The sequence below is a fragment of the Dromiciops gliroides genome, chromosome 5 (genome assembly GCF_019393635.1).
Source record: "Dromiciops gliroides isolate mDroGli1 chromosome 5, mDroGli1.pri, whole genome shotgun sequence".
NCBI classification, from domain to species: Eukaryota; Metazoa; Chordata; class Mammalia; order Microbiotheria; family Microbiotheriidae; genus Dromiciops; species Dromiciops gliroides.
Window position 1 is genome coordinate 225,627,510 of NC_057865.1, and position 144,179 is coordinate 225,771,688.

Genomic DNA, 144,179 nt, shown 5'->3' on the forward strand with positions numbered 1-144,179 from the left:
ATACTAATTATGACAAAGAAGCCCATTAAGTCAGCCACTTCACAAACAAGACCATTACAAACACATTATGTCCCCAATCGCGTTATACCTCTTCTTCTTCACTTTCTTCTTGTACAGTTGGAGTTTGTGTGTTTTCCTGTATGTTTGAAACAGCTTCACCCTGAACTTTGAATTTTTCAGCAGCAGCTAGCTGTGCCTGCTGAGAGAGATCCTCAATCTGCAAAATGAGAAAACATGGGCAGAGATACTCATTAGTTTAGGCCTTCAGTCTAGATCAGCAAGAGGATCCTAGACGAGCCCAAGTGCCAACTCTAAACTGCTTGCCCAACCCCACAGTTCTGTGCCACAGGACAGAACAATTGCAAAACCTCCAGCTCAGTAATGGAGCCTGGCTTACCTTGGCTTCCCCAAAGACTATGTAGGTATCTGAAGCTGGGCTCTTGTAGACATCTGGCTTTGTGATGACAAAGAGGATATTCTTAGATTTCCGGATAGTGACTCTAGTAACCCCTGTTACTTGTCGAAGTCCCAGTTTGGACATAGCCTACAAAAAGATAGGAAATAAATGGAAACCGAAAGTCCCAGCTTAAGAAGGGAGCTTTGGGTGTGATACATTTAGGAACATAATATCCAAGATAAAACCACTTTCTTGGCTCAAAAGACCTTGCCAATTGCTGAGAATGGAAAAGTTTGCCAGGCTTTCTGGGTTCTTTGGTTACCTTTACTATACACAAGGTTAATTTTCTCTCACTTTAGAATGTTAGAGAAGGAAGTTAATTGAAGAGAAATATCCTACACGACATCAGATACGCTAATACCATTCTCCAAAATCATTTCAAGAAAGCCCCATTCCTTTCCTTCTTTGCTCCCTCATACCTTTCGTGCTTTCTTCTCACTTCGACTCTGTTTTGCTTTACTGACTGGTTCTTCATCAATTTCAGCGGCTGCTGCCAGCTGGTGAGAGAAAAGATTTGAGTCAACTCCACAAGAGTCCTGGCAGTCACATTCTCCTAGAGGATGGATGGTCCATTCTCTCACTTGAGGGTCAATGTCTTCTCAAAGTCCCCCTTCCCAACTGAGCTCTCTGAAGTTAATTCTACAATAATGCCACCATAGTTATCCTATGTATCTCTCTTTCCCCTCTTCCCAGAGAGCTACCACCCCATAGAAAAAGCACTATTACACACTCAATTGGGTAGAGTAATCTCTCTAACCCTGCAGGAAAATAGGAGGGGAAGAGAGAGGGGCAAAAGAAGGAAGGGCGGAGTGGGGGAGGGGACAAACAGAAGCAAATCCCTTTTGAAGAGTGATAGGATGAAAAAAGATGGATAATAGAAAAAGCTGTGTTATATGAAAGTAGTGGAATGGACTTGTGCTACAGGAAATGACAAACAGGATGATCCCCGAAAAACCTTGAAAGACTAATGAACACTGATGTATAGTGAAGTGAGCAGAGCTGAGAGGACATTGTGCATAGTGACAGCAGTATTGTTCAATGAGAAATTGTGAATAACTTAACTACTCTCAAGGGTGCAATGATCCAAGACAATCCCAAGGAACTAATGAGGAAGCTTACTATGCACCCCTATAGAAAGAACTGATAAAAAGAACACTTGTGGATTGTACATATATAACCTGATTGTGATCTTGTGGAGGGGGGAGGAAAGGAGAAAAATTTAGAACTCTAAATCTTATGAAAATGAATGTTAAAAACTACCCTTACGTGTAAATGGAAAATAAAATAAATGTTGAAAAAAAAAAAAAAAAGAAAAAGCACTATTTTGGGGGGAGAGAAAAAAGAAAAAAAGTCAGCACAACTGATCGATACATTGGAAAGTCTGAAAAGATATTGTGTAACACAAATAGACCTCCCACATCTCCATGAAAGGGTGGGTTGGGGTGTTCTCTCAAATCTTCATTTTATTACATTTACTTTTGATTTTTTTGGTGTGTAGTTCTGTTTATTTTGTTTGTGGTTATTGTATATATCAGTTTCTTGGCTCTGTTTATTTCACCCTACTTAAGTTCATATAGATCTTTCCATGCTTTTCTGCATTCATCACACACCATTTCTTATACCGCAGTAGTAATTCCATTACATTCATGTACGATTTATTTAGCCATTCCCCAGTCAACGGCATCTACTAGGTTTCCAATTCTTAGCTATCATAAAAAAAAGATGTTATAAATATTTTGGAGTTTATGGGGACTTTCTCCTTACATTGTGTATAAGCCCAGTACTAGAGTTTCATGTTCAAAGGCACGGACATTTTAGTCAGTTTATTTCTGTCATTCCAAACTGCTTTCCAAAATGGCAGTACAATTTCACAGCTTCACCAACAATGTCTTGTGTTGCCTATCTCTCCACAACCCCTCCACCATCCTTTGAGACCAAGAGGGAACTTTTAAGGGAAATGTGTCTACCTGGGCCTGTTGCGTGGTTGCCTGTGTAGAATCCTGTTCCTCAAGCTCTGGTACTGATTCATCACTGTCAGATTCTGTTCCAGACCCTATGAAGACAAACAAAACAAAAAAACACAACAAAAAATGTTGTTTTTTAATAGTTCCTAAAACAAGTGTGTTTTCTAATAATTACTTTGAAAATGATGCCTGAAGAGGTGGGGGTAGCAGAAGCCACTTAGCATACCCCATAGATTAGCACACCACGCTGTTTCTTTTGCTAGAAGCAGATTCCCAAAGAGCAGGTTTCTGGGAAGCCAGCTAGGCAGGCCCCAATTTAAGGGTTACTATGGGTGTGCACACACAACTTTATACATAAAGGACTCGACCCCAAAGATGAAGGCAATCTGATAGATGCAAGTGATGACTGCTTTTCACCCTTTTAGTTTTCTCACTTCTTGGCAAAGCCCACTTTATGTTGATCTATTCAACTCCAATCTCACCACACCCCTCCAACCATCCTGGGATAGGTTTTGCAAGCAAGGTATAACCAGTGACCAAGTGACACATGTGAAGCAAATTTAGTCTAGCTACATAGTTTAAAAAAATAAAAGGGGGGTGGGGGTGTCCAAGACAGGCAGGGCATTTCCTCCTTCTCTTCAAACAGGCAAGGAGTTGTAAATAGCTGGTACAGGAGTTTGACAACGTTAAAACAGCTTTGTACTAGTTTAAATTTCTCAGCAATGCCAAATTCCAGCCTGATTAACAAGACCTTCACTAATATTGAAGTCATCACATTTTTTCTCCTATGACTCCTCTGAAACCCCCCAATTTTTAAATATACAAATTTTCTCACCTGAAAGGCAAGCATGATTAAAAACTAGTGAAGAGCAAATCTGCTGTACCATCTCACAGAGGGAAAGATAATACAGACTAAAAGTCCTAAATCTAATACAGTTTTATGAGTCCCTGGGCCGCAGCCATCAACAAATCAATGTGATAGGAAAGAAAATCTAAGCAGCTAGAGACCCCAAATTCTATCATACAATTCTAGGCCCAGGGACATGGTTAGTGATATGGGTAGAGATTAAAAGCCAATGACAGTGTAGTGGGTCTTGGTTTTCAAAGTCAGACTAGGCAGCCAGGGATGAAAGACTTGAGTCTAGTTTAGTGGCCATACCACATGAAGTTGCATGGGGCAAGTCCGAGGTGATGAAAACCAAGAGCCCACACCATTTCCCCAAAGTCTTTGCACTTTAAAATACCATTCTATGATCTATGTTCAAACACAAGCAAGGAGAGGGGACAGTGGCGCGTCCTAAGGTTAGTATTGGTGGGTGGCCCTGAGAAGGGTGCGGGCGACACACCATGCACACGGCAAACCAAGGCGAATACCCTTGTTGTTCTTCAAAACGGGCTGCTTGGCAGTAGGGATCGGGGCAGGGACCCCAGTAGGTTTGGGGGTGGGCATATCCACCAGGACCGGCTGGAAAGGCACTCCCCCTGAGGGTGGTTCCGGGGGGATCAGTGGCGGCAGCTCGTCCTCATCAGCTGGGGCTTGGGATTTACAGGGTGCTTCGGGCACCAGCCCAGGTGAGGACGGCAGAAGAGGCTGCTGTTTAGGGAGCAAAGGAGGAGGGACTGGGGAGGGAACAAGAAGCAAAGAAACTGGTGGGATGGGAGCTGGAGAGAGAGAAGCTGACTCAGCCTTAGTAAGGCTGGATTCAGAGGCAGCAGCTACTAAGGGAGAGGATGGGGCAGGATTAGGTACTGTAAGACCCTTTGAAGAGGAAGTGGGACCATCCCCCTTTTCAGTAATAGGGGGACTTTTACAAGTCTGAGGAGAAGCATCCTTTTGGCCTGGAGAGGTTCCTGCCGTACCAATCTTAGCTGAAGGAGTGGGGGAAGCTGCTGGGGAAACAGGAGTTCTAAGGGGTGAAGTTGCTTTACCCTTCTTGGCTAATGGACCTTTTGGAGCTGGGACAATAGGTGTACTCTTGGGAGCTGATGGGGCAGCAGAACCCTTCTTGGTTGGGGGACCTTTAGGAGAGACATCGGCTTCCAAAGGTGAGCCCACTTCAGAAGTGTGGTTAGTGGCCCCTTTAGGGATTACGGTCAACACTGTGGAAGGGGAGGTTGATTTGGAAGATGGAGGAACAGGGCCAGCTTTGGGAGGTGGAATCACATCTGATGAAGTGGGAACCTCTTTGTGAGCTAAGTCAGGTAGAGCAGCAGATCCCCTTTTAGACCTTTTAGGAGTCTGAGGAGAGATAGTTGCCCCATTAGGGGTTGCAGGAGAAGTAGCAGAGCCCTTCTTGGCTGGGGATCCTTTAGGAGTCTGAGAGGGGGCCGTGACCTCCAGGGGAGAAGTGGCTACAGATGAGGCATCAGAAGTGACTTTGGGGGACAGAGAAGCAGATGCTGGGGGAGCAGGGGCACCTTTAGGGGCTGCAGGGGAAGTAGCAGAGCCCTTCTTGGCCGGGGATCCTTTAGGAGTCTGAGAGGGGGCCGTGACCTTCAGGGGAGAAGTGGCTACAGATGAGGCATCAGAAGTGACTTTGGGGGACAGAGAAGCAGATGCTGGGGGAGCAGGGGCACCTTTTGGGGCTGCAGGGGAAGTAGCAGAGCCCTTCTTGGCTGGGGATCCTTTAGGAGCCTGAGGGGAGGCTGTGCCCTCCAAGGGAGAAGTGGCATCAGAAGTGACTTTGGGGGACAGAGAAGCAGATGCTGGGGGAGCAGGGGCACCTTTAGGGGCTGCAGGGGAAGTAGCAGAGCCCTTCTTGGCTGGGGATCCTTTAGGAGCCTGAGGGGAGGCTGTGCCCTCCAAGGGAGAAGTGGCATCAGAAGTGACTTTGGGGGACAGAGAAGCAGATGCTGGGGGAGCAGGGGCACCTTTAGGGGCTGCAGGGGAAGTAGCAGAGCCCTTCTTGACTAGGGATCCTTTAGGAGTCTGAGAGGGGGCTGTGGCCTCCAGGGGAGAAGTGGCATCAGAAGTGACTTTGGGGGACAGAGAAGCAGATGCTGGGGGAGCAGGGGCACCTTTAGGGGCTGCAGGAGAAGTAGCAGAGCCCTTCTTGGCTGGGGATCCCTTAGGAGTTTGAGAGGGGGCTGTGGCCTCCAAAGGAGAGATGGCTATAGACGAGGCATCAGAAATGACTTTTGGAGACAGGGAAGCAGCTTGGGGAGCAGGGGCACCTTTAGGGGCTGCAGGGGAAGTAGCAGAGTCCTTCTTGGCTGGGGATCCTTTAGGAGCCTGAGGGGAGACAGTGGCCTCCAAGGGAGAGGCAGTTACAGCTGGAGTGGGGTCCCCTTTGGGGGCTGGAGGCACAGATGGTATAATGGGGGCCCCTTTGGGGGATGGTGGAGCTGAAGCTGGTAGAGTAGTGGTGGCTTCTTTGGGAGCTGGAGGCACACCTGGTGGAACAGTGGGGGCCTTTTGGGGCGACAGTGGCTTTGTAGCTGGTGGGATAGTGGAGGCCCCTTTAGGGGTAGAAGGGGGCATATATGGCGAAGTATTGGAGGCCCCTTTGGGAGATGGAGTGGCTGAGGCCAGATCAGAGGCAAGGAGGAAAGAGTCCTTTTCAGTAGGGGATCTGTTAGGAGTGCCAGTGGCCTCTAAAGAGGAGGTAGCTACTCCTGGGGAATCAGAAGTCTCTTTGGGGGATGGAGTTATAGTAGCTGATAAAACAGATGGAACTGGGCCACTCTGGGGAATAGAGCTCTTCTTATCTGGGAGCACCTCTGGAGTCTGAGGAGTAACAGAGGCCCCCAAAGGAGAAATGGTTACAGTTGAGGGAATATGGGGACTTTCAGGAGATACAGGACCCTTTTTAGCCATATGGTCTTTTGGAGCTGCAGAAGAGAGAGTTGCAGCTGGAATACTGGTGGTTTCTTTGGGTGCTACAGGGGAAAGGGTAAGTGGAATATCCGGATTTTTCTTTGAGGAGTCCATCTGAACTGAAGAGGAAAGGAACCTCTGAGGAGAGGGGACTACAGCTGGTGTGGTGGGGGAGCCTTTGAGGGCTGGGCTAACAGAGCTGGGGAAGCTATCCGGGTCTACAAGAGGAGAGGCTAAAGGAGAGGTAGCAGAAAGATCTATTTTGGCTACGGGCACTTTTGGAGTACCAGAGACCTCTAAGGTAGAACTGTCTGCATTTGTGGTTGGAGTAGCTACGACTGTCAGAGAGGGAACTACAGCAGGAAGAGGGGATCCTACAAGATCTTTTTTTGCTGGAGTGGTCTCCTGAGATGGAGAGCCTGGTGAAGATTTCAAAGAACAAGTTAAGGGGCTTTTGGGAGCCACATGGGCCAAAGGTAACGTAATAGGTACTTTCTTGGTTGGAGATTCTGTTTGGATTGGAGTAGAGACGCCAAGAGACATGGGGACAACAGAAGGATCCTTGGGAACCACAGGAGACAGAGGTGAGGCTGTGGGGAGAACAACACGATCCCTTTTGGGCTTGGGGTCTGCTGAATCTGAAGGAATAAAAGGGTTACTCAATGGATAGTTGCTTCCCTCAAGGGAAATGGGAACAGTAGCAGTTACAGCAGGGGAAGCCAGCATGCCAACTTGTGTGGCTGTTACAACTGGAGTAGAGGTTCCTTCTAGGGATAGACTTCCAAGGGGAGGAGTTTTGGGTCCTAAAGAAAGAACAGGTGGAACTGGTAGAGAAGTGGCAACAAGCGGTAGTCCAGAAGAGGGATCTTTCTGAACAGGTGGCATCAGTAAGGAAAATGGGCTCCCTACAGGTGAACTGGACACAGCAGGAGAAACCAGAGGGTCTTTTGGAAATAGAGTGACAGAGGATTCTAGGGTTGTAGAGGTTGAAGGTCCCTGGGAAGAGATACCTTGAGGAACGGTGGCTGGGGTAGGGCTTTTAGGTTTTAAGAAACTATCAGAGCCTATCTGAACTGCAGCTTCAGAACCAAGAGAAACAATCTGTTCTGCATGTGAGACAGGAGAGCCTAGAAGAGGAGTGAAGGCAGTAGAGAGGGCTTTTGGAGCAATGGCTGTTGGAGAAGGGGTTGCTGCAGGAGCAGCCTGGACTGAAACAGGTAAGGGAGGGCCTGTCTGGAGAATGGTGTTTGACTCAGAGGCTAGAGGAGTTCCAAGATGTGGTGGGAGAGAAGTGACAACATCTGGAGAGGTGGAAAGGCCTTTTAGGTCACCAGATTCCTCAGGGGTAATTGTGGCAGAGGTGGAAGCCACTTTGGGGACTGGAATTCTAGGATTAGGAGGAGTTGGCAGAGATGTGACTGTCCCAGGTGTAGTTGGGCTCACTGGATGAGGTGAAGCATCCAGGCTCTTTTGAGCAGAGGTGGGGGCCAGGGCCACCAGAGACAAAGGAGCTGAAGAGGAGGGGGCACCTTTCAAAGCTGGGGAAATCATAGGGGAAGCCAGAGCTAGGGCAGCTGGAGAGATGGGAGGTCCTATCAGATCTGGGAGAAAGGCTGGTGTGCCCACGGGGGAAGATGGGGGAAAAGCATAAGTGGCTGGAGCTTGGGGAAGACCAGCCCCCAAAGGGAGGGTTGCCTGGGGAAAGGGTGCTACAGAAGGCCAAGAAGCCCCTGTGTTTAAGCCAGGGGTTGAAGGAAGAGAGAATGGGGAGGGTTGGTCAGGTGCAGTCAAAGGACAAAAAGGCTGGGGAACGGGAGAGAAAGGAGAGAGGGCAGGTGAGGGAAGGGGAGGAACAGGTCCAGGCTGTGCCAAAGCAGCGCTAAAAGACACAGGGGGCATAGCTGGAGGGAAGAGAGAATAAGAGAGAGAGGGGAAAGGAAAAAACACAGGTGAGTTATCCGATCCCATTCAGCAAAACATGCCTCACAGAAAATACCTTTTGTTTTACCCAAGTCACTTCAAATGAAAGCTCATTCAGATTTATGGAAGTAACACACATCACCAACTAACTTTCTCTAAACACAGAGTACCACGGGGGTTTCTCACAAGGATTTTGCCAAGTTCCTGCAACAGAAATATTAAATCTTGGGAGAGGAAGAGCACCCCAAATGTGGTTTTATAAAGAAAGTGTGGCTCTTTGCTGTCTCGGGGAGGTGGGAGAGAAGATAGGGAGAAAAATTTGGAACTCAAAATCTTACAAAAATGAATGTTGAAAACTATCTTTATGTGTAATTGGAAAAAATACTATTAAAAGCCCCCCCAAACCCAAAGTGCAGATGGTCTCAACCCTGCATTTCTAAAGGCCCCTGCACAAAAAGCCCCCTTTGCTACTAGTACATTCTTCCATATTGCCTACCCAAGGATCATAAAATAACAAGACCAGGTTCATATCCCTGCCACTTGGCGTTGATAAGCTGAATGAGCAAGAAACAGTCAGTAGAAATCCAAGGACACTACCAGATCAGGAACCATTCTCTCCCCCATGCCAGGGCACAGCAAAATAAGAAGTCTCGAATTCTTTGTACTTCCAATTCAATACAAAGCAGTGTGGCATCAGTGAAAGAACACTGGAAAGGGAGCGTTGTGTTCTACTGCCCCATATGATTTGGGGGGGGGGTGTGGCAATGAGGGTTAAGTGACTTGCCCAGGTCACACAGCAAATGTCAAGTGTCTGAAGCCATATTTGAACTCAGGTCATCCTGAATCCAGGGCTGGTGCTTTATCCACTGCTTCGCCTAGCTGCCCCTACCATATGATCTTGAAAAAAATAACTTCAGTTTTTTGGGCCAGTATCTTCATTTGCAGAACACAAAAAATTTGGCCTAGATGATGCCTAACGTCCCCTTTCCATCTCAAGGATTCTATACTTAAAGGTTTATGTGTTAGGAAGGAAATAAAAAGATATAATACCCTCGTTTGGCAACATTAGCTCTTTAGAGGTATGAAGATTAATCAGACATCCTAGGGACTAATCTTCGTCATTAAGGGTGTAGGCTGTCATAACTTTGGCTCAACTTGTCCAACCAGACAGACTTTAGTTTGGAAATAGGGTAGGATACAGAAAAGAGGCAGGGAGCACACAAGGTTGAGAGTGAAAAGGAACTCTGCCCCCCCCCCCAATAAATTACCTGATGCTCCCCAGCCTTGAAACAAAGAAATGAAGGTTAATATCAGGAACAAAATAAGGCTCAGTCAAGGGTTCTTTTGAATGTTGGACTGGCATAAGTATTGAGGGAAGTATAAAACTAGACTAACAAGTGATAGATCACTTGAAAGGAACACCTTACCAAGAAGTCACAGTATACCCCACATTGAATTCAATCCCCAAATTCCTACACTAGTTGGTGTCCCAACTAGTCCTCTGTGGAAAACCTGTAGTTCAAAGCTTATAGGTTTATAATTGGGATGTATGCATGTCCAACAGGAATGCAGGACAGAAACCCAAATAAGGTGTCAATCTTGTCTGCTTTAGCTTGAAATCTGGCCATCAATCCTGTTTCTGGATACCTGGGTTATTCACTTCAGTGATTCTGCCTGCATTCTTTAGTCTTTCAAAGTCCTATTCCAGATCACTGGCATTCCCCAACACTGAAAACCTATTATTCCAACTTAAGTCTCTTTCAAGAATAAGAACTAGGACAGAAAACCCTGTCCATGGACAAGAAAACCAGCAAGGCCAGTTTTCTCTCTCAATGAATGGGAGTCACAGGAACTCAAAATTTGAGAACAGTCTGAACTTGACAGTTTAGATTTCAGAAGTGCCCTGGACTTCATCATATGCTTTTATATTAAAAATTGTATTAGGATGATTTTTCTGAGAAATACTGAAATCTTTTTTTTTTTTTTGCAGGGCAATGGAGGTTAAGTGACTTGCCCAGGGTCACACAGCTAGTAAATGCCAAGTGTCTGAGGTCGGATTTGAACTCAGGTACTCCTGAATCCAGGGCCAGTGCTTTATCCACTGTGCCACCTAGCCGCCCCACATCTTATCTTTTCATAAGCATTCTCCGTAGCATTCCAACCAAGGACACTGCTTTTCTTCCCTAGCATGGTGGCAGCTGCATTTAATCCCTTCAGCTGTTGAAAGTCAGACTGGTGGAGGAGAATTTTACCATATCCCCAAAGAACTCACTGTGTAAGACACAACTGGCTAGTATGACCATATTTTTAACAAAACAAAAAAAAAAGGCTCATTTTAAATCAGGGAAAGTGAAGTAGGGGCAAAAAGTTGTAGGGATGAGAAGCAGGATGAACTTCACTTAGCCTATTCACAAAGCACTCACTCCAATTTCTTTAGCCTTCACCTCCTATATACAGCAACACATCTGTCTTTACAGACTAAAAAGTAAAGAAAAAACTTTATCGGCCTCATCGGATACTAGGTCCCCAAGTTTCATTAGGTAACTAACATCTGCAGAAAATGTTGCTGCAACACAATAAAAACCGACTCACAGCACTAATCCCCAGGTCACATCATCCCAGGGGAGAACTCCAGGCCCACTAGGGCTCTCTCACCATTTGTGAGCATCTAAATCCAGACATGTGACAGAAGGCACAATGCCAAATGACATCTAAAACCTTGATGAAACTTCCTGGCTGGAGCTTCACCTAAGCTCGGGTCTCTTCAGCCAGTCCGTGTGGCGGCCACTTCCAGCAGGGGGAGAATTTCTGGAACCTGCTCAATTTCCTTGTGTGTGTGGGGGGGTGTCATAACAGCTCCTTTTTCAGAAATCGATGGTACCCACAGACAGTCCCATCCGGGGAACAGAACTTTAATAGAATGATGCCTGAGAAACTACCCTAACTCCATCAGCCAGCTCTGTCAAAGTCAGGCCACATCTCGCCATTCTCTCCCCCCGCCCCCGCCCCCGGTCACTCGATCCTCTCGGGCTGCTCAGTCCATCAACCTTATCGTGAGCCGGTCGGGGGGACCTACCTGTCTCAGCCTGGGGCTGTGGCAACTCTTGCTCTGTGGCTGGGACGGTTTCTGTCGCTTCGCCGGGCATTTCTGGGGGGGGAAAGAGGAGAGACCTCGAGTTACCAGGGAACCCCTCCCTCGGCTGCCCCCGAAACCCACCGGTTCCCAATCGGGTCCAGCACCGACTGCGCGCGAGGTTCGGACCCCACAGCGGCCCCGGAGGGTCGGGGGAAAGCCGAGGACTTCCACCAATGCTTCGGGAGCCCCGGCCTGCCCCTCGACCCACAGGTCCGCGGCTGCTCCATGACCCGCCCGGCCGCGGGCCTCCTGCTCTGGCGGCATCTTAACTGCCAAGCTCCACAGCAGGCGGGGGTGGGCGGCTCTCGCTCCGAGGCCTCTTCCCCCGCCCCCGGCGCGGGCGAAGGCCTGCAGACCCCATCTTGTGTGTGTGTGGGGGGGCGGGCTCCCCCCTCCCGCAGTCCCCCCGCCTCCCGAGGGACCCCGCCGGGCTCCGGGCTCTCCTTAACTCCGTCCCCGCGGGCGGGGGGAGAGGTCCGGACCTCGGGGGAGGCGGATGGCGGCGGATAGAGAGCGGCGGCACTTACTGTGAGAGGAACGCGGGTCCAAGATGGCTGCAGAAAGAGAACTGGAGTGAGCGTGACCGGCCCCTGCTGCGGCGGAAGCTGGGCGCGAGGAGGGGCGGGGCCAGCGCGTGAGCTTCCGGTTCAGCAGCTTCTAGCTGGGGAGCCGCCTGACCCCCAGGGAGTGGCCTCTAGTTGCGGCTGTCACGCTGTTCCCTGGGCCAGACGGATTTATTGAGCGCCTACCATGTGCCAGGCGCTGAGTTAAACGCTAGGGATAGAGGAGGAGGGGTTAGAGGCGGTCCCTTCTCTCAAGGGTCTCTCAGTCTAATGGTGGCGACCAGCGTGCAGACACTACGTACAAACAAGCCGCGCCTATAATAAATTGGAGAAAAAGTACTAGAATGAAGTACTAGCGGAGGGAAAGTACTAGAATGAAGAGGGATTGGGGGAGGCTTCCGGTGGAAGCTTGGGTTTTAGCTGGGACGTGCCGGAGGCCAGGGGGTCAGGAGTCCGAGTAAGGAAGAGCGAGCACTGCAGGCATGGGGGACTGCTGAGAAAATGTCGGGGGTCTGGGGGAGATGGTGTGTGGGGGGGCGGTATAAGGCATAGTAAGACTGGAAAGGGATGAAGGGGCTAGGTTATGAAGTTGAATGCTAAACAGCATTCTGTGTTTGCTTCTGGAAGCCATCTGGAGTTTATTGATTAGGGGGTGTGAGTGTGACATGATCGCATGATCGGGTTCTCCACATTAGGAAAATCACTTTAGTGTCTGAATGGAAAAGTGCGGGTTGGAGTAGGGGGAGTCTTGAGGCCGGCAGACCACTAGCAGGCTATTTTGCTTTTGCTTTTTGTTTTGTTTTGTTTTTGCAGGGCAATGAGGGTTAAGTGACTTGCCCAGGGTCACACAGCTAGTAAGTGTCAAGTGTCTGAGGCTAGATTTGAACTCAGGTCCTCTTGAATCCAGGGCTGGTACTTTATCCACTGTGCCACCTAGCTTCCCCACTAGCAGGCTATTTTAATAGACCAGGAGTTACGTGACCCGAATCGGCTCTAGAGAGGTAGCAGTGTCAGAGGAGAGAGGGAGATGTGGCAAAGGTGAAAGGGACAGGCCTTGGTAACATTGGATATTGACAGTGAGAGAGAGTGAGGAATTGAGGGTGGTGGTCGCCCTTGATAGTAACAGGGAAGTTTGGAAGGGAGAAAAGTTTGGAAAAAGATAGTTCAGTTTTTGACATGTTGAATTTAAGATGTTTACTGGACATCCAGTTCAAGATATCTCATGGGAAATTAGAGATGTGAGACTGGAGGTCAGAAGATAGTTTAGGACTAGATAAGTAGATTTGAAAATCATCAGCATAGGGGCAGCTAGGTGGCAAAGTGGATAGAGCACTGGCCCTGGAGTCAAGAGTTCAAATGTGGCCTCAGACACTTGACACTTGCTAGCTGTGTGACCCTGGGCAAGTCACTTAACCCCAATTGCCTCACCAAAAAAAAAAGAAAAAGAAAAAAAGGAAAATCATCAGCATAGATGATAACTAAATCCTAGAGGCTGAGTTAAATAATATAGAGGGAGAAAAAACAGAGGGGCCAGAACAGAACCTTAAGAGGCACCTACACACAGAAGGTGTGAAGGGATGATGGAGAATGAGAAGGTTAGCTGTCAGGTAGGAGAAGAATTGGGAGACAGCAACACCACAAAAACCTAGAGAGAAGAACTTATCAAGTAGAAGAGGGTAGTCAACAGTATTATATTAAAGGCTGCAGAAAAGTCAAGGGTGAGAACTGAGAAAAGGCCATTCGATTTGACAATTAAGAGATTGTTGGTAACTTGGCAAAGAGCAGTTTAAGTTGAATGATAAGTCAGGAAGATTGGAAGGAGATAAGAGAATGAGAGGAAAGGAAGCAGAGGCACTGATTGTAGATAGTATCCTGTTCATCATAACCTGTATATAGTACCTTAAGCTTGACAGAGAATTTTCTTCGTAAAAGCCCAGCAAAGTAGGTACCATACGTTTTGCCATTATAATCAATCATCATAACTATTTCCCTCCATCCCACTCCCTTCCCGTGACATTTACTCTGTCTTCTTTTTACCTATTCCTCCTCAAAAGTGTTTTACTTCTGACTGTCCCCTCCCCCACTCTGCACTCCCTTTTCCTTCCTTATCCTCCTCCCCTCCTACTTTCCTGCAGGGTTAAATAGATCACTCCTCCCAACTGGGTATAAATGCTATTCCCTCCATGAGCCCACTCCAATGAGATCAAGGTCCCTGAGCTAATTCTGTGTACTAAATTTTTTTTCCTCCCTCCCTCCTCAACCCTCCCTATGAGATCAAACAATTCAGTGTCATAGATATCACAAGTATGGCACTGATTGTAGACAGCCTTCTCTCCTTATCCTCTTCCCCTCCTACTTTCCTATAGGGTTAAATAGATCACTCCTCTCAATTGGGTGTGAATGTTATTCCCTCCTTTAGCCCACTCTGATGAGATTAAGGTCTTTGAGCTAATTCTGTGTTCTAAATTTTTCTTCTTCCCTCCTTCCTCATCCCTCCCTATGAAATCAAGCAATTCAATATGTCATACTTGAACAGCTTCACCTTCCTAGAAAGTGTTTTGCTTTTTATTGCTCCCTCCCCGAATTTGCCCTTCCCTCCTTAACTTCTTCTCCCCTCCCCCCATCTCCTTTCCCTCCCTCTTTCCCTCAGGGCAAAAATATATTACTATACCCACTTGAGTATGTATGTTATTCCCTTTGAGCCAATTGTGATGATAGTAAGGTTCACTCACTGCCCCACTCCTTCCCCCTCTTCCCCTCCCCTCCATAAGCTTTTTTTCTTGTTTTCTTCATGTGAACTACCTCTCCCCAGTCCACCTCTCCCCTTCCCTTTCCCCCAGTCCACTCCTTCTACCCCTCAACTCTATTTTAAAGATGTCATCATGGGTTAGCTAGGTGGCACAGTGGACAAAGCACCAGCCCTGGACCCAGGAGGCCCCGAGCCCAAATCCGATCCCAGACATAAGACACCCCACCCTGTTTTTTGAACAAGGATAAACAAAAAATAAATGCTTTACAGATATCATCCCTTCATATTCAGTTCAGACCTGTGTCCTCTGTGTAAACAGTTCAATCTTTTAATATCTCTCATGATTTCTTTTTCCTGTTTAACTTTTTATGCTTCTCCAGGGTCTTGTATTTGAAAGTCAAACATTCTATTCAGTACAGTTCTTTTCATCACAAATGCCTAAAAGTCCTCCTTTTCATCGAAGTCCCATTTTTTCCTCTGAAAGATTATAATCAGTTTTGCTGGGTATGTGATTCTTGGCTGTAGTCCCAGTTCTTTTGCCCTCTGGAATATCATATTCTATGCCCTATGGTCCTTTAATGTGGGTGCTGCTAGATCTTGTTTTATCCTTATTGTAACTCCACAGTATTTGAATTCCTTTTTTCTAGCTGCTTGCAATATTTTCTCCTTGACCTGGGAGCTCGGGAATTTGGCTATAATATTCCTGGAGGTTTTCCTTTTGGGATCTCTTTCAGGAGGTGATTGGTAGATTCTTTCAATTTCTGTTTTACCTTCTGCTTCTAGAATATCAGGGCCATTTTCCTTGACAATCTCTTGGAAGATGCTGTTTAAACTCTTATTTTGATCATGGTTTTCAGGTAGTCCAGTGATTTTCTTTCTTTCTTTCTTTTTTTTTGGTGAGGCAGTTGGGGTTAAGTGACTTGCCCAGGGTCACATAGCTAGTAAGTGTTAAGTGTCTGAGGCTGCATTTGAACTCAGGTCCTCCTGAATTTAGGGCTGGTGCTCTATCCACTGCGCCACCTAGCTGCCCCTACACCAGTGATTTTCAAATTATCTCTCCTGGTCAAATTATCTCCAGGTCAGCTGTTTTTCCAAGGAGATATTTTATCTTGTCCTCTATTTTTTTATTCATTTGGATTTGCTTTACTGTGTCTTGGTTTTTCATAAAGTCACTATCTTCCATTTGTTCAATCCTAATTTTTAGGCAATAATTTTCTTCAGAGAGCTTTTGTATATCCTTTTCCATTTGACTTTTCAAGCTGTTGACATTTTTCTCATGACTCGCCTGCATTGCTCTCATTTCTTTCTATTCTTTCCTCCTCCTCTCTAAATCTTCCTTCTATCTCTCCTACTTTCTCTTCAGAGTCCCTTTTGAGCACTTCCGTGGCTTGAGACCGATTCATATTTTTCTTGGAAGCTTTGGATATAGGGACCCTGAGGTTGCTATCCTCTTCTGAGGGTGCACCTTGATCTTCCTTGTTGCTAAAGAAACTTTGAGTAGTTCTCAACTTTCTTTCCTTGTTTATCTTGCTGACTTTTATTTGACTTTTAACTCCCTCTTACAGTGGGACCCTACTTCCAAGCTATACTGTCCCAAGCTTCAGAGGGTCTCAGGTATTTTGATTTGAGGGAGGGCAGGTTTTTCTCTTGTCTTTCCTGTTCTCTGGTACAAAGATAACCTCAAGCCAGCTTGCTTGTTAACCAGCCAGCAGAGTGCTGTGGTGGTTCTTAGCTTTGACATGCCTGCACCCCTCCCCCACCTGGGCCTCCTGCTACTCACGATTTCTTCCTGGTTTCTTGCTGGGGTGGGATAGCCAAATTCCTCCTGCAATCACCCCTATATCCCCCCGCCCCCCAGGCCAACTGTTCAGCCCTCTCACCTGACTGTAAGCTTAGTTCCAGAAGATGCTGCTGTTGTAGTTGATTCAGAGACTCAGGGATAAATTCTTCTTGCACAGAATGTCTGGGGTCTGTGTGGGTGCAATCACGGGGTTGGACTCTTCTTGCAGCCCAGTAATGTCCCCTTTAATCTGGAAAATAATCTCAGCCTGTCTTTTTGTGGGTTTTGCAGCTCCAGGGCTTGTTTTATTGCTGGTTTTGGGGTAATTCTACATAACCTTTTTTTTTTTTTTTTAGTTAGGCAATTGGGGTTAAGTGACTTGCCCAGGGTCACACAGCTAGTAAGTGTTAAGTGTCTGAGGCCATAACCTTTTAATGTTGCCAAATTTTTCATGACCTCCACATTCAGTTACATGACCTCATATGGGGTCATGACCCGTAGTTTAAGAAGCTTTGTCCTAGAGGGGGTACCCACATCAATGAAAGTATAGACCATTGAAATAGTCTCCTAACATCAAATGGGATATTGTCCCCATTCTTCAGGTAGGGAAACAAAGACCCAGGGAAATTAAATCTGTTTAAGTTAACACAGAGTGATCTGAAATTAGAGTGAAAAGAGCCAGTTCTCCTAATAATCCACAGACCACATTCTGTAGTGTGAATTATTTTCAGTTAGAAAAAATAAAGTAAGAATAATGCTTGTTATATATTTTGTACTTATAAACAGAGGTATATGGGGTGTTCAGGGAGGACCAGCATCCAGAGGTGTGAAGGCTTGCCAAGCCCTTTACAGGGTTGCTCATCCACCTTTGGTGACCACCTGATTTACTCAACTCTCACTTGTGGCTCCAAGAAGCTGTAGTATGTGCAGTAGCCACACTTGGGTAAACCATCTCAGCAGACTAACTAAACCAGGTTGAGGGCAACTGATAGGCCTCAAACCTGTAGGTGAGTTAGGGGATATGTATCCCAAGCATGTGAAGCTGTTCCCTGGCTGAATGGGTACATGACAATAGTTTATCCCAATGGCTGTGAAAGAAGTTGAAGCAGATGCTGTGGAGTGATTAGATCTTGGTCAGACATCAAAGATGCCAAAGTTATCCATTATATCCTGGATCATTGCCAGGTGTCTTGATTTTTGTCCTGCCACTGGACTTTGATGACTCAGGAAGAGAGAGTGAGGCCAACAACTTTATGCAACTTTGCCTCACTTAAACCCAGTTCACAGGCAAGTCAAGACATCACCCCATGATGTTATTGGTCTTCTTTGAAAATGAAGGACAAACAATAACAACTTGTAAACAAAAAACAATGTTTACTTGTCACCCCCATATTTTTATTACATTAATTTCACTCTGTCTTTTTGTACATTCTGTAGCTCTAGAATCTGTTTAGAAGCTTGATTTAATGTTGTTTCTGAGGGAAATTTGGGAGAGCTCAGGCAACTTCCTGGCTTCTCTCTGCCATCTTGGCTCTGCCCCCATAATCTTTTTATTACATTAGTAGCATGTCTTTATGTTAACTAAGGCTATTTGGCATTTTATTTATTGGAAAAAATGGGAAATTTTGTCCTCAACTTAGAGGAAAAAAAGATCATCCTATGAAAAAGGGTGTCTAATCCTAGGTGAGAAATTTTCATGTAGTTTTACATTCCTCAATATTTATTTTTGTCTACAGTCTAATTTTTAAGGAATTATTTTCTTCAGTGAGATTTTGTACTTCCTTTTCTACTTGGCTAATTCTACTTTTTAAGGGGTTGTTTTCTTCAGTGAATTTTTGTACATCTTTTTCTGTTTTTTTGTGCTTCCTTTGTCAAGCTATTGACTCTTTTCATGATTCTCTTGCATTACTCTCATTTCTTTTCCCAATTTTCCCTCTACCTCTCTTATTTGATTTTTAAAATATTTTTTGAACTCTTTCAGTAAATCTTTTTTTTGGTGGGGGGGAAGGAGGGCCTAAGACCAATTTATTTTTTTGTTTGAGGCTTTGCATATAGCCATTTTGACATTGCTCTCTTTGGCGATTGTTTGGATTTTCCCTGTCACCCATAGTAATTTTTTATAGATAGGTCCTTTTTTGTTGTTGTTGCTGGCTCATTTTCCAGCTTATTTCTTGACCTCCAACTTTATTAAAGTTGGGCTCTGTTCCTGGGTTGGAGGAGGCACTGTGCCAAGCTTCAGGTTTTTTATGCTGCTGTTTTCAGAGCTAGTTCTGGGAATCTGTGCATTTTCAATTCTTTCAAGGGGGTATGATCTAAGGAGTGGTATAGTCACTGTTCTCTCCTGGCCTGTGTTGTGGTCTGTGAGCAACCTCAAACATTCTCTGCTTTGGAACTATCACCAGGGTCCCTGCTTTTCTGTGGTTTTGAGCTCTAATGTGCTAGTGCTCCTTCTTGCCCTGAGGCTGTGACCAGGGCCTGAGTCTCAGATCCCCATATGGGCAATGCAACAGAGTCCTGCACTTAGTGCCAGCAGAGGGTCCCCTCTAATTTCCTTCTCATCAGCTGTCCTATTCTCTTATTGTCTGAGGGCTGAGAGCTCAGGAAATCACTACCACCAATTTACTCACCCCCAAGGCCTGCTGCGGGCTTGCTTGAGTGCTACCTGCACTGGACTGTGCTCTACTTTCACCCCAGTGAGACAGACCTTCTCTGTCAAGCTTCTAAATTTCCTTATGCTAGAAAACGGTTTCACCCTGTCTTTTTGATGGTTCTGCCACTCCAGAATGTTTTGAGGGATTATTTTAAAGTTGTTTGGAGAGGAATTTGGGGGACCTCAGGTAAGTCTCTGCCTTTACTCTGACATTTTGGCCCCGCCCCCTCATGTGCACCATGAACCAACAAAAATTCACATTAATTTTGAAGAGACCAGTGCTTTCTAATTCTTATCTATATCACAATATAATGCACTGACCTTGATCTGCTACAGGAAAGTAGGAGGTAATCCACAGTGTCTCTGGCAAAGTGATCATTGGACCAAAAAATATATTTAAGGATATATTATGTATTGCTATTCAGTTGTATCCAGCTCTTTGTGACCCTGTGGACCACAGCAAAACCAGGCCCTTCTATACTCCACTCTCTCCCACATCTGTACAAATTCTCTTTCATTGCTTCCATGGCACTATCCATCTCATCTTCTGTTGTCCCCTTCTTTGCCTTCAATCTTTCCCAACATCAGGGTCTTTTCCATTGGGACTTATCTTCTTATTATGTTGCCAAAATATTTAAGGCTTCATTTTTGGTATTTGAGCTTCCTGTGAATAGTCTGAATTAATTTAAGTATTGACTGATTTGATCTCCTTTCTGCCAAAGGGACTCTCAAAAATATTCTCTAGCCACCATGGGATATCCTTAAGGGGCCATAGCCACACTGATCCCTACCTTGAAGCTACCAAGTAACTGTTTTCTTTGAGAACATACCTGATAGGAAATAATACAACAAATGATTTCCTAGAGCAAAGAACTCATTCATGGAAAAGAAATATCTAGGGCCCATCATTTTGTATTAAAGCTCATCTATAATGATGAATTTTTAATTCTCAGTCTGGACATGAGGATGCTAATGCTCTAACTAAATATCTAAGCTTTCAATGAAACTATGGTAGGAGTAACATAGCAGGGGCTCAAGTCTCTATTATGTAGGCTAGACTATTTTTTCCCCCTAAAAATGTAGTGAAGTTGTCCTTGAGACTTCACTGGTCCAGTGAACTCAGGCTCTGCCTATCTTGATATGACTTCTTGTCCTAAATATCAAATAGAGCCCATGAAGAATCAGGAGTTCTACTCCCTTAGGCTTAATCAGTGTGCTTACATGACCAACCCTTGCCCTAGAGGCAAGGGAATCCTTGATGCCTGAATCAGTGCTCTATCCTTGTTGAATCAATCCTTTCTATACTATGTGTAAATGAACCTCCCTTTATTAACTGTTAGATGTCAATGAATACCTCATTTTGTTCCAAGCCTGAACCTGAATCACCAGACTGGTCTGAGGCAGTCCTGGATTAAGATAGGAGCCATTTTATCTAAAAAACCTTTTTTCCCCTTTTAATCTTCAGAGAGGGAAAAGGCCATAGGTACTTTCTTTCCCCCATCCCATAAATCAAAATCCATCAAAATCATCATCTTATTCTTTCTTCTTTTGATTCAGTCTTTAATGATGAGGAGGCTTTTCTTCTCAACAAGACAAACCCTTCTGTCTGTTCCTTTTATTCTATCCCTTCCAAGAATTTGCCCCTTGGATTGTCTACTATCCCCTCAATGTTTAATCTCCATTGGTTTCTTCTTTGCTATCTACAGACACAATCAGGTTTCCCCCATACTTAAATTTTTTTTTTCTTATCATCCTCTTAAACTCCCATACCACAATTTATTCGGCTATTCCCCAATTGATGGGCACCCACTTTGTTTTCAGTTTTTTGCTAAAACAAACAAAAATGCTGCTGTAAATCTTTTTTGTACATGAGTTCTATCCCTGTCTTTGATCTCTTCAGAATATATGACCAATGAAAAGTAATTTTCTGTGTATAGTTCAAATTACTTTCCAGAATGATTGGACCAATTCACAGGTCTTTCTTTTTTTCTTTTTAGGCAGGGCAATGAGGGTTAAGTGACTTGTCCAGGGTCACACAGCTAGTGTCAAATATCTGAGGTCACATTTGAACTCAGGTCCTCCTGAGTCCAGTGCCAGTGCTTTATCTGGTGTTTCTTCTGCCACCTAGCTGCCCCCCCTCAATCACTTTTTGTTGTTGTTGTTGAGGCAATTGGGGTTAAGTGACTTGCCCAGGGTCACACAGCTAGTGTCAAGTGTCTGAGGTCAGATTTGAACTCAGGTCCTCCTCAATCCAGGGCCGGTGCTTTATCCACTGTGCCATCTAGCTGCCCCTCCCCCAATCACTTTTAAAAGGCATCCTTAGCACCTACTATTGCCACAGTTCCAAGGGCTGGGAGATACAACAACAAGCAAGAACCATTCCTTCTTTTAATAGGGAAGACAGCAAACCTGGGGAGTGGTGGCCAGAGAGGGGCACTTTGATCTAAGAGTTACAAGGATTGTAATTATGGCTAGTGTGGAATAGATTGACATACCCCATCTAGAAACAAAGGCACAGCTGATTTGATCTTGGGTGGGGGAATGAAGAGAAGAAACACCAGATATTAAAGGCTTTTCCAAAAAGATTAGGGGGTGAAGAAAGGTTATCTGTTGTCACCACCATTATTTAATATAGTTTTAGAAGTGTAATGTATAGTTCAAGCAATGCAAAATTTTCTCTCAATTCCCATCATTGGATAATACAATTTTCTCACAGGAAAAAAAAATCCTGCTCTGCCCCCCCCTCCCCCAGTGTCTATTCAATCAAAGGAACGTGTAGAATAGGGCCAGTTTTCAAATAAGACATATGATTGCTTGAGATGTAATTGTGAGAAAACTCCTTGCATCAATCTTCGGATCTGACTGAGTTTGGTCAGCAGAACCTAGTGCTTAGTTAACATTCTCTTAAGCAACAGGTAGAAGTGGTTCAGGTTCCCAGCCACCTCAGGGGCTAGGTTTCAAACAATGCAAAAGTTTTCTCACAATTCCCATCATTGGGATAAAGTTTTCTTCACAGGACAGAAACTTGACTAGACCCATGACTGGATGGAAAAAGGAACTGAACAATAGATCCAGAATGAGTCACAAGATGGAGGTCCAGTGTGGTCAAATCAATTTCCCACATTATTAGAGGCATCTGTGAGCTGCCTTCATTCATCTTATTGAGTGTTCAATCTAGTACTTCCTTTGTTTCTGTTTTATTTTTTGTAAGTGGCATTCAGATTCAAGTTATTTTACAAAACCAAATTGTACTTTATGGTTAAAATATGGGGAAAACAGGAAAATCCATAATAAAAAATTCCAAATTAAAAAAGTATAACCCTATAGCCAAAAATACCAGAAAAACGACGTTTAGGGAATATGCAGAAGGAAAGAGGGAAACAAAAATTATCACTATTTGCAGACAATATGCTAATTTTACTTAGAGAACCCTATGAGATTTGATTACATATTAATGAAAAGTCAAGCCAACAACATATTAAAAAATCCACAAAAATCAACAGCCCTTCTGTTTATTATTTACAAAAACCCACAGTAGGCAAAAATAGGAAAAAAATAACATTCAAAAATAAGTATATGATACATAAAATATTGTATTTGGTAGTCCATCATCCAAGAGTGCCCCCAAGAATTATATAGTTAGTTAATTAGCATTTATTAAGTACCTACTATGTGCCAGACCACCAGAATTAGTGCTGGTGATATATAAAAGACAAAAATCAGTCCCTACTCTCAAGGAGCTCACAGTCTAATGGGGAGACAATATGCAAACATCCATATACGATTCAATATGGATAGGGGAAATTGGGAGGAATCTCAGAGGGAAGGCATGAAGAGTAAGGACTGGGAAAGGCTTCTTTTCAGAAGGTGAGACTTTAACGAGACATCTAAGGAAGCCAGGAAAGCCAAGAGGTAAAGCCAAGGAAGGACACTGTTTTAGGCATGGGGGTCAGCCATCGAAAACACTCAAGAGTCCCAGAGGATGATGGCGTGTTATGTGTAAGGACAGTATAAAGAAGCCATTGCCACTGTATCAGAGTACATGATGGTGAATAAGGTGCAAGAAGACTGGAAAGACTGGAAGGTGCATGCGATTATGAAAGGCTTTGGCAATCAAACAGGATTTTCTATTTTATCGTGGAGGGAATAGGGAGCCACTGGAATTTACTGAATAGGGGTGATATGGCCAGATCTATTCATTTGGTAGCCTAAGTGGACAATCTGATTGGAGTGGGCAGAGACTTGAGGCAGGGAGAGTAACTAGTAGGCTCTTGTAATAGTTCAGGAGTGAGGTGATGAGGACCTGCATCTAGGTGGCTGGAGTGCCAGACCAAGGCAGGGTATTTAAAATATGAAGGTTAAAATAGAAAAAGATTTAGGGGCAGCTAGGTGGCGCAGTGGATAAAGCACTGACCCCTGGATTCAGGAGTACCTGAGTTTCAAATCCAGCTTCAGACACTTGACACTTTACTAGCTGTGTGACCCTGGGCAAGTCACTTACCCTCATTGCCCCACAAAAAAAAGAAAAAGATTATGGCAACAGATTGTAGATAGACCTTGGAGAGTTTTGCTTTTGCAAAATGAAAGACTGAAATGAGTAGGAAATATTAATTGCTTGTGGTTGGGCCGTGCCAATATAATAAAAACTGTGACTATTATAGTATCTAAATTAAGGAAAAAGTGAGACTAAAGGAAGCCCCAGATCTCATATTATAAAAATCATTAAAACTATTTGGTACTGGTTAAAAAAAATAGAAAAGTTGGTTAATGAAACAAACCTGAACAATAAGACCTGGAAACAATTAGATATAGTGGTAGTGTTCAGGAAACGTCAGGGATACTAATTGCTGGAGTAAGGACTCCCTATTTTGATAAAAATTGCTGGGAAATTGGACAGAAGTCTGACCAACAATTAGGTTTAGACCAGTGCCATATACCATATACTACAATAAAATCCAAATGATAAATTACCTAGGGGGCAGCTAGGTGGTGCAGTGGATAAAGCACTAGCCCTGGATTCAGGAGGACCTGAGTTTAAATCTGATCTCTGACACTTGACACTTACTAGCTGTGTAACCTTGGGCAAGTCACTTAACCCCCACTGCCCTGCAAAAAAAACCCCGAAACAAATAATAAATGACCTAAATATAAAAAGTCATATCATAAAAAAATTTGAGGACAAAGATATGTCAAAACTATGAAAAGGCGGGAAAATTCTTCAAAAAATAAGGGATAGTGATTATCATAAAAGACAAACAATTTGGATCATATAATATTGAAAACTGCCTGCCACATGTAAATATACGTGCAGCTATAATCAGAAGGGAAAAATTAGAAATGGAAAAAATCTTCATAGCAGATTTCTTCAATGAATGTCTAATTAGGGGCAGCTAGGTGGTACAGTGGATAAAGCACTAGTCCTGGATTTTGGAGTTCAAATCTGGCCTCTGACACTTGACACTTACTAGCTATGTGACTCTGGGCAAGTCACTTAACCCCCCTTGCCCTGGGGCGGGGGAGGGAAAGAAGTCTAATTTAATATCTAGACTATTAAAGAGCTGACACCAAATATATAAGAAATATGAATCATTCCCCAATAGACAAGTCAGTTAAATATGAACAGTCATTTCTAAAATGAAGACATAAAGCTACTAACAACAATATAAAAAAATGATCCAAAGAATAATAATGACGAGTGGGACAAGCCTGAGGATTATCTTATACTCATCAGATTGGCAAAGATGACAGTAGTAATTATTGGAGCAGTGGTATAGAAGGACAGGCATTGTGAATTGGTTCAACCCATTCGTATATAATATTTACATATATAGAATGTTTGTTATGTTTTTATATATACATATATACACACACGCCACAATATGTATATTCTTTCTCTCTAATATATGTATATAAGCACCTACTATGTGCCAGGAAGGACAGCTAGGTGGTGCAGTGGATAGAGTGCTGACCCTGGACAGGAAGACCTGAGTTCAAATGTGGCCTCAGACAGTTACTAGCTGTGTGACCCTGGGCAAGTCACTTAACCTTGTTTGCCTCAGTTTAAATGGACAGGAATGGGTGGATTTAATTCAGGTGATCATTACATATAGTACTGTGGGCCAGAATACCTTTAGAAGAAATAGAATAACCCCTCACAGGTCAATAAAGAGGTGAGAAACAGCAGTATTGGGGCATAATCTCAAAAATGACCCAGTGATATCTCTTCAAATCGAAGGCAAACCATTCAACATCACAGTAAAGTTGATCAGTTCTATGAAGATCGACAACATCTTCTAGAAATAACCCCAGAAAAAAGATGACATGTTCATCAAAGGGGACTGGAATGCTAAAGTAGGAAATCAAAAGATCATTGGAATAACAGGCAAGTTAGGCTTTGGTGTACAAAAATGAAGCAGAGCAGAGGACTAATAGAGTTTTGTTAAGATAATTCCACTGGTCATAGCAAACACTCTTTTTTCAAACAACCCAAGGGTTAAAAGAGGAGAGTGCAAAAAATTGACACTTAAAGCTTAACATTAAAAAACAAAAGAAGGGGCCAGCTAGGTGGCGCAGTGGATAAAGCACTGGCCCTGGATTCAGGAGTACCTGAGTTCAAATCTGGCCTCAGACACTTGACACTTACTAGCTGTGTGACTCTGGGCAAGTCACTTAACCCCCATTGCCCCACAAAAAACCAAAACAAAACAAAACAAAAACAAACAAAAAGAAAACCTAAGATTTTCGCAACGGGTCCCATCACTTCTTGGCACCATAGAGGGAGAAGAAATAGAACAGTGCCAGATTTTATATTTTTGGGCTCAAACATTACTGCAGATGGCAACTACAGCCATGGAAATTAAAAGATGCTTGCTCCTTGGAGTAAAGCTATGACAAATTTGGACAGCATATAAAAAAAAAGGATATCACCTTACTGACAAAGGTTTGTATAGTCAAAAGCTATGGTTTCTCCAGTAGCCATGTATGGCTGTGAGAATTGGACTATTAAGAAAAACAGCCCTACAGAATTGGTGCTTTCAAATTGTGGTTCTGGAGAGACTACTAATGAGATTTTCTTGGCCAGCCGCAGAGATCAAATCAATCAAGACCTAAAGAAAATAACTCAGACTATTCACTTGAAGTTCAAATACTAAACCTGAAATACTTTGGCTACATAATGAGAAGTCAGGACTCACTGGAGAAGACCTTGATAATTGGAAAGATTGAAGGCAAAAGGAAAAAGGAAGGGTAGAGCATGAGACGGATTAGCTAGTGCCATGGAACAATAACATGAGCTTGGAGAGACTACATGAGATAGTAGAAATAGAAGGATTGGCGTGCTACAGCCCACATGGTCACGAGAATCAGCCATGACTGAACACAACAACAAATGTACAGGCACTGTGCTAATGTGCTGGAAATGTTTTGGTGACATCTTATTTCCCACCTGGCTACATTTGTGGACGTTGGCTTCTCCACCATGCCTCCAATAAACTCAGCATTTGGAAATTTTCATTATCTTTGCCAAGAGCTAATCAGCCTTGTTTCTCATACCTGACCAATATCATCTGCTCCTATGATTGGCAAGTAGAACCATCAATTCCTCCATTTCAGGAGGGGAACAGACTGATGTTTTGTTTCTCACTCACCTGTACTCACTGGGGACTCTGACTTTTCCACCATTCTGTGTGGGGCCCTCTCACCATCCCCCCTTTCAGTCTTCTTATGTGTGGTTTCCCCCCATTAGATTGTAAGCTCCTTGAAAGTAGAGACTTTTTAATATTCGTATCCCCAGCACTTGGCACAGGACCTGGAAGCACTGAAATGTTTAATGACTACTGACTGACCAGACATGGTAGAGAAGTGAAAGAAGAAAGGTTCAGAACCAGATATTGCCATTTTTTGGATATAAACAATATCTTGATATGTTTTGCCTGAATAAATGTTATAATGGAGAAATTCCACTTGGGGGCAAGGGGGAGATGAGTTGGTAGGAAGTGCATTAATATGAAAAAAGAAAATTAATAAAGCATTTTAAAAGTTTAATTGTAAAGAAAAGAAATCTGTCACTTGGATCCTATTGACACGAAATTAAGTTATGCTTTGACAGTGAGGTTGGCCAGTATTTATTTCTAGACTGTTCCCTAATTTCAAGAATTCTAAGAACATGGGAACAAGAAGTAGCTACCAAAGAAACAGTCTTGAAAAATACTTAGTATCAAGAGTGTTAAATCAGCAAGTAAGGCTAAAATTTAAAAAACGAAATGGAATAGAGAACTTTAAAGCATTTCTGAAGAAATGACCATCACTGAGTAAAAACAATGAAGTGAAAACTCAGAAACAAGAGAAACTAGAAGGTAAACTTCATAATTCAGATCAAGGTCATGATCAACTACATATCTAGAGGCAAGGCATGCTACTTACTTCCTGCCAAGAAGTGATGTACTGAGGAGAAGAAAGAGATATACATTTCTGGATTTGGCCCACTACTATGTGGATTCATTTTGTTTGACTTAAGTGTTACAAGTTTTTTTTTTCAGTTTTTAGGGGGTGGGATGGGGTGGAGGGTAGGGGTTGGGGAAGAAGGCAGATTAGCAATAATGATGCACCCAAAAGTGGGCCATTGAAACGTTTTTTAAAAAAATGTGTAAAAGAGACTAGAAGGAAGTATAGATAAGGAGGTTAGTTTGGAAAATAACATGTAAAATTTATTATTAAAAAAAAGCAAACATGAAGCAGAGATTCAGTTTCATAGGCAATTCTCTGTGTTCTGAATGGATAGGCTTATTTTTTGGGGGGGGTATTTTAAGTTGAAAATTTTTAAAAAGAAAAAAAAAGGTTCTGTGTGCCATTTAAAAATTAATTGTGAAGGCTGGGCACTGGGGCTATGAATGGCTGACCAACAGAAAATCAGAAAATTTCTGTTGTGACTCAAAACATACACGAAAGTCAATAAACTTAACTGGCTGAGATTTAAGGACAAACACTTCCTCTACCAGGAAAAATCTCCTGACTGTAGTAGATTATTTTTTCCCCACATGTGTACAACTCAGATATTATAATGTAAAGAGAAGAGAATTCAACACAAAACCTTTGCTTCACATCCTTTGAAATAAAAAAATGTATATCTTTCTGTGAGCATCACCGTCTTAATGGATCCAATAAATCATAGGCCTGATTGCCCCCCAAATGTATTGTTATTTAGGAAACCTAATTATTGGAAGCCACAGTTTCTAAGAGGAAGAACCTTTAATAAATAGTCATTTGATTTTGCCCATTACTAGAATGATTATGAAATGACTATGAAAGCAGTCACCACATGATAGTGGGGTACATTCAAGATTAAAGTGGGGTACATTGAAATTAGGATATTGATTATATTATTGCTCAGCTGCCTTTGATATTTTTTTGTAACAAAGGTGAAAACTTTTGTTACCAAAAAATATTAATGGCATCTATTTTGTTTAAAAAAAAAAAATTATAGGGGCAGCTTGGTGGCGCAGTGGATAAAGTACTGGCCCTGGAGTCAGGAGGACCTGAGTTCAAATCTGGCCCCAGCCACTTGACACTTACTAGTTATGTGACCCTGGGCAAGTCACATAACCCTCATTGGCCCCCCTCCCCCCCAAATATTCCAGATTGTTAGCTTTCTGGTATAATTTTTTGTTTGTTTGTTTTTGGTTTTTTTTGGTGAGGCAATTAGGGTTAAGTGACTTGCCCAGGGTCACATAGCTAGTAAGTGTCAAGTGTCTGGGGCCAGATTTGAACTCAGGTACTCCTGAATCCAGGGCCAGTGCTTTATCCACTGCGCCACCAAGCTTCCCCCAATCTGGAATCTTTGAAAGCCTGATTCCTCCTCCCCGCAAAAATCTACTTTGAAAATGATATCAGTCCAACTATCACCATTTCTCCTTTCTACCAGATACCTTACTTTGCAGAGAAGTTTTTAATGGTCTTAGGACCATTCTGTGAGAGAGTAGTATAAGTATTATAATTCTCACAGGTGAAGGCTACTAATAACTCTGGTAAGACTCTACTCTTACATTTATTTAGTTAGAGCCAAAACTTCACTATGATCAAAATTGTAAACTATGGGGGGTAGCTAGCCTCAGACACTTGGACACTTACTAGCTGTGTGAACCTGGGCAAGTCACTTAACCTCATTGCCCCACAAAAAACAAAAATTGTAAACTATGACCCAATAATTATATTGTATACAGTCCAGCACATTTATTACATGGTTGGATGTAATGAGCTATTGGTTGAAGGTCAGAGAGATCCACTTTGGCATAGAGGGAAGCTGCTGTCTTCAGAAGTCTCTTTGTGCATCTAAAAGAGAAAGTTACAAATTTTTTTTTTTAAGCAAAGCAAATCAGAGGATGATAAGAAACAACCAATCATTTCCTACATTTAAATGTTATTGCTTTCACAAGACCTTCTCAGTTGTGTTAAAGACTTGCTCTTATGTTTATTGAAATCCACTTTAAGGTTGGTGCAGTACAAGAGGAATACCTTTGGTGTCATGATGGCGATTAATGTGGTTTTCTCATTTCAACTGAGAACTGTGTTCATCCTCTCAACAAATATTAATTGATTTCCTACTATGTATGAGGCACTATGTTGGCCTCTGTTCCCTAAATTTTCATCCAGATGATTCGAGAGGAAGTGAGCAATCTATATTTTCATAATACCACCATAGTCCTCCATGCTAAGCATCTCCCTTCTTCCTAACTTTACTCCTTCCCATTCCCCACACATAGTTCAGACAGATTAAAAAGGAAAGGCCATAAAAATGTTGCTAATTTCTGAATGCTTACCACTCCTCCTCAGAAGTTCTCCTTTTCTGGACTTATCCAGTTCTTCCAAAAATTGTTCAAAACACTTCACATAGGGAGCCAGACTGGTCTTCTTATAATCTAAGGATTAACTAATAAACAACAAACAAATAACAAACAACTAAATAAATAAATAAGCTCAACTCAACATTTTAGCACCAAAGGCAATGAAGACTGTTCTTTAATAATACCCCACTCCTGAGTGGTGGCTGCTTTTATAAGTCATTCTAGTAATGGGCAAAATCAAGTGACCTATTTATTTAAAGTTCTTCCCACTTAGAAATTGTGGCTTCCAATAATAGGTTTCCTAAAATAGCAACATATTTTAGGGCAATCAGGCCTATTTTGGATCCATTTAGACTGTGATGCTCACAGAAAGAATATACATTTTTCCCCAAAGTATGTGAAGCAAAGGTTTTGTGTTGAAATTCTCTTCTCTTTTACCATTATAATATCTGAGTTGTACACATGTGGGAAAAGATAATCTACTTGGAAACTTTTGGTAAGGAAGAGGTTACCATAGTGGTTAACAAAAGTGGTTAACAAACCCAAAGTGTTTTGTTGTTTCCATCATATTCAACTCTTCGTGACCTCATTGTGTTTTCTTGGCAGGGATACTGGTTTAGTTTGCCAGTTCTTTTCCAAGTTTATTTTCTAGATACAAGAAATGAGGCAAACAGGGTTAAGTGACTTGCCCAAGGTCTCACAGTTAGTGTGACGGCTGCATTTGAACTCAGGTCTTCCTAACTCTAGGCTGGCACTTATCCATTGTACCACCCTATCTGCCACCAAACATATTAGGGGACTTTTTAATTTAGTCATTGAATAGGACACAGTAACTTCTACTGTTTTATATTGGTGGCACAGGGCCCCCCAAATACCTCTTCATTGAAAAAAAAGTCAGATAATATAATAAGAAATTTGTACCTTACAAAAAAAAGAGTAAATAAAAATCACTGTGAATTTTTCATGATCTTAGTTGACATCATAGGAATAACTGTTTAACATTGACCATAATAACTAACTACACTAATATAATGTTTTAAGGTTTGCAAATCACTTTTCAGATAACAATTCTGTGAGAGAGTAGTATAAGTGTTATAATTCTCACAGGTGAAAGGCTAAATGACTTGGTAAGACTCTACTCTTACATTTATTAAGTTAGAGCCAAAACTTCACTATAATCAAGCACTGTCATAATGAAAAAGTTTTCGGACTTTTAACTATTATACCACAAACTTCTTAGTTTTGACCTCAATCTCTTGATTCAACTCAATGTTTATTGAATAGCTATGAGGTATCCAGAACTGTGCTAAGCATAAAGTATAAGATCAGCTCCTACTCTAAAGGATTTTAACTGGAGAAACAAAATAAAGAAAACATCTGGGGGCAGCGAGGTGGTGCAGTGGATAAATCACTGGCCCTGGATTCAGGAGGACCTGAGTTCAAATCCGACCTCAGACACTTGACACTTACTAGCTGTGTGACCCTGGGCAAGTCACTTAACCCCCACTGCCCTACAAAAAAAACCCAAGAAAACATCTGATTAAAGATCAAAACCAGTTGAACAGACAATAAGTACAGAAGCCCAGATACAGTACTGCTTGATAAACATATTGTAACCATGAAGAGGCAGCTAGGTGGCCCAGTGGATAGTGCTGGACCTGGGATAAGGATGACATTGGCTGTGTGACCCTGATAAATTCACAAGCTCATTCAGCCTGTTTCTTATTCATGAAATGAGGATAATATTAGCACTTATCTAATAAATCAAATGAGATAACATGTGAGGCACTTTACAAATCTCAAAGTACTATAAAAATGCTAGTTATTATTATTATTATGGACATAGGTTGTATGATCATATATAGAGTTGTAAGGTTCCTTTGAGGTCATCTAGTTCAGTCTAGTCATTTTATGTCTGAAGAAACTGAGGCCCATATAAATTAAGTGACTTATTAAAGATCATAGCTAGCAAATGATAGCACTGTGGTTTAAACTCAGGTCCAATGCCTCCAAAGCCAGTGCTCTTTTCTCTTGTATCTATTGCTTCCATAACTCAGAGTCTTGGTAGGGTCCTTTGAAATCACTTAATTTGGGGCAGCTAGGTGGCGCAGTGGATAGAGCACTGGCCCTGGAGTCAGGAGGACCTGAGTTCAAATCCAGCCTCAGACACTTGACACTTATTAGCTGTGTGACCCTGGGAAAGTCACTTAACCCCAATTGCCTCACCAAAAAAACCCAACAACAAACCTAACAACAACAAATAAAAAACCCCCAAAAGTAATACCAAGCTTAGATAGAAAAGGGGAGACTGCAAAAGTAGAGATTAGGAAGCTACTCCAACAGTGATGCTAGATGACCAGGACACTGGATATTGACAAAGATGTGATAACTGATGATTATTCAACAACACTAATGGTGAATGCATTACAGTGTAATCTCCTTGTATCCCCTAGTACCTAGCACTGGCATTTAAAGATGCTATGAGACCATTATTATTGTTATTACGACTTCTGAGTATGGTGAATCTATGCATGTAGGACTTTACTATAAGCAAGGTGTGTTATAGTGAGGCACCCATATATTACCAACCTACCTCTAGTACGACGCTTGTTTTCAGGTTCAGCTTCATTCTCCTTGTCCCCATCATCTTCATGAGTGGAGACTGTATCTAATTCATGGCAGATCTGGCTACAAAGAAGAGAACTTCAAAGTTGGGTCTCAGTTGCCATTACAACATAACCACTTAATTAATAGCTATATTACAAACTATGCTGCTCCCAAATAGCCACAGACACAATTTAGGAAGGGATCCAAGTAAGCCTACTCAGAACAAAGGTTTCTAAGAAAATGTAAATAAAGGGAAGACACTGGTATTTAACACACCTTATGGTAGGAACAGCGAATGGGTCAAATTGATCCACTTTCTGCAAATCAATGGGAACAGAAATACGACCTATAAGAGCCAAAATAAACAAATAGCTTTAATTCTTTGCTGTTGACAAAGGGCAAATCATCTTCAATTTGCTTGTTATAAGAAAATTATTCAATAATTTTCTGCTAAAAAATAGACTTGGGGAAAAAAGCTGAACTAGAAGAATTCTGATACTGAGAGTTGCTATACACAAAGTTTATTATATCACGTGTAGTCTGTACAGAGAGAACACTGTCTTGTTCACCAATTTCTGAACAATACCCCGGAGGGCACCACTTTGAAGCTTGACATAAAGTTTCAGACTACTAAAGGGGGACGTACTAATTGAATCCATTACCCAGAGATGGGATAGGCTGGAAAATCAGCTTCAAAAAGTATAGATAAATCATGAACAATGGAGCCCTAAGGGGTTACACAAGGGGAAACAAACCTTTGAGGGATGTATCTCCAACCTCTGGGGCAAACTCATATCCTACTATAACATCCAATAGCCTCTGTCAAAGGCCAAAAGTATTGTGCTGGATGGGCCATGGCTATTCCAAAAGTAGGCAATTTTAATTTTAAAATCACACTTTGGATTCATATTAAAACAACTAAAAAAAACTCTAAAGATGTCTTTTACCAACCACTGAGAAAGAGAAAATGCCAGACAGTACTGGGCTGGGAATTAAGAATCTCAAACTCTGCCCCTAATCAGAAGTATAACAGTAGACAAATACCTTAATCTCATTAGGGTTCTTTCCCACTTGTAACTTCTGATATTAATACTGTGAATAATAGATCCATTTAAAAGGACCTACTTAATAGTAATTGTTCCAGTGGATAGTGCCTGACATATTATAGGTATATGAACAAATGTTTTTTTCAAAATAAACTTTGTTATTACTTAATTGACTATATAGAAAGTAGTTTAACTCAGTTAACTTGTGGATTAATTATTAGTTACAATTCTTAACCTTTTAACTCTCAATTGATGTTACTCTACCCACAAGACTTCTTGTTAAAGAATTTTCACTTCCTATTTTGTGTTTTATTTAAACTGTACAGTTTTAGGATGAAACACTGAAAGGACTCTTCAGTAAATGGTTGATTCCTTTGCTAACATTAATATCCAGGCGAGGAAAAACAGTACTGTAGCATGATCTCCCACTCTACCCAGGGTCCACATTTCTCACTTCTGACAGGCCTTTTAAAAACAAACAGAAGTCCAATGTGATAAGCAATAGAGAGCCTTTTAAATATTCTCTTTTCTTTTTAGTCTGTTACTGTGATTTCATTGGTATAGGAACTCCTGATGAAGAAACTCTGTACCAATGCAGATGGGTACCTGTTCACAATTTCTCGTCTTAAAAAGATCTGCTTGTGGCACTCAGGTGCCCCAAGTAGACTAAGGCCAGATTAAGATCACATGTTAACATCACCAGCCACTATGGCAAAAGGAAGACTCAAAACCTCATCTTCCTTGACTTGAGACCAGCTAGGCCATGCTACATCTCTATTTCTTTTTACAAGGTAAAAATGACCAGCCATTTTCAATATACTAAGAAAAAGAGTACTCAATAAATATGTCTTTCCCTTTCCAAACCAAACATTTTAGTGGAACATACCCGATTTTTGCTTACTACTTTCTTCAAATGTTCCCAGCGGTCGACTGAATTATGAGACTTCTGGAACCCTTGCTGAAGTTCAGCATGAATAGGTGACAGGAAGTTAAGAAACTGGCACATTAGTTTAAGGAACAAATAAAGTAAAATTCCAAAGCTGATTTATGCCAATGGGTCCTATAAGAGGGCTTAAAGTTTGCAGATATTTAGGCGGTAAATACACATTTTCTAAGAGCCACCAATTTTAAAAGCATCTTTAACCATTACTTCCCCCCCCAACATAACAATGACAGCCAGAAATCCAGAAATGAAATAGCAACAACTTAATCAGTCATTATTCCTAATCAAAGTGAAATAAGAGTGAGGATAAATCCTCCTGGATCTCAATTTTATGACCTTCATTTAGTATATTTGGAAGAAGCATATTCTTAAACAGCCTTAAATTCTGGAGGAGGTTCACTTTCAATGCAATCCTATATATAATCATCCTAAATATAATCCTATTGATTTATTACACCTAACTATATTTTCTGACTGTCAATTAGGAAATGAAGGAAAGAAATCCATAGGGTAAAAAAATTACATTAATAGATGTAAAGGATAAAGAGTAAGATAGGGCAGAAACACAATCATTCCTAGTATCACAGTGAAGATACCACACCATAATAATTTTTTTTTAGAAAGGATATATTCAGGGACAAGAGTTAAAATCTTATCACAGTTTTCTTTATTTACAAGAATATCTTGACCAACAGGGCATATTCTTCAAATATTTTTCTACTATGCTTATTGATTTTCTGTATGAACAAAAACCACAATCCATTATCAGCAACATACACACATATGGATTTTGTTATTTAGTGGATAGTTATTCCAATCATCTATTATTCCATATTCACTGAATTGATGTTTAGATGTGCAAATGTTATTAAAGTCCACAATACTGTAGTGTCAGCTGAAGCCACAGACAGGATAGTAAATAATCAGCAGTCAGCAGAATGGAGAACATAATTGTCAATTTTAATTTTGAGCAACTTGCTTTAATCATATAATAGCATTCATTTATTTATTTATATATTTATTTATTTTTGTGAGGCAATTGGGGTTAAGTGACTTGCCCAGGGTCACACAGGTAGTAAGTGTTAAGTGTCTGACCCCGAATCTGAAACTCAGGTACTCCTGACTCCAGGCTGGTGCTACTATCCCCTGCGCACCTAGCTGCCCCATAATAAAGCATTTTAAAAGACAAAAGTAGCAATTGCAATAATAAATAAATAAAGAATAAGGTGTATGAAGTTACGGACTCAGCGAGCGTGAAGAACAATCTGAATAGTTGTCTATATGAACAGACTGATGAAAGGGGAATCCTTTGTATTGAGGATGGACCTTCTTTTTCATCTCTTCTCCTCCCTGAAAAAATAATTAAAAAAGAGCTGTTTGTGTATTAAATAGTAAAAGCATATTAAAAAATTATTCAAGATATTCTATTGTTATTATTTGTAATCCATAAGGTTATACAAATATACAAATGTCAATTATATTCTTTCTTTAAATGTCGAGCTAGGAAGCTATTTAATATGCTGTCCCAACACCTGCACCTTTATGTGGTAATTTCCTTGACACAAATGAATAGGAGAAACAAATTAACTTCCCTTTTTACTATAACGGTAAAACTTACATACTAGTTTGAAATATCGAAATGTCCCTTAAGAGTTTAAGTAAAATCAGCTATCATGATTAAAGTTACTCTAGAACGGGATACTCTAAAGGATGCACTTACCACAATCAGGAAAGCAATCAAGCTTTCATTTTCTGTACCTAAATATTCCAGGGTTAAAAACTACTTGGCACACGATTACATTTCAATTGTAGTTAAAGTGTACCTACCTTCACAAGACTTGATATTCTACTATCCCAGAACGCACAGCTGAGGACAGTCTTCTGACTGTTTCATCACAGACCCAGCAATGGCACCTCTCCTTCCTGAATATACCAGAGGCAATGTTTAAATCCAAAATCCTCTGTGGGGAGAAAATTGGTTGTTTTTTTCTCTCCTACTAAATACCTACATACCTTCTTAACAAAACAAGCATGGTCTGTACACTGTTTGCAAATGGCAATTCAATAACCATTCCTTTTTTCTCTCACATGGTTAAGGATAATAATACACGCGCACTTCTTGATAACTACTCCAAGTAGTACAAGGGCTCTAGGTGACCCAGTGGATAGAGCACTGAGCTTGGAGTCAAGAAAACTCAACTTCTGAGTTCAAATCTGGCCTCAGACATTACAAGCTGTGTGACCTTGGGCAAGTTATTAACCCTGTTTGCCTCAGTTTCCTCATTTGTAAAACTGAGTTGGAAATGGCAAACCACTCCAACATCTTTGCCAAAAAAACCCCAAATGGGGTCATGAAGAATTGGACCTCAACTGAAATGGACTGAACAACATAGTAGTATAAATTAATGCTCAGAAGAAAACACTGTTCATCTAAATTAAGAAGTTGTCTCTTCTATGATGAGGTGAAATATAGTTCCAGAACCTTCTACCCAATGGTTATATTTTCTGGAGCTAGGCAGAATAAATCTAATCATTCTTCACATAACAGCCATTCGCATATTTTGAAAATAGCCTTGCTAGGTTTTTCTTATTCAGGTTAAACTCCTTAGTTCTTCTAACCATTCCTCACATGACGCTTTTGAGCCCTCTCGCTATCCTGCTTGCCCTTTTCTCTACGCGTTACAACTTGCCAACATCCCTCCTAAATTGTGGTGTCTAGAATTCAGAACCATGTAAGATATTTTACCTTTTAGAGCCCTGTCTATGATGTGGATGGCCAGTGTCATGAGAGTCAGCATTTAGAACATATCTCTGCAGAACTGAAGCAGAGTGTCATCAGTGACTACCTGCAAGGGAACCCCTCCCTCTGCTTCTGAGGCGTTTCTGTCCTTACCTACAGCACCTCCTCACATCATCATAGTCTGTCATGTCAATATCACACACCAGCTTCTTTTCCTGAGCTTGAAAGTCCCTAGCTTCACTGTATTGTGTTGAATGGGCTGTGGACAAGAAAAAAAAAGCAACCATTAATTTCAAGCACACCATTTTCAATTTCTCTACTACTAGCTACCATATATAAAACCAATGACCAAGAAGAAGACGCCACTAATGTTCAGGTTAAAAGTGAAATCTCATTAATTTGGACCTTACAAATTAGGAATGTGTGATAATTAATGTGGGCTGGCCTTATTTACTTTTCTAATACCTATTAAAAATAGGGCTGCTAAATAGTTTACCACAGGTACTCAATATAGATGGCTATTAGGATGTTTAACCTTAAAGTAAATGTTTTAAAATACTTCATAAACAAATATTGTAATATAAACAATGTGCTAAATACAAATTATTGTAAGGACATCTACTTCAATTTGAAAAAACACTTATTAAGTGTCCACTCTGTTAGAGTACTCTGCTAAGTAGTGGAAGATGCAAAGTTTAGATAGACATAGTTCCTGCCCCCAAAGAACTTATATCCGAGTAGCTTATACACAATACCTATAGAACTATATGAGATAAATACTAATAACTTACATGCTTATATGACTCTTTAAGGGATGACATGTACATTCCCGACAACAATCCTGTGAAACTGCTAGTGCAAGTATCATAATTCCATTTCACTAATGAGAAAACTGAGGCTCACAGGTGTAATAAAGACAAACATGGTGTAATAAAAGGACCCTGGATTTAAAGTCAGAGAATTTGGCTTTGATTCTGATCTCTCTACTACTTGGTCATGACCTTGGACAAGTCATTTAAATCTTCTGCATAAGTTTCCCTCTTGGGTAAAATGAGGGTGCTAAATCAGATGATCTCTGAAGTCTTTTTTTAGCTCACAGGTCCTATATCTCTATGATCACAATGCTAGGAAATATAGGAGCCAGAATTTGGATACAGGTTGTCTGACATAAAATCTAATGCTCTGGGGGCAGCTCGGTGGTGCAGTGGATAGAGACCGGCCCTGGAGTCCAGGAGGACCTGAGTTCAAATCTGGCCTCAGACACTTGACACTTACTAGCCGTGTGACCCTGGGCAAGTCACTTAACCCCAATTGCCTCACTTAAAAAAAAAAAATCTAATGCTCTGTCCACTCTACCATGCTACCTTTCAATTCTCACTTATTTTTGGGGGGCAATGAGGGGTAAGTGACTTGCCCAGAGTCATACAGCTAGTAAGTGTCAAGTGTCTGAGGCCAGATTTGAACTTAGGTCCCCCTCAATCCAAGACTAGTGCTTTATCCACTATGCCACCTAGCTACCCCCCAATTCTCACTTCTTTTTTTTGGGGGGGGGACAGGGCAATGAGGGTTAAGTGACTTGCTCAGGATCATACAGCTAGTTAAGTGTCAAGTGTCTGAGGCTGGATTTGAACTCAGGTCCACCTGAATCCAAGACCAGTGCTTCATCTACTGCGCCACCTAGCTGCCCCCCCCCAATTCTCACTTCTTAATCTCTTAAAAGTGGGCTTTCAACTCCACTTGCAAATTGAATGAAACTTTCTCCAGTGTTGCCCCTTAACTGCTAAATTCAGTGGCCTTTTATATCTTCATTCTCCTTCACCTATCTGCAGATTTTGGCATCAGACTTAGGCCTGGGAACTACCTACTTGTTCTGCTGCTTCTCCCTGTTCCTTCCTCCCCCCCCCCTCCCCCTTACGTTCTTCTATTTTTTTTATCTCTCTTGGTAATCTCATCAGTTGCCTTAGATTTAATTATAACCTCTATGCTTGATTCTCCAATCTACCTTTGGTTTCCATGACCTATACAAGTAGCTCCCAGTGTCTGGAATCTCCCTGCCCCAGCCTTAAAGAATCCCATGATTCTTCCAAAGTACAGCTGAGGTGTCACCTCCTACTTAAGGCATTTCTTGATTCCCCATTATTAGCACTGTCTCCCTTGTGAAATTATTTTGTATTTACTCTTAAACATGTGTATCTTTTATTCTCTCAGTAGAATGAAAGTTAGATTGTCAAGATGGTTTACACATAGTAGGCCCTTAATAAATTTTTACTGAACAATGTAAGTGCACTAGGGAGATGTAAAATGCTCAAATCGACTCAAAAGCAGAGAGAATTACCTTTTCTTTTTCTTTTTTTTTAAGGCAATGGGGGTTAAGTGACTTGCCCACGGTCACACAGCTAGTAAGTGTCAAGTGTCTGAGGCCGGATTTGAACTCAGGTACTCCTGAATCCAGGGCCGGTGCTTTAACCACTGCGCCATCTTGCTGCCCTGAGAATTACCTTTTAATAACTAGGACCAGGGCAGAATCTGCATAGGAAGGGACAATTGAGTTAAGTCTATTTGATAATGGTACATAAAAGTAATCAAACAGCATTTCTTTAAAGATATTTTAAAATTTAAGTTTTTCACCAATTCAGATTTAGACTGAGGAAAGCTGAGTTCCTTTTATTATCCCCTCAAATCCTATGGTCTTTCCAAAGCAACCTGCTAGTCAACTTTATTAAACAAATGTTTTGTGGTTATCTACTATGTACAACTATGGTAGCTAGAGAGTAGATGTAGTTCTGGGCCTGGAGTCAGGAAGACCTGAGTTTAAATCTGGCCTCAGACACTTACTAGGTGTGTGACCCTGGGCAAGCCACTTAATTTCTGTTTGCCTTGGAGGGTAGCTAGGTGGCTCAAGGCAAGTAGGTGGATAAAGTGCTGGGCCTGGAGTCAGGAAGTTCTTGTTGATTCATTTCAGTTGTGTCCAACTCTTGACTCTTGACCTTTCTGAGGTTTTCTTGGTAAAGATCCTGGAGTGGTTTGCTATTTCATTCTCTAGCTCATTTTACAGATGAAGAACTGAGGCAAACAGGGTTAAGTGACTTGCCCAGGGTCACATAACTAGTAAGTATCTGAAGCCAGATTTGAACTAATGAAGATGAGTGTTCCTGATTCTAAGTGTGGTGCTCTATCCACTGTACCACCTAGCTTCCAGAGTCAGGAAGACCTAAGTTCAAATCCAGCCTCAGACATTCACTAGCTGTGTGACCCCGGGCAAAAGGGAATGGTAAACCACTCTAGTATCTTTGCCAAGAAGACCCCATACAAGGTCATGAAGAATCAAACCACCACCACTACCACCACAATACATTGAGCCTCAACTGCCAACTCACATTTGAATTCAACCAATTCAACTTTCTTTTTCTTTTTTTTGGTGAGGCAATTGGGGTTAAGTGACTTGCCCAGGGTCACACAACCAGTAAGTGTTAAGTGTCTGAGGCCCAATTTGAACTCAGGTACTCCTGACTCCAGGGCCGGTGCTCTATCTACTGCACCACCTAGCTGCCCCAATTCAACTTTCAATTCCTAAGAAGTCAGTGGTTTAGGGCATCGAGTGGTTTCCGAAGTGGGATGGGAGTGCTCTAGGGATATATGTGATGATAGCCAAGCACAAGGGCTTTATTTCCAACCTAACCACAGCTATTCCGACCCCTGTGCATCCTCTCTGCACAAATCTCTGGCATCTGTTCCTTTCTCTACTCTCAAAGCCTAGTTCAGGCCCATATCACCTCTTGCCTTGACTGCTGAAATAGTAGCCTAATTGTCCCCTGCTTTAGATTTCTCCATAGTATGATCTATCCCCCCACAAAGCTGCCAAAGTGACTACCCTAAAACTTAGATCTGACTATATCACTCCCCTTCTCAATCAATTTCAGTTTAATGAACTTGTAAAACTTCCTGTAGTTGTGCTTCTTTAGCAACATCGTGAATATATCCAAAATGTTTCCCTCAACAAGGCTGGAGGCTCAATACATGTTTAGTAAAAATGAGCAGGCACTTACTCTGTGGGAATATACTGCTCCAATATCAATTTTGTATGGATTCAATTTCTGTATCTCCTTTTCCATCTCACTTTGGTTGTTGAAAGACTGGTAGCGAATGTATATATCATCTTTCAGTGTGAATGAAAACTCCCGGTGCTGAAAATAATTCTTTACCACTGCAAAATACAATTTTCATTTTAAATTTATGTAGTTCTTTCAGCTTGAAGCAAACATGACATTAACAAATCAATAAGTATTGAGGGCTTACTATTCAATTTCATTCAACATGTATCAGTTAAGTGTACAAAGCATTACACTACGTGCTATAGTAGCAGAAATGAAAAAAGAAAAAAAGTCCCACTTATATAGAATTATAGTTGTCTTGTTACTTATGGGGGAAGGGGGAAGAAAACAGGGTAAGAGAACTTAAAACAAGGCAGTACTCCAGAATGAGTACTTATAAACAGACCTCAAATAAGTGTTCTAGCATGATTCCTGCAGTATGCCTCTCTCTCTCTCTCTCTCTCTCTATTTTTTGGTGAGGCAATGGGGTTAAATGACTTGCCCAGGGTCACACAGCTAGTAAGTGTCAAGTGTCTGAGGCCAGATTTGAACTCAGGTCCTCCTGACTCCAGGGCCAATGCTCTATCCACTGTGCCACCTAGCTGCCCCTTCCCTCTATATTTTAGACACTGGACATAGTGAATTAAATACTCATTCAATCAGGCACTGTTTCTAGATCTCTAAAAACATCACTTCCTTAAGCAGGTAGAATTCACTCCTATACACCAAGTGCTCCCCACCTGCCAATTGTGAGATTCAGGTTCCACCTAGTGTCAGGGTTTGTTTACAGAAAACCAAATGCTGATTATCAGGATGTGACAAGAACAAGGAATGATTAGTGCTTCTATGCATTTGGGAAAAACAAGTTATTAATGCAATAAAACATATTTCTAAAATGTAAAAGGCAGAAATTCAGCTTTATTCATATGTAATAACTAATATATGATACTGATGCTTCTACTTGATCCATGTCAGATGGTCACATGTCACCTATGTGACTTTGGGAAAAGTCACTAAACCTCTCTGGGCCTCAGTTTTCTCAGCTGTAAAATGAGAGGGTTGAATTAGATGTTTTTATTATTATTATTATTAATTTAAAAAAATAATTAAATTTTTCTTCTTTTTATTTATTTTCCTTTTTTCTATATTTATTATTTTAATTAGATGGTTTTGAAGGTCCTTTGCCCTTCTAGATCTATGAAGCTACCTACGATCCTGGAGAATTTCTCTTCACAGATGTAAAATCAAGGGATAGAAATTCCATGCCAATCCTCTTATTTTCTCAGTGAGTTAGCAGAAGGTGGATTTGAATCCAGGTTTCTTGGTTCCCAGAGCCCTAGGATTTCAATGCTGAAACTGTAACACCTTCCCTCTCTCCCAACTCTGAGCAGTGATAGATGCCTGGTGTGGGGAGGGATAAAATTCACAAAATCTCAAAGGTAGACCCAAACAAAAACTCAGTCTACAACACAACAAACAAGTACTTATCCAGCTTTTGCTTGGGGACCTTAAGTTACTTTTGGAAAGGTCTAATTGTTAGAAATGCTTTTCTCTCATCCAGGCTCAATCTTCCTTTGCAACTTTTACCTGTTGCTCTTAGTTCTGTCCTCTGGCACCAAAGCAGAGCAAGTCTAATCCAATCCAACCACAATTCATCAAGTAAGGACACTGTGGAAGGTGTGAGAGGCAGCACTGAATAGTGACTTGAGAGCTGGCCCGAGTCAAGAATACCTAGCTTCAAGCTTTGCCCGAAATACAGATTAGCTGTGTGACCCTGGGCAAGTCACTTAACCTCGAAGTTAATAACAAGAAATGACGACAGCTAACATTCACACGGCTCTTTAACAACAGTAATGAAGACAAATGACATGTATGAGATGCTTCAACAATAATGACGACGATGGTTAACATTTACATAGCGCTTCAACAACAACGATGATGAACATTTACGTAGCGCTTTCAACAATAACAACAACAATGATGACTATGGCTAACATTTACGTAGCGCTTCCTATGTGCCAAGGTCTAAGAAATGGGGTGATGGGGTCACTCTCAGTAACTGGAGACGGCTCCACGACAATCCCGGGCTCCTCCAAGCCCTTTCCTCCCCTATTTCCCCTGCCCCCGGCAGCTACTTCTCCCCTCCCCAGGAGCCCATTCCCCCAGTCACCTCCGCCATAATTGAGCCAGCGATAGTACTGGGAGAAGGGAAAGAGCCTCCGGTAGTAAAGCTTGAGTAGCTCGGGCAGCTCAGCCGGGTCGAACGCCTCCATGAGCCTCGGGGGGTTTGCCTGACAGCACCACCGGCGGGAAGAGTAACCCCAGCCTCACGGTTTGGCGGGAAATGGGAATCCTGAGGCTGGGTCATTACGCAGGCGCGCCCAAGGGGCGACGGGAAAGGGTCTTTCCTGAGGCCTCCTGGGACTTGTAGTTCCTGGCTTTGAGGCACCTGAGGGGAAGGAAGAAGGTGTTCGCTGCTATATCCTGCTTAGGGAGCCAGAGACTCTTAGAGATGATACGATGGGAGATCACACAGTCCTACCCCCATCATTTCACAGAGAAGGAAAATGAGTTCCAAGAATCATTAACCTGAATATGGAAATATACTTTGCATGACTTCACATGTATAATTGATAGCATGTTTCTTGCCTTCTCAATGGGGGAAGAGCTGGAAAGAGGGAGAGAATTTGGAACTCAAAATTATATATATATAAAAAGAATGCTAAAATCAAATAAATTATATTTATTTTAAAAAATTTTAAAAACAAACATTAGTCTATCTGACCTTTGAGATGAGTTTGACCGAAAGAAACGAGACCAGGAGGTCGGTCGAAAAGAAGTCAGAGATTCAGGAAGCATTATCATGCTCCTGCTGTGAGCAAGACACCACACGGGGCACTAGGGATACTAAGATGGAAAGGAAATAATGGCAGCCTTTTAAGCAGCTGGTGTTCTATAGGAAGATGCTGCACAAAAGTGAACACAAAAATCGTAAAAGTGCTGGTAAATGTTTAACAATTTTCTGGAGGGGGAAGGGTTGTATGCTGGACAACACGCTTTTTCTTCTTCTTTTTTTTTTTTTAAAGTGAGGCAATTGGGGTTGACTTGCCCAGGGTCGCACAGCTAGTAAGTGTTAAGTGTCTGAGACCACATTTGAACTCAGGTACTCCTGACTCTAGGGCTGGTGCTCTGTCCACTGCGCCATGTAGCTGCCCCAGGACACACTTTTAAGTTTAATCTTCATTATCGACATTTTCTCCATTACTTTCTTGTAAATCCATCACTTTCTTAAATCTAGAGTTTGGATCATTAACAAAACAATAGATTAACCCCTAACTGGTAGCTTGATAATAATTCTCACACTGAACATTTAACAATTGGATATCCCAAGTCTGGTCTCCAGCACAACTCTGGGAAAAGCATTAATTGGTTGGTGTCGGACATTTTTGCTCGAGGCTCAGCTCAAGTGTTCCCTCCTTTACTAAGCCTTCTCTGATTCTGCAGTCCTCCATTTCGCCTTCCCCAACTCCTATCAAGCAATAAATCAAGCCCTAATTTGTAGCTTGCTGATTTCCGAGGTGTAAATGCTCGCAAAGAATTAACAATTGCTCTTCCAAGTCACAAGTACTTGAGTACTTGAGCTGAGCCTAAAAGGAAAATGTCCGATAGTGGGCTAGCATTTGGTACCCTAGACATCTCTCTGGCAGGAAGAAATACAGGAGGAGGTGTTGAAGTTCTGCCTTCCAGAAGTGGGGATTTGTTAATGGGAGAAAGGGATAGATTGGGGGGCCGGGGGGGGGGGGCGGGGAGTTGTGGTCTGAGTTCTGCATGGATGTTTGGCTCAGGTCAGTCAAGCTGTTATCAGCATGTCCAGAGAAAGTCTAGAGATGGGTGAACAGACCTTCGGATGCTCCGGTTAAAGGGAAGAAGCATCCCCACTCCCTACCTTGTTGGAAAACATTGAATTGTTCTTTCAAATGTATTCTCAAAACATTCCCGGGGCAGCTAGGTGGCGCAGTAGTTAGAGCACCGGCCCTGGAGTCAGGAGTACCTGAGTTCAAATCCGACCTCAGAACTTAACACTTACTAGCTGTGTGACCCTGGGCAAGTCACTTAACCCCAATTGCCTCACTAAAAACAAAACAAAACAAAACATTCCCAATATACTTCTGTTAAAAAAAAGAAAAAGAGGAGAGGGTCGAATCACAAAGGGTTGGGAGAAGATGTGGTGCACCCATTTTTGTCCTAATAATTTACCTCTCTTTCAGTCTCTACCAAGGTTGGAAGAAAGTGGACACTTTCCCTTTAAGACAGCCTCATGATCCATAGATTATGACAAGTCAGAAGTTTCCCTTTCAGTCAGTAGAACTTCATCTCCTCTTCACTGATTTCTCCCATTCATAGAGGTACCTGGGTTACATAATTTTTGGAAGTGGCCTGAAATAGTCCCAGGACTCTTCTTGTGTTTGACTTCCATGGTTGTTTATTCTGCATTGTTTAAGATAGGATTTGACAGCATTTAAAAAGTCATCTTTCTCTACAAAGTTACCAACTGCTAAATCCAATAGCCTTTTCTCACTCTTCCTTTTACTTATTTGCAACTATTGAAGACCTGTCCACCAGGAGTTTTTAATCATTTTTGTGTCCTGGATTCCTTTGGCAATCTGGTAAAGCCTATTAGAGTTCTTCTCAGAATAATGTTTTTATTTTTATTTTTTGGTAAGGCAATTGGGGTTAAGTGACTTGCCCAGGGTCACACAGCTAGTAAGTGTTAAGTGTCCGAGGCCAGATTTGAACTCAGGTCCTCCTGAATCCAGGGCCGGTGCTCTATCCACTGCACCACCTAGCTGCTCCAGAATAATGTTTTTAAATGCATGAAATAAAATGAAATACATAGGATTACAAAGAAATATGGTTATCAAACTTATTAAAAGTCCCAAATTCACAGATCCCTCTTGAAATCTATGCATAGAACCCCTGAGTGGTACTTGGACCCCAAGTTGCCTCATCTAGACCCTAGCTTCTTCTTCTTCTTTTTTTTTGGGTGGGGCAATGAGGGTTAAGTGACTTGCCCAGGGTCACACAGCTAGTAAGTATCAAGTGTCTGAAGCCAGATTTGAACTCAGGTCCTCCTGAATCCAGGGCTGGTGCTTTATCTACTGTGCCATCTAGCTGCCAGTCTGACCGTAGCTTCTTAAACTGTGGGTTGATACCCCATCTGGGGTCTGAATGTGGGGGTCATGAAAAATTTGGCAACAGTAAAAGGTTAAGTATACCTATTTTATATAACTATATACATGGTTGCATAAAAATTTCTTGGGTGAAAAGGGGTCATGAGTGGAAAAAGTTTAAGAAGCCCTGATCTAGACCAAACTTTTCTGTAAACTCCATCTTTCCTTTTCTTCTGTGACATCATTGTCTTCTGTTCTTCTTCTACATGTCTGCTGATCATTTCTTTCTTTTTTTTTCTTCTTTTTTTTTGCAGGGCAATGAGAGTTAAGTGACTTGCCCAGGCCGGATTTGAACTCAGGTCTTCCTGAATCCAGGGCCGGTGCTTTATTACTGTGCCACCTAGCTGCCCCTGATCATTTCTTTTTAATCTGCTTTGTTAAATAATCATCCTCTTTGTATGAACCTTTGTATGATTGTTCTCCAAGATTTGTCCTGGGCCCTCTTTCTCTATACTCTCTCCCTTAGTGATCTCATCAACTCTCATAGATTAATTGTCTCTAGGCATATGAGAGCCATGTGTCAGGCTCTCCCCTTTATTTCCTCTGATAACTTTTGACTCACAAAAATTGGGTCCAATCCTAGAGGCTGACCCCAGAAGGGGCAGTTTTTCTCTCTTTGGCTCATTGCCTACTTCTAAAATTTATCCAGGAAATCTCTCCCCGAAATTGAGTTTCAACTCCCATACAAGCCTTGAAGCCACCAAATGCCTATCAGGACAGCCCTTTAAAAAAAAAATCTTAGAAAATTCAAAAGATGCAAAAAACTCACAGGAGCTCATAAGTGAATACAGAGACACACAAAACACGCAAATAATCCATCACCTCCTTCCAGAAGGGAACTGAACTTGAGCTTCTGTCCATGCAACTGATATTTTCTGAGTAAACTCACTGACTTTGTTAAGTAGGACACTGCTCGGCATCTGTATGAAATTTCTCAGACGAAGATGCTACAGCAGTGTAATGATTGGAATCACGTCACCTACGGGAGACTTACTATAGGAAAGTTCTGCCATAAAGTGAAGGTCTTTGAGGGCAAGACCAGGAGTCTTTTCTTTGGCATCAGGAAGTGGTGTTTTCTTGTGGGAGGAAGAAGGGGGGAGCCTGGCGCTTTGACTGGGGCTCTTTCCTTTGGACTCTGGTGGAGAGCAGAGCTAGAAATGTGCTCTCCCTTTAATAGAGAGATGAATGTAGGCCTTTCTCTCTCTCTCTTTACCAAATTCTTATTCTCTTTAATAAATGCTTAAAAGTCTAACTCTTGCTAAAGCTTGTAATTTATTGGCGACCACTCATTAGATATTTTGGACAGACTAGCTAGAATTTTAGCCTTAACAGCAGGAAATCTTTTTCTTTCTTTAGAAGGTCCAATCTCTGAACTCTTGAATAAGTCACAAAATGGGTGGTTGTCAGGTTTTTGGTAGCCACCAATTTTTCTTAACCCCCCCCCGCCCCGACAAAACAAAACCCCATCAAACACACACATATCAAATAACTTGCAAAGCATCAGAATTGAAAGGGTTAAAACTAAGGTGTGTGTGTGTGTGTGTGTGTGTGTGTGTGTGTGTGTGTGTGTGTGTGTGTGTGTGTGCCCATCAGTTGGGAAAGACTAACCAAATTATAGTTTGAGTATGTAGTAGGATACTCTTTTTTTTTTTTTTTTTAGTGAGGCAATTGGGGTTAAGTGACTTGCCCAGGGTCACACAGCTAGTGTCTGAGGCCAGATTTGAACTCAGGTACTCCTGACTCCAGGGCCAGTGCTCTATCCACTGCGCCACCTAGCTGCCCCCTTTTAAAAAATTATTTAAAAAAAAAATTTTTTAATAGGATACTCTTATGCCAAATGAAATAAGATAAGGGACAATTTCAGAGAAAATTAGGAAGACATGTGAACTGTTATAGAGTGAAGTGTGCAGGACTAGGAAGACAATTTATACAATAAAAACAATGTAAAGGCAAACAATTTTGACAGACTTAAGAACTCTGATAGATGCAATGACCAGCCATGATTCCAGAAGACTGGTGATGAAAAATGCTACCCACTTTCTGACAGAGAGGTGGTGGACTCAGGATGCAGAATGAGACATATTTTGGGGCATGGCTAATGAAGGTATTTGCTGGGCTTGACTATGCAGATTTGTCACAAGGGTTTGTTTTTCATTTATTTTCATTTGGGTAGAAGGAGAGAATATAAATGCTTATTAATTGTAAAAAATTAAAATTAAACATTTAAAAAAATAAATGAAAGGGTTACAGGCAAAGTAAAAACCAAACCAAACCAAACCAACCAAAATCAGTCTGAGAGCCAGCCATTTTTGGTTGGTAGCCCAGGAGGGACAGAATAAACTTCTCTTCTCTTAGCTCTTCCTTATGGATGGTTTAGATAGCTAACAAAGCAGCCAGTCACCTGCCAGGGAAAGAGGAAGGGAAAACGGGGCAGCTAGGTGGCGCAGTGTATAGAGCACCGGCCCTGGATTCAGGAGGACCTGAGTTCAAATCCAGCCTCAGACACTTTACACACTTATTAGCTGTGTGAGCCTGGGCAGGCCACTTACCCCAATTGCCTCCCCCCCCAAAAAAAAAGTTTCTGGAAGAGGAAGGGAAAATGAAGGTATCAGTGATGGTATATATGAGATATACCAGTCAAGAATGGACTGTTCATAGATCCAGATTTTAATTGCCATCATCTATAACTACAACCTAAAAAGGTCTCACTGTACAAAGGCTGAATGGGTTGGGAAGGGTGATGCCAGGGTGTGTCCATTTAATACCCCAAGCCTACTCTACATTTGTGCTGACTTGCCAAGATAGATAATCACTGTCTATGGTTTCCTCCTTTTCCCAGAGTTCTCACCTCCAAGTTTTTTGGTTTTTTTTTTTTTTGGTGAGGCAATGGGGGTTAAGTGACTTGCCCAGGGTCACACAGCTAGTAAGTGTCAAGTGTCTGAAGCTGGATTTGAACTCAGGTCCTCCTGAATCCAGGGCTGGTGCTTTATCCACTGTGCCACCTCGCTGCCCCCTCACCTCCAAGTTCTAACCTCTGTTTTCTGTGACCTTGGACCTAGGTACTTCTGATATCCTTAATCTTCCTGGCAACTCTCATTAATGATTGGATTGGGGTTACACTTTTGTAACTGGCATCCACCCATTGTCTTCTTTATTTGAATAGTTGTGATTGTCCATCTGGGCCCAGAGAATGAGTATGATTTAAAGGAAGTATGAAGTAAGTGGGTGCTGAAAATCATCTTTCTCATCTTCCCACCATTTTTCTCACCCTAGGGAGCTAGGGGAAATCTATTTGCCACTGCCCTTGAGTTGTTGTTGTTTATCCTTTGTTCTCAAAGAGGCCCATGACATCAGGGTGATGTCATGACTTGCAGTGAATTGGATTTAAGGGAGGGAGGGCTGTACAAAGCACCAGCCTCACTCTCTCCTCCAGAGCCATGGGGGTTAGTGACAAGATATACAACAGGATGACTGGAGATAGCCCCAGATGTTTGAGGCAGTTGGGGTTAAGTGACTTGTACAAGATCATGCAGCTAGTAAATGTCAAGCTTCTGAGGCCAGATTTGAACTCAGGTCCTTCTGACTCCAGGGCCAGTATTTTATCCACTGTGCCATAGCCCATGGGAGGGAAGAAAACATAACAGTGACATACTGAATGGGATGCTCTTTCTTTCTTTCCATATTCCCTTGAGATTTTGTTTCACATTCTTCAACATGTGAGAGAATGGGTGCTCTTAGATGTGGCCAGGTAAAGCTAGCAGGGCTTCCCATTGTGTCAACAGAAACTGACTTTGGAAATGAGAAATATTTCACGGTGTTGGCTCCTGAGGCCATAGCTTGAAAACAATTCCATGAAAATGGAAATAATCAGGCCAGAAACTCCAACCTGCTCAGCAGCAGCTGGAACTGGAATTCCTATCTCAGGCTGCCCTGGGAACTACAGTGGCAGAGATGAGACTGTAGTGAGCTTGGCAACAGGAGTTGAATTTAGATTGGTTGGAGAGCTGGAGCAATTTCTGAAAACCTCTTTGACTGGTGAGAAGGCTGGGAGACTCCCCTGACACCCCATCTCTCCTCATCCCTATTTCCCCCTGTTTTTATTGCTTTCACTATTCCTATGCAGGACTGAAAGATGGATTCTAGAACAGTACTCCTTACATCTTTTATTTCTTTTCAACAGGGACATCGAGGTGGCGCAGTAGATAGAACATGGGCCCTGAAGTTAGGAGGACCTGGGTTCAAATCTTACCTCAGACACTTACTAGCTATGTGACCCTGGGCAAGTCACTTAATCCCAATTGCCTTACAACATCCAGGGCCATATCCAGTCCTCCTGATAATATATCTTGCCAATGGACCCAGATGGCTCTGGAGGAGAAAGTGAGACTGATGACTTTGCACAGCCTTTCCTCACTTCAATACAATTCATTGCAAGTCATGACATCAGTTATGGTCCTCTTCAAGAACCGAGGATGAAGGGGCAGCTAGGTGGTGTAGTGGATAGAGCACCAGCCCTGGATTCAGGAGGACCTGAGTTCAAATCTGGCCTCAGACACTTAACACTTACCAGCTGTGTGACCCTGGGCAAGTCACTTAACCCCAATTGCCTCACAAAAAAAAAAAAGAAGAACCGAGGACCAACAAATAACAAACAATGTTTGCTATCTTTTCTATGACTTGTGCTTAGGAACATGGCTTGGGAGATGATTGTACAACACGCTACTAGAAGGGTCAGTGCTTGAAATTCTGTACAATTTTATTATGCTTAATAAAGCATGTAGCCAGATAAAGGTTGCTGGACTGTGTAATGTCAACATAGAGGATGACTACTGAACTAAGAAATTTCCCAGAAAGTAGGGCTGAAGATTCTGGACCCAAATGTGGTTCTAGTTTTATAATCCTGAGCAATGATTTGTATAATATCTTAGGTTCATTCTTTTTTTTTTTAATTATTTTTTAAAATTTATTATTTTTTAGTGAGGCAATTGGGGTTAAGCGACTTGCCCAGGGTCACACAGCTTGTAAGTGTTAAGTGTCTGAGGCTTCATTGAACTCAGGTACTCCTGACTCCAGGGCCGGTGCTCTATCCACTGCCACCTAGCTGCCCCCAGATTGATTCTTTACTCAAGTCAGTGAGAGTTTTCTTTGCTGGACCCTTCTAAGTCAGAAAGTTGCTCAGGGTGGACTTAGGGCTCATAGATCCCAGTAATAGAATTTTTTGTATCTATCAAGGGACCAGGACAGACAGAACTGCTTTACTAGTGGCTGGATTAGAGTGCCACCTGGTGGGGAAAATGATAAACTACACTCCCTTAATGGTTAATGGTAAAGGGACAGACCTCTTGACTTTCTGTGAGCCTACTGAAGGGAGGGCATGAGTTGATGTAGGTTGCTAAAACCACTGGAGTAGTTCTTGTCACAAGAATACCAAATGAATACACATGCAATGTCATGCTTTGGATACAATCTGTAATTTAATTATCTGTGTATATTCTGTATTCCTCAACAAAATGAGAGTTTCTCAAGGTCTAGGATCAGTTCATTGACTGTCTTTGTACACCCAGTCATTATTTAGCACAGTGCCTTACATATTGTGAGTGCCTAATAAATGTTTGATGAATCTAACAATGTGCAGAGCATATTTTCCTAACATGGGACTGATGACCTGAAGAATAAGCAACTATACTTAACTACCCATCATTATCTAGTTTTCACTTCTTTACTCAATGGAAACTACTCTCTCTAGAGTAAGAGACACATCTGGTAGGCTTTTCTCAATTCTGCTCCTTCTTGACCTCTCTGCACATTTGAAACTGTTGAGCACCCTCTCCTCCTGTTTGACCATTCCTCAGTCTCCTTTGAAGGACATCACTAGAGAGGGCAGCTAGGTGGCGCAGTGGATAGAGCACCGGCCCTGGATTCAGGAGGACCTGAGTTCACTAAAAAAAAAAAAAAAAAAAGAATGACTCAGGTTGGGTCACTGGAAAGACTTCAAACCAGTGCTCTTTTTTCTTTCTTTCTTTCTTTTTTTTTTTTTTTTGCAGGCCAATGAGGGTTAAGTGACTTGCCCAGGGTCACATAACTAGTAAGTGTCAAGTGTCTGAGGCTGGATTTGAACTCAGGTCCTCCTGACTCCAAGGCTGGTGCTTTATCCACTGCACCACCTAGCCACCTCTGAGTCATTCTTCATTTCTCTCATTCCCTCACCCTGCATATTTAATTAATTGCAATGCCTTTTATTCTATTTCTACAATATCTCTTTCAATCTTTTTTTTTTTTGAGGCATTTAGGGTTAAGGGAATTCCCTAAGGTCACACAGCTTATAAGTGTCTGAGGTCAACTGGTGCTCTATCCACTGCACCACTTAGTGACAAATGGTCAACAATATAGTTCAGGCCATTACTATTTCTTTCCTTGATGATTGAAATAGTTTTCTAATTGGTCTCCCTGCTTCAAGTCTCTCCCCACTCCAATCTATCTTATATACAACAATGATCTCTTCATTACTAAATCCAATGGCCTTTTCTCAATCCTTATTCTTCTTGAATCTCTGAGACTTTGGTACCATCGAACACCCTCTTCTCCTTGATACTTTCTTCTCTCTAGGCTTTTGGGACACCACTTTCTCTGGGTTCTTGTCCTACCTATCAGACCATTCCTAATTCTATTTTGCTGGATTCTCACCCAGGTCATGCTTTTAAACTATGAATATCACACAGGTCTCTGTCCTGAGCCCCCTTCTCTTTTCCCTGTATTCTACTTCAGTTGGTGATCTCAACAATATAATTACCATATCTATACTGATAATTCTCAAATCTACCCATCTTACCTTAACTTCCAATGTTTCATCTCTAACTACCTATGAAACATCCATCTCCTCTAGCCTCTGATGTCTCCCCGCTACACTTTCAAGGGCTTGTATTTTTTTTTTTTGAAATTACTTATGTAACAGTTGTGAGGTGGTATGACAAGTAGGGTTGCTCATTGACTCCCATTTGTCCCCTTCTCATTCTATTACTGATTTGTTGCCCAGATGGGTTTCCTAGTATAAATGCTCCTTCTCTGTTCTGAGTTGTAGTAAATGTTCTCTAATGCTCTGTCTTTTGTAGTTCTGAGCCCCTAGCCAAACATAGCACCCAAGCAAAATACCTCAGTGTTAGATCTTTCTCTTTCTCTATTCTCTGGGGAGTCTCCCCTCATCTTTACCCCAACCCCCAAGTTTTGCTTTCTTATTTCCAATAATTACAATTAGATTAGCAAAAGTCTGTGCATGACACTATATAAACACAAAACAAACATTTACAGTAAATAAAAGTAAACAGACTTTCCTTTTCTCAGAAAGAAAGTCTTCAGGATCCTACAAAGGAGTGCAAAGGGAGAAGCAAGATATAGGAACTTAGGGGAAAACAGTATGAAAGGGGGAAGTCGTTCATACTGTATCTTTTTCTTCTCTTCTGGTTGTGGCTGCAGACTGCAAGGCCAAATTTAGAATTATTCTCTCTTTAAGTGGTGTTGTTTTACATTTCCTTTGTCATATGAATACACAATATACTGAAAGCTGGACACCTATTCATATCTGTGCCAATTCCGCTTATTTGAATATGAGTGATGAGGTTGGTAAGGAAGGAGCACAAACCTGGAAGAGAAGCATATTTAAATTATTGAAGTTTTATAAACCCCATTGGAATTTTCAACTTCCCGAATTCTCCGAAGACAATGGCATTTTAAAAATTATAAAAAATAAAAAGATGGAATGGGCCCTTGAACCAGTTGCAGACCCTGACTATTGATTGGAGTTGAATGTTCTTCCATAGAAGTCATGCCCATTAATGGCCCTGCATTAATAAGGAAGAGTCCACTGGTTTCTGGGATTTGGTCTCCAGAAAGATTTAATAGGAATGGACTAAAGGGTAGCTATGTTGCTCAGTGGATTTCTATCCAGAGTCAAGAGGACCTGAATTCAAATCCAGTCTGACACTTAATAGCTGTGTGACCCTGGGTTGGTCACTTAACCCTGATTGCCTTGCCCCTCACCAAAAAAAGAGAATGAACTGTTTTAGTACAGTCTTATTTGACTCTCTCTGAATCTTCTTTATTCTATTCCTTGGCTGAGTCACTTGGCCCTTGAAATCCTTGATCTATTTTATAACCTTGGGGAAATAACTCAGGTCTCACTATTCTTGAGATGGTTTGGACAAATTCATCTTAGGGAAGACTTGGGAAGATCAAGAGGTGGAATTATTGGAGGTGCTTTGCTTTCTAATGTCTCGGGAGAGGTGAGATGATCTGTATAATTATGGTGATTGTGGATTTACCTGTGTAAGAACTGGGTAATTGTTTTTTTTGTTGTTTTTTTTGTTTTTTTTTTGCGGGGCAATGGGGGTTAAGTGACTTGCCCAGGGTCACACAGCTAGTTAAGTGTCAAGTGTCTGAGGCCGGATTTGAACTCAGGTCCTCCTGAATCCAGGGCCGGTGCTTTATCCACTACGCCACCTAGCCGCCCCCAGAACTGGGTAATTGTAGGGATGTGCTGGACCCAGCTGGAGTGGCTCACATGAACTGATTATTAAATTTTCAATATAAGCATTTACACCTCTGAAATTGGCAAAGCTTACAAATCTGGGCTAGATTTATTGTTTTGTTGATTGTCTAGAATTAAGAAAATGATAGAGAAAATGTTAACAATGCAGATAAATCGAAAAGTTTGTTTTTTGTATATTTGTGAATACTTTGCAATTCTTTTGAGAACTCTTTGTTCATATCCTTTGACCATTACTCATACATATGTGTGTACATATATGCATACATGCATACAATATATGTATATATGTATATATTTATTGTTTATATATCTTGGATACAAAACCCTTACAAAGACATCTGATACAAATATTTTTTTCTCATTTGACTACTTCCCTTTTTATCCTAGAATCACTTGTCTGTGCAGAAGCTTCTCAGTTTCAGGTTCTCCTTTTTTTTTTTTTCAGGGCAGTGAGGGTTAAGTGACTTGCCCAGGGTCACACAGCTAGTAAGTATCAAGTGTCTGAGGGTGGATTTGAACTCAGGTACTCCTGAATCCAGGGCTGGTGCTTTATTCACTGCACCACCTAGCTGCCCCCTAGTACCATATCTATTAAGCCTTGCTGCTATCACTATTATACAAAGAAAACAGATTGAGAGGCGAGGTGACTTGTCCATAGTCATCTAGCTAGCAAATATAAGAACTGGGACTCAAATATAAATATCCTGACTACAAGTTCAGGGTTCTTTCTACCATAGTATCAGTTGTACTTCCTTAGATGCAAGAATTTCTCTCAGCATCCCACAAATCCTCCTTCTCCTCCTCCTCTTCCTTCTAATGCAATCAGAATTAAGTGACTTGTCCAGGGTCACACAGCTCAGTAAGTGTCAAGTGTCTGAGGCTGGATTTGAACTTAGGGCCTTCTGACTCCTGGGCCAGTGCTCTATCCACTGCATTTCCTAGTGACCCCCCCTCCCCAATCTTCTCAACCAACCCACCAATCAGCAAATCATTTATTAAAAGTATACTATGGGCCAGATAATGTGCCAGATGTTGGGGATACAAAGATAAACCCCAAATAGTCTTTGCCCTCAAAGAGCTTACATTACAACATTAGAAGCATCTAGGAGCCAATGCTGGATTCAGAGTCAGGAAGGAGTTCAGATCCTGCTTTAGACAGTGTGACCTTGGGAAAATCATTTCATTGGTCTCAGTCTCAGTTTCCTCAACTGTAAAATGGAGATAATAATAACACCTCCTTTACAGGTTTATTGCGAAGATCAAATGAGATGACACATTTACTTTGTAAACCTTTAAGCACTATAAATGTTAGTTATATTATCATTGTGTTTATATATAAGTATATTCTATGACAGAATTGGAAACTGAGGGGATGCCCATTAACTGGGGAATGGTTAAATAAGTTGTAGTATATGAATGTAATGGAATACTATTGTGCTATAAGAAACGATGAGCAGGAGGAGTTCAGAAAAACCTGGAAGGACTTACATGAACTGATGCTGAATGAAATGAGCAGAACCAAGAGAACATTGTACATAGTATCAACAACATTGTGTGATGATCAACTGTGATAGACTTAACTCTTCTCAGTGATACAATGATCCAAGACAATGCCAAGAGACTGATGGTGGAAAATGCTTTCCACATTCAGAAAAAGAACTATGGGTGCAGATTGTTGTTGTTTCGTTGCTGTTGTTGTTTATTCTTTCTTGCATTTTTTCCCCTTTTATTCTTTAAAAAAATTTTTTTGGGGGGAGGGGCAATGGGGGTTAAGTGACTTGCCCAGGATCACCCAGCTAGTAAATGTCAAGTGTCTGAGGTCGGATTTGAACTCAGGTCCTCCTGAATCCAGGGCTGGTGCTTTATCCACTGTGCTACCTAGCTGCCCCCTTCCCCTTTTATTCTGATTCTTCTCTTACAACATGACTAATGTGGAAATATGTTTAACATGATTGTAATGTATAACATATCAGGGGGGCAGCTAGGATAGTTACTTAGCTGGATAGGGAAATGGCAAACCCTTCCAGTATCTTTTCCCAGAAAATCCCAAATGGGGTCATGAAGAATTGTACATGACTAAACAACAACATGGTATAAACTGATGAGAGGGAGTGTGTGGGCTAAGAAAAATACTCTTTTAACTTCCTTTCCACCAGTGACATAAATATGAATCTAGACTACTGAGCTCTGACCCTAAGGAGATCAGTTGGGATGGGACAGAATGAGACAACTCTAACTTTCTCCACAAGAGGGTGAAGTTGTTTAAAAACAAAAACCAACCCAAACACTAAAAACCAGTTTAGATGAAGTTATAAAGGCAAAGGGAGGAGGAGGAGAAAGAGAGAGAGAGAGAGAGAGAGAGAGAGAGAGAGAGAGAGAGAGAGAGAGAGAGAGAGAGAGAGAGAGAGAGAGAGAGAGAGAGAGAAGCCCGAGCAAGCAGCCTAGTTGAGAATTCCTGAAGCTATTAAGTAGTTCCTATCTATCAGGTAAGACTTAATCTGCTATTGTCTGCTCAGATGTGTTGTGGAGAGTGGATTGGGGGAGAGGAGAAGATAAGGTATAGGGAAATGGGAAGAGTTTGTGGTGAATGGTCTTTCTGATTTTTCAAAATGCTCAGGGGACAAGGTTCTCCAACTGTACTAAGGGTCTTGTGTGGGGTGAAACAAAACGCGAATACCAGGAGACACTTGATGGAAGGTCATTAAATTTTTTTTCTCTTGCAGTTTTGATTGATCGATTGATTTTCCTTTTGTTTTTTCCCCATGGGGCCTGAAGGATAGTTGGGCAGTGTCCTTCCTCTTCTCCCCCAGCAGTAGGAGTGTGGGAAGGTCATTAATGTTTTTTGGACTTCACAGAATATGATCATGGCCTGAAGACCTTGAGAATTTATAACACTGTGGTGGTGGCATGGTGGAGGAAGGTTGGCTTTATGCACAAGTAGAATGGGCTATGATGGCCAGTTCCTCCTGCCTAAGAAGATAACATCACATAGCATAGTGGCTGAAATTTTACCAGTAGATGTGAATTCATGCTTAAGCATGAAGAGCTATAGCATCATGTGAGTTTGAATTAGAAGGTACCCTAGAGATAATATAATGCAACCAATTTATTTTACTTCTCAGCAAACACAGAACAGGGATTATGAAGTGATCATACAACTGGTAAATTGCAGAGTTGCTCTTTGAAGTCAGGTTCTTTTGGGTCAAAATTCATTGTCCTTTCTCCTTCTGGTCTTAAAAATTGTATAAACCCCTTTTGGGCTTAAGACGTTGACAAAACTTTCTCAAATAATACTTCAGTTTTAATGGGGATAAATTACTATTTAACTGAGAGCAAAATAAGTACCAGTGGTGGGGGATTAAAAAAATTCTTATTTAGAAAGTCTTCCCAATATTAGACTTAGAATGCTCAGTTTGTGAAATATCCAAAGAGAGTGAGGATGAAGCATAGCTTGGAGAGATGGGAAGCAAGGAATTGAGTACAGGGGAATTTTAGAGTGGCAAAGGAGTTTAAAATCATTCTTTTCCATGTGGATTCTTTTATTATAGCAATATGACTACATTCTAGCTCTGGGACAAGTTTTGGAAAATGAGAAAAAAGGAACACTTAACAATTCTTTCACAAGATTTGGATTGTCCTCTTTCATTTCATCGTCCAGTCTTATTTTCAAATCTCACAAGCATAGGCAAATCCCAGTATATTTTCCACTGGCAGGGATGATGGTAGTACTGATAGTGGTACAGATATATTTAATAAGCAAATATTTGAACAAACGGACCCTGCTTTTCCCTCCCATTCCCTCCCATTTTGACCTCTGACATCCGCATTTAAAGAGGGAGCAGCATAAATGAGAAGCCTAGCAAAAGAAGAAACTTATTTATTCAAACAGGAATGGGGCCAGTAATATTTCTTTTTCTGAGGCCGAGTAATAGCCTTGTAAGATTCCCGTCTACTGATATGAAAGTTGATCACAATAAATACAACAAAAGCTGCTGCAAAATTGGCTTTTTCTCAGGCTTTAAATATATTTTCCAGTGAGATACTTTGGTACTGATTGCTCTCATTCATATGTGTTTACAAAGCTTTCTTCTTTGAGGAAAGGGCCTGGGTCTTTTTTTTTTTTTCTTTTCTTTGTGTTTTACCCATACTAAGTGCTTAACAAATATTGCTCAACTGAAGTGAGTTAGGTAGTGTATGGTTACCCCATTTTACAGGTGAGGGAAACTGAGCTTCTGAGAGATTGTGGTCTACAGTCATACAGATGCCATGCAAAGTGAAATGTACTGTATACAAAATAACAACAATATTGGGGCAGCTAGGTGGCGCAGTGGATAGAGGACTGGCCCTGGAGTCAGAAGTACCTGAGTTCAAATCCGGCCTCAGACACTTAATACTTACTAGCTGTGTGACCCTGGGCAAATCACTTAACCCCAATTGCCTCACTAAAAAAAAACAACCAACCAAACAAAAAATAACAACAATATTGTAAGATGATCTGCTGTGAATGACTTAATTATTTTCAGCAATATAATGATCCAAGACAACTCTGAAGGACTTATGAAAAATATAATCCATCTACAGAGAAAGAACTGATGTTATCTGAATACAGATTGAAGCATAATTTTTTTGTTAGTTCCTTTTTCTAAAGTTTTTTTTTGTCTGTTTTCTTTCACAACCCGACTAATGTGGAAATGTTTTGCATGATTACACATGTATAACTTATATTGAATTACTTGAGTTCTTAAGGGAAGGTGGGGAGGGAGGGAGGAAGAGAATTTGGAACACAAGGTTTTAAAAATTAATGTTAAAATTTGTTTTTACATGCAATTTGGGAAAAAAATTCTAAATAGAGTCATACAGATGCTAAATTTTGGAACTGGGATTACAATTTAGGCCTATTGACTCTAAGACCAGGCCTCAGACTCTCACTGTGTGACCTTGGACAGGTCACTTAACGTCTGTTTGCTTCAGTTTTCTCTTCTGTAAAAGGAGGGCAATAATAGCACCTATCTCACAGGGTTGTTGTGAAGATCAAATGAGATATTTGTAAAGCACTTAGCACAGTACCTGGCACATAGTAGCTGTTATTTAAATGCTGACTATTATTAAGCTTTAGTCCTTCTTGGTTCTCTTGTCTCTCTCTCTCTCTTTTTTTTTTTTTTAGTGAGGCAATTGGGGTTAAGTGACTTGCCCAGGGTCACACAGCTAGTAAGTATTAAGTGTCTGAGGCCGGATTTGAACTCAGGTCCTCCTGACTCCAGGACCGGTGCTTAACCACTGCGCCACCTAGCTGCCCCTTTCTCTTCTCTCTTGTCTGATTGAATCCTTTCTTTCAGATCTTGTGTCTGGAGTCACTTGTCCCAGTCTTGTCTGGGTTGGATGCTAAGTAAACCTCTAAGTTCCTAGTCAGGGCAGGTTCAGCTTGGCAAGGCTGCAGAGTGTGTCAGGCCTCACAGAATCCATTTCCCAATCATGGTTCCAGGTGCAGGAGCCTCAAGCTTGCAGTAGACACTTTTCCCCCTGTGTTCCCAATGAGTCCTTTGGGTTTTTGGTCTACAGGGAACTTTAGAGTTGCCTCTCTTACCCTCAGTCTCGATGACTGTAAATCCCATTAAAGTTCCCATCCTTGTCTCCTGGCCCCCTGATTGAAAAGATCCTTCCCTATGTAGCCTCTGAAGATCCCTTCCCTGAGCCTCAGGCCTCCTGCCATGATCTTCTTCTTCCTTTTTTTTTTTTTTTTTTTTTTGGTGGGGCAATGAGGGTTAAGTGGCTTGCCCAGGGTCACACAGCTAGTAAGTGTCAAGTGTCTGAGGCCTCATTTGAACTCAGGTCCTCTTGAATTCAGGGCCTGTACTTTATCCATTGTACCACCTAGCTGCACTTAGGAATTTTCTACTAATGAAATTACAGGTCTGGTCCACATGAAAACTATTAGAAAAAAAAAATAAAATGGATTCTGGAGGACTGAAAGACAGTAGAGCAATTAACATTTTTCTCATGCTTTATTTATAGCGGAAGACCAATTGCTTCCATGTGGCTTTACTTGGCTGGCCTCATTGGCCTTTACTATCTCTTTCGCTGGTACCGGGAAAGACAGGTGGTGAGTAACCTTGGAGACAAATATGTCTTCATCACTGGCTGTGACTCTGGATTTGGGAACCTTCTGGCCAAGCAGCTGGACCTTCGAGGCCTGAGGGTGCTAGCAGCCTGTCTGACAGAGAAAGGGGCCGAGCAACTGAGGCATGAAACTTCAGACAGGGTAAAGACAGTGATCCTGGATGTAACCAAGACTGAGAACATCACTGCAGCTGCCCGGTGGGTGAAGGAGCACGTGGGAAATAAAGGTGAGAACAAGAGCCATTGTTTTGTTGTTCTCAAATCCTTCAGCATAAAGAAGGGCTTTGTGGGATTCGAGAGGTTCATTTTGTCACCAGGAGGACAGTTAAGGCCTTTGTTTTCATTTGCTCAATAGTTTTGTCCTTCATTCTTGTTATTTGTTTTTGGTTTTTTTTGTGAGGTAATTGGGGTTAAGTGACTTGCCCAGGGTCACACAGCTAGTAAGTGTTAAGTGTCTGAGGCTGGATTTGAACTCAGGTCCTCTTGAATCCAGGGCCAGTGCTTTATCCACTGTGCCACTTAGCTGCCCCTGTCCTTCATTCTTGAAGAGGACCATGATATCAGGAGGTGATGTCATGACTTGCACTGAATTGGATTTGAGTGAGGGAAGGCTGTGCAAAGTCATCAACCTCACTCTCTCCTTTGGAGCCATCTGGGTCCAGTGGTGAGATTCATATCAGGATGAGGAGACTGGAGATGGCCCCAGATGTTTTAAGGCAATTGGGGTTAAGTGACTTGCCCAGGGCCATACAGCTAGTAAATGTCTGAAGTGAGATTTGAACTCAGATCCTCCGACCTCAGGGCCAGTGCTCTAACCACCACACCACCTAGCTGCCCACTGGGGATTTGGGGGTGTTGCTTTCATCTTGGGAGTTGGGGATTTAGAGGTATAATCTTTGAAGCACCAAAAGACCAGGATTGTTCAGAAAGTACGTTTATAAGGTATTTTTTAGAAACTCATTTTTATCACAAGGCAAGTATGACAATTGTTTAGGCAACATTTTATTGCCATTTTTCTTTTTTTCTGCCCGATTGTTTATGAATTTAAGCAAATTTAAGCAAAAAAAAAATCACACAAAAAACTCCCCCCAAAACAGTCCATGGAGCCCTACTGACATCACTCCAAATTCTTTTTCAGTCTATGGCCAGTTGTTGGACATCTTTCCCAGGATGCCCTTTGGGCTTATGGAACTCAACATTTTCAAATCAGAATTCATTATTTTGCCTCTTAAGCCCATCTCTCCTCCAATAGTGTTATCTTTCCAGTCACCTAGGCTGCCAATCTTGGAATCATCTTAGATTCTTTATTCACCACCCATATTCAATCAATTGCCCTCTCCTGTTAAATTTACCTCATCATTATCTTTCTTCTTTATCTTCTCTTCATTCATATGGCTGCTGTTCTAGTTCTAGTTCAGACCCTCATTAGTTCTCAAATGGACTATGGTAATAGTGTCCTGACTGGTACTTATGCTTTGTATCTCTGATTTCAGTCTCTCCCCCTCTCCAAGTTATCTTCCACATAGCTACCAAAATGATCTTCCTGATCATCTCTTGCTCCTGGATCTCCAATGACTAAATGGTCTCTGGGATAAAATATAAACTCCTCAACTTCTCATTTGTAACTCTTTACAAACTGGCTGCAATCTACCTTTCCAGACTTTATTATTTGACTTCCTTTCTTTTTTTCTTTTTTAATTTTTTTGCAGGGCATTGAGGGTTAATTGACTTGCCCAGGGTCACACAGCTAGTAAGTGTCAAGTATTTGAGGCCGAATTTGAACTCAGGACCTCCTGAATCCAGGGCTGGTACTTTATTCACTGCGTCACCTAGCTGTCCCCCGACTTCCTTTCTTTTTAAAAAAATGTTTTTAAATAAAAAAATTTAATTTATGGAATAATAAAACAAGTATTTTTATAACATAATACAACAAAAAGATGATTGTACATGAAACTGCAAATCTACTATGTACAACCTGCTATTCCTTTCAAATATAAAAAAATTATCATGTACATTTTTTTTCTTTTTCTTCTCTCTACTCCCCCCCCACCTTAGAGATGGCTACCATTAGACACAAATAGGCATGTATCTCTATCTATCTATCTAATCTATCTATTTATTTATCTATTCATCTGTCCATCCACACACATATATCTAAAATTATTCTATACATACTTTTACTTATCAGTTCTTTCTCTGTTTTGTTTTGCAGGACAATGAGGGTTGAATGACTTGCCTAGGGTCACACAGCTAGTAGGTGCCAAGTGTCTGAGGCCAGATTTGAATTCAGGTTCTCCTGAATCCAGGGCTGGTGCTTTATCCACTGAGCCACTTAGCTGCCCCCCTTCATATGTTCTTTATAGTTAGTTTGGGTATTTATAATAGACAAAATAACTTATTTGCTCAAAGTCATTTTTTTTGTTTTAGCTTTTTTGTGTGTTTCTAAATCATAAAAGTATTTTATTATTTTCCAGTTACATGTAATGATAGTTTTCAACATTTGTTTTCATAAGAATTTTAGTTCCAAATTTTTCTCCCTCCCACCCTTCCCTCCCTCCTCTCCAAGACAGAAAGTAATCTGATATAGGTTATATATGTACAATCACATTAAACATATTTCTGCATTAGTCATGTTGTGAAAGAAGAATCAAAACAAAAGTGGAAAACCTCAAAAACCAAAAAAAATCCCCAAAAGAGTAGAAATAGTATGGTTCAATCTGCATTCAGAACCCACAGTTCTTTTTTCTGGATGTGGAGAACATTTTCCATCATGAGTTCTTTGGAATTGTCTTGGATCATTGTACTGTCAGCAATACGATGCTAAGTCTATCACAGTTGATCATCACACAATGTTACTGTTATTGCTCAAAGTTGATGGAGGCAGCTAAGAGGGGTTAACAGATAACCTAAGATCTGAGCTCTGATCAACAGTAGCTAAAAGGGGTTAACAGATAAACTAAGGCTTGAGTTCCTATCAATAGTAGCTAAAAGGATTAACACAGAACCTAAGACCAGAATAACCAGAGGGTTACTACCAACCAACACTATCAACAGAAGCCTGAGGAGACAGTAGCCAGGGACCATTAACCATTAATAGACATTAATGTTCCTAGGTGACAGGAAACAGAAACTGTACCTAGAAACTAGATCTTAAAATAAAGCGATATCATAAACAGAGAGACCCTCTGTCTTTAGGAAGATGCGCAGAAGGACCAAATGTGTCCTTAGGTTCACCTTATGACATTTAAACCCCCAAAACATACCCCTAGGGGCGGCTAGGTGGCGCAGTGGATAGAGCACCGGCCCTGGAGTCAGGAGTACCTGAGTTCAAATCCGGCCTCAGACACTTAACACTTACTAGCTGTGTGACCCTGGGCAAGTCCCTTAACCCCAATTGCCTCACTTAAAAACAAAAAAACAACAAAAAAACATACCCCTAGGGAAAAAGGTACCCACTTTGGAGAATGTCTTAGGATCCCAGGAAGTCTAAAATTGGATATGAACCTCCCTCAAGAGGAAATTAAGATAATGAGGAGATAACCTATTTTTCTCACTATAAATATAACCATTTTTCCTCTCCCTATTCGAGATACCATTCTTTTTTTACTCCTTTGGTATTCTCCCTGTGGCCTCATAGTATTCTAATAAAACTTAGGAAACTGAGTCACTGAGTCTTGTAATTCTTTGGGACACCTCATGATCAATTCAATCAATTGAATCCATTCCTACTTCAAAGTCATTTTTACAAGAATGTTGCTATTACTGTATGACTTCCTTTCATGTACCCCTATCTCCAACAAAATGACCTATTTGTTGTTTTCCTGTACTTGGTATTCCATCTCCTGCCTTTGTACCTGTCAGGGAAAACAATCCTCTTCTCAAGAATTGTCAGGAATTCAGCAGCAATGTGACAAAGGCTCTTTTATTTCCTTCTTGTGAGAAGGAGGCACCCTAGTGTACAGCTAGTGGGTACAAAGAAAGGGGACTGGCAGGCTGTGTTTTATTTTATTTTATTTTATTTTATTTTATTTTATTTTATTTTACTTTTTTAGTTAAGCTTTTTATTTAATGCTTCAAAAAATATATTTAGTCAAACAGACCAAAGCCCATGTCATCATCAGACTCCTCGGACTCTTCTTTTTTTGCTTCCTCTTTCTTCTTCTCCTCAGCTGGGGCAGCTGTGCTAGCAGGAGCAGCACCTCCAGCAGGGGCAGCACCACCAAGGTCCACCAACTCCTACATTGCAGATGAGACTAGCAATGTTTACATTGTTCAGGGCCTTTGCAAATAATCCAGGCCAGAACGGTTCAACATTTACACCTGCTGCTTTAATGAGGGCATTAATTTTATCCTCCGTGACCGTAACCTCATCGTCATGAAGGATGAGAGCAGAGTAGATGCAAGTGAGCTCAGAGACGGCCATTTCGGGAGATAGATGAGGAGGATTTGTTTGTAGTGGTGCTAGCCGCCGGCTGAAGTGAGGGTTCATCCCAACGTGGCCTTAGCTTCCGAAGAAGAACCAAGCACCTTACAGACAACTGAAGAGAAAGCAGGCTCTGTTTTAAACCCTAGTCTCTAACGTGAATGGACCCTCCCCTTTTTCATCATTGGTCCAATTACTCAAGGGTTACAATCTACGTGCAAAATCTAGCTAATCAGAATGCAGTATTCCCATCCCTCTTCCTTATATGGGCATAACTCAGGAGTGGACCTTATTCTTCCTTATACGTATACAACTCCGGACTTTGCACCCATTAGCTACACACTAGGGCATTTCCTTCTCTGCTTCTTCTTTTTTCTTTCAGGGCAATGGGGGTTAAGTGACTTGCCCAGGGTCACACAGCTAGTAAGTGTCAAATATCTGAGGCCGGATTTGAACTCAGGTACTCCTGAATCCAGGGGCCAGTGCTTTATCCACTGCACCACCTAGCTGCCCCAGGGCGTCTCCTTCTCAAGAAAAGGAAATAAAAGAGCCTTTGTCACATTGCTGTTGAATTCCTGACAATTATTGAGAAGAGGATTGTTTTCCCTCATAGTTGTTTAGTCATTTTTCAGTTGTGTCAGACTCTTCATGACCCCATTTGGGTTGGGGTTTTTTTTTTTGTGTGTGTGTGGCAAAAACACTGGAGCAGTTTGCCATTTCCTTGTCCAGATCATTTTATAGATGAGGAAACTGAGGCAAACAGGGTTAAATGACTTGCCTAGGGTCACATAACCAGTAAGTGTGTTCCATAACCTCAATGGGGCTCTCACTGCTGCTAGGCAATCCTAGTATACCTCCCTCATCAACTTACTTTCCCACTGTCCACAGTAGCTCTTCCAAAGCTTTTCATCCCATTTCAAACCTCCCATGGTTCCCACTTCCCTCACTCTCTCAGCTGAAAACCTTGCCTTATATCTTATAGAAAAAAATTGAGGCCATTCCTTGTGAACTTCCTCTTTTTTCTTACTCATCTCAAATCTACCAATCCTTCCTGAACTTCTTTGCTGACCCCCAATTTTGTATCTCCAACTGCCTTTCAGACATCTCAGACTGGACATCCAGTAGATATGTCAAACTCAATATGTCCAAAACAGAATTCATTATGTTTTCCCCTAAAATCTCTCCCTACTCTCACCTTTCCTAGTACTGAAGAGGGTAACACCACCCTTCCAATCCCTCAGGCTCAAACCCTGGAGTCATCCTGGACTTCTTACTATCTCTCACCCCACCACATCCAAGCTATTGCCAAGACCTGTTCATTTCACCTCTACAACATCTCTTGAATAAGCTCCCTTCTCTCTAACACTGCTGTTACTTTAGAGCAGGTCCTCACCATCTAACTCTTGTACTGTTGCAGCAGCCTGCTGGTGGGTCTGCTTGCCTCAAGTCTCTGTTCACTCTAGTTCATCCTCCATTTAGACACTAAAGTGATTTTCCTAAAATGCAGGTCTGATCATGTCACACCACCTACTCAATAAACTCCAGTGGCTCCCTACTGCCTCCAAAATCAAATGTTTGGCATTCAAAGAGCCCTTTCCTGCCTTTCCAGTCTTCTTATACCTGTGACACTGTCCTGTTGACTCTTCTAGAAACAAGACACTCCCTCTCTTGGCTCTGGGCTTTTTCTCTGGTTGTCCTCTGCTGCAATGTTCCATATTCACCTCTGCAAAGATTATGGGAGGAGGCATCTTTTTTTTTTTTTTTTTTGGTGAGGCAATTGGGGTTAAGTGACTTGCCCAGGGTCACACAGCTAGTAAGTGTTAAGTGTCTGAGGCCGGATTTGAACTCAGGTCCTCCTGAAACCAGGGCCGGTGCTCTATCCACTGCGCCACCTAGCTGCCCCGAGGAGGCATCTTTTCATATCACTACTTTGGGGTCAAGCTTGTTCTTTGTAATTTTATAACATTTAGCTGGATTGTTTTGCTTTCTTGTTTTGTTCTTTCCCTTTATGTTGTTGTCCTCCTTGTGTGTATTGTTCTGCTGGTACTGTCTTTTGCTCTCTGATGCACTTCCTGTAAGTCTTTCCATGCTTCTCTGTATTCCTCATACTGGTCTTTTTTTTATAGCACAGTAATATTTTATTACATTCATGTATCACACCATGTTTATCCATTCCCCAAGTAATGGCGATCTAATTTGTTTCCAGTTCTTTGCTACCACACACAAAACAGTGCTGCTATGCTGCTATACCGCTATACATAGTTTGTTGCATGTGGAATCTTTTTTTTTTGTCAATGACTTCCTTGGACTATAAGTCTACCAGTGGAATAATTTTATTTATTTGAATAATTCCAAATTGCCTTTCAGAATGGTTGTACTTATTCACAGCTCCACCAACAATGCATTAATGTGCCCATCTCTTTGTTTTTGTTTTTATTCCAGCTCCAATAATTTTTATTCAGGTCACACAATACAACCCTTTGCATGATAAGACCACTTCACCCCTCTTTGAAGCCTTCTTTAAAAATAAATTAAAGGGGCAATAAGGCGGCGCAGTGGATAGAGCATTGGCCCTGGATTTAGGAGGACCTGAGTTCTAATCCAGCCTCAGACACTTTACACACTTACTAGCTGTGTGACCCTGGGCAAGTCACTTAACTCCAATTGCCTTGCACCCCCCCCCCAAATTAAAATAGTTATCCCCATTTCTTACTCTTAATTTAAAGTGACTCAGTGTACTTTTTCTCCCAAAAGAAAAATGTCAGTATCTCTTAATGAGTCCCTATGGATCTCAGCTGTCTCACAGGTTGTGCCCATCTCTTTAAAAAATATATTTTTCAGATGGGGGCAGCTAGGTGGTGCAGTGGATGGAGCACTGGCCCTGGAGTCAGGAGTACCTGAGTTCAAATCCGTCCTCAGACACTTAACACTTACTAGCTGTGTGACCCTGGCCAAGTCACTTAACCCCAATTGCCTCACTAAATATATATATATATATATTTATATATATATATATATTTTTCCCCCCTGGAAAATTGGAACACTAATGTATTGGTTTTTTTTTTTTTTTTTTTTTGCAGGGCAATGGGGGTTAAGTGACTTGCCCAGGGTCACACAGCTAGTAAGTGTCTGAGGCCGGATTTGAACTCAGGTACTCCTGAATCCAGGACCGGTGCTTTATCCACTGCGCCACCTAGCCGCCCCCCACTAATGTATTGTTGGTGGAGTTGTGAACTGATCCAACTATTCTGGAGCACAATTTGGAATTATGCCCAAAGGGCTATAAAGCTGTGCATACCCTTTGACCCAGCAACACCACTATTAGGTCTTTTTCCCAAAGAGATCATAAAAAAGGGAAAAGGAACCACATGTACAAATATTTATAGCTGCTCTTTTTGTGGTGGCAAGGAATTGGAAATTGAGGGGTTGCCCATCAACTAGGGAATGGCTGAACAAGTTGTGGCATATGAAAGTAATGGAATACTATTGTGCTGTAAGAAACGATGAGCAGGTGGATTTCAGAGAAACCTGGAAGGAATTTCATGAACTGATGATGAGTGAGATGAGCAGAACCAGGAGAACATTGTACACAGTATCAACAACATTATGTGTTGATCAACTGTGATAGACTTGATTCTTCTCAGAAATAAAATGGTCCAAGATAGTTCCAAAGGACTCATGATGGAAAATACTCTCTAAATCCAGAAAAAAAAAAAAGAACTGTGGAATCTAGATGCAGATCGAACCATACTATTTCTATTTTTTTGCTGTTTTTCTTTTTTGAGGTTTTTCCTTTTTGCTCTGATTCTTCTCTCACAACATGAATAATGCAGAAATATGTTTAATGTGATTATACATATTTAACCTATATCAGATTACTTGCTGTCTTGGGGAGGGGCGAGGGAGGGGAGGGGAGGGGAGGGGAGGGAGAAACATTTGAAACTAGAAATCTTATAAAAACAAATGTTGAAAACTATCTCTAAATGTAACTGGAAAATAATAAAATATTTCTATGGAAAAAATAGATATATTTTTCTGGGGCAGCTAGGCAGTGCAGTAGATAGAGCACCTGCCCTGGATTCAGGAGGACCTGAGTTCAAATTGTGGGAATTTATTGTGATTTTTGGGACCCTACCTTTGGGCTGAGATTAAAAAGCCTTAGGCCCTCAGGGTTTTTCTCTGTGTAAGATGGGCTGGTGCCCCTCCCCCTCTGTTTCAGCTGTGGGGGGCCTCTGAACCAGGCTGGACAGCTATGAAAAGCCCTAGTTCTCTCTGCCCTGTGGGGATCTACCCCGCAGATCTGCGGCTAGCCCTGGGCATGGCACAGCAAAGCCCAGGTGCGCAGTAGGGGGCATGGCCCCTGAGCCCTGGGTGTGGTACACATGGCTCATTTGAGCCCAGCACGCGCCCCCCCCCCCCCCCGCCCCCGGCTGTGGTGTTAGGGTGGCCAGCAAATTAGCTTGGTGTGTGCCAGGGCACAGGGAGCCTGAGGTTTGATGGGAGAGAAGGAAGGTATATAGCCTGGGAGGTAGAGACACTGGGAGATTGGTGAGAGAAGAAGCACTTGGGGAGTTGTCATGACAGTACAGAAAGGGGGGTTCGCAAAGGAGACTGAGGCTACAGTAGTGAGAGAGAAGTTAAAGCGTGAAGCAGAAGGAGCAGCCAGGTGGTGCAGTGGATAAAGCACTAAAAAAGAGCTTAAAAAAAGCACTTAAAAGAGCTAGCGAGAAGCTAGAGAGATGGGAGGGAGAGCAGAGGATGCTAGAAAGTTGCAGATGTGGCAAAGAGTAAGCGCAAGTGGCAGGAGGAGTCAGGTTGTACATTTTATTTTCCTGCATTCTTTTTTTAAAAAAATTTTTTTTTTTTTTAGTGAGGCAATTGGGGTTAAGTGACTTGCCCAGGGTCACACAGCTAATAAGTGTTAGGTGTCTGAGGCCGGATTTGAACTCAGGTCCTCCTGATTCCAGGGCCGGTGCTCTATCCACTGCGCCACCTAGCTGCCCCTCCTGCATTCTTTTTTTTTTTTTTTTTTTATGGGGCAATGGGGTTAAGTGACTTGCCCAGGGTCACACAGCCAGTAAGTGTCAAGTGTCTGAGGCCAGATTTGAACTCAGGAACTCCTGAATCCAGGGCCGGTGCTTTATCCACTGCGCCACCTAGCTGCCCCCCTCCTGCATTCTTAATATTAAATTGTATCTCATAAATAAACCCTCTGCTGTTAAATTGGAAGAGGCTTCTTAATCTTTTGCTTATCAGTTTGGGAGGAACAATGTGGAAAATTGTAAACAGCCCTAACAGACTGGCTTAAGAAATTGATAGCGGTCAGACAGCCAGCCAGTCAAACATCCACAGATTAGGCCCCAGTAAGCTAAAATATTTCTACAAAATCTGGCCTCAGACACTTGCCACTTAGTAGCTGTGACCCTGGGCAAATCACTTAATCCCAATTGCCTCACCTATATGTGTGTGTGTGTACATATATATATATATATATATATATATATATATGTGTGTGTGTGTATATATATATATATATATGTATATATATGTTATATATACATATACACACATGTATGTATGTATGTATATATATATTTCTATTTTTAAAAGTAACTAAATTTTTTGTGTGTTTATATCATCCCCATTTGCTTCCAGAGAACCATTTTTTTTTGTTAAAAAGGATAAAAAAGAGGAAAGAAAACAATTTAGCAAAACTAACCAACATATCAAAAGTCTGACATCATATATAGTATTTCCCATCCATGTTACCCTACCTCTGCAAAGGAAACAGATGTGTTTTTACATTTCTTGTTTGGGGCCAAGCTTGGTCAATTATAATTTTGTGCCATTCAATCTCTCCTGTTTTGTTTTTATTCTTTCCATTAATATTGTTGTAATCATTGTCTATGTTGTTTTCCTGGTTTTATTGACTTAATTTTGTATAAGCATTTCCCATGCTTCTCAGTAGTAATGTGCAGTAAGAAATCTTTGCATTTGTAAATATATTCTTGGCCTGGGCTCCAAATCTAGGGAAGGGGGGATTTTTGTACTTCATAGTATGCTAGATTCCTTATTGAATCAATTGATCAATTAATTAATTAGGCTATGATCTGTGTTTTTATCTGTGTGTGAACTCACTCATGTAGAAACTAACAGAAGGGGCAGCTAGGTGGTGCAGTGGATAAAGCACCAGCCCTGGATTCAGGAGGACCTGAGTTCAAATCCAGGCTCAGACACTTGACACGTACTAGCTGTGTGACCCTGGGCAAGTCACTTAACCCTCATTGCCCCGCCAAAAAACAACAACTCACCACCAGAAAAAACTAACAATGGAAATAGGCAACTCATTTGTAATCATAGTCTTTTAGTGTTGCCTAAAACTCTGAGAGGTTAAGTAACTTGTTCAATCAATCAACCAATAAAGTTTATAAAGCCCCTATTATGTGCTAGGTACTATGTTAAGTGCTGAGAATACAAACAGAGGCAAAAGAAAGTCCCTGCCCTTAAGGATTGTATAATCTAATGATTGTAATGATAATGTTCACGATCATCCAATTAATATATATCAGAGGCAAGGCCCAAACTAAAGCCTTCTTTTTTTTTTTTTTTTGGTGAGGCAATTGGAGTTAAGTGACTTGCCCAGGGTCACTAGTAAGTGTTAAGTGACTGAGGCTGGATTTGAATTCAGGTCCTCCTGACTCCAGGGCTGGCACTCTATCCACTGCGCCACCTAGCTGCCCCAGAACTAAATCCTTCTTGATCCAAGGTTCTCTCTACTACACTGCCTTTCATTAAATTCATTAGGGTTGGAATATATTAGGGTCTATACTTGAGATTAGTCTAGGTGATCTCTAATATCCTTTTCCAATGCCACATTTTTTTTTTTTTTAGTGAGGCAATTGGGGTTAAGTGACTTGCCCAAGGTCACACAGCTAGTAAGTGTTAAGTGTCTGAGGCCGGATTTGAACTCAGGTACTCCTGAATCCAGGGCCGGTGCTCTATCCACTGCGCCACCTAGCTGCCCCCCAATGCCACATTTTAATGCACTTATGATTTTGATTTACATCTTTTTAGGACTCTGGGGCCTTGTCAACAATGCAGGAGCTATCTTTCCAGATATTTGCTTTGAGCTGATGACCAAGGAAAATCTTATAAAGACACTGAATGTAAATCTGATTGGATTAATTGAGGTGACACTAAGCATGCTACCGATGGTGAAGCAAGCCAGGGGGAGGATTGTCAATGTCTCTAGCATCTTGGGGAGACTTGCTTTCCTATCAGGGTCCTACTGCTGTTCCAAGTATGGAGTAGAAGCGTTTTCAGACCTTCTGAGGTAACTATCTTTATACTTTATCCATCCAAACATCCTTCCATCTATCCATGGGAGAGGGAATAGGGGTCAGGGAGAGTATTTCAATCCTCCAAGTAGATGAAACCCTGAATTAGGGCAGTGGCCATGTGAATGAAGAGAAAGGGATAGATTTGAGAGATCTTGTCAAGGTAGAATTGACAAGACTTGGCAACTGGTTGGATCTGAGTAGAGAGTCAGAGTGAGGAGTTGAGGATGTCTTCAGGGTTGAGAACCTTGGGTGAGTAGAAGGATTGTGGTACCCTCAACAGAAATAGGGAGATTAGGAACAGGAGAGGCTTTAGAAAGAATGATAATAAGTGTATTGAATTTGAGATACCAGTAGGATGTCCCATTCATCTGGAGATATCCAATGTGCTAGTTGGTGTTCAGTCAAATCAACAAGCATTTATTCATCACCTATTATGTGCCATGAAGAGAAACTAGGAATGGAGTATAGATATGACTGTCATCTGCAAAGAGATGATAGTTGAACCCACTGGGGCTGACGAGATTATCAAGGGAGAGAATAGAGAGCAAAGAGGACCTACAACAGAGCAAAGAGGGTGGGATAAGAAAAGGAGACTGAGAAGTGGTAGAATGAGATTCAGGAGAGAGTAGTGTCATAAAACCCCAGGGAGGAGAAAGTGTCTAGAAGAAGGTGCTGGTAATAATATTCATATACTAGTAGTAAATCAAGAAGAATGAAGACTAAAAAAAAAGGACACTGGATTTGGCAATTGGAGAGAACAGTTTCAGTTGAATGATGAGGCTGGTGGAAGTCAGATACCAAGGAGCTGGGAAGTGAGCAAGTAGAGAGAAAGTGGAGGCAATGAGTGTAGATGGATTTTTCTATCAGTTTCATTTTTAAAAGGGAAGACAGATATAGGACAATGACTGTAGGGGGATAGTAAGATCAAATGAAATTAAAACAATATTAAAAGATGTTTCCGGGGGCAGCTAGGTGGCACAGTGGATAAGGCACTGGCCCAGGATTCAGGAGGACCTGAGTTCAAATCCTGCCTCAGACACTTGACGCTTACTAACTGTGTAACCCTGGGCAAGTCATGCAAAAAAAAAAAAAAAAAGAAAGAAAAAAAGAAAAGAAAAAAGATGCTTCCTTCTTAGAAGGAAGGTTATAGCAAATATGGACAGCAAACTAAAAAGCAGAGATATCACCTTGCTAACAAAGGTCCATATTGTCAAAGCTATGGTTTTTCCAGTAGCAATGTATGGCCATGAGAGTTGAACTATAAGGGAAGCTGAGAACCACAGAATAAATGCTTCCAAATTCTGGTTCTTGAGAAGACTTTTGAGAATCCCTTGGACAGCAAGGAGTTCAAATCAGTTAATACTTAAAGAAATTAAGTCAGACTATTCACTGGAAGGTCAAATACTGAAGCTGAAGCTTAAATACTTTGGCCACATAATGAGAAGATGGGACCCCAATGTTGGGAAAAGGGGATGGCAGAGGATGAGATGGATAGATGGTATTATAGAAACAATGAGATTTTGAAAGATAATAGAGGATAGAAGGACCTGGCATGCTATGATCCATGGGGTCACCCTACTGAATGACTCAATACCAACAACAGCAAGAAGAAGGTTAAATGAAATTATTTTTTAGTATGAGGAAGATATATTGTATTGTATATTTATAAGCAGAAGGGAAGGAGCTGCTGGATGAGGAGAAGTCAAAAATTAAGGGAAAAGAGGGGCTGATCAAAAAGGTACACTCCTAGAGGAGATGAGATCAAGGATACAAGTAGAGGAATGATCATTAGCAAGGAGAAGGTCTACATTTTCCCCTAAGACTGAGGATTCCAAGCATATTTGTCCTTGGGGGCTTGGGGGGTTGTGGCCAGATTGAAGCATTATATCTTTATTTTTTTTGGCAGGGCAATGAGGGTTAAGTGACTTGCCCAGGGTCACACAGCTAGTAAGTGTCAAGTGTCTGAGGCTGAATTTGAACTCAGGTCCTCCTGACTCCAGAGCTGATGCTCTATCCACTGTGCTACCTAGCTGCCCCATTTACATTTTTAATAACATAATTCAAGAGAGGGACTGAAAATCATTCCAAAAGTTGACACATTCCTTTGTTACCTTAAAGTGATATTCTATTAACTCAGAGGGATGAAAGTAATAATAGCAGCTATAGAGCTTTAAAGTTTATAAATTTCTTTTCTTACAATAACCTCTAAGGTCCCACCTGCCTCTAAATTTAGGATCCTCTGCAAACTATTAGCACATCATTATACATTTAATGATTTTTACCAGTCTCACTCCAGTGTTTGACTAGGAGAATCCCTAGATTCCTTTAAAACCCAGATCAAGATGTCACCTTCCACTTTTTCTTCCCAGCCCTGTGATTGGTGCTATCTTCATCTTGCTACTATTTTTTTTTGAATTTTTGTCTTCATATCCCCAATTCATGTTTGTTGAATGTTGTATCTCCCCTAGTTGAATGCCATTTCCTTGAGGACAGATTGCTTTATATCTCTTTTTATCCTCATCACCAAGCAGTGTCCTTTCCTTCCTTCCTTCCTTCCTTCCTTCCTTTCTTTCTTTTTCTTTCTTTCTTTCCTTCTTTCTTTCTTCCTTCCTTCCTTCCTTTCTTTCTTCCTTTCTCTTTTTTCCTTCTTTCCTTTCTTTCTCTCTCTCTCTTTCTTCCTTCTTTCCTTCCTTCCTTTCCTTCTTTCCCTCCCTTCCTCTTTTCCTTCCTTCTAGGAAGCTTCCAAAGTAGAGCTCCACTCCCAATGCAGATTTACCATTTCTAGTTTTAGAGAGTGGCCTGAGGGCAATCAGGGCCCAAATGACTTTCCCATGGGACACCTAGCCAGTATTTGTGGGGGGAAGAATTTGGACTCAGATCATCTTCCTGACTCTAAGAGTAGTTCTCTCTTCACTAGGCCATGCTGACTTGCACACAGAAGGCACTTAAATGTTTGTTGAGTGAATTAATCAATAACAAAGAGACTTCTGGGGGAAGCTTATACATAGTTGTTGGCATGTTGTCTCCCTCATTAGACTGTGAATTCTTTTAGGGCAGGGACTCTCTTTTGCCTCTTTTTGTATCCCCAGCGCCTACCACAATACTTGGAGAACAGTAGGCACTTAATAAATGCTCAGTCAATAAATGAACATTTAAAATTTCAAAACATTATTCAGAAGAAGTGAATCCTCATGGAAGTTGTATTAGCCCCATTTTGCAGATGAGGAAGCAGAATGTCTTTTTTTTTTTTTTTGCGTTGGGTAATGGGGGTTAAGTGACTTGCCCAGGGTCACACAGCTAGTAAGTGTCAAGTGTCTGAGGTCAGATTTGAACTCAGGTCCTCCTGAATCCAGGGCTGGTGCTTTATCCACTACGCCACCTAGCTGCCTCTGGAAGCAGAATTTCTAAGAGGTTAGAGGACTTAACCAGGGGCCACATAGCTAGTGGGCAAGTCTCAGAGTGATGATTTGATCTAGTTTTTCTAAGTTAATCTTCAGCCTTCAGGGAACTGTTTCTGCTTGAGCTTGACATAGCTGGGCTTTATAACCTCTAAGGTCGCCTCCAGCTGGCGAGTAGTGATCTCATGAGAGATTTCACAAGTTCTTGAATTAATTTGTATTTTCTTCCTAGGAACCTTAAAATTGAGGGTGTGTTTAAACCATCTTGTTAACTTAGGTGGATCTGTTTCAGGCTCCAAATTCAACATTCTGGGGTGAAAGTCTGCATAATTGAGCCTGGCTATTTCAAAACAAACATGACAGATACTCTGAAGTTCCAGGAAAAATTCAAAAATGCTTGGAATCAAGTCCCAGTGGAGATTAAAGAAAGCTACGGACAAGAATTCTTTGAGGAATGTGAGTTTCTCTCTTTTGATCAAGGTGGAATGTTCTATGAGGGGGGGGAAGGATGAATTTAGGCATTTATAAGAATATCATTGAGTGAGGTGTTTCAGCAGGAAATGGTAGATATGCTCTTTAGACTTTAGGATTATATATATATATATATATATATATATATATATATATATATACACATATACATATACATATATATGTGTGTGTGTGTGTATATATATATATATATGTGTGTGTGTTTTTTAGTGAGGCAATTGGGGTTAAGTGACTTGCCCAGGGTCACACAGCTAGTAAGTGTTAAGTGTCTGAGGTCGGATTTGAATTCAGGTACTCCTGACCCCAGGGCCGCTCTATCCACTGCGCCACCTAGCTGCCCCTTTAGGATTATATTAATAGTGATATCATGAATAACAAATCACCTTTTAATACTACTACTGATAACTCACACTTAGTATTTTATTTTTATCTTTTTTAGAGCTTCTCCAAATTTTATTTCCCAGTTTCTCTTTCTATCTTTATTCTAGACTACCCTTCCCTTTTTATTTTATCGTTTTAAAAAATAATGTTTTTATTTTTCTCAATTATATATAAAACTAGGGGGCAGCTAGGTGGCACAGTGGATAAAGCACTGGCCCTGGATTCAGGAGCACCTGAGTTCAAACCCAGCCTGAGACACTTGATTCAGGTCCTCCTGAATCCAGAGCCAGTGCTTTATCCATTGCACCACCTAACTGCCCCTGTTGCAGTATCTATCAAGGAATGATTTATGGTCTTAACACTTCCATGGGAGATATCTTGTTGGTAGAGAGCCTTTAAGACAGCCTTATGTTTTGTGAATCAGATGCTTTGTTCTAGTCAACAAGCTGTAAAACGCAGAGGAATCTTTGAGCACATTCTTTTCATTAATAGCAGTGTTTGCAAATAGGTTGAGAATTACTGGTTATATGGCAGGGGTATAAGAGTTTCTAAGTGATGATTTGTAGGTATTGTTTATTTTATTTTATTTTTTGGTGGTACAATAAGGGTTAAGTGACTTGCCCAGGGTCACACAGCTAGTGTCAAGTGTCTGAGGCTAGATTTGAACTCAGGTCCTCCTGACTCCAGGGCCAATGCTTTATCCACTGTGCCACCTAGCTGCCCCATGGTATTGTTTATTTTAAAGAAACTTGGTTGCATGAAATTTTTAATGTACAAAATTAACCAAGTAAGGCAGGAATTTTTATGCTGAGGCTGTAGAGGCAGGAGTTGGCTGTTGGCCTTGACTGATAAAATGTGATACTGTAGTCCTGATAAAAGGAGTAAAGTTCAGGGAGCTACAATTGTGGAGGCTGGTGGTATCAAACTCTAATAGAAACAGAGGTTACTAAACTATACTGAAAGAGCCATGTGGACTGTTTATTGACTTAGCTTTAAAATGGAACAACAGCAATGTTTGTTTTGTTAAATATTTCCTAATAATACTTTCATCTAGTTTGCTGACATTAGGGAGTCATGGGCACTATGCAGGGGCAGGAACCTTGTGTTGGATACCTCTGCTCTTGGTATAAGAGAAAGGTTTTTTATTTTTTTGTTTTTTTTAAAGAAAGTCTTGGGGGAGCTAGGTGGCACAGTGGATAGAGCACTGGGCCTTGATTCAGGAGGACCTCAGTTCAAATCTGACCTCAGACACTTAACACTTAGTAGCTGTGTAACCCTGGGCAAATCACTTAACCCTCATTGCCCCGCCAAAAAAAACTCAAACCAAACAAAAAACAAAAGAAAGTCTTAAGGTTTGATGAAAGCAGAAATGGTAATCAGTTATAGAAAGGATATCTCAGAATCAGGAGCATCCCACAAAGGAAATGTGAATTTCTAATTTGGGACTCATATTCCCAGCATAGATTTATGGCTTTTGAATTTGGGCAGGACCCATTTAAACCAACTCTTCCATTTTACAGATGAGGCAATGGAGACCCCCAAGAAGGTAAGTGACTTCTCTAGGGCCACATTGGTAGCAGTGATGGGACTTGAACACAGGTTCCTTGATCAAAGATCTAATGTTCTTCCCATTACATCATACTGTCTCTGCTAACTTCCTTTTGTCCCAGTCTCCAACATACCAGGGATTTGGCTACGTTTCTACACTCCAAGTTTTCAATTTATTTTCATTAGAGTTACCCTCTCTGGAAACATATCTTTGATTTGAAAGTCCATAAGAAAAAAGTTAATTTTGTTAAGATACTCAGGGTCTTGTCATTTATAATTATCCGTTAGGTTATATAGTAGGAAGAATGCTGGACCTAGAGTTAGGAAGACTTAAGTTCACAGCCTCCCTCAGACTCTTACTACCTGTGTGGCTATGGGCAAGTTACTTAACCTTACAACCTCATTTTCTTCATTTACAAAATGGGAATAACAATAGAGTCTACCTATCTTACAGGTTTTTTGTTTTTTGGGTTTTTTTGGTGGACCAAAGAGGGTTAAGCACCACCTAGCTGCCCCCCTCCCCTTACAGGGTTGTTGTGAGAATTAAACAAGATCACATTTGCGAAACACATTGCAAACCTTAAAATGCATTATATAAGTGCTAGACATTATCACTATAAGTAGAAGATACCTTATTGATCATTTTTTTTTTACTTATAACAGAAAGGTTGCCCATATTTCAAGGTTTTAGTTTCAGTCATCCTGAAGAAGTTGAAGTAGTTTTCATTGAATGGTGAATGAATGGTGTATTTGTCCACAGATTTGTCTAAAGGCACAAATCATCTGAATTTGTATGAAATTTGCCAGAGGTTACATTTAGATTTCTGTAAACTTTGCTGTTGAACTTTAGGCTGAAAAAGTGAGGAACAAAAAAGCTAACCACATTTCCCTTTTTTGCTTTCAGCTCTCAGCTTTAATAAAAAGTCACTGGATAATTGTTGCACCAACTTAAACCTGGTGACTGACTGCATGGAGCATGCTCTGACATCCTCTTATCCCCGATATCGCTATTCAGCTGGCTGGGATGCTCAGTTCTTCTTTATTCCTATGTCGTATTTGCCTACAGTATTGACAAATTATATTTTGTCTAAATATTGTTACAAACATGCACGTTCTGGCTAAAGATGGATTGGAAAGCTGACTTGTGAAGAAGGAACTGAACACAATGAAATTTGATGATGGTGTTTCTATAGCTTTTAAAGAAAAAATTGTTTTTGTGGGGCGATGAGGGTTAAGTGACTTGCCCAGGGTCACACAGCTAGTAAGTGTCAAGTGTCTGAGGTCAAATTTGAACTCAGCTCCTCCTGAATCCAGGGCTGGTGCTTTATCCACTGTGCCACCTAGCTGCCCCCCTCTTCTCCCATTTCTAACATTTGCTGATTATAATCTAAGACAAATGGAAAATTTTAGTTACCAGTTAACCAAAGTTTGTAAGTCAGTAATCCTGATTTTACAGATGATTCTTTATCAATTTTAGCCTGGATTAGGGCCAAAGCTTATATTTTGCCTCTTTTGTGGAATAAAATGCGTGGGCTTCTGAGAGGCTCTTTTTTTTTTTTTAAATTTAGGTTTTTGAATCTACGTTCTGATGGTTGAGGTTGCTAGAAACCTGTTGTTAAATGGATAAATGGGGTGTCTGGTTAGAAAACCTACTTAATGCTGAAATGATACTTCATTGTTGAATATAAGGACCAATAACTGTGAAATATTGGGAGAAAATAAACTTTCTTGTTGATTTTAAGTATCATGGGTCGATTCACTATCATACTCAAGATTCATGTGATGAGTCCAAGAGTTGGGATTAGTAAAAACCAACACAAAACTGTATCTTATAGAGGCCAGACCCTGGGAGAGGCCTAGAAGGTGATAATTAGGAAACCAGGAAAACAGCCCACGGCCAGATTGTGGATAGAGACCAAGATAAGATAGTGATGGTTGGCAAACAGAGATGGAAGTCAAATAAAATGTGGAATACAAAGATTAGAGCAAGGATCTAGGTTGGAAATCTTCCTGCCGGCCTAAGGAGAAAAACATTTTCCACCTGGTACTCCCCTCCTGGCCTGGTCTAGCTTGCCTGAAGGAGAAAAATACCATTCCATTCAATTGTCCTCCCTTTTGAGCCCACCAATTCCCTGAGCACTCTACTCTGAAGCTGAACTCTTAGAGAGATTGATAACCTTGCAGAACTCATTAACAAATTCTCACCAGTTTAAGCCCTTTCCATTTAAGCTATTTTCAGCATTTATCTATTTATTTATTGTGTGGGGCAATAAGGGTTAAGTGACTTGTCCAGGGTCACATAGCTAGTAAGTGTCAAGTGTCTGAGGCTGGATTTGAACTTAGATCCTCCTGATTCCAGGGCCAGTGCTTTATCCACTGCACCAGCTAGCTGCCCCCCTCCCCCATTTAAGCTATTTTAAACCTCCAGGTGTTATTCTTCAAATTCTATTCTCTATCCCTTACAGCTTGCTCCCTTATTCCTGTTTTCCTTAATTTAACGCCCTTAATGTCCTACTCCAAAGCTACCAGTTCCTTCCATTGTACTCCTTGGCATATCTTGTCCATAGGCAATAAACTTGTTTTCATCTTAAATTTTTCCTTTGCCACTCCTTCCATCTTTCGACTCTCACCCAAACTTGGCTGATGACACAGCCTCCATGGCCACCTTTTCCAGCACTGGTTGCACTTTCACTTTTTCTCCCCAACTTATGGGTCAAGGTGGGAGAGTTGGAATACTCCTTGCTCTTCATCACCTTTTCTAAGGTTTCCCTCTATCACTCTCCATCACTCAGTGACTTCTTTGAGGTTCACTCAAACCATATTCATCACCCAATTAAAATTCTGTTGTCTACCACACTCTAGGACATTCCCTTTCTTTTCTCAATAAGCAGTAAGTTCAGTGCCTGGCTTACAATATTTTTCTCCTCAACTCTTTTTTTTTTTTGGTGAGGCAATTGGGGTTAAGTGACTTGCCCAGGGTCACACAGCTAGTAAGTGTCAAGTGTCTGAGGCTGGATTTGAACTCAGGTACTCCTGAATTCAGGGCTGGTGCTTTATCCATTGTGCCACCTAGCTGCCCCCTCTCACACTCTTCTTAACTCTCTACTGTCTGGCTTTTAACCTCATCATTCAACTGAAACTGTTCTCTCCAAAATTACCAATCACTTAATTGCCAAATATAACAGCCTTTTCTCAATTTTTATCCTTCTTGATCTCTCTGCAGTCTTTGACACTGTTAATCACCCTTGTCTCTCTAGGTTTTCTGGACACTACTCTCTCTTAGTTCTGTTCTTACCCTCTTGGTCCTATTTGCTGGTTCTTCATCAAGATCATATCCCATAACCATAGATGTTCTTCAAAGCTTTGGACTGTGTCCTCTTATACTCTTCCTTGATTCTACTTTACTTGGTGCACTCATCAGCTTCAATGGATTAAATGATCATTTTTGTTTTTTGGTTGGGCAGTAAGGGTTAAGTGACTTGCTCAAGGTCACACAGCTAGTAAGCGTCAAGTATCTGAGGTCAGATTTGAACTCAGGTCCTCCTGACTCCAGGGCTGGTGCTCTATCCACTGTGCCACCTAGCTGCCCCAATGACCATTTTTATGTTGAACATTTTCAGATCTACTTATTTAGTCCCACCTCTTTCCTGAAGTACAGAATCACAATTCCAATCACCTTTTGGGCATTTCAAAGTGGATGTCCCATAGACATCTTTTTTTTTATGTCATATATTTTTTTTATCATAAAAGTATTTTATTATTTTCTAGTTACATGTACAGATAGTTTTCAACATTTGTTTTTAGAAGATTTCTAGTTCCAAATTTTTCTCCCTTCCCCTTTCCCAAGACAGCAAGCAATCTGATATAGGTTATATATGTACAATCACATGATACATATTTCTGCATTAGTCATGTTGTGAGAGAAGAATCAGAACAAAAGGAAAAAAACCTCAAAAAGAAAAAAGAAAAACAAAAAAAGCAGAAACAGTGTGGTTCAATCTGCATCTAGATTCCACAGTTCTTTTTTCTGGATGTGGAGAGCATTTTCCATCATGAGTCCTTTGGAATTATCTTCCCATAGACATCTTAAACTCAGCATGTTTAAAACTGAATTAATTACCTTTCCCCCTAAACACTCTCTCCTCTGAAATATGCTATTCCTTTTTTTTGGGGTGGGCAATGAGGGTTAAGTGACTTGCCCAGGGTCACACAGCTAGTAAGTGTCAAGTGTCTCAGGTTAGATTTGAACTCAGGTCCTCCTGCATCCAGGGCCAGTGCTTTATCCACTGTATCACCTAGCTGCCTTTGCAATTCCTTTCGATGGCATCACTATCCACCAGGTTCCCCAGGCTAAAAAACCTAGGGATCATCCTTGACCCCTCATTCTCTCTTACATGCATATTTAAATCTGTGGCTAAGACCTATAAATTTTGCCTTCATAACTTTTCTTGCATAGGTTCCTTTCTCTTTGTCACTGCCACCTATGCTCTCATCACTCCACACCTGGACTAGTGTAAGAGCCTGCAGGTGGGTCTGCCTGTGTCAAGTCTCTCCCGATTCCAATCCATCTTCCATTCAGTCAGCAAAGTGATTTTCCCCAAAACACAGGTTTAACTATATCATGCCCCTCTCCTTCATCCAATAAATGTCAGTGGCTCCCTATCACCTGCAGTATCAAACATAAAATGCTCTGTCTGCTAGGTGGTGCAGTGGATAAAGCACCAGCCCTAGACTCAGGAGAACCTGAGTTCGAATTTGGCCTCAGACACTTGACACTTACTAGCTGTGTGACCCTGGGCAAGTCACTTAACCCCAATTGCCTCACTAAAAAAAAAAAAAAAGCTCTGTCTGGCTCTTAAAGCCCTTCATAAACTGCCCTCTCCTACCTTGCCTGTTGTCTTACAGTTTCTTGCACAAGACATTCCATTTCCTGCTGTCTTTTTTTTTTACTGACCGTTCTTCCATGCCCAGAATCCTCTCCCTCTTTATTTCCACCTCCCGATTTCCCTGGCTCCCTTCACGTTTTGGTTCAGACCTTCTATAAGAAGCTATTCCTGGGGGCAGCTAGGTGGCGCAGTGGATAGAGCACCGGCCCTGGAGTCAGTAGTACCTGAGTTCAAATCCGGTCTCAGACATTTAACACTTACTAGCTGTGTGACCCTGGGCAAGTCACTTAACCCCAATTGCCTCACACACACAAAAAAAAGAAGCCATTCCTTATTCCTCTTAGTGCTAATGCCTTCCCTCTAGTGATTATTTTTAATTTAACTTGTGTATTTCTTGTTTGAACATAGTTGTTTGCATCCCCAATAGACTATATATTGGGGATACAAATATATAGTATATTTATGCACATATATATGTATATGCAAATATATATATATTTAAAAAAAATTTTTTTTAGTGAGGCAATTGGGGTTAAATGACTTGCCCAGGGTCACACAGCTAGTAAGTGTTAAGTGTCTGAGGTCGGATTTGAACTCAGGTACTCCTGATTCCAGGGCCGGTGCTCTATCCACTGTGCCACCTAGCTGCCCCCCCCCTCCCCCGCCATAGACTATAAACTCCTTGAGAGGAGGGACTTAAAGCCCCCCCCCCCCCCAGCACATAGTATAATGTCTGGCACATAGAAGGCACTTAACAAATTCTTGTTGACTGCCTAGAAATCAGGTAGATAGATAGGCAGGGATTCAGGAACACTGGAATTGGTGTTTGAAGCCAAGCCATCATCTGAGCAGCAGGTTATCAGCCAGAATCAGAATAAGAGTGGCAGATGGAAAGTTCAGGTCTGAGAAGAAGCTAGGTTGGTCCTGGTCTTGAGCAGCTCCAGCTCTTCTATTGGTCTCTAGAAATCAGGTAGGCCAACAGGTCAGAGGTCAAGGATCACTAATTGTCATAGTTTGTGGCAAAGCAGTGATCACATCAAGCAGGCCCAAACCAGGAACCTATCTAAGACCTTGTGTCTCTGCTGGACTTTTCCTCTTTTTTCCATAGTTCCTGTCTGCTCCTGATGGAGCCTCTTCTGTTAGCAGTCACTGGGCAGGGAAGTCTTCCTCTTCTCTCTGCTCCTTCCCACTTTCTCTGCCTCCCAATGCATGGCTAGACCTCCATGGAATCCCAGAATAGGGACTTTTGCCTCCTTGGGATTGCCTTCCATTTATATACATATATTATAGGCGCATTTTTTCCCTCTATTATCTCCCTCTAGGCACATTTTTGAGTAATTTCCATAGAGATAATTAGAACCATGGGAGTAAATTAGTTTGGCAGAGGAGAGAGAGTTTGATAAATGTTTTTTGACAATGACTAACCACTATTCCAGAGGACTCATGACAAAACATAATTCACATCTCCAGATAGAGAGATGATCTCTCTCTCTCTCTCTCCCTCTCTCTCTGTCTCTCTTTCTCTCTGTGTCTCTGTCTCTCTCTCTCTCACACACACACTCACATTTTTGACCATGGCTAATGTGGGAATTTGTTTTGTTTGACTATACATGTTCATAATGAGTTTTGGTTTTTTTGCTTTCTCAATGTTGGGGAGGGTAGGGAAGAAGGAAATTAGGAGAAAATTCAGACCTGAAAATAAAATAAGTTGATTTTTTTTTCTTTGGTGAGGCAATTGGGGTTAAGTGACTTGCTCAGGGTCACACAGCTAGTAAGTGTCAAGTGTCTGAGGCTGGGTTTGAACTCAGGTCCTCCTGAATCCAAGGCTAGTGCCACTGCGCCACCTAGCTGCCCTGAGAAGCATTAAAATTTTTTTTTTTTTTTTGCAGGGCAATGGGGTTTAAGTGACTTGCCCAGGGTCACACAGCTAGTAAGTGTCTGAGGCTGGGTTTGAACTCAGGTCCTCCTGAATCCAAGGCTAGTGCCTTATCCATTGCGCCACCTAGCTGCCCCCAAGCATTTATTTTTAAACATATTTTTTAATTTTTAAAAATTCAGCTTATGGGGCAGCTAGGTGATGCAGTTGATAGACCACCGGCCCTGGATTCAGGAGGACCTGAGTTCAAACCCAGCCTCAGACACTTATTAGCTGTGTGACTCTGGGCAAGTCACTTAACCTCCATTGCCCTGAAAAAAAAAAAGAAAAAAGAAAAAAAAAGAAAAAACTGCTTGTCAGCTGGCTTCTTAACTGACTTGTGGTTCTTTAATGTTTCTATAATACTTGAGGGATGGAAAGAGTGGGAAGCACTCTTAAATGAATCACATTCATGGTTTCTGCTAAGTCAGAAACTAGTTCCAGGTTTTGTACCAACTCAGCCCATCTAGCAGGTCCTGAAATTCATTCAACGAATATTCACTGGGTGCCTATTATATGAACAGTATTTAATTCAATTGGGACAACAAGCATTTTATTAAGTGTTTACTGTGGGCAAGGTGATGTGTTAGATGTTCAGGACATAAAGATAAAAGCTTGCCCTCAAAGAACTTACATTCTCCTGAACATTATACACTATTGATCACATTCTTCTTTTTCATTTTATTAAAAAACATTTTATTGATGCCTTTTATCTTTACGCCACAATAATTTCCTATCCTCCCCTCTCCCAGTTGAACTCTCCCTTTTGATAAAGAAAAAAAAATCTGAAAACAGAGACCTTGTCTAACAATGACTTTTGTGTTCATTTCTCTGCCATTTAAGAAAAAAAAGTTTGTTTTATTTGGACCTTCATTGGTTTTTCTGTTACTCAGAGTTCAACTTCCTTTTAGTGATTAACAATTTTATATTATTGGATTTGTTATTTCAATCTCAGTTATTTCACTCTGCATCAATTCAAATAAATCCTCCCACAGTTATCTGAATTCTTTGTATTTGTAATTTCTTCTTGCGCAATTATATTTTGTTACATTCCTATACCATAATTTTTTTCAGCTATTCCTTAGTCAATGGGCACTCACTTTGTTTCCAGTTTTTCTTTGGTACTATAACATGTGTTGCTAAAACTAGCTTTCCTTAGTTTCTTTGCATTATCATGATTTATCTCTTATGTCTCTGTGCTAAATCTGTCTCCTTTACTGGTTCAACTCCTTCCTTTGCTTTCTAAAGATGTTTTCCTTAAATCTACATACTCATTCATTTTTTATTCTCTCTTAACACTCTTTCCTTTGGCAATTGCATTCACTCCCACAACTCTAATGATCACTTCTAAATAAATTATGCTCAAATGCATCCAGACCTAACCTCTCTCCAGAGGGGAAGTCCTCTATTTCCAGTTGCCTACTGGGCATATCCATCTGGTTGTTCTTATACCACCTCAAATTCAATGTGTCCAAATTTTAATTTGTCATTGTTTCCTCAGAACCTTGTAACACTCATTACAACACTTCATAAGTACTTGTTGATTGACTTGGCCCTTCTCTTAACTTTCTATTTTTGTTGCTGATTCCATCATTTCCCCAGTCAGCTATGAAACTTTTGTGTAATTTTTGACTTTTCTCTTCCTCACCCTTCACATACAATCAGCTACTATCTAATCCTGTTAATTTTTCCTTTTTGTAATCTCTCTTATGTGTGTGGAATATTTTTGATGACTAGGGCTAATTTGGGGCTAATCTGACTGGAGGACTAATCTGGGGACTTCTGACTATTTGGCTGACTGCTATTAATTTAATATGGGCCGTTTATAAAGTTCCACCACACTGCTCCACTCCCAAATTGATAAGCAGAATATTAAGAAGCCTCTTAACTAAATAATCAAAGCAGAGTTTATTTATGAGATACTATTTAAACTTAAGAATACGGGAAATAAAATGTACAACCTGACTTCATTGCGGTGCGTCTCTTTCCACTGCGTCTCGTTCCCACCTGCTGTGCCTGGAACTTCTAATCTTGTCCTCCCAGTCTTTCTATCTTGCTCCTAGTCCTTTAGCCTTTTCCTGCGGCCTTGTAGCCCCCGTCTCTCATCTGCCCTGCTTCTAATCTAACTCCCAGGTCTATATATACTTTTTCTTCTCTCCACTCAAATCTCGGGGCCTCCTGCACCCCCACAGACCAAGCTAATCTGCCAACCAGGGCTTCGGCTGGTGTGTGTGTGTGGGAGTGGGGGGGTTGCGCTCGAGCCTCATGTGCCTCAGCACAGGCTACACCAGAGCCTGGCCTGGACAAGCCCAGGATCTCTCGGATAGCTCCGCTCAGGGCAGAGGGAGCTGGGAGCTTTTTTCCCCCAGCTGTCTGACCTGGCGTCTTGTACAGCCCACGGGGTTTTTTGGCTCAGCTGAAGCAGAGGGGGAGGGGCCCAGCACCCCCCACACAGAAGAGACCCTGAGGGCCTAAGGCTTTCTAATCTCAGCCTAAAGGTAGGGTCCCCAAATCAAAATAAATTTCCACATGTGGCTATCTCCCCTTCCCACCTTCTTATTGTTGTCACCTTATTCCAGGTTTCATTAACTCTTACCTGAATGATGTAATAGACTCCTAAATGTTCTCCTTGTCTCTGCTTCTTTTCAATCCATTTTATTCAGCCCTTCCAAATTATAATCCCAATGTAGAGCTCTGATCAAGTCACTGTTCTGCTCAGGTCTCTCCACTGACTCTCCACAGACTACAAAACAAAACAAAAACTCCATAGAATATTAGAAAATAGAACATTAGAGCAGGGCAGCTAGGTGGCACAGTGGATAAAGCATCAGCCCTGGATTCAGGAGGACCTGAGTTCAAATATGACCTCAGATACTTGATACTTACTAGCTGTGTGACCCTGGGCAAGTCACTTAACCCTCATTGCCCCTCCCCCCCCAGAATAGCATATTAGAGCAAACGTTAGAATATAATAGAAACTCCATAGAATATTAGAGCAGAAAGATATTTTGGTTTTACCTTTTGGTTTACAGATAAGTGTTGTGGGCCCAAAATATCCCAGAAGTTCTCTGGGGCACATCTAGGAAACTTCTCCTTGTGAAACTAAACCAGAGGACAGATATACCTAGAGAGATAAGCGGAACTAGATCTGACTGAGCTAGCTTCAGGACCTCCACCCTTCATTCTGATCTCCCTTACCCCTGGGGAGATAAATTTGGGTGTGGCTGCTGCCTTTGTGTCTTGAAGAGAGAGATGGCTAGAGAGATCCGTAGCCACCCCTCACCCAATTCCTCTAGTCACCACCAGTGGGGGATGGTCCTCCCTCACTAAAGGAACTTTCCACAGTCAAATGGTTATCCCCCCTCCCCCTTCCCCATTAGTCCTCTATAAAAGTACCTGCCAGTCTCCTGCTCGAGGAGATTGGTACCTCAGAGCCACATGCTTTGTTCCATACCTCTCTCCCCATGAAAAGTCCAAGGATTTCTTTCATGGTTTTCCCTTCCCCCCCTTCTTTTCCCATAGGGATTGGATGTAGGTTCCCTTTTATTTTCAACCAGGGACTTAAAACCATAACTGAATAGATCAAAGGATCTCATTTCCTCTATGTAAACTCCAGGTCACTATGATTGTGAAAGGATAACATTACCTCCTCCATATCAGTAAAAAGTAAAGTTCCAATTCCACCAACAATGAATTAGTGTCCCAATTTTTCCATATCCCCTCCAACATTTGTTGCTTTCTCCTTCAATCATTTTGGAGAACAATCTGGGATTATGTCCAAAGAATTATTAAACTACCTATACAATACCATTATTAAGTCTATTTCCAAAGATGATTAGGGAAAAATTGTTCTAAAATATTTATATCAGCTCTCTTTGTGGTGACAAAGAACTGGAAATTGCAGGGATGCTCATCAATTGGGAAATGGCTGAACAAGTTGTGGTATATGATTGTGATGGAATATTATTGTGCTATAAACTGTCAGATTTCAGAAAAACTGGGAAAGAATTAAGTGGACTTATGCTGAGTGAAGTGAGCAGAACCAGGAGACCATTGTACATAGTAACAGCAACACTATGCAATGATCAACTGTGATAGACTTAGCTCCTCTCAGCAATACAATGATCCAAGACAATTCCAAAGGACTCATGATGGAAAATGCTCTTCACATCCAGAAAAAAGAACTATGAAATCTGAATGCAGATTGAACCATACTATTTCTACTCTTTTTTGTTTTTTGAGGTTTTCCTCTTTTGTCTGATTCTTCTTTCACAACATGACTAATGCAGAAATGTTTAATGTGATAACCTATATCAGATTGCTTTCTGTCTTGGGGAGGGTGGAGGGAAGGAGGGGAGGGAGAAAAATTTGGAACTCAAAATCTTATGAAAACAAATGTTGAAAACTATCTTTACGTGTAACTAGTGTCATGGGGTGCAGAGCACCCCAGAAGTTCTCTGGGGCACATCAAGGAAGCTTCTCCTTGAGAAACTAAACCAGAGGACAGATAAGGCCTAGAGAGATAAACTGAACCAAATCGGACTGAGCTGGCTTGGGATTCCTACCCTTCATTCTGGTTTCCCTTACCCTGGGGTGATAAATTTGGGTGTGGCTGTGGCCTTTGCATTCTGAAGGGGGATCTGTAGCCACCCCTCACCCAATTCCCTTAGTCACTACCAGTGGGGGATGGTCCTCCACTCCTCACCTAATTCCCCCAGCTACCACCAGTGGGGGATGGTCCACCTTCACAAAAGGAACTTTCCACAGGCAGATGGTCCACCCCCATCAGGCCTCTATAAAAGTACTTTCCAGTCTCCTGTTCGAGGAGATTTGGTACCTCTGAGCCATGTACTTTATGCCAAATCTCCCCTTGAAAAGTCCAAGGATTTCTTTCATGGTTTCCCTCCCCCCACCCTTCCCTTCCCTTGCTCCTAAATAAACTATCACCTTATTCTAACTACGTTTTGTGTGCAAGAGGGTGTAATTCTTTAAAGAGGAATTCCTAAGAACCCCAATCCCTAACACATCCCGTACCCCATTTTCCCACAGTAGTAAGATTGAAAATAAAATAAAATAAAAATAAAAAAAGAAATAATGAACTCAATGATCTTAGAAGAACATGGAAGGGGCAGCTAGGTGGCACAGTGGATAAAGCACTGGCCCTGGATTCCAGAGGACCTGAGTTCAAATCTGGCTTCAGACACTTGACACTTACTAGCTGTGTGACCCTGGGCAAGTCACTTAACCCCCACAAAATAAAAAGAACATGGAAAGACTTGCATGAAATAATGAAGAGCTAAATGAGCAGAACCAAGAGAACACTATATGCAGTAACAGCAATATTGTTTTTTTTTTTTAATTAGAATAAAATAGTAGTTTATTTAGGGGCAAGGGAAGGGAAAGGAAACCATGAAAGAAATCCTTGGACTTCTCATGGGGAGAAAGGCATGGCACAGGGCATGGCTCTGAGATACCAATCTCTAGCAATATTGTTGCTTTTGTTTTGTTTTTTTGCAGGACAATGAGGGTTAAGTGACTTGCCCAGGGTCACACAGCTAGTGTCAAGTGTCTGAGGCTGGATTTGAACTCAGGTACTCCTGAATCCAAGGCCAGTGCTTTATCCACTGCACCACCTAGCTGCCCTAGCAATGTTGTTTTAAGAACAACTGTGAGTAAATAAGTTATTTTGACTATTATAAATACCCAAATTAACTATAAAGGACATATAAAGAAAGGTGCTATCTGCATCCAGAGAAAGAACTGATAAGTAGAAGTCTGTAAAGAAGAATTTAGAATTTTATATACAACCATACATACATACATACATACATACATACATACATATATGTGTTATTTAAAATATTGTGTGACTAGGCTGGGGTTTCTAAAATATTGATGCTTATAAATTAATGGCTTTTGCACCAGTTTTTGCAGTAAGCATTTATTATTAATCAAGATCACATGTTAATAAAATATTGATCATACATCTCCCTGACTTCCCCATTAATCACAGGTTTACAGGCGTAAACAATTACATACCCAGCAAGGAGAGTAAGAGTGAGAGAGCAAGAGAGAGAGATCTCATGTCCCCAGGGATTTTTATCCTCTTTTTGGTAGAGGTGGGCATTCAGCTCCATTGATTAACATGACTTGAGGGGTGGTCTAGAGATCAAATTCCAACCATCTATGTGGGCTTCTTCCCCTAGCTAATCAGAAGGCTCAATCTGCATTCCTTTTGTTAAACTGAAGGCTCATCCCAGGTTGGTTTCCCCAGGAGGGGGAGAGAGCAACTAACACTAACATGTCTGAGTTTCTCCTAGAAATTCATTATTAATAATTATTTTCAAAAAAAATTATTTTCTCACATATATATTTCTATTTGGGTCTAATGGTAGTCATCTCTAGGGCAGGGTGGGGAGAGAGTAGAAAAAAGAAATTTACACGATAATTTTGTTTATTTGAAAGGAATAGCAGGTTGTATTTAGTAGATTTGCAGTTTCATGTACAATCATCTTTTTTTTACTGTACTTTTATGGAAATTCCTCTTTTATTCCACAAATATGTATTTATAAAAAAATAATAAAAGGGGGGGAAGTAAAGTCCCTCCCAGTAATTCTACTCTTTGGCCCTTCTCTTTATCTTCTCCTTCCACTTCTGATATTGGAGTACAGTATGTTGAATATTAAATATAGTTTTTGTACCCATCCCCCTACAAGATAATAAATAGGTCAGAGACATCAATAGTATCTCCTACAATTTGTTCACCCAGATCAGAGAAGTCTAATTCTGCCTCTTACCAGAAGAAGGTACCTTATAGAAACCAGATCAGAGAATGGATAGGAAAAACATAATATCAATTTAATATTTTGTTCCAAGAAGAAATATATAACACATGATCATGTGGAGACTCCCCTCCTAAGAAGAGAGCTCAGAGACCCTCTTCTTCTAAGGGTTTTTAAGGTTTCTTTTGTCTACTGATCACAGGGTGTTGTCAGTTTCAATACTATGATACAGAAGCAAAGGCAGTTATAACAGTTATGGAGGAAATACCAAACATCATGATAAGATTACAGGATTCCAAAAAAAAAAAAGGGTTTGGCAAGGATTGATGTAGGAGGCAAAAAAGGGTTAATAGAAAAACCCAAGACCCAAGCTCTAATTCAGATATTAGCTCCAAAAGGGAGTTAGATCCCAGTTAATGGATAACTTATGTTAGGTTCTCATACTCTTAGTGATCAACATCCATAACGGACCAGAACAGGTCAGGTCAAAATAACAATAAAGGAAAAAGACAACCAATAGAAATTCTAATGAAAAATAGAGATGTTTTGAAACTAGCCATGGGAATCAGAAAGAGACGTGCAGAAAAGGCCAAATTTGTCCCCAGATTCACCTCATGACGTGTAAACCCCCAAAACACACCTCCACTGAAAAAGGTACCTGCCCAACCTACCTTAAAGGGACAGGGAGAGAAAACATTCTGCATGACCCTTCGGGTATATCCTTACAAATTTGGAAAAAGGAGAAAAAAAAGGGAAAAAGTTGGACATGGGTAAAAAGGACTTATTTGCAAGAGAAAGATTTAAGGTATGGCTGTTTGTATGTTCGTGGGCAGCTGCTTAGCCTGCTTGTTGTCTCCTGCATTTATGTCTGTCAAATGTTGTAATTGTGTTGTACAATTTGTAGGGAACTTTTGGTTGTACCCCTGTAGCCTTGCAGAGCGATGGCCAGGCTCTGAAAGTAGGGGGAAGGGAAGTCTCTGACTTCTGGAAATCTTTACAAGTGTGTGTGTCTACTTACGAGTTTGAATTTGGAATTGGGATGTAACTTCTTTGCTAGGCATTCATAGCCTTAGATGAGCACTGTAAAAGTTGGTTTGAAAATGCTGCTACTTTGAAATCTTTTGTAGTGGAATGGTTAAAAATCAGGAACTATTTGTAATGTGTAAAAATTGTAATGAAAAATGATCTCTAGTCGAGCATGACTTGCACCGCCGTCTCCCCCCCACCTCAGGTGTTGGCTGTCTGTGCAGCACCAGAGCTGTGAGTGGGTGAATGAGAGAGAATGTTTAGGAAATCTTAAGAAACTGTCCAGAATATTTTAAATTATTGGTAAAAACAGATAGAAAGAAAACCGTGCTGTTTTGTACTGACTGTTCAAAGAATTTGGAATCTTGAAAAAAAAGGGAGGGAGTATATTTAAGGTACACTGCCACTTTAAGTGTTCACCTGCCATTTCAAGGCTTGTGAATTCTGGAAGAAACCAAAGAGTACTGTTAAAGTGGGTTTTTTTTTGTTGTTTTTGTTTTGTTTTGGTGAGGCAATTGGGGTTAAGTGACTTGCCTAGGGTCACACAGCTAGTAAGTGTTAAGTGTCTGAGGCCGGATTTGAAGTCAGGTCCTCCTAACTTCAGGGCTGGTGCTCTATTCACTGCGCCACCTAGCTGCCCCCTGTTAAAGTTTTGAAGTTATTTTTAAGTTGATGTATATGTGTTAAAATTGTGTTAAATTTGTAATTGTGTTAAAATTATTGGAAACTAAGCAATTGATGGTTTTAACAAAAATAGGTATAGTTGTTGTTTCCTCTAAGACACAGAGGAAAGCATCGGAAGCTGGCAAATCATTAAACAGAAAAAGGCCTTCTAGACTTTTTAAAATTTGTAAACTTGGGGGGCAGCTAGGTGGCGCAGTGGATAGAGCACTGGCCCTGGAGTCAGGAGTACCTGAGTTCAAATCCGGCCTCAGACACTTAACACTTACTAGCTGTGTGACCCTGGGCAAGTCACTTAACCCCCATTGCCTCACTAAAAAAAAAATTAAAAAAAAAAATTTGTAAACTTGCCAGAAAAGAGCTTGTTACAAGGAATGGTTTTGCTGAGGATTTTTTTTTTTTTTACATATAAGGCATTTTATTTTTTCCATTACATGTAAAGATAGTTCTCAACTTTTGTTTATACAAGCTTTACAATTTCAGATTTTTCTCCCTCCCTCCCCTCCCTCCCCCCCTCCCCTAGATAGCAGGTAATCTGATATAGGTTATATCTATATATCTATATACATATACATATATATATATATATACACATAATAACATTAATCCTATTTCTGCATTAATCCTGTTACAAGAGAAAAAAATCAGAGCATTGAAGCAAAACCTCAAAAGAGAAAAAAAAAACAACAGCACCCAAAACAAAAGAAATAGTATGGTTCAATCAGCATCTATACTCCACAGTTCTTTTTTTTTTTTCTTGGATTTGGAGATCCTCTTCTATCATGAGTTCCCTGGAACTCTTCTGTACCATTGCATTGGTGAGAAGAATACAGTCCATCACAGTAGGTCAACACTCAATGTTGATGATACTGTGTACAATGTTCTTCTGGTTCTGCTCATCTCACTCATCATCAGCTCACGTAAGACCCTCCAGGTTTCTCTGAACTCCTCCTGCTCATTGTTTCTTACAGCACAATAGTATTCCATTGTATTCATATGCCACAACTTGTCCAACCATTCCCCAATTGATGGGCACCCCCTCAACTTCCAATTCCTTGCTACTACGTAAAGAGCAGCTATAAATATTTTTGTACATGTGGGTCCCTTTCCCCCTTCCATGATTTCTTTGGGCAAAAGACCTAAAAGTGGAATTGCTGGGTCAAAGGGTATGCACAGCTTTATCGCCCTTTGGGCATAATTCCAAATTGCTCTCCAGAATGGTTGGATCAGTTCACAGCTCCCAAGGTGGAGATTATTATGAGACTGATAATCAATTTATCTATACTATAACCATAACTGTCTTTTCTTTCACTATTTGAGAGATACCTATCCACTATTCTAGTTCTCTCCCTGTGATCACTCACAGCATTGCAATAAAACTTGGGAAACTGAGTCACTGAGTCTTATAATTCTTTTGGGACAATCAATTGGACCCCAAATTCCAGCCCACATCAGGATAAGGACACTGAGATGTTATCATAAAATAGGGACTTACTATCCTGAGGGAAAAAGAAGTCACTAGGTAGGGTCTTTTATCTGCTAGCTATCTGGGTTCAGTTTGGAGTTCAGTTGAAGGACACCTTGCTCCTATTGATCTAGGGTTTCATAAAAATACTTTTGGATAATAAGGTAACTCCATCAAATCCAGGTGATCCATATATTCATATTAACAGGTAGAAGGTACTTGAGCCTATGTATAGTCCTCTTCCTCCCCCCCAGCAGATTATGGCAACTTAGCATGAGCACATGGCCAACTGCATGTGCCCTGATGACTATGTTATGGGGGAAATTGATGGGGATTTGGGGTAGGGGTTCTTAGGAATTCCTCTGGAAAGAATTACACCCTCTTGCACACAAATCCAATTAGAATAAAATCACATTTTATTTAGGCACTAGGGAAAGGAAACCAAGAGAGAAGTTCATGGATTTTTCTCTTGGGGAAGGCATGGCATAGAGGAGTGGCTCTCTGAGATACCTATCTCCTGGAGCAGGAGACGGGCAGATACTTTTATAGAGGACAGATGGTGGTCCAATGGGGTGATCATCTGACTGGAAATTTCCCTTATTGAGTTGGAAGTAGTCTGATGAGGGGCAGTTGTTCTGTCCCCTCCAGCCACAAAGGCAGAAGCCACACGTAATAGGGTTATCTCCTCAAGGGGTGGGGGAGACTGGAATGAAGGGTGGTGGTCCTGGAGTTATCTCAGTCCAGATCAGGTGCATCTTATCTCTTTAGGTGTGTCTGTCCTTTGGTTTAGTTTCTCAAGGAGAAGGTTCCTTGATTTCCCCCAGAAAAATTCTGAGGCATCTCAGGCCCATAACAACTTGAAATGGACAGTTTCTGGACCTCAAGATCCTGACTACTTTCTGCCTTTTTGGTTTCCTTTCCAGAATACAAAGCAGAGACTGGAGACTTTAAAAAAAAATTTTTTTTTTGCGGGCCAATAAGGTTTAAGTGACTTGCCCAGGGTCACACAGCTAGTAAGTGTCAAGTGTCTGAGGCTGGATTTGAACTCAGGTCCTCCCGAATCCAGGGTCAGTGCTTTATCCACTGCGCCACCTAGCTGCCCCAAGGCTGGAGACTTTGAAGGGGGCTTTTCTAGCTTAAGACCTACTAGCAACCAGGATACTACAGAACATGGTAGAAATAGATATTTTACTTGCCCACTCAAGCAGAAAGGGGGAAGCTTTGCTTCATGAATTACCTAGTCCACAGCCCCTAGTTCTTGAATGTCAGAGTTTAGGCATTAGGCCTTCTAAAGAGAGATTTCTGGATGCAGTATGTTCCTTACAGATGGGACACAGGGCATATAACTTCTGCACATAAGTTCTGATAACTGAAGCCTGCCTTGGGGCTTTCTTTTTCTTTTCTTTTTTTTTTTTAGTGAGGCAATTGGGGTTAAGCGACTTGCCCAAGGTCACACAGCTAGTAAGAGCTAAGTGTCTGAGGTCAGATTTGAACTCAGGTACTCCTGACTCCAGGGCCAGTGCTCTATCCACTGCCCACCTAGCTGCCCCTGCCTTGGGGCTTTCAAGGACCTGTTGCAACCCCCAAACAATTAGGCAAGAGGAAATGAATAAAGTTAAAACAAACAATAAGAGCCTTCTCATCCCTGCTCTCCTCCCTGATGTAGGAGGCAAAAAAGGGGTTAACGGAAAAACCTAAGACCCAAGCTTTAATTCAGAAATTAGCTCCAAAAGGGAGTTAGACCCCAGTTAATGGATAACTTACAAGTCAGGATGCTAAGTTCTCTTACCCACAGAAATCAGTGCCCATAATGGGAACAGAAGGAGCTAGGCCATGAATACCTTAAATAAAATGAGAGGCTATAGAAATTCTGATGAAAAATGAAGATATTTTGAAACTAGCTATGGGAACTAGAAAGAGACATGTGCAGAAAAGGCCAAATTTGTCCCCAGATTCACCTTATGACGGGTAAACCTCCAAAATACACCTCCACTGAAAAAGGTACCCGCCTCAGGGGTTGATTTAGGACCCCAGGAACTCCAAATTAGGATAAGCCCTCCCTTGTAACACCCCTAGGTGGAGAATATTATAATGAGTAAGACAGGCCCTCCCTTGTACCTCCCCATGGTGGAGATTATTATAATGAGACTGATAATCAATTTATCCATACTATAAATATAACTGCCTTTTCTTTCACTATTTGAGAGATACCTATCCACTATTCTGGTTCTCTCCCTGTGGTCACCCACAGTATTACAATAAAACTTGGGAAACTGAGTCACCGAATCTTGTAATTCTTTTGGGACAACTCACGATCAATTTGACCCTAATTCCATCCTACATCACTCCCCAAATGAGCAAGAAACTGTGAAGTATTTGAAGATTATCAAACTGTATGTTGAAGTGTCCCAGCATGAGGGCAGGAGTTGAGGAAGAGAGAAAGACTATGAACTAGCCACTGAATTCATTGAGACAAGAAGTGGGAGTATTCTGGAGGACAGGAGATGACAGCTAATAGAATTTTGATTAGGTGGTAAATATGGATTGAGTGAACCTCAAAGTAGGAGAGGTTACTGAATGAAAATGGTAGAAGGGGAGTTTGAAAGTGTTAATGGGGAACAAGCAGTATTCCAACTCCCCTACCTTGGCCAGTAAATTGGAGGGAAAGAGTGGAAGTGCGATCAGTAATAGAAAAGGGAGGTCAGGGAGGCTGTGTCATCAGGAAGGAACCAGGTCTCAGCTAGAACCAAAAGATGAAAGGAGGGAGAAAGGAAGAGATTAAATATAAGACCAAGTCTATCACCTATGGAACATGCATTCCAAAGAACACTCTAAAAAGGGTAGGTAGCTCAGTGGGGGTTGGGTGACCCACTTGGAGAGAAGCATATGTAGCAAAGGTAGCTAGATGGTTCAGGGGATAGATAACTGAAACTTGGAGTCAAGAAGACTCAAGTTCAAATCTAGCCTCAGATACCTACTAGCTGTGTGACCCTGGGCAAGTCATTTAACCTCTGTTTGCCTAAGTTTCTTCAACTGCAAAATAGGGATAATTATAGCACCTACCTCCCAGGGTTGTTGTGAGGACATAATGAAAAAACTTTTTTTATTTTTGTTTTTTTTTTGAGAGGCAACGGGGATTAAGTGACTTGCCCAGGGTCACACAGCTAGTAAGTGTTAAATGTCTGAGGCCAGCTTTGAACGCAGGTCCTCCTGAATCCAGGGCCAATGCTTTATCCACTGCACCACTTAGCTGCCCCTATGAAATAACTTTTGTAGTTGACTTTGAATACAACTTGAAATGACTGAATAACTACCACAACAACTTGATTTCAGACTACTTAAATCACTTTCGTAGATTGGTCAATTCTGATAATGATTTTCCAATTAAACTAGCAAAATACATCCAGTCCAGGGGCAGCTAGATGGCGCAGTGGTTAAAGCACCGGCCCTGGATTCAGGAGTACCTGAGTTCAAATCCGGCCTCAGACACTTAACACTTACTAGCTGTGTAACCCTGGGCAAGTCACTTAACCCCCATTGCCTCTCAAAAAAAAAAAATACATCCAGTCCTATTTCAACTGCTCTTGCCAATTTGGAGTTCGTAGTCATTTTGACACAGTATGTTTGTTCTTATTTAAGAAAAGGTGGTTTCAGTATGGGTGGTGGTGGTGGTGGTGGCTGTGAAACAATTAATTCCTTTATGTTGAATGTCTTTCAAATTCCAAGGGCTTTTCAATACATTCCTATGTAACCAATACATTATTATGTAATGTAAGCTTATTGACTGATGGGTGGTGAAGTGGATAGAGCTCTGGGCCTGGAGACAGGAACACCAGAGTTAAATTGTTGCAAAATTTTCTGTCTGACAAAGGAAAAGAAACAACAAAGTCTCCAAGCCATATAAAATAGGCTTATTGAGAGAGGGCTGGTCTCACAATAAAGCTGGTCAGTCAGGGGTAGGACCAGAAAGATCCCGAGCAGTACCAAACCACATACTTTTATACCCCTATGAGGCTTAAATGCTTATATACTGTACTAATTTTAGACAAATTCCTTGCAATTTACAATCCATCATGAAACATAAAGTCAATCAAAATATTGTATGTTTGGACTTTCAGTCTACAAATGAGCAATCACTTTCTTGGCATACTGACAAGTAAAATGGGACAGTCTAACTTTTAAATTTGTCTAAAAAGACATATTCACAATTGTATATAATAAGTATTTGTCAAGGCTGAAGTCAATCTTGTCTTCACCTAACAGCATTTTATAAGCTCTAATGCCTTCTTTGTTTTATAAGAAATACCTAAACAGGTTAAATCACAATTTATACACGATATGCTGATTATTAAATACTGATTAGTTTACTTTTACCTAATAGACAAATCACATTATTTAAGGGTTGGGAAAAATCTCACGCAATTTTGGCCTTAGGTGCTTATTAGCTGTGTGACCCTGAGCAAGTCACATAACTTCCCTTACTCTCAGGTCCTTTACTTGTATTTTTCTTTTTCTTTTTTTTGCAGGGCAATGAGGGTTAAGTGACTTGCCCAGAGTCACACAGGTAGTAAGTGTCAAGTGTTTGAGGCTGGATTTGAACTCAGATCCTCCTGAATCCAGGGCCAGTGCTTTATCCACTGTGCCAACTAGCTGCCCTCACTCTCAGTATCTTACATTTTGGCTTTTTGGGGGCAGGGCAATGAGGGTTAAGTGACTTGCCCAAGGTCACACAGCTAGTAAGTGTCAAGTGTTTGAGGCCGGATTTGAACCCGGGTCCTCCTGAATCCAGGGCTGGTGTTTTATCCACTGAGACACCTAGTTGCCCCCTAACTCTCAGTTTCTTTATCTGCAAAATGGAGATAATAATGGTATCTACCTCTTAGCATTATTGTGAGGATAAAATGAAATAATATATAAAACACTTTGTAAAACAAAGTCCTGGGGCAGCTAGGTGGCGCAGTGAATAAAGTACTGGCCCTGGATTCAGGAGGACCTGAGTTCAAATCAGACCTTAGACACTTAACACTTACTAGCTGTGTGACCCTGGGCAAGTCACTTAACCCCAATTGCCTCACAAAAAAACCAAACAAACCCCCCCAAACCCCCTTAAAGTCCTATATAAATGTTAGCTATTACTATTGTGTAGGCTTTATAATATGTTCAGCAGGAGTTTGAGTTGCATAACTAATAAAAATCCAGCCTTGGATTACAGAAGACTCTAGGGTCTTGCCTCTTATAAGTACTACCTAGCTATATGATCATGAAAAAAAATCACTTAACCTCTCAATGCCTTTCACAAATCTTTTTTTTTTTTTTTGTGGGCTAATGAGGGTTAAGTGACTTGCCCACGGTCACACAGCTAGTAAGTGTCAAGTGTCTGAGGCTGGATTTGAACTCAGGTCCTCCTGAATCCAGGGCTGGTGCTTTACCCACTGCACCACCTAGCTGCCCCCTTTCACAAATCTTTTTAAAAAATTTTGCATTTTATTTTAAAAATTATTTTGTATCTTTTCCCCTTTCCATCTCTTTCCTGCTAGAAAAAGGAAGGGGGAAGCCCTTGTAACAAATAAGCATAGTCAAGCAAATTTCCACGTTGAACATACATACATACATATATATATATATATATATATATATATATATATATATATATATTGGTGAGACAATTGGGTTAAGTGACTTGCCTAGGGTCACACAGCTCATAAGTGTGAAGTGTCTGAGACCAGATTTGAACTCAGGTCCTCCTGAATCCAGGGCCACTGCTTTATCCGCTGCGCCACCTAGCTGCCCCTGAACAGATTTTTTAAAAATGTGTCTCATTCTGCATATTAGTCCATCACTTACTTCTCTGTCACGAAGTAGAAAGCATTCATTTTTCATTATTAGTCTTCTGAAATAATAGTTGTGTAATGATTGGAATGACGCCACCTGCTGGAGACTTACTATAGGAAAGCTCCGCCATGAGGAGAAGGCACCTGAGAGCAAGACATGTGGCTTTTCTTTGGTGTCAGGAAGTGATGTTTGCTTGTGGGAGGAAGAGGGGGCAAGGCTGGTGCTTTCTCTCTCTTTTGCCAGGACTCTCATAGAGAGCAGAGCAGGAGAACTGTAGCTCCTTGAGATAGATAGATGAATCTAGGCCTTTCTCTCTCTCTTCACCAAATTCTTATTCTCCTTACTAAATGCTTAAAAGTCTAACTCTTGCTAAAACTTATAATTTATTGGCGATCACTCATTAGATATTTTAGACAGACTAGCTAGAATTTTAGCTCCTTACAGTTGGTCATTGTATTGATTAGAATTTTAAGTCTTCCACTATTATTCAATTTTCACAATACTGATGTTAGGTATAGGTGGTTTTCTTGGTCTTACTTCACTCTGTATCAGTTCATATAAATCTTTACAGGTTTCTCTGAAACTATCCCTTCATTTCTTTCTTTTTTAAAAATTGAATTTTATTTATTTTTGTTACATTTTAAGTTCTGAGCTGTGTTCCTTTCTCCCTTCCTCCCCTGCACCAGAAAAGGCCACTGTTTGACACATATCTCTATCTCTATCTCTATCTCTATGGATATGGATATCCCTACCCATACCCATACCCATACCCACACCCTTGCCTATACTTATACCTATACCTATACGTATACCTATCTCTCTCTCTCTCTCTATCTCTCTCTCTATCATCTATCTATCTGAAGCCATACTTCTATTTGTCACTTTGTTCTCTAGAGGTAGATAACATCTTCCTTCATAGGTCTGTTGTAGCTGATTTAAGTATTTATAATGCTGAGAATAACTTAGTCATTTATAGTTATTCTTTGAACAATGTTACTGTTACTGTATACAACATTCTCTTGATTCTACTCATTTCACTTTTCATTATTTCATGCCTCTTTTCATTTTTTCCTAAAATTAACCAGCTCAGCATTTCTTACAGAACAATAGTATTTCATCACAATCATAAGTCACAATTTGTTTAGCCATTCCCCAATTGATGGGCATCCCTTTAATTTCTAGTTCTTTGCCATCACAAAGACAGCTGTTATAAATAGTTTAGAATATACAGGTTCTTTTCCTTTTTTCCTGATCACCTTGGGAAACAGATCTAATAGTGTATTGCTGAGTCAAAGGGTATATACAGTTTTATAACAAATTGGGCATAATTCCAGATCGCTCTCCAAAATGGTTGGATCAGTAGATAGTTGTACCCACAGTGTATTAGTGTCCCAATTTTGCTACATCACCTCCAACATTTGTCATTTCCCCCTTCTATCATTTTAGACAATATGATAGTTATGAGATGATATCTCAAAGTTGTTTATAAAGGCTAAAATTCTAGCTAGTCTGTCTAAAATATCTAATGAGTGGTTGCCAATAAATTATAAGCTTTAACAAGAGTTAGACTTTTAAGCATTTATTAAGGAGAATAAGAATTTGGTGAAGAGAAAGAGAAAGGCCTAGCTTCCTTTATCTTTTAAAGGGAGAGAGTATTCCTAGCTCCACTCTCCGCCAGAGTCCACAGGAAAGAGATCAGAGTGCTAAGCTCCCCCTTCTTCCTCCCACAAGCAAACGTCACTTCCTGATGCCAAAGACATATGGTCTTGCCCTCAGAGACCTTCACCTCATGGCGGAGCTTTTCTACAGTAAGTCTCCAGAAGGTGGCGTCATTCCAATCATTACATGTTTTAATTTGTATTTCTCTAATCAATAGTGATTTAGAGCATTTGTATATGACTTTATATAGTTTTGATTTCTTTAATGAAAAACTGCCTATTCATATCTTTGTTTAATAATAAATGTATTTATTTAGAATTTTCCCCAAGTTACATGTAAAAACAAATTTTCACATTGATTTTTTAAAAACTTTGTGTTCCAAATTCTCTTCCTCCTTCTCTCCCCACCCCTCCCTATGAACTCAAGCAATTCAATATAAGTTATACATGTGCAGTCATGCAAAACATCTCCACATTAGTCAGCTTGTGAAAGAAAACAGACAAAAAAAACTTTAGAAAGAGGAACTAACAACTAAAAAAAATTATACTTTACTCTGTATTCAGATACCATCAGTTCTTTCTCTGTAGATGGATTGCATTTTTCATAAGTCTTTCTGACAGCATCCTGCTTATCATTTCTTCCTATTCCCTCCCCTTGATATTTACTCTATTTTCTATCTTCTTTTACTCTATCTCTCCTCAAAAGTGTTTTGCTTCTTACTGCCTCCTCCCTCAATCTGATCTCCCTTCCTTAACCTCTCTCCCCTTATTCCCTTCCTTTCCCACTTTCCTGCAGTGCAAGATATATTACTATACACACTTGAGTGTTTATGTTATTTCCTCTTTGAGCCAATTCTGATGAAAGTAAGGCTCACTCACTCCCCCTCTCTTTCCCCATCTTTCCCTCCACTCCATAAAATTTTTCTTGCTTCTTTTATGTGAGCTACTTTACCACCTTCCACCTCTCCCTTTTCCTTTCTTCCAGTACATTCCTCTCACCCCTTAATTTTATTTTAAAGATGTCATCATGGGGCAGCTGGGTGATGTGGTGGACAAAGCACCAGCCCTAGACCCAGGAGTCCCTGAACCCAAATATGGCCTCAGATATAAGTTACCCCACCTTGACTGCCCCCCCCCAAAGATAAACAAAAAATAAATGCTTTACAGATATCATCCCTTCATATTCAATTCACACTGGTGCCCTCTAATTATATTCCATTCAGCTGCCCTAATACTGAGATTATGAGTTAGAATTATATATATATATATATGAATTATAATTATGAGTTAGAAGTATCATCTTCTCATGTAGGAATGCAAACAGTTTAAGCTTTTAACATCCCTCATGATTTCTTTTTCCTGTTTACCTTTTTATGCTTCTCTAGGGTCTTGTATTGGAAAATAAAATTCTCTGTTCAGCTCAGGTCTTTTCATCAAGAATGCCTGAAAGTCCTCTTTTTCATTGAAGTCCCATTTCCCCCCTGAAAGGTTATACTCAGTTTTGCTGGGTAGGTGATTCTTGGTTGTAATCCCAGTTCCTTTGCCCTCTGGAATATCATATTCCATGCCCTCTGATCCTTTAATGTAGAAACTGCTATATCTTGTGTTATCCTGACTGTGGCTCCATGGTACTTGAATTGTTTCTTTCTAGTTGCTTGCAATATTTTCTCCTTGACCTGGGAGCTCTGGAGTTTGGCTATAATATTTCTGGAAGTTTTCATTTTGGGTTCTCTTTCAGGAGGTGATTGGTAGATTCTTTCAATTTCTATTTTACCTTCTGCTTCTAGACTATCAGGGCAATTTCCCCTGACAATCTCTTGGAAGATGATATCTCAGCTCTTTTTTTGATCATGGTTTTCAAGTAGTCCAATAATTTTCAAATTATCTCTCCTGGATCTATTTTCTAAGTCAGCTGTTTTTCCAAGGAGATATTTCACATTGCCCTCTATTATTTCATTCTTTTGGTTTTGCTTTATTGTCTCTTGATTTCTCATAAAGTCATTAGCTTCCATTTGCTCAATCCTAATTTTTTTTTTTAGTGAGGCAATTTGGGGTTAAGTGACTTGCCCAGGGTCACACAGCTAGTAAGTGTTAAGTGTCTGAGGCCGGATTTGAACTCAGGTACTCCTGACTCCAGGGCTGGTACTCTATCCACTGTGCCACCTAGCTGCCCCAAATCCCAGTTCCTTTTTTCTTTTTCTTTTTTTAGTGAGGCAGTTGGGGTTAAGTGACTTGCCCAGGGTCACACAGCTAGTAAGTGTTAAGTGTCTGAGGCCAGATTTGAACTCATGTCCTCCTGACTCCCGTGGTGGTGCTCTATTCACTGCGCCACCTAGCTGCCCCTCAATCCTAATTCTTAAGTAATTATTTTCTTCAGAAAGCCTTTGTATTTGGCTTTTCAAGCTGTTGACTTTTTTCATGACCTTTCTGCATCACTGTCATTTCTCTTTCCATTTTTTCCTCTACATCTCTTACTTTTCCCTCTACCTCTTTTACTTTATCTTAAAAATCCTCTTTGAGTGCTTGTATGGCCTCAGACCAATTCATATTTTTCTTGGAAGTTTTGGATGTAGGAGCTTTGACTTTGTTATCTTCTTCTGAGGGTGTATTTTGATCTATCTTGTCACCAAAGAAATTTTTGATGGTCTGCATCTTTTTCTGTCTGCTCCGCATCTTTTTCTGTCTGCTCATTATCTTAGCCTATTTCTTGACTTTTAACTCCTTCTTAAAGTGGGACTCTGCTTCCAGGATGTACTGTCCCAAGCTTCAGGGGAGACCCCTGCTATCTCTTCCTGGCCAACAGCTGGACCCCCTCACCAGTCTGCAAGCCAAGCTCCAGAAGTAGCCACCAACGCTGATGACTCCAAGTCCCTGGAGGCTTGTTTCTCTGTGGAAGCCGGCTCCCCGCCCCCGCCCCCCCCCCCCCTCCCCAGGCTGGATCTGTATCAGCATAACCTGGCTCTGTGCTTTTCACTCTTGCTCCAGTACAACAGGCCCTTTCTGCCTACCTTCTAAGGCTGGAAAATGATCTCACCCTATCATTTTGTGGGTTCTGTTGCTCCAGGAATTGTCTTATGACATTATTTGGAGGCATGTGGAGGGATCCTTCTGGGAGCTCTGGAAAGTTATTGCCTTTCCTCTACCATCTTGGCTCTGCTCCCTATTCATATCTTTTGACCATTTCTCAATTGGAGAATGACTTGCATTCATATAAATTTGATAGTTTTCAGTATAGTTGAGATATGAAAACTTTATCTGAGAAACTGTCTATAAAAATTTCTCTCCCAGTCTTCTACCTTCCTTCTAATCTTGGCTACATTGGTTTTATTTATACAAACCCTTTTAAAATTTAATGTAGGGGACAGCTAAGTGGTGCAGTGGATAGAGCACCAGCCCTGGAGTCAGGAGGACCTGGGTTCAAATGTGGCCTCAGACACTTAACACTTACTAGCTGTGTGACCCTGGGCAAGTCACTTGACCCCAATTGCCTCACTAAAAAAAAAAATTAATGTAATAAAAAGCATCCAATTTATATCTCACAATGCTCTTCATCTTTTATTTATTCTTCATGTTTTGTTTATTATATCCATAAGTCTAATAGGTAATATTTTTCATGTTCTTCTAATTTTCTTATGTTATCTTATGTTAGGTCATGTATCCATTTTTACTTTATCTTTGTAAATGGTATAAGATATTACTTTATATGCAATTTCTACCAGACTGATTTCCAGTTTTCCCAACAAATTTTTAAAACCACATAGTGAATCCTTATCCCACAAGCTTAAATCTTTATATTTCTCAAACACAAGATTGCTATAATTATTTACTACTCTTGTTTTAAAATTTTTCATTGTGATTTTTTTTAGTAACTTTAAACTTAAAATGTACTACTGTGTATTGTATGTCTATTCTATTCCATTCATCCAATTTTCTATTTCTTAGCCAGTACCAGTCTTGATAATTATCACCTTATAATATAGTTTAAGATCTGATACTGCTAAATCTCCTTCCTTTATATCCCCACACATTACTTCCTTTGATATTTTTGACCTTTTGTTTTTTATCCTCTGTCATTGCCCTCCTATTCCTTAATTTTTCCACCTTACTAAGAGTGCCTCCCTTATCCTATTCACTTGCCCTCCTATTTCCCTATAAGTTAAGAAGACTTTTATATCTTTATAGAAATATAGGCTATTCTCTCTTTAATCCAGTTCTGATGAGAATAAGTTTCTAGCACTACCAGCCCTTCTCCTCCTTCTGCCTCCACTGTAACATTTATTCTATTGATGTCTCATTTGTATGAGGTAATTGTTTCATTTTACCTCCTCCTTTCCAATTTAATTTTTTTAGGATCATGTCATCATACTCAACTTAACAAGCCTTCTATCTATGTATGTGCTTTCAAACTACCCTTGTAATGATAACGTTCTTAAGAGTTACAGATAACATTTTCCCATATAAGAAGTAAACAGTTTGACCTTATTAAATTCCTTATAATTGATCTTTCATTTTTGCCTTCTTTTGTTTCTCCTGATACTTGTAGGTCAAATTTTCCATTCAGTTCTGGTCTTTTCCTCACAAATACCTGCAAGTCCTTTACTATGTTAAATATCCATTTTTTCCCATGCAGGATTATACTCAGCTTTGCTGGCTAAGTTATTCTTGGTTATAAACCCAGCTTCTTTGCTTTTCAGAATATCATCTTCCATCCCCCTCAGTCTTTTAATATAGAAACTGCTAAATCTTGTGTTATCCTGACTGCAACTCCATTATATTTAAATTGTTTCTTTCTAGTTGCTTGTAATATTTTCTCCTTGACCTGGGAGCTTTGAAACTTAGCTATGATGATCCAGTGAGTTTTTACCTTGGGTTCTCTTTCAGGTGGAAAGTGATGGATTTTTTCAATGTCTATTTTACCTTTTACTTTTTAAGGAGTCATTTTCTTCTGTAAATTTTTTAATCTTTTTTTCAAATTGGTAGACTTTCTTTTTCTTTTTTTTTTTTCAGTGAGGCAATTGGGGTTAAGTGACTTGCCCAGGGTCACACAGCTAGTAAGTGTTAAGTGTCTGAGGCCGGATTTGAACTCAGGTACTCCTGACTCCAGGGCCGGTGCTCTATCCACTGTGCCATCTAGCTGCCCCCTAGACTTTCTTTTAATAACTTAATTTTTTTTAGCATTACTCTTTTTCCCCCTAATTTTACTCAGCCTCTCTCTCTCTCTCTCTCTCTCTCTCTCTCTCTCTCTCTCTCTCTCTCTTTCTCTCTCTCTCTCTCTCTCTCTCTTTGGTGTGAGGCAATTGGGGTCAAGTGACTTGCCCAGGGTTGCACAGCTAGTAAGTGTTAAGTGTCTGAGGCTGGATTTCAACTCAGGTACTCCTGAATCCAGGGCTGGTGTTCCATCCACTGCACCACCCAGCTGCCCCTCAGCCTCTCTTATTTGATTTTTAAAGACCTTTCCAAGAACTCTTTTTGGGCTTGTGACCATTTTACATTTTTCTCTGAAGTAGGAGTAGCTGTTTTAACTTCACTGTCTTCTGAGTATGAACCCAGATCTTTGATATCACCCTAGTAGCTTTGCCTGTGTATGATAACATGTGGTGGGATATACTTCTTTCTGGAGGAGACATGCTTCTTTCTTACAGTCTTTTGTGAGAAGATAATTTGCATTTTTTGTAGAATCAATTTGCAGAGTATTCTTCTAAAAAAGTAAAATGTTTATTCAATCTTAATTCCAGTGATCTATCATTTTACTAACAAAATCCCTCTCTATAAAAATTTTAGTTCTTCCCTTATGCCAGTTAGAGGTTAACAACATCTCGTCATTATAACTGGATGTTGGCAAATTAACACAAAACAATTGTGTTAATTGCCAATTGTGTTTATCGTTTCAGCTTCCTCTTTTCACTATTTTAATTAACACTCATTTTGCTGTCCTAGGGAAGGCTCAGAGCCCAACAGCTCAGCTCCAACTTTTCCTTCTCCAGGAGAAGTAATTACTTAACAATTCTCGGCTTTCAACAAGTGCTTTCTCAGTTAATTTTGTTGGTGATATAACTCTCAGCTCAAAGTTGAAAGGTCATTTGCATAACACTCTCCTTATTGGTGGAGATTGATTATGCTTCATGCGTATTTGATGAGAGGGGTAGAATTGTAGAGAGCTTGAAAGAAGAGAGATCCTGGTAGTTTCCAGCTTCGAGAAAAGAGACACTCATTTTAGACTCTCTTCAGGTCCCTGAAGGAGAAACTTTCTTTTTCTTCTTTCATTAGTTTCCTGAAGTCAATAGTTAATAAATGTTTTAAGCACCTACTACGTGCCAAGCTCAGGAAAAGGACAATATAAGAAAAAGAAAGACAGTCCTTACCCTCAAGGAATTTACAATTTAACAGGGAAAGACAATACACAAAAGGAAACTGAAAAGGTGCTGCCAGAGAATACTTGTCTTGGGTCAAACCAAGCAGGGCAGCAGATTGGAAATGACAAGTTAGTTGAAAAATTCTGAGCTCTCTATAAAGGGAGGTTTTGGAAGAAATTCACTTCACCAGCCCACCAATCAGAGGAAAGAGGTGACTAAATGGGAGACTTTCTTTCCTTTCTCTCTTTGGGCACCTGAAGAGAGTCTGGAACCAAAAGTCTCCTTTCTCCAACTTGGAAGTCAGAAGACCACTATCTCTCTTCTCTCAAGCTCTCTGCAACTCCCCTCCTTACACAAGCAGAGCATTGAATAGTCAATCTCCACCAATGAGCATTCTTATGCAAATAGACTTTGAGTCACAGGTTACACTGGAAATCATACCAAAAATTTTTGCTCAGTTCTAAGCAACCAGAGGCAGAGCTGTCTTATAGGTATCCCACTGGCCTTTTATGACACTTGAATTGTTAAGGTCAACTAAGGAAATTCTTTTCTTCATAGCATATTTAGTAGGGAGTCTCCTGTCCATTGGGCAGGTATGATTGGTGCACCTTTGGCCTCGTTGTTTCTTCTCCTGGCTTAGCTAAATCTATAATGATAACTATAGCAACAATCTCTTTTACATAGCACTTTAAAGTGTGCAAGGTCTCTTGCATACAAGATTGTATTTGAACTTGACAACAACCCTGTGAAATAGATTCTACAGGTGCAGGATCTGCGTTTCACAGATAATAAAAAATGGGCCTCAGAGGAACAAAGGGACCTGTCCATGGTCATACAACTAATTAAATGTCAGGGGGGTGAATGCGAATCTAGGCATTTCTGACCCCAAATCCAGCACTCTCAATTATTCAATTTGGCTTACTGCAGGGTTTATTTCTTTATGTGTCACAGGGGAGGATTGACCAATGAGGGTCCAGTCCTTTGAGCATGAGCAATCTGCCCTGCTTGGTGCCAACCCGTTGTGAATGCTTGAAGAGCTTGCTTCTGGGAATGTATAATGGGTATCCCTGACCTCTGCTACAGAGCCTGTGCAGGTATTCCCTGATGGTTTTCTGTTTGCTTACTGCATGGTGAAGAAATAGCTTTTAATTGCCTGTTGAGCAGAGCCTATGGTATATATAAAAAGTTCCCATGTGGTGCTTGAGTTGTGCCTCAAGGGAAAGTATGGATTTAAGGAAGGAGACAGAGAGAGAGAGAGAGAGAAAGAGAGAGAGAGAGAGAGAGAAGAGAAAGAGGGAGAGACAGAGAGAAGAGAAGAGGAAGAGAGGGAGAGAGGGAGAGAGAGAAGAGGGAGAGGGGGAGAGAGAAAGAAGAGAGACACACACACGTAGATACAGACAGACAGAGGCAGAGAAACAGAGTATTCTAGGGCTAGGAGGATGGTCCCTGCAAAGGTAAAGAGATGAGAGATAGAGCATTTTGTGTGACAATGGAGCTACACCATAACATGCATGGAGGAGTGGGCTGTAAAGATAGGAAGGGCAAGGTTGAGAAGAGTTCTAAATGTCAGACAGTCAGGTTTATATATCTGATCCTAGAGGTTGTTAGAGCCAAAATTTAATATACGGAGCGTTAATTGGGTGACTCGCCAAAATATTGGGGTCTCGGAAATATGAGGGACCTTTAGGTTCAAAGCTCCCTCCCCTCTGAACTGCCCTTTTAGATATTTCTCCCAGGACAATAAAAAAGGAAACTTACAGCTTTAATTCACAAAAGGATCAGATTTTATTACTTGGGAATTAATTAAACAACAAAGGTGGAATTAATAAAAATCTAAGATAAGGAAATAGGAAAAAAGAAATACAGATAAATCCTCTTAACTCTAACCTAAAATCTATACAATCCCCAGATCATTTCCAATTGAGCTAATTCAAAGGAATGCAGGGTTTTCTGTGTTCACTCACCAAAACCTGGAATGTCTACAGTTGCTCATGCCACCGGAAAAGGCAGAAGCCAGAGAGAGGGAGAGAGAGAGAGAGAGAGGGAGAGAGAGAGAGGGAGAGAGAGAGAGAGAGAGAGAGAGAGAGAGGGAGAGAGGGAGGGAGGGAGAGAGAGAGAGAGAGAGAGAGAGAGAGAGAGAGAGAGAGAGAGGGTGGGCCAGGTGTTGCTCCTCCCAAATGAGTCAGCTAAAACTCTGATAATTTTTTACCACAAATAATTTTTACCACAAGGTTAAAATGAACTACCAGAGTTTATTGAGTAAGGAGGTGATCTATGTTTTAGGAAAATCACTTTGGCAGCTGTGTAGAGGATGGATTAAAGTGAAGAGAGTCTTGAGGGAGGGAGACCAATTAGGAGACTACTGAACTACTTCTAGTGAGAGGTGCAGAGGGCCTGATCTACAGTTACAGCTTCATGAGTGGAGAAGAGGGGATTCACATACACACATACATATTAAGAATGACCTAGGGGGCAGCTAGGTGGCACTGGCCTTGGATTCAGGAGGACCCGAGTTCAAATCTGGCCTCAGACACTTGACGCTAGCTGTGTGACCCTGGGCAAGTCACTGAACCCTCATTGCCCTGCCCTCCCCCATGACCCAATTTTTAAAGGCCAAACAGTAACTCACGTCAGCTGCTTCCTTATAGAAAGAGTAAAGTAGTATTAAAGCATAAAAAAAAAGGAAGACCAAGTTTCAAAACCAATTTGAATTTAAAAAAAAGTTGCTCTATAGAAAAACATAGGGAAGAATAGCCCACTTTTGGGTTTTTGTTGCAGGAGTGTGTCAGGAGATGGAAACATTAAAGTTCTCTTTGCAAATGAAACTGGTTTCTGTTAGGCAAAATGAACAGTGCTACCTGGCTTCTTAGTTTTCTGCTTTAATTCAGTCTTTTCTTTCACTGGTCTTTTTGCAATATGTTTTGTACTCTGATACATTGTATCAAGGGATCAGAAGCACAAGAACAGAGACAGCCAGGCTTGCCTAATTGTTTCACCAACAGGAGTTATGATCAAAAGCAGCAATAGGAATATCTGCTAATCTCTCTCTCTCTCTTTCCTTCCTTCCTTCCTTCCCTTTCCTTCTGTAAGGAGCTAAAATTCTAGCTAGTCTGTCTAAAATATCTAATGAGTGGTCGCCAATAAATTATAGGCTTTAGCAAGAATTTAGACTTTTAAGCATTTATTAAGGAGAATAAGAATTTGGTGAAGGGAGAGAGATTCCTCTATCTATCAAAGGGAGAGCGCATTTTAGCTCCACTCTCCATGAGAGTCCTCATGAAAGAGAGTGAGCCACACCTCCTTCATCCCACAAACCTCTTGTGAAAACTGGAAATGTCCTGTTCCCTACACACAGCTCCAAGCTAATTGGCTAATAGCTTTGATTGACAGTACCCATGAGCAAACATCACTTCCTGATGTCAAGGACCTGACTGCATGGCTTGCCCTCAGATACCTTCTCCTCAGGGTGGAGCTTTCCTACAGTAGCTCTCCAGCAGGTGGCATCATTCCAATTGTTACACTTCCTTTCCTTCTTTCTTTCCTTCTTTTCTTCTTTCTTTCTTTTCCCCTCCTTCCTTCTTTCTCTTTCCCTCCTCTCTTCTTTCTTTCTCTCCTTCCCTCCATCCCTTCTTCCCTTCCTTCCTTCCAGTATTTTATTGCAAAAGCTGGTTTATTCATTAATGTGTTATATTCTGACCATCTTATATTTGTTCTTTTTGGTTTTTTTTTAGTGTTGATTCTAGTAATTAGAACTCTCTAGAATTCAATTTGTCAAATTAGAACATTACCTTTCAGTCCCAGATAAGCAAACAAAGGCATGAGAGGTAAGAGACATTGTTGATTAATGACAGAAAAGGAACTAGTTGACAGGTCTCCTTACTCTGGGGCATGTATTTTTTTCCACCAACCCACACTGCTACCATTAAAATGTACTTTCTTCTATATGGTCTGCAAGGATGATTTAATGTTTCTGGTTCCTGTTATGCCTAAGTGTCTGTCACTTTGTGCCTTTTCTTAAGTGATTTAGGTTAAAGCTAGCTAGTGCAGAATGGGGTTAAATTAGATGAACTAGTGAGGTGCCTTCCTTGGTTACTTTCCTAAGTGTAACAACATCCACAGAACTGCCAATGGGATTGGGGGAGACTAAAGATCTCACCCTTTAACCATTAAGGGACTTCTAGGTCTTTTTTTTTTTTTTTTTGGCAGGGCAATGAGGGTTAAGTGACTTGCCCAGGGTCACACAGTTAGTAAGTGTTAAGTATCTGAAGCAGGATTTGAACTCAGGTCCTCCTGAATCCAGGGCCAGTGCTTTATCCACTGTGCCACCTAGATGCCCCCTATTTTTAATAGTTTTTAAAGAAAATTCAAAGTCCAAATTTTCTCTCTTTCCGGCCTCTGCCATACCCATTGTAAAGGCAAGAAATATATTAATTTTACATGTGAAATCATGCAAAATATATTTTTGTATTACCTATGTTGCAAAAAAAAAGCAAGAAAAAGAAAGTGAAAAAATTATACTTCAAATTTGCACTCAGAGTTTATCAGTTTTCTTTCTGAAGATAGCATTTTTCATGATAAGTCCTTCACAATTGTCTTGATTGTTGTATTGATCAGAATAGCTATGTCTTTCATGGTTGATCCTTATTACAATATTAATGTTACTATGTATAATGCTCTGGTTCTGCTTCCTTCACTGCAGCATCTAGCAGTTGTTTTTTTCCAGAAGTTTTATCAGTGCATCCTACTGTTCATCTCTCTCTCTCTCTCTCTCTTTGGCTCTCTCTCTGTGTTTGTCTGACTGTCTCTCTCCCTCTGCCTCTGTCTCTTTCTGTCTTTTATTCTCTTTCCTCTCTGTTTCTCTCTTTTCCTTTCTGTCTCTGTCTCTGTCTTTCTGTTTTTCTCTTTCTCCCCTCTTCTAATTATGTATAGACTAGACATTTAGACATTCCAATTTTAGTTGTCTCAGCCAAACAACAATAGTGGTACGAATAGAAATGAATTACTTACCCAGAGAACTGGCTGCCCTGGGTTGTTCTGCTTTTGAATCATTTACATACAATTATACTTTGTAAAGAATTGGAAGAAATGATATTTTCTTGTCTCCTACTTCTATGGCTGGTCTCGCTTTGTTTCTGATGACAATACCTGTCTCTGAAGTTTTCCAAGGCCAGTTATTTGTATTCTGACCTTCTAAAGAGTTTCAGTCCCTACTTGTTCTTAGCTCCAAAAACTGAACAATGGGGCCTTTTGTTCATTGTAAGCATTGCTGAGTTGAAGAAGATTCAATTGGTTTAAACTTAAGATCACCATGTAACAGATACATTCAGAGATGGAGAGATTACCATATTAAAGGAAGGTTTTTCAATGTGTTTCATTTGTATTTGCTCTAAATGTTCTATTTTGATGATGAATCAGGGAACATTTTGCCTAATCTGATATCACAAAATTTTGAGTTAGGGCATGGAGGGGAGAAAGTGTGTTTTAGGAGTTGCCTCAACTTTATGCCAAATAACTTAAAAAAAAAAATTTTTTTTTTTGATGAGGCAATTGGGGTTAAGTGACTTGCCCAGGGTCACACAGCTAGTAAGTGTGTCAAGTGTCTGAGGCCGGATTTGAACTTGGGTCCTCCTGAATCTAGGGCCGGTGCTCTATCCACTGCACCACCCAGCTGCCCCTAAAATCTTTTTTCTTGGTAATTTCTTTTCTTTTCTTTTTTTTTTTGGTGAGGCAATTGGGGTTAAGTGACTTACCCAGGGTCACACAGCTAGTAAGTGTTAAGTGTATTGCCTCAACTTTAATCAAGAATTGGTGAAATGTATACAAGTACACAAAAAATGAGACTATTCTTGTCTTTTTTTACTATCTTTTTTTTTTTGGGGGGGGGGCAGGGCAATGGGGGTTAAGTGACTTGCCCAGGGTCACATAGCTAGTAAGTGTCAAGTGTCTGAGGACAGATTTGAACTCAGGTACTCCTGAATCCAGGGCTGGTGCTTTATCCACGCTCTGTGCCATTTCTTTCTCCCCATGAGAAGAAGTCCAAGGATTTCTCTCTTGGTTTCCCTTCTACAGCCCCTAAATAAACGACTATCTTATTCTGTTGCTTTTGTGTACAAGAGGGTATAATTCTTTAAAGAGGAATTCCTAAGGACCCCACACCCCTACCCATATCCCAAACCCCCTACCCTATTTTCCCCATGTCAAAAGGGAATTTTGGACATTTGTTTGAAGAAAATTTTTGAAAACAGAGAAAACAAGGACTCAGTGACTGGCTGAGTTGGTAATTCCTTGTGACCTATAAAAACTCTCTAGACAGGGGCAGCTAGGTGGTGCAATGGATAAAGCACCAGCCCTGGATTCAGAAGGACCTGAGTTCAAATCCAGCCTCAGACACTTGACACTTACTAGCTGTGTAACCCTGGTCAAGTCACTTAACCCTCATTGCCCCACCAAAAAACAAACTGTAAAAAAAAATATTAATTATATCTAATCTGAAAAAGTATATAACTGTACTTATATGAAAAATTATAAGTTTATGAAAAATGATAACTTTAGAAAAATTATAATTGGGCCATAAGTCCCATCTGGGTCGCCATTCAAATGTAGGAATATTTTAACTGACTAGCTGCTGGGCCTCATTTATCTGGGAACTTTTGACTGACTGGCTATCTGACTGCTATTAATATAATATGGGCTGTTTAAAAATTTCTCCACACTGCTCCACTCCCAAATTGATAAGCAAATGATTAAGAAGCCTCTTAATTAAATAATCAAAGCACAATTTATTTATAAAAATCAATGTAGGGGGCAGCTAGGCGGCACAGGGCCCTGGATTCAGGAGTACCTGAGTTCAAATCCAGCCTCAGACACTTGACACTTACTAGCTGTGTGACCCTGGGCAAGTCACTTAACCCCCATTGCCATGCAACTTCCCCCCACCCCAAATCAATGTAAATGATAAGGGTTAAGAAATGCAAATTATACAACCTGTCTGCTTTTAATATAAGGGCCGTTGCTGCCTCTCACTTTCTCCCTCCTGTACCATCTTTCTTTTCAGTCTCCTTAGCGTCCTTGTAGCAGCCTCCCTGTCTGTCTTCTCCAACCTCCTTGTACTGACCCCCTTTTCTCTTGTCAGCCCCCCTTTTTATTAACCTGCTCTCCCAGGTGAAACTCGGGGCTGGCTGCCCCCAGGGCTGGCCAAGCCCTGTGCTTGCAAGCCCACAGCTGGGGCTGGGCAAAGCAAACCCCAGCGTCCCTGAGGGTTTTCGTGGGCCTTTTCGCTGTAGGAGTGGGGCCATGCCATGCCACACCCGTGCCTTGGGGTTTTTGTCCAGGAAGCTTAGCCCAGCTCAGAGGGCCTCCCATAGCTGAAGCGGAGGGGGAGGGGCCTTAGCCCCTCTTACACAGAAAAAACCCCTGAGGGACTAAGGCTTTTTAATCTCAGCCCAAAGGCAGGGTCCCCAAATCAAAATAAATTCCCACAAAACACAAAAACCCCAACCCAGAACGAACAAACAAACAAAAACAACTCTTTGGCGCTCTCCCCCTTTTCCTTGTATCTTTTTCCAAAATGCAAAAGGTAGGGCAGGGGTTTCTCTCCACTTAGTCCTCCCCACCACCCCCAACCAGTAATAGTAATGGTATCTTATATAACAAAAGTACATGGCTATAGGAAATATACTTACATGAAGCTTGAGAAGGGAATTTCAGAACCCCAAAATCTTGAGTAGAGGAGAGAGGATTTTGAATCTACTAGGCAGCACAATCCTGGAATCTAGCCCTCTAGAAGATGAGGAAAATTTCCTAACTTTGATTGAATTTAATGAAATTTTAAAATTAAATTTAATGAATTTGATGAAAATTTCATCAGCTTTGAGAATTGCCTGATGGGTAAACACCCAGAATCCCAGGATTTGGAAGTTGGAAGCGACTTCAGTAGGCATCTAGTATGACTTGTACTATCAGAGAAATCCTCACTATAACATGCCTGACAGATGGTCATCCAAACTCTGCTTGGATATTTCTGTAAGCCAGTGAAGCACAGTTTGACTGGTATTGTCCTAGCTTCCCATTTTTAGTCTCTTGCTGGAATGGTACCATTAGGATTAACATTCCCACTTTCCTGCTCTGCATTTCAACGTCCTTATTAGGAATTTAGAGAATCCGTCCATTTTATTGGTCCCATACATAATAGGGCTGTCTCCCATTGGTATTAGATCCCTCCTCCTCTTGTGCTGCCCACTGCCACTGTGGGTGTTGGGGCCACACACTAAGACTGTCCCTGTTAGCAGCTATTGTCCTCCTTCCCATGTGAGTAATGGTAAAGTTTGTTAAAGCTGTTTCTGTGTGGAATGATGCTTTTCATCAAAATTCCCCTGTACTTCAGTCTCCAAGGAGGGGGAAACTCAATGTATCTTGAGGTAGTCAATAAACATTTATCAAACACCTACTGTGTTCCAGTGCATAATAATCCTTATACTTTTAGGCAGAACTGGTGCTTCAATGTGCTCTTTGTCAGCCACATTATTAGATAATTTGATCCAACAAGAAGTTGCCAGAAAAATCCAAAATCCTCAAGACAATTATTTGAAATATGAATTTGCTTCCAATATTGTTAATGATCAAACTTAGTTTAAGTACTTATTGTGCCATGACCTATTCATTAATGATAATATGAAACCAGTGCAATTATCAAGACATTTAAAAACTGAGGTTTAAAAAAAAATGAAGTTTTTGCAGCTGAAACTGTGTCACCTATAAAAACACTCATCCTTGCACTCTTGAAAAACTTAGAGAATTTTCTAACCTGTTTAAAACTCTTCTAAAACAAAGAGCTTCAGTCAGTTTTGGATTATTTTTTTTTTAAGTGAGGGAAATGGGGTTAAGTGACTTGCCCAGGGTCTCACAGCTAGTAAGTGTCAAGGGTCTGAGGCTGGATTTGAACTCAGGTCCTCCTGAATTCAAGGCTGGTGCTCTATCCACTGTGCCACCTAGCTGCCCTGCTTTCTGCTATTTCTAATAGGAATGGGTATTATATTTTGTCAAAGGCTTTTTCTCCATCTATTGAAATAATCATATGATTTTTGTTATTTATATGGTGAACTATGCTTATAGTTTCCTAATATTTAACCAGCCTTGCATTCCTAATAGAAATCCTTCCTGCTCATAGTATATGATCTTTGTGCTTTCTTGTTAGTAATTTATTCAACATTTTTGCATCAATATTCATTAAGGAAATTGGTCTATAGTTTTCTTTCTCTATTTTTGTTTTCTCTAGTTTAGATATCAAAACATTAGTGTCATAAAAGTAACTTGGTAGGACTCCTTCTTTACCTATTTTTTCAAATAGTTTATATAATATTGGGATGAATTGTTCCTTAAATGTTTGGTAGAATTTCCTTGTGAATCCATCTAGTCCAGGTGATTTTTTCTTAGAGAACTCACTGAAGACTTGCTCAATTTCTTTTTTTTAAGATGGGATTATTTAAGTATTCTATTTCCTCTTCTCTTAATCTGGGCAGTTTATATTTTTGTAAATACTCAACCATTTCACTTAGATTGTCAGTTTTATTGGCATATAATTGGGCAAAACAACTCATAGTTACTTTGATTTCATCTTCATTGATAGTGCATTCACCCTTTCTATTCATTCATTCATTCATTCATCTATCAATCTATCTATTCACTCATTCATTTATCCATGTATACATTTATTTATTCACTTATCTATCTATCTATCATCTATCTATCTATCTATCTATCTATCTATCTATCTATCTATCTATCTATCTATCTATCTATCTATCATCTATCTATCTTTTTGCGGAGCAATGAGAGTTAAGTAACTTGCCCAGGGTCATACAGCTAGTAAGTGTCACATATCTAGGCTGGATTTGAACTCAGGTCCTCCTGAATCCAGGGCCAGTGCTTTATATACTGTGCGACCTAGCTGCCTTCCCATTCATTCTTTTTTTTTTTTTTTTTGGTGAGGCAATTGGGGTTAAGTGACTTGCCTAGGGTCATATAGCTAGTAAGTGTTAAGTGTCTAAGGTCCGATTTGAACTCAGGTCCTCTTGACTCCTGGGCCAGTGCTCTATTCACTGCGCCACCTAGCTGCTCCCCATTCATTCTTTAAAATTAGATTATTTTCCAATTAGTTTTTTTTTTTAGCTACACTTACATAGCCCTTTATTAAATTTAATTTTTATTTCATTATTGTCTGAGAAGGATGCATTTAATATTTCTGCTTTTATGCATTCCTTAAATGTTTGGTAGAATTTCCTTGTGAATCCATCTGGTCCAGGTCGTGCAGCGGATAGAGCACCGGCTCTGGATTCAGGGGGACCTGAGTTCAAATCCGACCTCAGACACTTAACACTTACTAGCTGTGTGACCCTGGGCAAGTCACTTAACCCCAATTGCCTCACACCAAGAAACAAAGCAAAAAAAAACCCAAACCTGCTGGGGATATTACTCGATTGTTTAAAGTCTGCCCCTTTTAGAATTTAGGATTTCTTTTAAGAGGTGAATGGTGAATTCTTTCTATTTCTACCTTGTCCTCTGGTTCTAAGAGATCTGGGCAGTTTTAAGATTTTTTTGAAATATGATGTCTAGGCTCTTGGTTTTGTTATTTTTTTGCAGGTCAATGGGGGTCAAGTGAGGTCTGTCTGAGGCCAGATTTGAACTCAGGTACTCCTGACTTCAGGGCTGGTGCTCTATCCACTGCGCCACCTAGCTGCCCCCTGCCTCCGATTCCTTAAAAAAAATTTTTATTATTTTATTTTATTTAAAAAAAATTTTTTTAGTCCCCTGATTCTTAATTTTTTTCTCCTTAATCTGTTTTCCAGGTGTTAAAATAAAAATAAAATCTCATTAGTGATTCCATTTTGCCCTTATCTATCTACTATTTTGTGAAGTTAAGTTTCGACTTTTTTGGAAGTCAGTTGATTTTGGAGAAATCACAAGATTACACCCTCTCCCAACTGTCACCTGATTAAAGAAATTGTCACAAAACTACTCCTTTCCCTCTCTTTTCAGTGTTTCGCAATCCTCTCTGTCAATAAAAAACCTATAATTTCCATAATCCTGTTTTTTTATGGTTTTCACTACCTCCAAATTATATATTAACTGTGTTGAAACCAACGGTCAGTGTCCTTGGCAACCAAGAACTTTGGACCTGATTTGTTTCTGCATGGATTGCTAAATAAATCATTGTCTGGATGTAACTACTTGATTTTTTTGTTCCACTGTAATAGTTATGGCAACCAATAAAGGGATTGAAACTGCTGGTCTCCATATGACTGGAGGATCTTCACTGAAGGAAGCGCCTTAGGTGCTCTGATAATATTTCTACCAATGGACTTCCCCGGGAAGAACTGCCTATCCTCAAAACTTCATGTCCTCCTGAACTACTTCCAGATGGCTACCTCCTTAGAGGAAAGTGGTCCCCTGATGATGGGACCATGGGGGCCAGCTTTATTAATCCAATGGATATCTCCTTATGGAATTTCATATTGTCTTGGAAACAGGGGAAACTTCCCATTCAGAAGAGTATGAGTAAGAATAGGGCTCTCAAATTATTCAAAGATTGGTCTAAGATAAGAATCTTGATTTGCTCCAAATGTGGTCTGAAGAAGAGGTTTTCAATTACTGCAAATTAAAGACTTTAAGACTGCTTTTTAGAAAATTGTATGTGCCGACTTTGATTTTATGTGTCTGTCTTATCATGTTGTCTTTGTTTTGTGTCTTAATAAATCAAACTAACCTCTTCCTGTGGCCTGATCAGCCAAATGAAAACTTTTCTGAGGAATTTTCAAAGTCTTCTGAAAGATAGTCTCTTTCTCTGAATTTCTAATTCTAGTCAAGTTGGGGAGGCAGAGAAGAGACAGATAAGAAGGAAGGGAATTTGTTTCCAATCTGAAGAAATTTATTGCATTGCAAACTTATTCAAGTTTTTGGAAAGAGGTTTTGATCCCATTGAGATAAGAAGAATTTGGGGCAGCTAGGTGGCGCAGTGGCTAGAGTACCAGGTGTAACGATTGGAATGACGCCACCTGCTGGATACTTACTGTAGAAGAGTTCTGCCCATGAAGCAAAGGTCTTTGAGGGCAAGACCAGGCTTCAGGAAGTGACGCGGACTAGTGGGAGGAGGAAGGAAGAGACTGGCGCTCAGGCTCGCTCTTCTTTCCTCTGGACTCTGGCGGAGAAGGGAGCTAGAAATGCGCTCTCCCTTTAATAGATAGGAATCTAGGCCTTTCTCTCTCTCTTTACCAAATTCTTATTCTCCTTAATAAATGCTTAAAAGTCTAACTCTTGCTAAAGCTTATAATTTATTGGCGACCACTCATTAGATATTTTAGACAGTTTAGCTAGAATTTTAGCCCTTAACACAGGCCTGGAGTCAGGAGTACCTGAGTTCAAATCCAGCCTCAGACACTTAACATTTACTAGCTGTGTAACCCTGGGCAAGTCACTTAACCCCAATTGCCTCACTAAAAAAAAGAAAAAGAGATAAGAAGAATTTGATAAATTTATAGAGAAATTCCTGTTAGCAATTTCATAAAGACAGCATTCTATTGAGTTATAATATTTACCAATTGGAAACTCTTAGAAGCAAATACGTAACATGAAATTGTTTGGGTGAACATGCTAACACTGTCCTTGGAGAACCATTCTAAGGGTATATCCCAAGCTTGGGGCTTCTTGAGAACCAAAGTAGGGGGATGGGAATGTAAGGCTGAGGATTTCCAGGGGGTTAAAACTGTGAACAGTAGTAGTTTTGTCAATGCAATATTAAAACATCTCTGAGTTACTATAATGGAATGCAAGTATGAAAGATGTTACTGTTCTCAATTGTATTTGTAGTCAATTCCATATCCTTTGCTATCCATATATTAATAGTTATATATTCATATATCAATTTAGGTACTTGAAGTATCTCATTCTTTCAGGATAATATGGGGCTAATATCCTCAAAAAAGGAGAATAAGAAAAAACATAAAAGTTTTCTAATTAAATGGAATAGCAAATTTTGAGCAAGCAACAAGATCAGACTGTGTTCTCTATGTAAGCAGCTAAAATTCTAGCTATACTGTCTAAAATATCTAATGAGTGGTCACCAATAAATTATAAGCTTTAGCAAGAGTTAGACTTTTAAGCATTTATTAAGGAGAATAAGAATTTGGTAAAGAGAGAGAGAGAAAGGCCTAGATTCCTCTATCTATTAAAGGAAGAACACATCTTTAGCTCCCTTCTCCACCAGAGTCCTCAGGAAAGAGAGTGAGTCATAGCACCAGCCTCCCCCTTCTTCCTCCCACCAGCCAACATCACTTCCTGATGCCAAAGAAAAGCCACATGGTCCTGCCCTCAGAGGCCCTTTCCTCATGTTGGAGCTTTCCTACAGTAAGTCTCCAGCAGGTGGCATCATTCCAATTGTTACATCTAAGAACTAAGAACATTTGGTTTCCAAATATTTCTAATAGGATATAGAGGCCTTGAGTTTAAGTAACAAGTTTTCAAATTGGACTAAGGATTTTACATATAAAATTGCATTGATAATTGTAAAGAAAATGAAGTTATTTTCCTATTTTGAAGTATCTGTCTGATAATTATAAGAGAGAAAAGGGCTCATTTTCCAAATCAAGCCCTCATGGATTCTTTTTCCTTATGCTGAGTTGAGCTAGACAAAAGACTCACTGTGACATTCTACATTTCCCCATAAGGATTCAGTCTGGAGCATTTTCTAGCTCTGTTAGGAGGAGCTTGTGGAGAGGAGCTCACTGCATTCATTCTCATCACTTCACCATCTTGGCTCCACCTCAAGACTCAGGTCTTCATGACCCTAAGTTCACCTCTCAATCTACTATGCCATGCTTACTGTCTTTCGGTGAGAGAATCTACAAGAGAGAATCTACATGAGGAGAGAATCTACAAGGTTCCTAGCAAGACATATTTGGTAATGACATGTACAATTTTCATTTTTAAAAACATATACTGAGGGGCAGCTAGGTGGCGCAGTGGATAAAGCACTGGCCTTGGATTCAGGAGGCCCTGAGTTCAAATCCAGCCTCAGACACTTGACACTAGCTGTGTGACCTTGGGCAAGTCACTTAACCCTCATTGCCCCACAAAAACCAAAACCAAAACCAAAAGCAAACAAACAAACAAAAAAACCCACATATACTGAAAGGTCAAAATGGGTATATGATTTAGACATAAGAGGTGATACCATAGGTAAATTAGGAGAAAAAGGAATAGTCTACCTTTCAGATCTTTGGAAAGGAAAACAGTTTATGACCAAACAAGAGATAGAGAATATTGTGAAATGCAAAATGGATGACTTTGATTACATTAAATTAAAAAGTTTTTGTACAAACAGAAACAATGCATCCAAAATTAGAAGGGATGCAGATAGCTGGGAAACAATCTTTATGGCCAGTACCTCTGATAAAGGCCTCATTTCTAAAATATATAGGGAACTAAATCAAATTTATATGAATCCAAGTCATTCCCCAATTGAGATATGGTCAAAGGATATGAACAGGAAGTTTTCTGATGAAGAAATCAAAGCTATCTATTCCCATATGAAAAAATGTTCTAAATCACTATTGATTAGAGAGATGCAAATTAAAACAGCTCTAAGGTACCACCTGACACCTATCAGATTGGCTAATATGACAAAAAAGGAAAATAAAAAATGTTGGAGAAGCTGTGGAAAAATTGGAACACTAATGCATTCTTGGTGGAGTTGTGAACTGATCCAACCATTCTGGAGAGCAATTTGGAATTATGCCCAAAGGGCGATGAAGCTGTGCATACCCTTTGACCCAGAAATACCACTCTTGGGTCTTTTCCCCAAAGAGATCATAAAAAAGGGAAAAGGACCCACATGTACAAAAATATTTATGGCTGCTTTTTTGTGGTGGCAAGGAATTAGAAATTGAGGGGATGTCCATCAATTGGGGAATGGCTGAACAAGTTGTGGTATATTAATGTAATGGAATTCTATTGTGCTGTAAGAAACGATGAGCAGGTGGAGTTCAGAGAAACCTGGACAGACTTGCATGAACTGATGATGAGTGAGATGAGCAGTACCAGAAGAACATTATACACAGTATCATCAACATTATGTGTTGATCAACTGTGATAGATTAGATTCTTCTCACCAATCCAAGAGAACAAGAATGTTCCAAAGGACTCATGATGAAAAAGGCTCTCCAAATCCAGGAAAAAAAAAAAGGAACTGTGGAATATGGATGCTGATTGGACCATACTATTTCTTTTGTTTTTGATGCTGTTGGTTTTCTGATTTCAGGTTTTTCCTTTGTGCTCTGATCCTTCTCATATAACATGACTAATGCAGAAATATGTTTAATGTTATTATGTATATATAACCTAGATCAGATTGCCTGCTATGTAGGGGGGGAGGGGAGGGAGGAAGAAAAATTTGAAATTGGAAATCTTATATAAACAAATGTTGAAAACTATCTCTACATGTAACTGGAAAATAATAAAATACTTTTATTTTTTAAAAAAACATATGCTGAAAAATGAAATTAAGAAGATTTTTGGAAAAACTCTACGGCCTCTCTTAGGAATAACAAAACAATGTCATTAAAACATGAGAAAGTGGATAGAACGATTAACATAAGTTTATGGGCTTGATTGTTAATGAATTAATGACCTATTTAATTTCTTTCTTTTTTTTTTTTTTTGGTGAGGCAATTGGGGTTAAGCGACTTGCCCAGGGTCACACAGCCAGTAAGTGCCAAGTGTCTGAGGCTGGATTTGAACTCAGGTCCTCCTGACTCCAGGGCTGATACTCTAGCCACTGCGCCATCTAGCTGCCCCTATTTAATTCCTTGTATATTCAAACTAGCTACTGTCATTTCCTCATTTGCCTCTCAGTACACAAAGACTCAAAAACAATTAAAATCAGTTTTATCTTTATTTAGTGAAAACTGGCTTTAAAGAATTATTATACCGGCAATTGAAAATGTACTAAAAGGAAATAGAGCTTTAGGGTTTAAATTTGTATTCTTTCAAATGGAAGAAAGAGGGAGGAGAAAGAGAAATTTTACTTGGGCTTTCCTAGGGGAAGAAAAGTCCTTTCAGCCTGGATGTTTCAATGAACAGAGCAGCGAGTAAGTTGGGCACTTGCTCTCTACTGCAGGCACTTAATGCTCAATGTCATTCCTCATTCAAGGCATCCTCCTTGGCTGCTTTACTTCAGTCATATACTCTCTTTGCCTGGTTGCAGATGATTTCAATATACTCCTGTTCTGGTGGAATTCTGCCTTCTCCCTCCCAATATCCTGATCTGTCCCCTCTCCCCTAAATTAAACCATGCAAGAGTCTAGTTTTTTCTTTATCTGGGAAGACTATAAATCCCAAGAACCTGAGCTAGCCTTTGAACACCTCCCATTCCACATGCAGAAGAGTGGTCATAAATGTAGCACCCTAACTGTGATGGGAGGCAGGTATTTCTGCTATCTGTAGCAACCTAAGCAACTTCCCTACTCTACAAGTAAAGACAAAGCCAAACTTTGGGGTATTCCTTCTACATTATAGGTGAAGCACACTCTTCTCTACTCTATATGTGGTGATTCATTCTGGGATTTTTATTTTTTAAAAGCTATCCAACCATGGCATTAATCAATCAATTCATTCATTTATTAATTCATTTATTTACTCATTTTTAATTTATTCATTCACTCACTCATTTATTCATTTATCTATTTATTTATTTTTAAGAATAAAAGTATTGGAGCAGCTAGGTGGCGCAGCGGATAAAGCACTGGCCTTGGATTCAGGAGGACCTGAGTTCAAATCCAACCTCAGACACTTGAAACTTACTAGCTGTGTCACCCTGGGCAAGTCACTTAACCCCAATTGCCTCACCAAAAAAAAAATTTTAGGGGGACAGCCAGGTGGTGCAGTAGATAAAACACCAGCCCTGGATCCGGAGGACCTGAATTCAAATCCAGCCTCAGACACTTGATACTTACTAGGTGTGTGACCCTGGGCAAGTCACTTAACCCTCATTGCCCCACAAAAAAAAAGAAAGAAAAAAAGAATAAAAGTATTTTTCAGTTACATGTAAGGATAGTTTTCAACATTTGTTTTCATAGGATTTTTAGTTCCAAATTTTTCTCCCACTCTCCCTTCCCTCCCTCTTCCCCAAGATGGAAAGCAATCTGATATAGGTTATATATGTACAATCACATTAAACATATTTCTGCATTAGTCATATCCTGAAAAAAGAATCAGAGCACAAGGGAAAAACCTCAAAAAGAAGGAAAAAAAAGAACACCCAAAAAGTCGAAACAGTATGGTTCAATCTGTTTTCAGAACCCACAGTTCTTCTTTTTAAATGTTGAGAACATTTTCTATCATGCATTCTTTGAAATTGTTTTGGATCATTGCACTGCTGAGAAGAGTCAAGTCTACCACAGCTGATCATCACACAATGTTGCTGTTACTGTGTACAAAGTTCTCCTGGTTCTGCTTCTCTCAGTCAGCATCAGTTCATGTAAGTCCAACCATGGCATTTAAAGAGGCTTGAGATCTGGATTTTTTTTTCAGACAGAAACTTTTCATTTGTAGTTCTTAATTTTATCATTATTATTATTATTTGACTGTGATTGCTCCTTTTCAGTTAGGTTCAAAGTATATATTCCTACTAGCATTTTCATTCTTCTTATGTCATTGAAAAATTTTTTGGGGGGCAGCTAGGTGGCCCAGTGGATAAAGCACCAGCCTTGGATTCAGGAGTTCCTGAGTTCAAATCCGGCTTCAGACACTTGACACTTACTAGCTGTGTGACCTTGGGCAAGTCACTTAACCACCATTGCCCTGCAAAAAAAAAAAAAGAAAACTATTTTTTTAATTAAAAATTTATTTAGATTTTTGAATTTTATGATTCTTTAAAACTTTCTATTTTCCTCACTGGAAACTGTAAGTCAACAAATATGTGGACCATAGGGGTCCTTATGTGCATAGTAGTGGCCTGTTTTCATTTTTGAGTTTGAAAACACTGGCATAGTGGGTAGAAAGTTGGCCTTGAACCCAACCTGGGTTTAAAGTCACACACTGGCTGGATGTCTCCTGGGCAAGTCGTTCAAATTCTCCATGCTCTTGGAAATTCTCTAAAACCATTAAGGTGCAGAGAAAGAGATTCCTCACCAGAGAATTCTCTATGCCAATAAAAGCACAGGTCCAGTCCTTTTCCTTCTCCATATATTTTACACACAGACGTGCACACGTGTATACACATACATATGCACGCATGCGCACACACACACACACTTCTACTGCCTCCTCTTAAGGAATTCCTCCTGGGATATTTGTGTTTAACCAGAGATGTACAGGATTCAGTTCTGGACTTGACTTCCATTGAGGAAGGAGAAGGGATACTTCTTTCCTTTCTCCCAGTAGCAATGACAATTGCTGATATATAGTAGTGAGTGTATGCACTTGTGGAGGTGAGTCTGAGACTGGATGCCCTCAAGAGCTGCAAATAGGTGGCACAGTGGATAGAGCACTGGCTTTTGAGTCAGGAGGACCAGAGTTCAAATTTGGCCTCATACACTTGATACTCCTACCTGTGTGACCTTGGGCAAGTCACTTAATCTTGATTGCCTCAAACATCCAGGGCCATCTCCAGTTATCTTGATGTATAACTTATTATTGGACCCAGATGGCTCTGGAGGAGAGAGTGAGGTTGGTGACTTTGCACAGGCCTTCCTCACTTAAATCCAATTCATTGCAAGTCATGACAGAACTTCCTGATGTCATGGTCCTCTGAGAATGAACAAACAACAACAACAACAACAAACAACCACCACCTAAATAGTTCATAGACCCAGAATTGAGAGGGTAGACCAGTAGGTCTGAGGATATTAAGTTTGCCACATAAGGTGAGGAGAATACAGTTACAGAAAGTCATCAAAAAAGTGTCTGGATTATATAGCATTTGGCCAGGCTGGATCCAGCAAAGAAGACTGAGAAAGAGTAGTCAGATTGGTCAGAGGAGAACCAGGAGAGATTCATGTTTTGAAATCCTCGAGAAAAGAGAGTATCACGGAGAAGAGGGTGATCAATAGTGTCAAAGGCTGCAGAGAAAGATGAGGATGAAGAAAAGACCACTGAGATTGGCAGTTAAGAGATCATTAGTTTAAATACTCAAATGGACTATAAAGGACATTTGAAGAAAGATGCCATCTATATCCAGAGGAAGATCTGATAAATAGAAGAATGTATAGAATAATTTTACATATATATGTATATGTGTATGTATATATATACATATAACTATTTGTGTCTAATGGTAGCTATCTCAATGGGTGGGGGAAGAAATAAAAAAAGGGAAAAAAAGAAAAACAAAAAAATGTATAGGATTACTATATTATATACTTAAAAGGAATAGCAAGTTGTACATAATAGACTTGCAGCTTCATGTGCAATCATCTTTTTGTTATGCTGTTATAAAAATGCTTGTTTTATTCCATAAATTAAAAATAAAATAAAATTTAAAAGATAAGATGGTATGGAATGTATAAGGGGCTAAAATTCTAGCTATACTGTCTAAAATTCTAATGAGTGGTCGCCAATAAATTAGAAGCTTTAGGAAGAGTTTAGACTTTTGAGCATTTATTAATGAGCATAAGAATTTGGTGAAGAGAGAGAAAGAGGCCAAGATTCCTTCATCTATCTATCTCAGGGAGCCAGGATTTCTTGCTCCACTATCCATGAGGTCCTGGTGAAAGAGAAAGCCTCACCCCTTCTTTGTCCCACAAGCCTCCTGTCTAAACTGGAAACATCAAACATCACTTCCTGACGCCAAGGAACTGACCTTCCAAGCCACATGGTTTGCCCTCAGACGCCTTCTCCTCATGGTGGAGCTTTCCTACAGTAACTCTCCAGCAGGTGGCATCACTCCAATTGTCACAAATGGGATCATGTGTACATGAAGAGGGGTTTGCATTGACAAAGAGAAGGGCTACCTCTTCATGCAAGAGAGGGATGAAAAAGGAAACTGGTAGAATGCATCCAGTTAATGGGATATGAAGAACTCTCTGATAGGAGAAAAAGGAGCTCTTTGTGGAATAACCTCAATTTTATTTTATTTTATTCAGTTATTTGGTTATCTATCTATCTGTTAATTTTTTGCGGGGCAATGAGGGTTAAGTGGCTTGCCTAGGGTTACACAGCTAGTAAGTATCAAGTGTCTGAGATTGGATTTGAACTCAGGTCCTCCTGAATCCAGGGCTGGTACTTTATCTACTGTGTCACCTAGCTGCCCCCATGACCTCAATTTTTAAAAAATGAAATATGAAGCTAGGTTCTCAGGCAAGAAGGTGGAGGAAGGGTGAGTTGTGGGAAGTTTAAAGAAGGACGAAAAGGTTTGAAAAAGCCACATTGATGTGAGATAAATAGGTACAAAAGGATTGCTTTGCCATAGTGAGGCACCAGATGAAATTATGTAATATAAACTTACGTAATGTAAACTATTCATCCAGGTTACTATTTTCTCCAGCTTTGTGCAATAGTATGTGAGTAGCAGGACAGATAGCAGACTCAAAAAGTACTGAATTAATAGAAGGGCCACAAATCAAAGAATAAAAGTCTAGGGCAGACATAAAAAGAAGATAATAATGAAGAGTATGAAGGAAATAATTTTTTTTTTTTTTAGAAAAAGGCACAGGGGGATCAGCTAGGTGGCGCAGTGGATAGAGCACCGGCCCTGGAATCAGGAATACCTGAGTTCAAATCCGGCCTTAGACACTTAACACTTACTAGCTGTGTGACCCTGGGCAGGGCACTTAACCCCAATTGCCTCACTAAAAAAAAAAAAAAGGCACAGGAAATAAAAATTTAAAACTAATAGAACAAGTTCAAGGGGAGGAGTTGAAAAGGGATTTTACTACTTAACTAACAACAAAAAAAAAGTGTGGAAGAATTAAATGACTTGATAAAAGGATGAAAGAAGAGAGAACTAATAAGTTAGGCAAAACTCAAAAACTTGTGAAAAGGGTAACAAATGGGAGGGTAAGGGGTTAAGGGGGAGGGGAAGAGAGTCAGTAGGAATAGGGTTGTCTTAAGGTAGTTTAAGCTATAATAACTAAAGAAATAAAGTACTGTGTTTATAGAAGAAGAGAGAAAAAATATTAATTTGGAGAAAACAATATTAGAGATGAATGGAGAAAATGTAAATGTAATTCTCATAACTTTAAATGTGAATGAAATAAAATAGCAACATGGAACTCAGGCTGTTCCCTGTCATGTGGCAGGGGAACGCAGCCTGTCTTTTCCCAGAAGCTGGTCCCTGGCCTTTACCATGTGTTTGTAACCTTTTTAGGTGATCTGGGAATACACAAACTATGGTAACACTAATATGTTGAAAAAGATTAACAGTTTGGATAAGAAAACAAAACTCCACAATCTGTTGCTTTCAAGAAACTCACCTAAACCCCAGACATACACAGAATAAAAATGAGGGGTTGGGAAAAAATTTACTTTGCATCTGGTGAATGAAAGAAAAAAAATAGGAGTGGGAATATTGCTATTAGGAAAAGCAGAAACAAAAATTTTACACAACGTAAAAAGGATAAACAAGGAAACTACATTATGGAACCATAGACAAAAGGCCAAATGCTTTAGCATCTAAATTCATAAAGGAAAAATTATTTGAATTATGAAATGATATAGACAAGAATATAATAGTGTTAAGAGGCTTCAATGTCTCTCACAGTTTTAGACAAATCTAACAGTAATGAGATCATTATCCATCACCCTTCTTTATAGAATTTTGCATGTCTTTGGTTAACCCCTATTTGGCAAGGCAAGTTTTTGCAGACTAAGGTGTCCTTTGAGCAGTTTTGGTCTTCTTATTGTAGCAATTTAGAGAAGGTAAACTTTAAAGGTTTACTTTTACCTAAGTCCTACCTTTTCTCTTATAGGTTGATGGCCTGATTATACGCTGACAGCTTATTTAGGGATATTGTTGTTGTTATTCTCTTTTCAGTTGTGTCTGACTCTTCATGATCCAATTTAGGATTTTTTGGGGGGGGCGGGACAATGATGGTTAAGTGACTTGCTAGGGTCACACAGCTAGTAAGTGTCAAGTGTCTGAGGCTGGATTTGAACTCAGGTCTGACGAATCCAGAGCCAGTGTTTATCCACTGTGCCACCTAGCTGCCTCCTTCCAGCTTTACTTGTAAGAAACACTGACTTCGACTCAACCTGTATTTGTATTCCCTTCTTAGCCTCTGCCCCTTTGTAGGGAGGTGTATAACCCATTTTACAAAGACAAAACTATTGAGTTAAAGACAATCGATTTAGCAGATATAGGCTCTACCTTTATCTCCTACTTGTTCCTTTACCCACTGAGTTGCTGTGTGATGTTCTCAGTCTTGATTACATCCAGAATCACCGTCTCAAGCCTGTCTGAAGTGTTCCTCTTCAAAACCTCTGCCCCTTTCTCTTGCCTTGTCAGGCAAGAAGAGGCTAGAACCCACAGGCCCTGAAGATCCAGATGCTTGGCCAGTAGGTTTCCAAACCCAGAGTCACATCCTGTTATGAAGACATATTTCTCAGGGAGGTTTTGAACCACTTCTTCTCCTGATGCCAACAAAAAACATAGTACAACCAGACAAGGACAATCAGATAAAACCACGTGGCAGTAGTCTCTTCTTTGTCCTGAAAGAAAAAGAGGATACTTTTTAAAAAAGATCTCTCAGATAAAGATATTCTGTGATCTAGAAATAAGTCCTTTGAAGCTTAGTGACTTATTGAGAGATCACTTTACCTTGAAGCTATTGAATTTGGCTATAACATTTCTTGTGAAATCTTAACTCATTCATTGTGCATTGTGACATGATGGTGACAGATTCCCACACTTTCTTTTGGAGGAGAAGAAGGACTTTTAAAAAATTGAACTTTTCAACTTCTCAATAGGAGCTACACTGAAGTCTTAACAGAACCGAAGTTTTCTAGGAAGCCATCACTTCTTTCTTTCTTTTTTTTTTTTTTTTAGTGAGGCAATTGGGGTTAAGTGACTTGCCCAGGGTCACACAGCTAGTAAGTGTTAAGTGTCTGAGGCTGGATTTGAACTCAGGTATTCCTGACTCCAGGGCTGGTGCTCTATCCACTGCGCCACCTAGCTGCCCCCAGCCATCGCTTCTTAAGCAGAGTTTTGGTTGATTGTTTAAAATGAAAGAAGTAACTGAAAATGTTTGGATTTTATTTGGGACACTGAAGTTTTAGTAACCCACCCTTGGTTTTGAATAGATTCTATTTCTACTTGGTAAAAGTCATTTAATAGAGACCATATTCCAAATCAGTTGACCTCTTGTTTGTAGCTAAGACTTTCGTCCACTTGGACCACTTACCAAAACTCAAATGGATCATTTAAAAATAATTTCCTAGTAACTTTAATTTAGAACATCTCCTGGTCTACTACATTTTTATCTCTGTGAGTAAATTTCTGCTCTTTAAATTAATCTTTTTTCACAGAAGTCAAAGTGAATTAACCTTAGATAATTGTGCTATGTTTTCAGTGATTCCAAACTGCTCCCTGATGCCAAAGCATATCTTTATTTATTAATTTTTAAAAATTTAGTTTTTTTGTGGGGCAATGGGGTTAAGTGACTTGCCCAGGATCACACAACTAGTTAAGTGTCAAGTGTCTGAGTCTGGATTTGAACTCAGGTGCCCCTGAATCCAGGGCCGGTGCTTTATTCACTACGCCACCTAGCTGCCCCTATTTTTAAGCATCAATGATCTTCTGGTGATGCTACTATTTGCAAAACCTGGGTTCAGACCCTAACTCTAATGCTTATTACCTATGTGGCATTGGTTAGCTCACTGGGCCTGAGCTCTAGATCTATGCCCCTATGATCTTATGAAAGTGATTAAAAGACAACAGAAAATCAATGTAATGACCAGCCATGATTCTGGAGGCCCCACGATGAATGAAACATGCTGCTCACCAGCTGATAGAGAGGTAATAGACTCAGTGCAGATTGAGATATTTTTTGCACATTGCCAATGTAGGAATTTGTTTTCTTTGACTATACATGTTTGTAATAGGTTTTGCTTTTCTGTCTTTTTCAGTGGTGATGGTGGTGGGGGAGTAGAAGGGAGGTAAGGTATATTTTCTTTCTTTTTTTTTTTCAAATCAGACCAAGGCTTTTATTTAACCATTTCTTGCATTTAAAATATTCTTCGATGACATCTTTGGCCTGAGATTCCTTGCCATAATCTTTAACAACAACGCAACTGCAGCCAATCACTTTGCGGGGCTTTCCCTCTCTGTCAATTTTACAGAGGCCTACTCGTTCACCCAGCTTCTTGTTGTCATCAGCCTTAATCAAGTTAATTTGGTGTTCAGCACACAGGGCTTCAACCAATTTTACATACATAGGTTCATCACAGTTGGAAGCAAGAACACAAAGATGGTCTTGGAGTTTGTCCAAAGCTTTGGTGGCTTCACGAATTCCACCAACTAGGCCATCGTGGATGAGTGCAGTCTTCAGCACTTCTTGTAGTGTGGTGTTAACCCCTATTACACCTCCAGCAGCAATGCCTTCCTTGGCCATGGCAGCAGTTCACGGGTGAAGCTAAATCTTGAAAACACCTGGGAGCCTCCGCCTCCTGCTCAATTCAGTGGTGACAGGGCATAAGGTATATTTTCATTGATTAAAAAATTTGAATTAGAAAAAGGAAATGGAAAGATTTATGGTAGGTGTAAGTAGCTTTCAGTGTGTTACCAAAAATGATTTGTGTGCAAAAGAAAAAAGAAAAGAAAAGAAAAAACAACAACCCATCATTGACTACAGGTATAACTTAAGAAGGAATGGCCCAGTCTTGGGATAAGATCAAAGGATGGCAGATGATTCCTTGATGGAAGGGACCAATCAGGGTTTTGTTTTATTTTTTTTTTAAAGTGAGGTAATTGGGGTTAAGTGACTTGCCCAAGGTCACACAGCTAGTAAGTGTCAAGTGTCTGAGGCCGGATTTGAACTCAGGTCCTCCTGACTCCAGGGCCAATACTCTATCCACTACGCCACCTAGCTGCCCGGACTAGTCAGTTTTTATCACTGTATTCTATTGCCTAATATAGTATCTGGCACATAGTAGATGATTTATTGTAAACGTTGATTGAGTTGGCCAACTATTGTTTCTGTGAACAATTGTCTTGAATTCTTGGGCTTTCATCTTCTCTGATCAATTATGAATTCTTGACTTTGAACTAATCTTTACATTTTTATCATAGTGCCTTGTATGTCATAGATGATTAATAAATACTTGTTAAAAGTTTACAAATTCAGAAGACAAAATAATAATTTTTTTCAGGCATAGATATAAATTCCTTTCCTCTGTTTCTTTTTAATGCTAAAGCTATGAGTTAAATTTCAGTGATGACTCAATAGAAAAATGTTTATCCTGAGCTTTTATTGATGGCATTTAATGTGTATGTATGTAAACATTAGCACATTTGGCAAGTTATTGTAAACAGATGGTGCTTTTCCAAATTTATAATTGAGGAGCTATGAATCAATATATTCAATTCTACATGTACCCTGAAATAGTCTCTGATGCTCAGTTCTGGTACCTTATCCTAACCCAAAATATAACTGGGCTTGACCTTTGATATCTCTATACTTTTATGGTGGAACTAACTTAATAATTGATGTCTTAATTATAATGATAAACAGAAGCCAATGTTTGTAGCTATTACATAAATGAAATACCTCATTCTATTAATAGAATGAGGAAGTAGTTTAAGTTCAAGTTAAAATGGTATTTAACCCCATAGAAGTAAGCAGAAACATAAGATTATGTCAATCTGTTGCCCGTGTTTATAACTAAGACAAGAGCTCTTTGTGTGGTAGCTAAGAGTTGGAAATCAAAGGATGCCATCAATTTGGAGAATGGGCTGAACAAGCTGTGTATATGATTGTAATGGAACATTTTTGTGTTATAAGAAATGACAAGGAGGATAATTTCAGAAAGGCCTGGAAGACTTGTATGAACTGATGTATAGTGGAGTGAGCAGAACCAGGAGGGCATTGTGCCTGAGGAGGGCGGGAGGGAAGGAGGGCTAGAATTTGGAACTCAAAACTTTAAATAAAAATGTTTATTATTAAAAAAAATAACTAAGGCATAGCTTGGTGAATGGACCTACTTCTAGCACTCACTAGTTATGTGACTGGACAAATCACTTTCTGAGTTCGGTTTCCTGATTTGTCAAACAGGGATAGTAATAATTATATTACCTATCCCCACAGTATTGTTGTGAGGGTCCAGAGAGATGGTGTAGGTAAAACATTTTGTAAACCTTTAAGCACTCTTGTAAAATCATCTAGTTACAAAAGCACAAAATAGGTAAGAAGTGAAGAAATGCACCCAGATAAGGAAAAGGAATGTCCCATGATCCCATCAAACCTGAGAACGAAGATCTGAGGATCTAGCCATATCTCCATTGTTTAAGGTTTCACTTCAGATTATTCTGTTACTTGGGGACAGCTAGGTGGCACAATGGATAAAGCACAGGCCCTGGATTCAGGAGGACCTGAGTTCAAATGTGACCTCAGACACTTGACACTTACTAGCTGTATGACCCTGGGCAAGTCGCTTAACCCTCATTGTCCCACCAAAAACAAAACAAAACAAAATTCAAACATCCCCCCCCCCATTATTCTGTTACTCCAACAAAATGAGGTCTGATGTGTCAGACTTGAGCAACTCTCCTATATTGGGAGGGAGTTCCTAACCATTTTGTGTGTTATGAACCTTTTTGGCAGTCTCACGAAGCCCATGAACCCCTTTTCTGAATAATTTTAAAAAATATATTAAATGAAATACATATGAGTACAAGGGAAAACAGTTCTATTAAAACATAAATATATGGTGGTGTTTGTTTTTTGTAACACCCCAAACCCAAGTTCATATATTCCAGATTAAGAAACTTTGTGCTATAGATACCTTTTGCATAGAAGGGTGGAATGGGGTTCTTTTGTGGAGATTGTAGAGGACACAGAAAAAGCTATTGAGGCTTTGTTGTGCCATTACTGATTAATGTCACTGGGGTTTGGCCTTTTGAGTAGGGTGGGGAGAGAGTCATTGGCACTCTTCAAGTACTTCCTGCATCTCCATGGAGGTATTCTCAAGGACATCACATTTGTGTTCCTCCTTTAGCATGGTGCATTCCCCTTCTTCATAGATAGATGGTTATAACCTTGCTGGACACCAAACTGCCACTTTCTACATAATACTTTGTGAAACAATATACAAATACAAGGTTAGGATGATGGTAAAACCTTCCCCATAGACCTAGAAGAGGACTTAGGGGTCATCTAGCCCAACCCTCATTTTATAGATGAGAAAAAAGAGAGGAGAAATGACTTACCCATTGTCACAGAGATAATGAGGAGCAGTTAAGATTTTTATTCTCACTGCAGGGCATGATGATGGATCACATGTCTCTTTTCTGAGGACCAAACCTAACTACATTTTTTTGTTTGTTTTTATTTTTTTGTTTTGGTAAGGCAACTGGGGTTAAGTGACTTGCCCAGGGTCACACAGCTAGTAAGTGTTAAGTGTCTGAGGCCAGATTTGAACTCAGGTCCTCCTGAATCCAGGGCTGGTGCTCTATCCACTGCGCCACCTAGCTGCCCCCAACTACATTTTAAGAGACTCATTATCAGATTGGCCAAAGGATACTGATTCTTTTGTGACTCTTGAAATCCATTTGTTGAATTATTGGGGGTGAGAGTAGTAGATTGCAAGTTGCAGATTCTATAGGTTAGAGAGTGTGTCCATCCATACTGAGGAAATTAGATATTCTTTTTGGTGAGGCAATTGGGGTTAAGTGACTTACCCAGGGTCACACTGCTAATAAGTGTTAAGTGTCTGAGGCTGGACTTGAACTCAGGTACTTCTGAATCCAGGGCCGGTGCTCTATCTACTGTGCCACCTAGCTGCCCCGAAATTAGATATTCTTGAAGTGATGAAACCTTTCCCTTCCATTAAAACCTTTTTCTTTTTCCATGTATACAATCATACCCTTCCTCTACTCATAACCCTCTGCTGTTTTCCCTATTGCCTTTGTGTGTGTGTGGTTTTTTTTTTTTTTAGTAAGGCAATTGGGGTTAAGTGACTTGCCCAGGGTCACACAGCTAGTAAGTGTTAAGTGTCTGAGGCTGGATTTGAACTCAGGTACTCCTGACTCCAGGGCCGGTGCTCTATCCACTGCGCCATCTAGCTGCCCCTCCCTATTGCCTTTGAAATCAAACAGAAGCAACCAGCCTTGGACTCCACATAGCTAATTATCTGCTTTTCCATCTTTGCCCTCCATTCTCACCAGTTAATGCACCCTATAGTGTTGCTTCATTAAGCTCATGCTTTTAGGAAAGCCAATAGTAAGTAGATGGGATATGACTATAACATACAATAAACCCAACTCCCAAATATCCCTCAATGAATATGTCCCGGTGTCACTTCTGCACTTAACACAATGAATCATCTTCTCCTGGGTTTTTCCAGAAGCCCACTGTGAGAAAATAGAACTCCAATATTTTCTGGAACTCAGTGCTGGTGATGTGTCAAAGGCTCATTTACTTTCATTCTCCTGAGAATGGGCCACCCCCTAATGGAGCAAGCAAGCTTGTAGGCTTGCAGACCTGTTTTTATAACAGCAATTGGCCCTCTCCCTTACAATCTATGTGCAGGAACTGGCTAATCAATCAAATGCAGCATTCCCCCCCTCCTTGATTTTTCTTCTCATGGGAACCTTGTGGGGAAGTTCTCTATTTGAATTAACCCCCATTTGTGGATATTAGCATTTGAGTACTTGCTTCTAGTCTCCCAGCTGAATCTGAATCCACTTCCCAGGTACCTGTAGGTGTTTTCCCAAGACAGATCTAATCAATCAGCTGAGAGGAGCCAACATTTTCCCACAGTCCTTCCTCTTTATATTCCACTATTGGGCTTCTCTCAATTCTATTTTTCCTCTTCCATTTGGTCTAAATTTGTGAATATAAGCCTTTCAAGGCTCTAGTTTTTGAACCATTAGGGGCAGTATTATTTGGGATAAAGGTGCGGCATTGACTGGCCAGAATGACACAGTCCCCCTTTCTATGCTAACATTATCTTTGTAATTTCAGTCTCCACCCCCTAACCCTGTGTCCATTCAGTTAGCAATTTCATCGTGGATCTCAGATGTCCCATATAGCTGTCCAATCTCTTTGTAATGGGGGAAATGGGGTACTGGGTTGAGGTAGGGGTTGGGGTTGGGGTTCTTAGGAATTCCTCTTTAAAGAATTACACCCTCTTGCACACAAAAGTAGTTAGAATAAGGTGGTAGTTTATTTAGGGGCAAGGGAAGGGAAGGGTGGGGGGGGAGGGAAACCATGAAAGAAATCCTTGGACTTCTCATGGGGAGATAGGCACAAAGCACATGCCTCAGAGGTACCAATCTCCTTGAGCAAGAGACTGGAAGGTACTTTTATAGAGGACTGATGGGGGTGGAGTTCCTTTAGTGAGGGAGGACCATCCCCCACTGGTGGTAGCTGGGGGAATTGGGTGAGGAGTGGAGGACCATCCCCCACTGGTAGTGACCAGAGGAATTCAGTGAGGGGTGGCTCTCTCTTCAGGACACAAAGGCCGCAGCCACACCCAAGAGAGACCAGAATAAAGGGTGGGAATCCAAAGCTAGCTCAGTCCAATTTGGTTCCACTTATCTCTCTAGGAGTTATTTGTCCTCTGGTTTAGTTTCTCAAGGAGAAGTTTCCTCAATGTGCCCCAGAGAACTTCTGGGGTGCTCTGCACCCCATGACATCTTGAACCACTTTCCTTGGGGCAGTCTGGAAGATGTCTTGTCTCCAGGGCACTTCTCCAGTAGATTTATTTCTTAGGTCCTATTAAAATCTCAATAAAATTATAACATGAGTGCCCCTTCCATATTGTTAACAGCTTTATCTAATTCTATCTTTAACAAACATTATTAACAACAGGCACAGGGATTATGTTACTGTGAGAAAAATATGCCCCCCCCCCCAAAAAGCTGATTGAATTTGTCTGGGGAATGTCTGGGAGGTGAATTTTAGCTGGGAGAAGGGTGCTTACTAATGGTTCCTTTCCTTCCCCTTCCCCAGCAATTAGGATCACATGATGAGAGAGACCCAGGGCTGGTCACATGGGGGAGGAGTTTAGAGGGCTGCCCCTTTGGCTATATTGTATTCCAATTGGCTAGCATTTGGCGCCAGTGTCTTGGCATGAAGATTGTAACTGAGGAAGAAGGGTGGAGTTTAGAGGGCTGCCCCTCTGACTGAGAAGGGAGGAGTTTAAAGGGCTGCCCCTTTGACTATACTGCATTCCAATTGACTAGTGTTTGGTGCCAGTGTCTTGGCAAGAAGATTGTAGTTGAGGAAGAAGGGTGGAGCCAGCCTGTTAAGAGATAAAAGGGTTCTGAGTCCCACAATTGCCCCATTTCCATTAGGGAGTTGGCCCATTTCCTCGTGAATGTATAAATAAAGGCCTTTGATACTGAATCCCAGAATTTTTTTTTTTTTTTGTGAGGCAATTGGGGTTGTGACTTGCCAAGGGTCACACAGCTAGTAAGTGTTAAGAGTCTGAGGCCAGATTTGAACTCATGTACTCCTGAATCAAGGGCTGGTGCTTTATCCACTGCACCATCTAGCTGCCCCCCTTTTTTTTTTTTTTTAGGCAATGGGGGTTAAGTGACTTGCCCACAGTCACACAGCTAGTAAGTGTCAAGTGTCTGAGGCCGGATTTGAACTCAGGTACTCCTGAGTCCAGTGCTGGTGCTTTAACCACTGTGCCATCTAGCTGCCCTTCCAGAAATTTTTAAATGGGGTTTCTCATAATTTGTTTCTCACAGTTACCTTGATACCTGCAGGCTATAACTTAAATGTCTCAAAATACCACATAAAGCAGAATTCTTAAATCTTTCCAAATTACATATATATCAATTTGACCAACAATTCTTCAAAAATTCTTACTCAGGGGCAGCTAGATGGCGCAGTGGATAAAGCACTGGCCCTGGATTCAGGAGTACCTGAGTTCAAATCTGGCCTCAGACACTTAACACTTACTAGCTGTGTGACCCTGGGCAAGTCATTTAACCCCAATTGCCTCACCAAAAAAAAAAAATTAAAAATTCTTACTCGATTGTTTAAGATATAATCTTCACATGAAACTTAGGTTACAGAATACCTCTATAAGAAAATGATCACAAATGAACTTAGATAAAAGTTAGCTTCAATTGTAGTACACTTAAACAATTAATTTCAAAACAGTGCATGTCAAATAAGTTGTCCATAATAAACCAGGTTTGTATTATAGGACATGCTCTACAGACAGATGTTATCTCCACACTACATAATAAAACTTAAACAGATTTGACTTTTCATCAGGTGTAACAAAGCATTCTACAAGTTACCCTCCTCTATTTTTTTTGGTGAGGCAATTGGGGTTAAGTGACTTGCCCAGGGTCACACAGCTAGTAAGTGTCAAGTGTCTGAGGCCAGATTTGAACTCAGGTCCTCCTGAATCCAGGGCCAGTGCTTTATCCACTGCACCATCTAGCTACCCCCTCTATTTTTCTTGAAACAAACTTGAGATGTTTCTGATTCAGTTTTAAAATGCATAAAAACTTCTTACTCATACACCCTTCTTTAATACAAGGCAATTAAGAAAATAATTTTATCTTTGTTTCATCACTTCTTTTTTTTCTTTTCTTTTTTTTTTAGGGCAATGAGGGTTAAGTGACTTGCCTAGGGTCACACAGCTAGTAGGTGTTAAGTGTCAAGTGTCTGAGGCCAGATTTGAACTCAGGTCCTCCTGACTCCAGGGCCAGTGCTCTATCCACTGTGCCACCTAGCTGCCCCTTGTTTCATCACTTCTTGTATCATCTGCCTAATTATCCTCATGCCATTATGAGAAATTAAAGAATTTAGTATAACTGGTAACAGATGCCATGGCCAAATTCAATATCATGTTTATCATGACACCTGGGATGATTATGGGGATTACCATAAAAGAACAAAAGTTTGCCAAGCCTCATGGAAGCCATTGCAATATGTGGAGGGGAAACTGAGTCAGGCTTAATCAGATGCATGGGATTGAGATGTCCATGGCCTCAGGTATATGGGGGGGGGTCGAAGTCAGGTATAGGAGATGGCATAGCCCAGCCATCCAGTGCTGGGGTGGGGGGAGGGAATTAAACCAAGAGAATTCAACCTCAGCTCTTGCTAATGGCCATTCTCTCAGCCTTTCTCAAAGCAGTGCAGTACCTGGACCTTGTGCATCCCTCCCCTTCTGTGACAGTTCAATGTCTGCTCTTGTATGTCTTCTCATGGATGGCTGCAACGTTGGCTGCTCAGATCTGATAATTCAGAATAAAGGCAATTAATGTCTCAAATGGTAAATTCCCTTAATCCAAGTCTCATATGGATTTAAAAAAAAAAAGATGGTAGTTTATTTAGAGGAAGGGGAAAGGAAGGGAAACCATGAAAGAAATCCTTGGACTTCTCATGGGGCGAAGGCATGGCACAGAGAGAGTGGCTCTGAGATACCAATCTCCTCAAGCAGGAGACTGGCTGGTACTTTTATAGAGGACTGATAGGGGTGACCATCTGACTGTGGAAAGTTCCTTTAGTGAGGGAGGACCATCCCCCACTGCTGGTGGGTGGGGGAATTGGGTGAGGGGTGGCTGCAGATCTCCCAAGCCATCTCAGGACACAAAGGAAGCAGCCACACCTAATTTTATCATCCCAGGCTTGAGGGAGACTAGAATGAAGTGTGGGGGTCCCGGAGCTAGCTCAGTTCGATATGGTTCCACTTTTCTCTCTAGGTGTGTCTGTCCTCTGGTTTAGTTTCTCAAGGAGAAGATTCTTTGATGTGCCCCAGAGAACTTCTGGGGTATTCTGGGCCCATAACATTCCCCACTTCTCTATATCTAAGGAAAGAGGATGAAGATTCTTCTGAAACTGCTTCACGTTGAGCGGGGTCGAAGAAATCATGGTGCAAGGGAGGGGGAGGGGAGAGAAGTGGAGAAGGCCTGATCTCGAGTATGAGGAGCTGTAAGGTCCCGAGGGTGATCAGAGACAACATAGGTACAGTGGGTATCTGCCATGAATCCTCAAGCCTAGATGGAACAGACTTAAACAAAAAAATTAAAACTGACCAGAGCAAAAATGAAAATGGGTTTATCAGATAAGGAGTAGAAAGTATGATCGTTTTTTTCCCCAGTGGAAGGTGGAAAGGCTGAATGCAAGACAGGGTATGGCCTGCCTTATAAGAATTAGGTAATCAGATCAAAGCCTAGTTCTGTAAAAGGCAATGTCTGTCTACATTTTAGGGTCCTTTCCCCGATCCCTACTGTGAGATTTAAAATTGGATACAAGAGCATTAAACTCCCCTTTAACCTTTCCCTTATATATCTCCCAGACCAGTAAGTGAAAGAAGCCTCTGAGCTTTAGTTAGAGCTTTTATTGTTTGGGAATTAATTAGCCAACAAAACAAGGTGATGTTGATTAGAGGGATAGGAAAGTAGAAATACAAATAAATAGTCTTAGATCTAAGCTTAGTCTATATTCCGTATAGAACTCACCAAATTCCAAAACCACCTCTGAGGCTGAGAACCGCGTCAAGCACGTGCTGTTACGGAGGACCAGGACGATCACCAAGGACCTGAGTCAGCTTCTCTGTGTGCCAAGGGAGCCAGTCGAGCAAGAGAGCGAAAAAGAGCCCAACTTCCGTTCTCTCCTTGCCTTTAAGCTCACACCCCGGAAGTAGAGTGCTTAGCAGATGCACGGGCGGTTCGTCAAGGTCTCCTCCCCAAAAGGGTGGTCCTTCAAAAACTGGCGTCCTTCAGTTATGGCTAAGCAACTGTTAAAAACTTTCACTTTAGGGGCGGCTAGGTGGCGCAGTGGATAAAGCACCGGCCCTGGAGTCAGGAGTACCTGAGTTCAAATCTGGCCTCAGACACTTAATACTTACTAGCTGTGTGACCCTGGGCAAGTCACTTAACCCCAATTGCCTCACTTAAAAAAAAAAAAAAACCTTTCACTTTTTACCACACCACGACTTTGTGCCTTGATTGAATGCTAGGACCTGAATGAGAGAGTAAGACAGAGGTCACCCCTGAATCATCCCCAAACTTGCCTCCTATGCCCAACCTGGCCATCAGCTTGGCCCTGGAGATGTCAATGACAAGGGGCTGGCCAGGAGACCAAACTGCAGAGACCTGGGTTTTCGCTAGGCCAACCTCTTGGGTACTGCCCTGGGGACAAAGAGGTAGGAGAGCTGGCCTCACCTTCGTGGGGCATCCCCCACTCCTGTGTCCCAGTTTACTGCAGCTGCCAGAATCTCGGCCACCCGGAGATCTGCTGGTAGCAGACGTGAAGGCTGCTGCTATTAGCGAGGCTTGTTCTATGGAGTGGGCGTGAGCCATCTTTTCTTTCTCTTTGGCTACTGAAAGGTCCCTATTATCAAAAATCTTAAAAGCAATATCAAGGAGTTGTGAGGGTGAGGTCTGGGGACCCCTGTCTAACTTCTGGAGCTCTCTCCTAATGTCAGGAGCAGATTGGCTGATAAAATGAATATTGAGGACAGTTATTCCTACATCTCTTTCTAGGTCTAGATTTGTATATTTCTTGAGAGAGTCCACAAGGTGACTCATGAAAAGAGCTGGATTTTCCTCAGGCCCCTGTGTGATCTCCCTTACTTTCTCATAATTGACTTGTTTCTTGACCCCTCTTCTCATTCCGTCAACCAGGCAGGTG

The 144,179-nt window shown here is 40.7% G+C and overlaps 4 protein-coding genes and 1 long non-coding RNA gene across 8 annotated transcripts in view; 2 read left to right on the top strand and 3 right to left on the bottom strand.

Moving 5' to 3' along the window:
• Nucleotides 1-11,963, bottom strand: part of NACA (nascent polypeptide associated complex subunit alpha) — a 12,762-nt gene extending 799 nt beyond the window's left edge. Inside the window, exons 1-6 of one of the 2 annotated variants that reach the window (XM_043966402.1) lie at nt 11,822-11,963; nt 11,235-11,306; nt 2,425-2,510; nt 877-954; nt 398-544; nt 89-217 (exon numbers count right to left, since the gene is read on the bottom strand). In XM_043966402.1, the coding sequence (XP_043822337.1) occupies nt 89-217; nt 398-544; nt 877-954; nt 2,425-2,510; nt 11,235-11,304 (510 nt within the window). In that variant the 5' untranslated portion in view covers nt 11,305-11,306; nt 11,822-11,963. Of the gene's footprint in view, nt 1-88; nt 218-397; nt 545-876; nt 955-2,424; nt 2,511-3,795; nt 4,042-4,350; nt 8,154-11,234; nt 11,307-11,821 lie in introns of those variants that run through there. The other variant, XM_043966401.1, reaches the window with a different exon arrangement.
• A 16,687-nt stretch (nt 11,964-28,650) lies between these two features.
• Nucleotides 28,651-43,620, bottom strand: PRIM1 (DNA primase subunit 1). Its single transcript, XM_043968286.1, is given in 19 exon segments — nt 28,651-29,362; nt 29,851-29,949; nt 32,468-32,562; nt 32,758-32,827; nt 33,852-33,930; nt 33,932-33,990; nt 34,413-34,505; nt 35,100-35,164; nt 35,166-35,207; nt 35,762-35,820; nt 36,294-36,382; nt 36,385-36,402; nt 36,405-36,431; nt 37,217-37,264; nt 37,267-37,289; nt 37,364-37,439; nt 37,442-37,469; nt 41,257-41,414; nt 43,472-43,620. Coding segments are annotated over 19 exon segments (1,251 nt in total). The 5' UTR covers nt 43,575-43,620; the 3' UTR covers nt 28,651-29,342.
• Nucleotides 43,621-57,425: 13,805 nt separating this feature from the next.
• Nucleotides 57,426-80,514, top strand: HSD17B6 (hydroxysteroid 17-beta dehydrogenase 6). Of its 3 annotated transcripts, XM_043969208.1 has the most exons (6): nt 57,426-57,560; nt 61,087-61,418; nt 72,689-72,947; nt 76,630-76,808; nt 78,746-78,771; nt 79,678-79,856. In XM_043969208.1, exons 2-6 carry the CDS (start codon nt 61,106-61,108, stop codon nt 79,723-79,725), a joined length of 825 nt encoding a protein of 274 aa, XP_043825143.1. In that variant the 5' UTR covers nt 57,426-57,560; nt 61,087-61,105; the 3' UTR covers nt 79,726-79,856. The 3 variants fall into 3 exon arrangements, with proteins under 3 accessions (XP_043825143.1, XP_043825141.1, XP_043825142.1); XM_043969206.1 differs by lacking the exon at nt 78,746-78,771 and having other exon boundaries at nt 79,678-80,514; XM_043969207.1 differs by lacking the exon at nt 78,746-78,771 and having other exon boundaries at nt 76,645-76,808; nt 79,678-80,514.
• A 12,466-nt stretch (nt 80,515-92,980) lies between these two features.
• The window catches only part of LOC122727453, a 69,598-nt gene continuing 18,399 nt past the window's right edge, over nt 92,981-144,179 (top strand). Inside the window, exon 1 of the long non-coding RNA XR_006353146.1 lies at nt 92,981-93,161. This is a non-coding gene — a long non-coding RNA (uncharacterized LOC122727453). The remainder of the gene's footprint in view (nt 93,162-144,179) is intronic.
• On the bottom strand, nt 133,523-133,967 carry LOC122727452 (40S ribosomal protein S12-like). The gene has a single exon (XM_043965000.1). The coding sequence runs from the start codon at nt 133,965-133,967 to the stop codon at nt 133,542-133,544; it is 426 nt and encodes a 141-aa protein (XP_043820935.1). The 3' UTR covers nt 133,523-133,541.

What these genes read in the sequence shown, in the direction of transcription:
- LOC122727452 (XM_043965000.1), bottom strand. Translation starts at nt 133,967, where the DNA reads ATGGCCAAGGAAGGCATTGCTGCTGGAGGTGTAATAGGGGTTAACACC.
- HSD17B6 (XM_043969206.1), top strand. Translation starts at nt 61,106, where the DNA reads ATGTGGCTTTACTTGGCTGGCCTCATTGGCCTTTACTATCTCTTTCGC. An exon ending in GCGTTTTCAGACCTTCTGAG is followed by an intron (nt 72,948 to 76,629) that starts GTAACTATCTTT and finishes TTGTTAACTTAG; the next exon opens with GTGGATCTGTTTCAGGCTCC. An exon ending in ACAAGAATTCTTTGAGGAAT is followed by an intron (nt 76,809 to 79,677) that starts GTGAGTTTCTCT and finishes TTTTGCTTTCAG; the next exon opens with CTCTCAGCTTTAATAAAAAG.